The 144179-nt window shown below is 40.3% G+C and overlaps 1 protein-coding gene and 2 long non-coding RNA genes across 8 annotated transcripts in view; 2 read left to right on the top strand and 1 right to left on the bottom strand.

Moving 5' to 3' along the window:
- Positions 1-2637, top strand: part of LOC136011313 (uncharacterized) — a 16245-nt gene extending 13608 nt beyond the window's left edge. For all 3 annotated transcript variants that reach the window (XR_010611325.1, XR_010611324.1, XR_010611323.1), the window contains one exon: positions 813-2637. This is a non-coding gene — a long non-coding RNA (uncharacterized LOC136011313). The remainder of the gene's footprint in view (positions 1-812) is intronic.
- Positions 2638-37839: 35202 nt separating this feature from the next.
- On the bottom strand, positions 37840-60345 carry LOC136010727 (uncharacterized). 4 transcript variants are annotated; one of them, XR_010610978.1, is made up of 4 exons: positions 60129-60345; positions 59794-59986; positions 48226-48360; positions 37840-38320 (listed from the first exon to the last, which is right to left on the bottom strand). It is a non-coding gene; the product is annotated as an uncharacterized LOC136010727 (long non-coding RNA). The 4 variants fall into 4 exon arrangements; XR_010610977.1 differs by having other exon boundaries at positions 59794-60345; XR_010610980.1 differs by having other exon boundaries at positions 37840-38286; positions 59794-60345.
- A 349-nt stretch (positions 60346-60694) lies between these two features.
- Positions 60695-94326, top strand: RAB11FIP2 (RAB11 family interacting protein 2). Its single transcript, XM_065672361.1, has 5 exons — positions 60695-61281; positions 72397-72839; positions 73453-73915; positions 85939-85984; positions 89623-94326. The coding sequence occupies exons 1-5, from the start codon at positions 60929-60931 to the stop codon at positions 89848-89850; spliced, it is 1533 nt and encodes a 510-aa protein (XP_065528433.1). The 5' UTR covers positions 60695-60928; the 3' UTR covers positions 89851-94326.
- Positions 94327-144179: the final 49853 nt, after the last annotated feature.

Genomic DNA, 144179 nt, shown 5'->3' with positions numbered 1-144179 from the left:
ACACTCATGGCATCTCATGGGGAAGTGAAGGGGTAGGAATGGTGATACTGTGCTTGATAGACCCCAGTGAAGCAGGTCTTCATGCAAGGTGTAAGGATCATGAACAAGGAATCTGGACCAAATGGCACTATCAGCAGAGATGAATCCTCTATGTATGTGATGTAGAGGCTTGGTATGCATTGCAAAGTACCAAACTGGAGAGCTTTGTGGCAAGCAAACTGAAGTTGAAGGCAGAGAGTCCCAGATCTAACTTGCATGCAGTGCCTCAAAGGGCTTGATAAGGAGCATTTTGTCTTGGTTGGCTCAAGGTATTCAGTGGTGGTTCCTCAATAAGAGGCTTCAGTAACTGGGTTTTGTGTGACATTGTTGTCCATGGAATCACACCCCAAGTTTCTAGAGTGCTTGGAAAGACCCCAACTCCTGATGCTGGCTGTTATCTTGTGTCTTCTCCTCCCATATCCCTACCAGTCACACCAGCAAAACCCAGGTATGTCCCACAGCATGGTCTTTCCCATGGAAGCAGAGGTCAGCTGAAGCTCAGCCCAAGCGTGCGTGTTTGCCTCCCTGTAGCACAGAGCTAAGTCAGGACTGGAGAACAGCTCTGTGGGCATGGAAAGAATGTGTATGTAAGGCTGAGAGATCCTTAATTTTGTCTCGAGCTTGAAATTTACAGCACTAAAGGATTTGAGTGCAACGTGTAATGAAATCAGTAGCACTGTCAGAAAGAAATCCACTCCAAGGCAAAGAGGAGCTTTCCTATCATACGTAATCGTCACTGCATTTGAACTTTTACTTTTGTCTGTGTCTTGCAGCCAAATCCCTGTCTCCCGAGCACAACTGGAAGAAACATATTTTGCACAGGGGATCTCTGCAGGGACTGGATTTCCCTCTGCAGACTCCAGCACAGTTCCGGCTACGATTTACAAGGAGTAGCAACAATTACTTCTCCTGCGCTCTCGGCACAGAGAGGATTTAGTCCGATGGATCTGCCATGCACCCACCTGCCTTTTCTTGCGGCTTATTTATTTTCAAGGCAGGCAGTGCTGCCTGTGCCTTGTGCTGAGCGCTCCTTCCCACTGTCTGGAGAGATTTCCTTGCCATGCAGACAGCCTGCTCTCGAGTCCCCCTCCTTCCTTTGCCCAATCATTAACATAAATCATAACCTAGCAGATGAAAAGAAATTTCCAGTCTTTGTGATCTCCTGCCAGAGTTCTCCCAGTTTTTCTCAGTTTGGGAAAACAAATGTGCATTGCAGCATGTCCTGAGGGTTGACAAAATAGGGCTCTTTCAGACCAAGGAAGATGAATTCTGAGCATGAGGTCCCGCTGTGACCCTCAGGTGGAGCTGTGGGGCCTCTATGGAGAACCGTGGGGCAGGACAACCTCTTTGCCCACCTGCCACATTGCTGGGTCAACACAGACATGGAGGTGGTGGGGATGCAGTGGAGTCTTCTTCACCCCTTTCCATGAGCACCCAGGGCTGTCCACAGCATCACAGCTGGTGCCCACAGGCAGGGTAGAGCTTGTCCCCATCCTCTGGCACATCCCTGGGGACAGGGTGAGGAATGGTACACTAAGAGTGGGGCAGAGGCTGTTGTCCCTGCTGTCACCCTGTGGCCATGGTGAACGGTACTCTGCCAGGTGAGACAGTTGCTTTACACAAGTCAAATGGGGTCTTTAGGCTCATTTCTTTCAAACGAGAGTTGTTTTCCAGATTGTCCGCAATCCCGACATGCGGTCCATAGGGATGCAGGCTGGGCTGTTGGTGTTTTCTAATTGTGACCTAAGCATGACATGATTCCAAGCGCAGTAATTTCTTGGAAAAGAGTGTGGTTTTCTAAGAGAATCAGTCAAAGAGCATATTTCCAATAATCCCCCGAGAAGTGAAATCACTTCTAAATGCTGTCAGAAGTCAATAAAAAGTTCAGTTATGCTGATAAAAATGAGCAGCTTAAACCAGACTTGCAATATGAAGCTTCCCCCTTCCTCAGCACACCTCCTGCATTGCTTGTACTGGAGGTTGGGTGTCAGAATTCATTTGCCAGTCTCTGCCATTGTGGGACAGTGCATCAACGCTGCTTGTGAGTTTAAATCCTGGAGGAAATCAGTATATGTAGGGCTACTCAAAGGTTACAGCTCCACAGACATGAAGTGAGCCTGGAAAACTTGACTTTGGGGCAATTAAGCAACCACATCTCAAGGTCATTAAAGCCAGATAATAGCCAAATCACTGGCTTCAGCCCTTTAGCATACTTCTAATAGGTTGACGCAAGTCCATATGGTCTTATTTTACTGTTCCTTGTTGCCTCCTATATTGCATTTTGAGGCGGAGATTTGAAATGGATACAGCTTCTAGGTTTATTCTGCTCAGGACTTTGCTGTTTGAAATTTTATCTTTATTTGAGATTTTTTTATGAGGAAAATATATGTCATGTGACACAATTGTATTTGCTTTGCCAGGCAGCCCCCTCTCCAGAACAGGAGGGACAGTGAAAAATGCCCCTGGAGGGTTTTGTGTTGGAGTTCTTTCCAGTTTACTAACTGAGCAGAACCTGACTTTAACAAAATGATGCCAGGTCTTGCTCATCTAATGCATGCCTTGATTTGTATGGGGTTTATTCAGTTCCTCAGCTCTCCATTCCCTGTGTTTTGTTTTTTTTTTTTGGGGGGGGGGGGCGGGGTGTTGTGCGGTGGCATAATCCACCAGCAACAGAGTTTCTCCTATTCACTATCTCCATGCCTATTTTAAGTTAAGGGGATATTCACGAAAGACCTGTTGAGACCATATTAGCTGGCATTCCTCCATGATTTAAACTTGAAAAGCTAAAGATTAATGTTTGCATTGTTCTCCTACATATAATCTTGGTTGTCTTTTGTCCCTTTCGACCCAGAACTGGGAGTGTTACAGAAGCAGCTGATTTCTGCCTCCGTGGGGAAGAGCCATGCATGTAATTGAGTCTGTTGTACATGGGATCAGGTTTCTGGTACAGTTCTTGTCATTATAATTTGATCTGCCATGATGGGGCTCGCAGCCTGATTGGCATCGCTGAAGACTTCTGTAATATGAATAGCAATTATAAAAGCAGAGGCAAAGAACAATATTACAGCACTCTTGCTGAAAAAGAGCTTGCCAATGCAATTGTGGGAATTCCTTGGAAAAGTAAACACCAAAGGCATGTGAACCTAGTAACAAAAAATCATTTCAGGATTCAGATGAGTATTTTTAGGAAGCATGTTAGTTTCTTTCAGCTTTACAAACAGGATTACATGAGTAATCTTCAAGTAATATAAGATAAATCAGTTTTGGAAAAAGCCCCCAGTGGTTTAGGTATCGGTAAGCTTTCACTTGCTTGTAGGCATGAATATGTTTCTGGCCCACCTCTCTTACAGTGTACAAAACACAAGGAAAATCCCACTTTTTCTTTAGGCCCAAATTTGCTGTAATCCTGATGAATATGCATTTTACATTTCGTTCCAGAATGTGCTCAGATACAAGTTTAGATTCCTACAGTTTTAAGTTGAAATACTGACATTAAGACGTTGTCCCCTGTATATAAATGTGTGTGTAACTTTTCCACTGTTTGAATCTCTCTTTTCCAAGACATTCCCAGGACTGAGCTGTTACTCAAGCCTCAGTTCCTCAGGTTTGGCTGTGCAGATGTAGACATCCAAAGGATGGATGTTGGAGCTGCTGAGTCCTACAGATTCCCTGGTACCCCTGTGGAGTTTGGGGTTTTGAGCATCAATCGTGAGAGCCTGGTATAGCTCCTCCTGTGATGTGTTCCGTGATTCCTGCTGAAGGCAGTGGGGGTAAAGCTCTTCCAAATAATGTTGAGGATTTGGGGGTACAGGAATAGACATGGATGTGTACACATCGTAAGCGTTTCTGTAAGTGCTGGTGAGTTTGTAATTGCGGACTGATATGGCTCCTTGTCTGTAATTCCTACCACAGCTCCTTTCCATTCACAGCAGCTTTACTTCTAAAGAACCATTTTGACTACTGGCCTATACTATTAATATGTAAGTAAGAACATAGCTCAGGTGCAGGCAGAGTTTTACAGAACTACCATAATGAAAACAGCAATGATAATAAATTCCTTCTGACTCCTTATTAGGTGCACAGTCAATTTAGTGGACAACTGAAAGGACATGGGGTCCTGAAACTGCAAGAATCAAGGCTGTGTTAAGATGTGACTAAATATATTTACAGAACTGTATCTCAATCCTGAATATTACAAACATAATTTGATCGATGACATTTTAAAATGATTTTTAATTCATCTCTTTAACCTATTCATTCACAAGCCGTCAGATTAATTGAAAATACGCTCTTTGGAAATTAAGGTGCAACGCTGAGTGCTCCATTTTCATATGTGTACATCTAAGACTTTGTTTTAATAATACATTCCGTCTTTGAGGCCCTTATTCAGGTCTGTAAAATAGCATGAAAAGAAACAGTGAGGTAAAAGTGAGTCCAGTTCTGGGCTAGCTTTTAGCACATGCACCTGCTCTCTACACACACACACAGAAATCTCAGTTTTAATTAGTGATTTGGCATGGTCTGCTCTTCTTAACTAGCAGTGTCTTTTATTTCTTCATCTGACAGCCTCCTCACCCCCAGGGTATGATGGAAAAATGAGTCATTTTCATATAAGGTAGGGGAGTTTAGTGAATATATGACCTACAGATTTTCCTAATTTTTTTATAATGTAATGTACTTTGATGCATTTCAAAGATAATCTGCCTGATGCTTTGCATATTCTTACTTAATTACAGTATATCTTCAGATGATTTACTACACTCAGATAATACTGAAATAGTCTAGCTATGGAGGGCATGCATACCACAGGGAGCTGCACAATTAGCCATAGAGTTCATAGGGGAAATTACGTGTGTATGTGGAAGTGGGGAGGGTTGGCACGGGAAGGGTTACAAATAAAATGATATATATGGCCTCATCTAATATTCACTGATGAGGTATTTCTGACAGTTTCAGTGTATTTTGGCTAAACCCTAAACATTATTTAAGCATGGTCCCACTTCCAGCCTCTCAGAGTAATGGGTGATGAGCAAAGGAATATTGAAAAAGTATCCTGAAGAAATTTCCAAGCTTACTTATTTCCTTTTCCAGTTTTATATCATAATATTCTAGTAAAATGCAAATCTATTTTGGGGGCCAGAAAAGTCTGGAATAGCATTTTGGCTCTTTATTTGACCATATGTGTTAATGTTCCAGAGACTCCCTCTACATAAAATTAGCCTGGAATGAAGCGATCAGCACTTGAGAGCATTTCAAAGCCATAGTAATAGATCCAGACTTCTAAGGCCAGATGAGGATTGCAAGATCAGCCAGGCTGGCTTCCTCTGTAGCACACACTGTAGACAACTGGAAATAAATATACACCTTTTCAAGCTTTCAGTGAATCCTGTGGCAGGATGGGCACATCAGCCCAAAGCAGGTGGGGGGCTCCCATGTGCATGATGCGCTACCTCTGAGCCACCAAAGAATCCCAGGGTCTCCTTGCCAAGCCATGCAGGTGTTTCCATTCACAAACATTAAAGAAAGCACCAAGATATTAAGTAATTTTGGGGGTGGAAAAGCTTTTGTGGAATTTAGGATTCCCTTGACTTACATAATGGTCCTATTTACTTCTGCTTTATTATTATTTTAGCTAGTGGAGGTGTGGGGGCTGGCTTACCCTGACCTATTTACTTTTGGAATATTTTATTCTCTCCAGGAATTCACTTATTTCCACCTCTCCAAGCGAGCGTCAACCTGGCAAAAGAGTCATCTGTAAAACTTGCTGCACATCTGCAAATATCAAATGTCCACAAACAGGCAAAAGAACTCCCTCCACTTATGGCTTTTTTTTTTTTTGTCAGATGGTTTCATTTAGAACCCAAAGGGTCAGGAGTCACAGCATGACCTCATCAAATTAGACTCAACTGAGAGAGGTGTTTAGCACAACAAAAAGGAAGTAATCTGAAGGACATTAAATGCAAATGAGACTGCCATGTGCAAACTTCAAAAACACCTGATCCGAATGAACAGTGTTGACGGGGGTCGAAGGGGTGAGAAAGAAGGTTTCATATTTTCATGGGGGTGTTTTTTCCAAGGACTATCAGCGATATTGTGCCCTGTAGAGCTGAAAATCTCAGAAATGTGAATGTTTAAACTTAAAAATACCCACTTTTATTTTAGCCGTGTGAGAATATGTCTGTATTTACTGGTAGGAGTTTGGTTGGCTTGGAGATCAAACCTGGTAGCAACTGTTTTGCTCTTGGTGGGTTTGTTACTAAACAAGTATTTTCAGAGCGGGTTCACTATTGCATAAGTCTCTTTTTGAGGAGGCAATAAAACTTAATTCTGATTGCCTAATTGAAGAATTGAAAGGCAGCTTCAGTTGATGGCTCTTTTATACAGAGAAGAAAAAGCACATTAGAAGGTTTGCATGTTTTCGCTTCAGGACATTAATCCATGCCCCCATTGGCTGAGATGTCTTTCAGCCATGAAGGCAATGGGGCAGTGAAGGTCTTGTTATAATGGAACCAGGCTATTTCCAGATAATGTGAGTCAGATTGACTTCAGGGATAGATCTGCTTTCCAGATGTTGGATATAGTCAAGTGGAGCAGGGAGACAGAGATGGCAGCTAAGTATAAGGAGAACCTTGCAGTAAATAAGAAGTCGAAAGTGCTGTGTTTGCAATGAGCAGTGTTGAGATTTTCAACACTCTGTGAGTCAGGGAAAAACCTGGTAAACAAATATTTGTTGCTGACAGACACAGGGATGTCAAAGTGTATTGAGAAATGAGCCAAAGTAAGATTGAATTGGAATCAAAATAGGACTGAAAGCAGTACTTTGTGAGAGCTCAGGATCTGAATATGGCTATAAGAGTGCAAAAGACTGGAAAGTAGCCAAACTGGCTGGTGAACAGGAAAGAAAAACAACCATACCTGCTCATAGACATCTAGGGCAAAATAATTCAATGAACACAAGAAGTAAAGTGTGATTCAAAGAAACTTAGGTACTATAAGAGCTAGTAACAACCCCAAGTATCTAATCGAAAGCCTGCAGAAGTCAGTGTAAGCTCTGTGCAAGTGTTAAGGTGGAGGAACTGGTTTTGTTTCTTTCTACGTGACTCTATTAATCTTAGTTTGTCTGAGCCCTGACAGCCATGAGATCCAAATTAGCTGCCTAACCAAGTAGCCAAGCTCTAGGCAGGTCTTTGCTACATACATCACACAAGACAGTCGGAGTTTGTATGGACAGTCTTTGAAACAGAGAAATATGGGATGGTGGTGAGACCTCTGTGAGTGGTGGCCAGGCAGGCTGAGAGCTGATTGTCCATGTAGAAAGGAGATTATTTCATTCAGTGATAGGCAGATGGACAGATTGCATTATAAAGCTCTGCGTTTTAAGGAGTCTTTTCCCCTCTAATGCTCCCCTTTGTGTCTGGAGTGGTGAAAATGCAAGCCTTCAGCTTGCTCTGAACATGCAGAGCAAGCCCTGCTAGAAGGGCAGGAGAGAGGGACTGTGCATGTTCCTCCTATGGCCTGTGGAAGGTGCTGCTTTTATTTCCTTCAGCATGAGCATTTTTCCAAGCCACAACCGAGCCCTCAGAGAGGGTGCAGCTCATGGGAACAAGACCAGCCCCATGATCAGGTGTCATTTTCTTAACCCGGCCAGTGAGTCTTATCTCAGGATCAGGCCAGCTGGCAGCAAGCTGAAGGCGATAGCTGGCGGTACAAGCAGTCAGGGGAGGTAGCAGGAGCTCTGTACAGTCGAGCACACACACTCGGGGTGTGGGGGCTCACATCTGGCTGCAAGATGCTTTGAACAGTTTGTCGGACAAAGGCGCTTGGTCAAAAGAGGTCAGGGCAGGTTCAGTTGTACTGCCAAGGGTGAAAACTATAGTGAAAGTCAATAAAGGGCTCCCATGGCTTCTAGTTTACCCAAATAAGGAGAAAGAAGAATTGTTAACATAGGGTTTTCCCTTACCTTTTCAAGGTCATAGGAAGGTTAGCTCAGCTCCAAATTGCTGCATAAGCTTGAAAGGAAGAATGACAAAATGTGGATTAGGAAATACATGGTCTTATTTTCAAAAGGTTGTTCTACTTGAAGTGGTGGAGGATGGTGGTCACCAGGAGGGTGAAGTGCAGGACGTGTGGGAGGAATGCTCAGAACTCTGTAGCTTTAGCCTTTTTCTACATGGTTTGGAAAAGGGTGTAATGGCAAGAAAGATATTGACATTACACACAGTTACAAGATGTATGGTTTTAATGCTACCGGTGATTATCCATGGCAAAAACAATCAGGAAAATAGAGGGCTCTGTAGCTTGGTTGTTTTCTGGAAGCTATGATTTAATTACAGAAGAAGTCATTGGCCATCATACATGGCAGGTTGGTGAAATCCTATCATTGGGTTATTGAAGAGATTGTTGACATAGGAAGGTGTTCTTTGAGCTCCCCTTTATGTATGAAGGAAAGCATGATGCACAAATCAATCTAGGCCACTTTAGCTCTGCCTTTAGAGACCGCGAGCATAACTGACAGAGGCAGACAGTGGATGAATTATTTTCACTGCTGAAAAAACTAATTTTACTGTTTACCAGTAGTGTTTTAAATGAACAAAACCCCACCTGTGTATAAATTCCTGTTTCTGTAACACGAGTTTTCAGTATTTCCAAAGATACCTGAAGGGTTTGATGCCAAATCCCATGATAAATTACTGGTAGCTGGATGTGCGAGGCCAACAAATATCTTCAGGCAGTTCAGTCATCAAGAAGCTAATGTCAATTTACAGTAGCAAATATCTTCATACAGAAATAGGAATTGGTGGCTGTGTGGGAGGCGGGTATCAGAAAAAGACTGTGCAGTCAGTTTATAAATCAAGGACTGCAAGAAGTTCTTCAAATACTGCAGCATGGAAAAGTATCATGGATTCTCCATCATTTTAGCCTCTTCCACCGTGGTTACTCCAGTTGTTGACACTGTATTCCCACTGATTGTATCATCATTAAAAATAATAATACAAACAGAGAATTCAAAGAAACTCAAGAACAAATACTTTATGGTATTTACAAGGTGCATTTTTTATGAGTTGTTTTTTCTCCTCTTTAAGCAATGCTTCATCTGTATCTAGTAAAGTCCTAGATAAGACACAATTTGCTAGATATAGAATATTAAATATAAATATTGGGTGCTCATAATAGAAAAGTCTGAAAATCGTATTAAAAACCAAAGAAGCTTTCATATAAACAGCTAGAATAAATATAGGAAAATCTGGATTCTCTTCACAAAATGTACTTCATATGTGTGTAGTTAAGAAACAGTCTATATTCGCATACATGTATGTGTGAGAATACATGTATTTGTGCACTCACATAGCTCAGCTACACATGTATACACATATTTTATATATTTATAACATCTGTTTATTGTACTGATACATGGTTTTCAATGCCGTTGCGCTGCTTCAAACTGTTCAAAACCAAAACTGCTCAGCACAAAATTCTAATACTCCAGCTGGAGGTAAATGTCACCCTTCTGAAATCCTGAGCTATAAATATAGCTCTTTTTTATACTGTTTACTTCAGATAAACGATATTTTTAACTGGTGTGCTATCCTGAGGACATGGAAGCATTCCATACATATATAGAAGCCTTGACCATTATTTAGTAGAAACAATACCAAATTACACTAGGGTTGGAAAGACACTAAGCAGCCTGAAGCATGATACAATCGTTGAACTTAAAAGTTCAGCTCATTTGTGGAGATGTTACTGGTTCCAGCTGTGTTCTCTGTATAGGGGTTAGGGAAAAAGTATACGTCCAGCTGGAAATAGAATGAGCTACACTGGGCTCTATGTTCAGCCTCTGAATACACACCAGAAACTAAACAAAGAAATGCTTAAGATATACAGCATTGACTCAGAATAAAACCAGCAATGGTAGTTGAATCATGTTGTAATAACCTCCTTGATATACTTTACCTCCTACGTTCTTCCAGGGAACTTCTTCAGGTGACACTTTGTTTAATAATGCAAAATACTCCTATATGTAACCTTTAGAATCTCCCTTAAAGTCTTGAGTGATGTATTTTCGTCACTGAAATTTATAGTAATATCAGCATCAGTAATTTATGTGTTTTAATTTAAAGCATCTGGTTTTAATTTCTATAGTTCAAGGTTTTTCAGCAGCTGCCCATGAGTAAGCATTTGATCTTGATACTATATTTTGAGTCTATATTTGATGACCATCTTTCCAATGTGTGGGTTTTCATTACAAGTTAAATCATTTTGTCTCAAACCAAAAATAAGCCTTTCACAAGGAAAGTGAAGTTGTTTTTAAATAACTAAAAAGGCTATTCTGCATTTCCATCAGGTTGGACAATGAAAGCAGTCCCGTTTGTTTCACATTTGATTTTGGTCATTCTCACTTTTGGGGTTTTTTTGTAGACTGATTCAGTGCTGCTGTGCTGGGTGATATTGAGACATAAGAAATCACCACCATAATAGAGAAGTTCTCCTATTAATTTCCAAATCAGAAGCAGGCTCAGTGCTTTCAGTTAAAAATTGATGCTCTTCCTTTGTGAGGCATCTGGCCTTGAGCAGCATTCTTAGCTTCCCTTGTGGTTTTAGGATGACTCATGAATTTTGATGGGTTTCTTGAAGAGCCAGTTGCTAAAGTCCTGTAAATGCATTTGAATTTCATTCTATTTTAAAGAGAAGGGAATAGTTTTCTAACTACTTGGCTGCAAAGATGTGATCAAGAATGCAAAGCTCAAAGGCTCAAACACATGAAGACATAAATGTAGGAAACCAACATTTTTTTGTCTGAAAACCCCATAAATGAGGAAGGACTTTCTGAATACACAGGCGGGCAGCATTGCAGAGGTCTTGTGAAAGAAGTCACTAAGATGGTTCTCTAATAGAAATTCTTTGGTTTCAAACCCAAGTAGTTCAGCTTGGATTAGTCCTAGCTGCTTTCATGTGCTGTCCCTGTCCATGAACTCTGTAGCAACACGGTTTCACAACAAAAACCAGTGGCAATGGGATGGTGGCAGTTTTAATGAGAAAGCTGAGTGGAAAGTTAGTTCAAACAGTGCACTTTGTGCCTGGACCACTTCTCTAGCAGAGGAAAGGAGATACAGGGTGAGGTCTCCCATTACACTGCAGCTGGGGATGCTCTTTTTACATGTCTGTGCCTTGCTCTTTAGAAGAGGCTGGTTTTCTGTGATGCTGTATGTGTAATTAAGATGACAGCCTCTTGCTCCAGAGGTTCTTAAATACATGAGCTCTGATGTATATTCTCTGCCAGTAAAGAATGAGGCACGAAAGACCAGAATTATGAGAGAGAGAAGGTGACTAGATACGATTATAACTTAAAATGCATCATCTTTTTTTGCTCTATAATGAACTCATTAATTACAAATTAGAATCATAGAATCCCAGAATGGTTTCTGTTGGAAGGGACCTTAAACTGGAGCAATCCCAGGCACAGCTACAGCTTGGGCAGAGAAGAGATTCAGAGCGGCCCTGCAGAGAGGGACTTGGGGGTGCTGGGCGATGAGAAAATGAACATGAGCCGGCTGCAGTGTGCGCTCGCAGCCCAGAAAGCCAACCGTATCCTGGGCTGCATCAAAAGGAGCGTGACCAGCAGGTCGAAGGAGGTGATCCTGCCCCTCTACTCTGCTCTTGTGAGACCTCACCTGGAGTATTGTGTGCAGTTCTGGTGTCCTCAACATAAAAAGGACATGGAACTGCTGGAACAAGTCCAGAGGAGGCCACGAGGATGATCAGGAGACTGGAGCACCTCCCGTATGAAGACAGGCTGAGGAAGTTGGGGCTGTTCCGCCTAGAGAAGAGAAGGCTGCGTGGAGACCTCATAGCAGCCTTCCAGTACCTGAAGGGGGCCTATAGGGATGCTGGGGAGGGACTCTTCATCAGGGACTGTAGTGACAGGACAAGGGGTAAAGGGTTCAAACTTAAACAGGGGAAGTTTAGATTGGATATAAGGAGGAAATTCTTTCCTGTTAGGGTGGTGAGACACTGGGATCGGTTGCCCAGGGAGGTTGTGAATGCTCCATCCCTGGCAGTGTTCAAGGCCAGGTTGAATTAAGCCTTGGGTGAGATGGTTTAGTGTGGGGTGTCCCTGCCCATGGCAGGGGAGTTGGAACTGGATGGTCTTAAGGTATTTCCCAACCTTAACTATTCTATGATTCTGTAAAGCTCATCCAGTTCCAGCCCCTCACTATGGGCAGGGACAACTTCCACTAGAGCAGGTTGTTCCAAGCCCTGTCCAACCTGGCCTTGAACACTGCCAGGGATGGGGCAGCCATCTATATTTAACTGTGAATACAGCAGATTTCCAGAATTGGGAAAGTTTTAAATCAAGAGTGGGAGATCTCTCTCTAACTGCTCTACTTTTACTGAAATCAAGCTAATTTGGTCTAATCATAACCTTTTACTGAACTTTTGGTTATCAACCTTCTTGAAGTAAACTTCCATGATTTCTGGTTTTAAGAAGCCTTGGGTTCCTGACCAGAAGCTGACTGTGCTGGGAAGCCTCACTGAAGTGGTTCATCTTTTTGTCATATTTACCAGTACTTGAATGTAATAATAGAGAATTTTTATCCCGTGAACACAACTCTTAGACTTCCAGAGCTCCAAACAGGAATGTCCTGCTTCTCTCAAAGAACAAAATCGGTCTCTTTAGAAACTAACCCAAAATAATTTGCCTTTGGGTATAAGCACTGTAGGTGCATTGGAAGGTCTCAGACTTGCAATAAGCCAGTTCAATCAGAGTCATGGTAGCAATTTTGTTTGAAGAAATTTAAATTAACCTCTCTAAAAGAAAAAAAAAATAATATTGACAAGCCCAAATCTTAATTAAATGCTATATTTTATATTCTGTGAATAATATTGTCTAAGAAACATTTAATAATTGTATTTCCTTGTTTAGGATTAGCTGTTTAAAGACAAAAGACTCTAGGCTCCAATTAACTGCTGCCAAAAATTAACTTAAGTAGCCTAATTGACAACTTGCTTTAAGCTACATAAAATCTTGGCATAAAACTTATTGTCAGGGGAAAAATATTCCTAATTTATTACTTTATTATAAATGAAACTATTGACCAAAGTGCACTTGCTCTACTGCAGCTGTTATGTAAAACAACAGTATGTAGATGACGACGATAATGAGTCCTTGTCCTTACGTGTAAATACAAGTCGCTCTAAAATTGTGCTAAGATTGTGTTAATGACTGTTGGTGTCACCGGGGTAGAGAATAGCTGTGGAAGAGGCAGGAATCTTGTTTTCAGGCACTGCTACTGGATCCCAGCCCTTTCTCCACAATGCCTACCCTGTCGTGCAGTACTCATGGCGGTGAAATCGGGCTCCTGATGGGCTTCAGACAAAGCCTGCGAGCCCATTCTGCTCACCGTGAAAGCCGAGCCCGACTGCCTTGCACCACTATGCAAAAGAGAAATGTAAACTGTTCCACATGTGGGAGCAGAATGTGATCGCTGTGGGGAGAAGGTAGCAAGGCTATTAAATGTAAAACCAGGGCTGAACAATCAAAATACTTGTCTGCGAGTGTGCGAGATACTTGGATATCTGTGAACAGGGAGAGAAAATTAAAAGCTGTAAGTACATACTGTAAAGCTCTTTAGTTTCTTGTTTATGGTCGCAACGGGCCAACTTTCAAAGCCACTTCTTGAAACGTTGCCCATGGTTTTCCACCTGCAACTAGTTAGGCACAGAAGTCTTGTATTTTTTTTGCACTGGCACAGCTAATTTGCATCCCTGAATACCCGGCTGATTTACAGAGCATTAGTGCCTGCGTGGGGCATGGTTACCCAGCCTGACTGCTGGTGTGTGCCGTGCTGGATAGGCAGCCATAGACACACTGTGGGTTGGTGCTGCACCTTCTGCCATTTGGCTTTTCCACTTGCTGCTTCTTGCCATCCATCCGTCTCAACCCACTGCAACATGAGCCCACCTACTTACTGCAACATTGGCCATTGTACTGCACATCTTTTCTCTTAGGACTGCAAGAAATGATGGCATCAGGAAGGTAGCTTATTGACATGCAGCTTTTCCAAGGAGCTTCTTTGAAGGCTAAAAAGGTTGCGTGGAAAATATAGTATCTTGGCTCAATTTTCATTGTCTAGGCACATTTCATTGCAAAAAATCACAAGCTACCAACACAACCATGTCATTGCGATTTTTCAAGCATTTTCTTTTTGTGCGTGTGTGTTTTATATCTCGGTGAAGTCACATCCCCCCCAGGCTATTGGAACAAAGCTCAGCTGAGAGCTGAATGTACCAAACAAGAGGAAATTACAAAGGAAAAGTTAATGTCTAAAACCATTAGTGTGGGCACTTCTCCCACAGCCTCTGTGAACCCTGGAGCAGCAACCTAAGTTCACTCCAAGAGCACGCTAGCTCAGATTGATGTACAATGTCCAGCCTGGCTGAGAACCTGTGAAAGCAAAACCCTCCCAACCAACAGCACAGTATCCATAAAGCCTAAGAGATGCTTTTGAAAAGCTCCCAGGGCACTGTGACCCTTCACACCCCTCCTCCTCTGAACAAACTGTTTAAAGACCGAGATGTGCTGCAGAGATAAACCAGCAGTAAAGAATTTACAGCAGGTGCTATTTGAAGAGACTCTGAACAATGCAGAATTACCTGTGCCCATTTAAGTCCATTAATCTTCTCTTGTAAAAATAGCAATAAACAGTGATTTAGAAGCAGGGAGGAGCGAAGCTAGAAGCCCTGAGGTTAATAGAAAGAACAGTGCTTATGGTTAATTTTCTTTCTGTCTGTGCAACAAGTGACTGAACTGCTGGAAAATGTAACTGCAAGTACAGTTTACAAAATACCAAGTTACAACTGTTGTGGCCGCTATTATTTAGCAGATATATGACAGGCCTTCAACCAGGTTGAACTGCGTGCTGTATAAATACCCAAGTAATAGCATCCAGTGCACAGAAAGAGTTTGCAAAGTGCAAAGACCCCCATAACAGATAGATGGACTTGCACTGAAAGCCAAGGGAAGGCATCACAATCAAGGTGTCCTAAACCACAGCAACTGCCTGAAATTGGAAGGTAAGCAACAGCGCTTAATCACAATAATTACCACCTGCTCAGCCATTATCTCAGCTGCGGCTGCTGCTGTGTCCATAGCATACCCTCAGCCTCAAAACAAAGTCTTACTATGATGGATAGGCTCTGGTTTTGAAGCTAATAAAAACCAAGACCCGACCAGAGATGACTGGAGCCAAGGGGGATTCTTTTCCACTGGAACAAGCCCTGTGGCACCAGGAACCCATCAAGAAAAGGTGATTTACGTGAATACAGCCGTAGAATATTTTCTTCCCGAATGAAAACAAATGAGCTGGCAAGGCATTCATTTACAATACTTGACTTGTTAATGAGCAGTATATATTATATTAAAAGCTGCTTCTGTAAGGCCTTTCTGCCTTTGCTGCGCAGGTGGCTGTGTGTCTGCCCTGACCTGGTATGGGGGTACCTCCCCTAGGGGCTCCTGGACCCACCATGTGCTGAGCAGAGGATGCGCTTGCTGCCTTGGAAGTAAAGATGGTTGTGACTCTAGTATGGCTGCTGAAACAGTATGAGGTGTTAATGCTCTCTAACAAGTTAACATCAATTAAAAATGCCCTTGTTTGTCTTCTGCATTAAAAAAATGGATTTCTGAAATAATTTTTGAAACTATTTTGGTCTTGGATTTCTCAGGGCTTTCTTCATTTTCTTAATCGCTTTAAAACAATGTAGATGAAACCCATTGTTTCATCACTCACTTAAAAACTCAACAGAAATTGTCCCTTTTAAACCTAGCAAGCTCAAAATAATTCTGACAACACTTTTTCTGGAGTTTTTAAAAAGCAACATCTTCTGGTTTTGATCACAAAGTTGTAACCTTTTTTTTTTGAATGAAGGAACCATGTCAACAATAAATGCTGAAAAGAGATTAAAATCTGAGGAAGGAAGGAACTAGTGTTATATAAAATATTTTGTAAGATAATAAATACAGCTCCTAGAGTGAAGCGGGTGACTAAATACTGATACAGTCAATTTAAGCTTTAGCTAGTGGAAATATTTCCTTTACAAATTACACTCCTTTCTTCCTCCCTCTCCTCTCCCCGCATGCTGAGTATCCTTTATTCCTGGACACTGGGAAACACAATGGAAAGAAAGCGAGACCCGAGCATCCAGGCAGAAAACCAGGCCTTGTCCCAGAGCCAGGAGGCAGCCGGGATTCCGGCACGACACAATGCGGCGGCATCGGCACGTAATGAACCCCAAGTGGCCGCCTTTCACATCTCAAGAGCTGAAACCGGCTGGATGCTGAGCACCGCTGCTCCCAGCTCCAGCCTTCAAGTGACTCTTCTGCCCAACAATAACACTGAGAAAGGCACAAAGCCCGCAGCTTCTGCCTGGTGCTTTCGGATGCAAACTGGCCAAATATGTTCGGGTCAGCAGGACCATGATGCTCTTTGTTGGCAACTTAAATACAGTCAGTGAATGGGAGCTGGCACGGACAGTAATATCCAACAAATAGCACTTTGGGAAAGTGCAGGGAAAGTGCAAATCCTCAGTCTGGATGAGGTTTGCAACAAAGCAAACAGTAATTCTGGAATGGAGAGGCCACCATCCGTAGGGCACAGGTTATTTTGCAACCGTGCTTGTGACTTACCTGGAAAGAATTCTTTTCCCTGGGCTTCTGATAAGGAACTCACCTCTTGAAATTCCCCACGTAGCGCAGCGAGCCGGGGCACTCCCCCGGTTTCCTACACTTAAGCTTTCATCTGTGAAAAATCCTCTTTATTAAAGGCAAACGGCGGTATAATTGAGCTAAATCTCCAGCCTCCGTTGGAGGTAGCAGTGCCACGCACAGTTCATTGCAGTGCCTGCTGTCCCAGGGATTTTTATGAGATCATATTTCACGAGGAAATAAATTTCCTCCTCCGGTCTGATGCAATCAGTTCACCGAGTGGTAAATAGCGACGGATACCTCGTGTGTTGGTTCGCAAAGTGTTTGCGGATATTCTAGGATGAAAGTTGCCAGAGATAAGATCTTAATCACTGAAATCTGGAGAGCGATTGAGAAAATGGCCCCATAAGGATGTTGGGGCAGGTTCCCTGGAGGAAGCCCAGGAGCCCCCTGCAGACACTCGGCGCTAGCAGGACCCACAGGAACCTATTTATCAAGTAGCCCATCTCAACAGAGCCCTGCTCCCATGACAGCTCCCAAATGACAGTCTTCTCTCTGCTGGCAAGTCCCTAGGCACTCACTTGAATTGGTTCATCCCTAAATTGTACAGTCGTTTGGGGTAAGTACATCCATGTCGCTTCTCTTTCAAGAAGCAAAGGAAGATAATATCTTCCCAAGTAGGTATTCTCATCCTTCTACCTACACAAATTCTCATGGGAAACAGTAGATGGGCACTGCTTTGTGCTGCAAGGATCAGTGAACTCAGTTTTCAGGGAGCTGCTTTTGGAAAGGCATTTCAGTAACATGCTCTAGGGATGGCCCAGGCAATTTATAGGCGCTCTGATCCAAGGAATGGCCATCACACGCCCTACGGAGAAATTAACTCCCCTTAACTAGCAGCCACAACAGCTCCTGCTGAACCACCATAAAAATCTGACAGTTGTCCATGACCAGCAAGCAATGCAACAAGTGTGGCCTTTGTGTCATGTTCAGTCCTGAAGCCAGACTAAAGAAGTTCAAAGAATCATAGAATCATAGAATAGTTAGGGTTGGAAAGGACCTCAAGATCATCCAGTTCCAACCCCCCTGCCATGGACAGGGACACCTCACACTAAACCATCCAACACAAGGCTTCATCCAACCTGGCCTTGAACACTGCCAGGGATGGAGCACTCACAACCTCCCTGGGCAACTGATTCCAGTGCCTCACCACCATAACAGGAAAGAATTTCCTCCTTATATCCAAAATTTCCTCCTTACATCCAAGAAATGTGAAGTCATGCTGCTTTCCATCAAAGCTTTTCCCTAAAAACTACTCATTTCCCCAGACAAGAAGGCAGAGGCAGCTGGATCGCCAGCAAGATTGCTAGCTTCTGGCAGCTCCTTCTTGAATCAATCCTGTGGATCTCTGCTCCGAGAGAAGCAGGAAACTCAAAACTTCAGACTGAAATCTGAATCTTGTTCTTGCTGAATTTGGACACATCACTCCCAAGATAAGACAAGAGGCCTCCTAGGAATTCTAAGTTGTGGACCAGAAACTGAGGAAACTCAAAGCCAAGTTGGATGGGGCTTGGAGCAACCTGCTCTAGTGGGAGGTGTCCCTGACCATGGCAGGGGTTGGAACTGGTTCTTTCCAACCCAAATGAGTTTGTGATTCTATGAATTCCACTGTGTTCTGCTCAACCCATGGACATCAACTCCTGCCCTATTGCAACAACCTGTGGAGAACCCTCCTTCCACCAACACACTGAGAGTTGCTCTCAGCACCATGTGAGCTTCTCTTGGGAGTGGGCAGTTTCCATATACTTGGATTTAGAAGAGATGTTTCACTGCCAGTTCCTGGAAACAAAGTAGAAGGTGTCAAACGTGAAACCCTCGCCACTATATCCCATCTATGTTCATCACACAGGCCAAGATTTTACCCCTCGTCTTGATAATCACCCTTTCCTCACTTCTCAGTGGTTTTGCAGTAAAAAGATCGGTGTAAAAATCACCTCCATGGGATTTACGCGGCTTCTTTTTCATTAGGCACTTGCTATTTAGTGCTTCCTTAATGTGAGATTGTGAAATACCTAAAACAAAGCCTGATCTGGCAGGATAACAAACACCTGAATTGCTACTGAGATTGGTGGTAATTGCGTGTTAACGCACACATCATGGACCAAAAATGCATGGATCAGAAAAGAACTCAGGGTTGGGTTCAGAAAGTGATGAAATGGGAAGCTATCTCAAGTGTTTTGATATGACATCCAAAGGATTTACCCAGGTCAGAGCAACCTCATGCATTCACATAAAAGTGAATCTCCTTGGAAGCTTTCCTTCATCCTAGGAGAAAGCACAAGGGATCAAAAAAGGAGTTCTTCACACAGGAACTGTGATACTCAGCTCAGGCAAACCTTTAAGTGCACAGGAGAGAAAAAGAGGGTGATGGGATAAGTGTTAGGAAATAATATTCTCTTCTGTGTACATCCACCATCTTTCCATGCACAAACAAACCTGCTCATTTAAATTCACCTGCAATTTGAAATTCACAATACAATTTGAAAAACAAGACAGAAACTCTTGAAAATTGCGTTTCATTTCAACAGATTTGAGCTAGTTTTAAAAGATAAGTATGTATTCACATGATGCTGCAAGGCTCGTCCCCCGATGCATATGGTTTTGTAGGGGTTTTTTCACCTTCTTTAGTACTAAGCCCTTCCTAGGACCTAAAATGCATACTAATGAAAAATTAAATTTATATAAATAAAATAATATAAATACATAAATAAAATATAATTAAAGTTTAAATTAAAAATCACTTGGGAAATGAATGAAGTTCAAGGGATTTTTAGTCATTCTCTGGGTATCTACCTGAATCTGCTTTAAAATGTTGCTTTCACAAGGTGACGAAGCTACAGGAGTGATCGAATGCTTCCTTCAGACATTCCTCCCTAATAATTGGATACCTCATTTGCACATCTTTTAGAGCTAATATCAGCTTCTCAATAGAAATGTTGTGTTTTCTGTTATTTCCCCATTCTGCCAAGGATGCCTTTGTAAGATTTTTAGGTAAGAGAAATCTTGATCCGGAGCAGGGTTTTGGCTTTGTTGATTTACCTCTGTTTTCTGATTCACCTTCAGGACAACACCCAACACCACTCTAGTACACAATTCGCTGCCAGCACAGCTCTACATTACATTAGGTTTTGAAAAACCCTGAGAGAGCGGGCATGGTGCCTTACTCTATGGTGTAAGGATGTGGTGGTAGTGCAGTAGCAGGCTCAGCTGCCCCTTTCCATCCTGGAGCTTCAGAACATGTTTCTTCCCCAGTTAATGCTTGGGTCACTTTTTGCCTCAGAGTGGGAAAAAGCCCCAGTACAGCTCACTGACTGGGCACAAACTGCTCCCATTTCCCTTCCAGGCTGCAGGAGCCCAGAAACCCACTGTCTTTGCCTGTAGGAGTCTCACACACCATACACCAAGCAGCCAGCATAAAGCCAACAAGGTTTTTGCTTCAGTGGATGGACTCGGCACTTAGAGAAAAATGATTGTAAAGCCAAGCTCTGTGTATGTTGATCCCACTGAAAGGCCTTCGCTGCTAATCTCAATAGCCCTAATTTCTTTAGACATTCCAGGAGGATTTTGCGTCTCAGTCTAGACACACTTCATCCCTCTGTTTTGAGAGAGAAAGCCTTTTGAAACTGCCAGAGCTCCTTTGTTTTCCTGCTCTGAAGGGCTTTGGTGCCTGTGAACAAAATAGGATAGGCTAGGATGAAGATAGAGTCTTCAAAGCTTACTGTTTCCCTACACATTTTTCAAGGTACAGGCTGTATATCTGGAGTTTCCAGCCTCTTTCTGCTTCTTGTTTCTTAAAGTTCCCTATTAAAGTCCTTCAGAGCATGTGATCCGGAGTTCTAGTTCTGCCTATGACATACTGAAAAAGTCCCCTCATCTTTCAGTTTCCTATAAATATTCCTTTTATTATGCAAATTCATCATGTAACATCTACGCAGTGTTTAAAGCATTACCCAGAGTCAAGACTGAAAAGGAGTAACCACGTCAGTTTCCGTCTCCCTGTGCGAAGTCGTCTCTTCAAGAATGAATCTTGCAGGGTATAAACACCTTCTGCTGGGATTGCTGAGGATTTCTGACATAAAAAAGGATGAGACCTGATTATTATTTATATATCTTGATCACACAAGTGCTCACATATGGAAGACAAACACTGCTTTTAAAGGCAGAGTTAAGTAAGCTATTGCCCGTTGGGGCTGGTCCCATCGTTGCGCTGTGGCTCGTTCTGCAGTAAGTAAGCCAGCGGCATCTTAGGTGCAACAGCAATGCAAAGTGCTTTATTATTTTCTTACCTTTCCGTACATCCTCCTGAAAAATGTCACAAAGTGTGACTCATCACATCTGCATGAAGTTAGGAAAAAAGTAAGCCTTGTTAACCTGCTGTTTGAAAACCAGAACACTTTTATCAGTTCATATAATTGCTAACCCCTTATTCACTGTTCAACACTGAAGGGTTCTTTGCCTCCTAAGATCCCACTAATTGCTGACAGATTTGATTTCTCTGTGACAGCAGGAGTCCTGTTTCTGGCCTTTACATCAAGTAATTGCTTTATTTTTCTCCCTCTGCTCTGAAAAACGGAATTCCCTTCTCCCCTGCTTGAACCTCTGTAATGACTTCTTTCTATGTTATTAAATCCTTGCCATTTAAATCACATTTAGAGATGTTTTGAATAACTGATTCCAATTACTAAGGCTCTTACTAAGGAGCAGCTGAAAACGCAAGTCATTACTTGCCCATACACAAGCAGCTACACCTTGCAGCAAAGTCTCTGGTGGACTGTATTTTATTTCTGCTCAATAAGGTGCAATTTATACTCACAGGAGGCGGGCGTTCAACAAATATACAGCTGCTGGAGCTCTCGTAACTTGTCACTCGTGCAAAATAGAGATCTGATTTTTATATTTATTTTATAAATAGTGCTATTGCTGGAAGAAATCATCCCGTCCTTCCTGCAGTGGCTCGGGAAGCCTGCTTGGAACAACAGCGGAGATGAGCAGTTGACCGAGGAATGACCCACGTAAGGTTACTATCCTGAGATCTAATAAAAAAGCATGGCAGGCTAAAAGGAAACATGACTACAGGTCGTACATTCCTCCCGTGAAGGATGACCAACTTCTGTTGTTCGCAGTGTTGTTCTTTATACAGGTCACGATTCCCTGAACATGCTAAGAACTTCCCGGCAATAACAGTTTAGTTCAGTTATTAATCATACTTGTAATCATTAGGGCCTTTGTAGGGAAAAATATATGTGCCAGGAGATGATGATTTGACAAATTACTGCAGGGGCTCACGTAATAGCTTTGCTGATACGATCAACACGGAGCTGTTATCAAAAAATATAACAATATGAAGCAACTCCCAAACTGTATGAAAAACACTTCTCCGTCAAGGAAAAGGGGCTGGCGTTTCAATAGCTAGTGTGCAGTTGTCTTCGCCAGTGCAGGCTCAGTTCCTTTTCATCCACAGTTACAACCGTGGCACATGTAAACAGCTAATAAGTGAAGATAACTCATAATAACTGAGGAATTTGCAGTTGTCTCTAATTCATGGGCTTGTTGGGAGTGTGATTGCTGTGAACTGAATCCGTGCTGGAAGCCACTGCTGAATGTAGTGGGAGTCTGTGCGCAGCTCCCGGCTACTGTTGGTGCAGCCTGAACTGGTGCCTTGGAATTGGTACAAGAAATAAATAATCCCTTCTGTATTTGTATATTCACTTTCTGGTACTTCCTTCAGCCTAGCCCTGGTAATTAGCCCTGCTAATATACACAAAGGCCCTCGTTTACTTTTGACCAACAGACTAAAACTACCACCAAGTGGAATAAAGGTATGCTGATAAAAGCACAGCCTGACCACTAAACCTGCATCAGTGGTCAGGACTTCTGCCAGCACAGCTAAGCCGTAACAAGGATCTCTCCTTTTTTCCAGCCCTGACAGCACAGAAACCAGCACAAGTCCCTGGTTTTCAGACCCGCAGGCTGTGCACGGTCTGTGCTACAAAATCCACCTCTCAATATGGAATGATTGTTTTCACGTAACGCTGTTTTGCTGAATAAATAGAGCCGTTCATGCCTTTATGTTTTTATTGTATTTGTTCTGGAACGTTACTTCGTATAGTGTAAGGTGTTCCTATATTTTGTTTGGAAGTACACTGTGCTTCATATTGCCTAAAAGTGTGAGCAGACCAGTATCTCTGCTTCTTGTGGGCATTGCTCTATTTTCATATACAGATACATAACTATTCACTAAGGCCCGACCTTACTGTCACTGAAATAAATGAGCATTTTCCCATTGACTTCCTTAGGAAAAGATATGGATCAAGAACCAAGCTGCCAATGCTAACATTGCCTCAGAAATACCACTTCATGCATATGAAATTATAGTTAATGAGAAACTAAAGCAGGTGGGTTCATTTGGTATTCAGTGATAAGCTTCATAAATGTGTAAATTAAAATAAAAGTAAAATGTTGATGAGTATAAGGGAGCCATTTTCATAGAACCCCAGACTGGTTTGGGTTGCAAGGGACCTTAAAGCTCATCCAGCTCCAACCCCTGCCACGGGCAGGGACACCTTCCACTGGAGCAGCTTGCTCCAAGCCCCTGTGTCCAACCTGGCCTTGAGCACTGCCAGGGATGGGGCAGCCACAGCTTCTCTGGGCACCCTGTGCCAGCGCCTCAGCACCCTCACAGGGAAGAGCTTCTGCCTAAGAGCTCATCTCAGTCTCCCCTCGGGCAGGTTAAAGCCATTCCCCTTGGGCTGTCCCTACAGGCCCTTGTCCCAAGCCCCTCTCCAGGTTCCCTGCAGCCCCTTCAGGCACTGGAGCTGCTCTCAGGTCTCCCCTTCAGGATCCTTCTCTTCTCCAGGCTGCCCCAGCCCAGCTCTCTCAGCCTGGCTCCAGAGCAGAGCTGCTCCAGCCCTCGCAGCATCTCCATGGCCTCCTATGGATACTGTTCCTTTGTGTGGGCATTATTCACAACTTTCCCTTCCTATCCATAAAAAATAAGAGTCAAAACACCTGCCGTTGTTTTAAAAACCCAGCCCAACATGAAGAAAAGTGATAGTTGTGATGCTAATTTGTTTCTATGAGCACAGACCAGTATGCCTTGCAAAGAGTGTGTGAACAGTTGTCTGGAAGGCCCCAGCCACGGGCTAACAAAGAGACTCACCTGCACATACCAAGCACAGGCTGAGAAAGAAAAGCTGGCTCAGTGCTAAACATCCTGCTTTTCATCTGTTTTAATACCCCCATTACTGGTTTTAATTAGAGATGCTTAAGAGAATAATCGCCAAGTTTCATCTGCTCTTTCTAACGTGGTAGCGGCATCCAAAGGGGTCTTGTAGGATTCCTGAGTCAGCATTTCCAGAGCGCTGTTCATGCACTTTTGGTATACGTGGGAAATAGCAGAAGGGTAAAATTTTCCCACCCATCCTATGTGATGCCCTGGAAGCTGGCAGACTGGAAACCAGTGCCAGAGCTTGGCAGCAGCATTGTCATGCTGGCGTGAGGAGGGCCCAAGCTCCCCATTACTCCAGCATGGAGCACTGCCAGCTCGAGGCACTGGAATGAGTTATGCGTCCATGCAATAGGGGTACCTGAAATGAGGCCCATAAGGGCTGACTTTCCAAGATGCTTTAGGAAAGAGCAGCAACGTTATCAAAAGAACCAGGATGTCAAACTTCACTTTTGAAAATCTCCCCAGGAATCCCATCTATCTGCCTTTTTAGTCACTTTGAAGGTTGGTGATTAAATCCATACTTACAGTGTGATTCTCCCACACATGGGGAGCAATGGGAGCTTTGTCATCACCACTAATGGGGACAGGATTGCGAGGAATGAAATATGCAAGGAGTAAGCGAAGGGGGGGAAACGCAGGCTTGAAAATCATCAAATGAGGAGATCCAGTGGAGCTTTTAATTTTTGTTCACGCTTTAATTACTGAAAATGATAGAAGCACTTTGACAGTTTTAAAACAGTTAAGCTTAAAAATGTCTGGGGTTGGTTGTTTGTTTCTGTTGGGAATGACTTACAATAACCAAGAGATATAAATCAACCCTTGGGTTTGCTTTTCTTTTCTTCTGCAGCCACAGCTTAAACAACCAAACAGCAGGGCAGCTTCTCCACAGCTTGAATCCACACTTGAGTGCTCTGGCAGGGCTGCTGCGGGACAGGCACAGCGCTGCTTAGCCCATGGCAATGCAGCAGCGTCGGCAGGAGCTGAGCCATGGTGGAGTTGGCTCTCAATGTGCTTGGATGCTCCGCTGGTTAAGGGGCCCATGGAGCCTACAGAGAAGACTACTTCCCCTATGCTATCTTCTTGGGACCTTTCCACCCGAGGTTTAAAAAGGAACAGTGCTGGAAGTTGAAGGGTAGACTAGATTTTGTGATTATTTGGGGTGAAATTCTTACTTCAGTTTAGCAGCTCCATAAGGCTTGACTGAGAAATGGTTCAGGTTGTGCACCCAAATCTTCCACTTCCATATCTCTTTGCACCTTCCCTCTCCCCCTTCCCAAGCCCATACAGGCATCAGATTTTGACCTCCTTCTTTTTCTTTTTGGGGTGACAGCCCACAGTGCCCCCCCTGTCCCAAGGGAAGGAAGCTCACAGAGCCATCCCCAAACCCAATCCAAGCAGCTGCCTTGGGTACCAGGGGTGATGCAGCTGTGCGGGGTGGAAGGCTGGTGTGAGCCAGCTCGGGCATGGACACTTACCTGGTGTCATGGACAATATCCTCTAGGATGCCATGGTTGTCTTGCCTCTGGTCACAGGGACTGTCACAGTCTGTTTTCTCTCAAAGCTCCTCAAAAAGACTTTGCTCCAACTGCTAGACACAAAGATGAGCTGCCAGGTGGCAAAACCCCATGTCATTCTCCAAAGAACATTGAAGGAGTGGATCAAATCCATGGAACCTGTCATTGTCATCTTCACCCATCCCTCTGTTCTAAAATGGTCCCTCCACCAACAAAGCAGCCAACAACCCCACTGGCCTTGTTAGCAAGTGATACATGAACCCACATCTCGCAGAGCCCTGCACTTACGCGGTTGTGCTGGAGCAAGTGGCAGAGGGAAGTCAGGTCAGGAGCAGGTCCTTAGAGCTTGTGGATGAGCTTCGTGGCGTGATGTCTGCAGCAGATCGCCCTGCCTGCTTTCTCCCTTGGTGTTTCAGTTTTCTGTTTGCAAATGCAAATAGTAGCTCTTCTGTGTTTCGCAGGCATACTGTGAGGATAAAGGTACTAAAGATGTGTCAGAGTCCACATCAGGGCGAAAAATCTTAGGGAAGATATCTTAGGTGTCTACACCTGTAGACACCAAGTAATCTCTCTCTTTGATGCTTTAATGCCTTTATGGTCAATAAAGAAACCCTGAGTTTTACACGGGCTGTCTGGCAGTTCTAATATTAGCATCCTCGCCACAGCTACTCCTCATTGACTGTGCCTGTATCTCTGAGTGATGCTGATGTTGTTGGTAACATTTTCATGTAGAATAAACCAAACTGCACACCTGGTTTGTGCTTGATGGTGAGTCGGTTTGCAAAAGTGAAGCAAACCACAGTTCAGCCATTGGGGAAGAGAGGAAGATGACACTTCCTGTGTTAAATGAAAAGATGTGGAAGCTGTTTCTTCATAGGAAGTGATTGAGAGGAAAACATAATTTGGTAATGGACTAAATATTTAGTAGAAACAGAGGTGGATATTTCATAGAATCACTGAATCATAGAAAGCTTTGGGTTGGAAGGGACCTTAAAGCTCATCCAGCTCCAACCCTTGCCGTGGGCAGGGACCCCTTCCACTGGAGCAGCTTGCTCCAAGCCCCTGTGTCCAACCTGGCCTTGAACACTGCCAGGGATGGGGCAGCCACAGCTTCTCTGGGCACCCTGTGCCAGCGCCTCAGCACCCTCACAGGGAAGAGCTTCTGCCTAAGAGCTCAGCTCAGTCTCCCCTCTGGCAGGTTCAAGCCATTCCCCTTGGCCTGTCCCTACAGGCCCTTGTCCCAAGCCCCTCTCCAGGCTCCCTGCAGCCCCTTCAGGCACTGGAGCTGCTCTCAGGTCTCCCCTTCAGGAGCCTTCTCTTCTCCAGGCTGCCCCAGCCCAGCTCTCTCAGCCTGGCTCCAGAGCAGAGCTGCTCCAGCCCTCGCAGCATCTCCATGACTTCCTCTGGCCTCGCTCCAACAGCTCCACATCCCTCTTGCGCTGTTGCCCCAGAGCTGAACGCAGCACTTGCATTTCCCTTGTCATTGGTTCAACCAAGCTAAAAGCCTCTTGCAATAAGCTTAGTGCAAGTCATTGCTGGATGAGACCAAGCCACTGGGGACCCTGTGCTGAGCAGCTGCAGCCCCAGCACCATGAGGCAGCCCCCAGGAGCAGCTCCCAGTGACTGGAAGGGGATCACAGCCTTCACGTGGCCATATGCATCTACACTGGAGCACGAATGCTTGTGCAATCAATCACCCACACCAGGACGAAGTTCAGCTGCATGCACAACTTCACTGTTTCCTCGCTTGTGGAGCCTTACCCACGCAATAGCCATTGCCTCAAAGGAGGGTTTGTGTGGGGCTTTTTTTGCTTTCCTGGAACATTTGACTAAATCACGTTTGCAGATATTCCAAACGTTTCATTCACGTGACACCTGAGCTTTATTTACTTTTGAAATAAGTCATCTCATTAACAGAATTCATTATCCATTATTACTGTCATGTCATTCTCCTAATAAAAGGAATGACTGTAGAAGCATCCAGTGACTTAGCTGGTAGCATAGTGAGCTATTATGCTGCAAACCTGCATTCATTCTGTACATTGGTATGCCAAGGCTGGCAGAGACTAGGAGCATCAATGAGGTAATAGTCTTAATCTCTGAGGGGAGGATTATGTTGTGCTGCACTGCAAATACCTCCTACCGTTAGCAGGATAATACTTCAGATGGAGCTATAAATTGTTCAACAAATAAGGACAGGTGCTGGGAAGAGAGTGGAAAAAACCCTGCACTGTTCCACCATTATCTCCAGATAAAGGCTGGAAAACCTGTTGTTCTCACTGCTAAACTATTATCATTCTTTCTCCATTTAATTTGCCAGCGTGGCATGGCCAACCACTTAAAAGTGAAGTGCACTGATAACAGTTGCTTTCTTCCTCCCAGGAATGCTTTTTGCTTTTGCTGAATGAACGAATGCTGGCTGTAGATATGTGTGGTATGAAGTGATTGTGGTCAAGGTTGTCCGACCTGTCCCACCTCCCCAGATGAGCTCTCTCCTCCACAGAGTGGTAGGACACATCTGACCCTGGCTAGACTGTGCTTTTCACCATCTTCCTGCCCAGAAGAGCAGTTAGTGCCCATTACTGTCCAGGATGCGATGAAGTTTGTAACTCCTCCTTTTCACGTTTCATAGTCCTGATGCTCTAGGTTCATCTTCACTGCCCTGGGAGGACACAAGCCACTCAGCTGAAGCAGATGTACATCTCTCTTTGTCTTCATGGTTTGCTTCCTATCCCACAGCAGGTTCTAGCATGAGAATGTATTCTGATTTACAAGAGGAAAAGGGAGATAAAAGCAGTTGGCACCCTTTCCGGAACATCATTTACCATAGGATGTCAATGAATTTCACAAAGCCGGGCAAATGCTGTTACTCCCCTTTCACAGAGGATAGATATGAGATACACATTTAAAAGTATTTAAGCAGTGCTCATGTTGGGATAAACATTATCCACTGGCCCCTGGAGAAGTTGCTCTATCACAAGGTAGCAGAAGAGAGGACATTTTATAAACCTCCATTTCAGGCTAAAACATGATCAGAGACGTGTTCCTAAGCATACACTGAATTTTACAGGTAGCAGTGATTTATCATGGCCCCAGCACTTGCTTTTGCTCTTATCTCACTGCTAGAATTTGCACTTGATCCAAAGCCACATCCAGCCACCCAATAAACCAGCAGTGGATTCTGAGTGGAAGCAATGCTTTCAGCCTCGTGGGTTGTTCCTGGAACCTACCTGAGACGCTTTCTTTTGGTCAATCAGCATTAATTTATATTTGCCTGACTCACTTCTCAAAGAACAGAACCAAGTTTCTCCCCTGTGTGCCCAGCTGTACCTCAGGGACCTGCTCTTTACCCAGGCTGTCTTCCATGATGCAATGAGGACCTTCATTCCATCCATGTGAAACACCTTTTGATTAGAAATCTCCATAGGAATGTTTCCAGATCCCTGGACCGACAGCTTTTAAAGTGTTTTGCCCATGGAAAATGCCAGCATTTCCCTGTTTTGGGATTCCGGCAAATGCTGAAACATTGACTTTACTCATCAGATTGAAATCCCTTTTAAAATTTTATCTAAGCTCAAACTTGTTCAGCCCTGGGAAATGGGAAGAGAGACCTCTTTTGGGCAAACTCTTAGCAACAGGAGATTTAAAAGAACGTTCACACTGTGGGTTCTGACTTCACTCGCAGTCATGCAGATGGAGACATTAACCCCTGATACGAGTGGTCTTTCCAATGTGCTGAACCAGAGGGGAATCAAGCACAATAAGTAGTCGAGGGTATAATGAAACAGATTTGTCTGCCAGAAGCAGTGGAACAAGTGCAAATCTTAATGCACTGGTTTAGATTTTTCATTCTGTGTTCCTCCTTCTCCAGGAGGCTCCTGCAGGGCAAGCACAGAGCAATAATGAGCAGCTACCGCTTTTCCTTGCAGAAGGGTTGAAGTGCTGCTCACTCCAAACTGATTTCATAGTTTCCATGTCCACATCTTCCTTTCCATAAATTAATAACATTTTTGCTTTCACTTTTTCCCCCTTTCCCACAGAAATGGCTCTTTTCATTTGTTAGAAAGTTGAATTGTTCTTATCATAATTGCAAAGATTAGGAAAAAATCTATCCTTTCTCAAGTTTTCGGTCTGAAAATTGCTTTAGAATCATAGAATTGTAGAAAGATTTGTGTTGGAAGGGACCTCAAAGCTCATCCAGCTCCAACCCCTGCCACGGGCAGGGACACCTTCCACTGGAGCAGCTTGCTCCAAGCCCCTGTGTCCAACCTGGCCTTGAGCACTGCCAGGGATGGGGCAGCCACAGCTTCTCTGGGCACCCTGTGCCAGCGCCTCAGCACCCTCACAGGCCTTACACCCCACTTGCACTTACACCCAATTTACACTGCCGAAGGTGATGTGAAGGGTCTTTATGGTGATTGTAGATTTAAAGCCACCTTAGCAGAAGCGAGAGTGAGATTTGTGACAGTATGAGCAGAATGGTTTGTCTCTGGTTACCCTGCAGCCAGGTGAGAGAAGCTCACAGTAGTGCAAGAGCCAGTTAAACTCTAAATAGCACATAAAAACTGATAGCAAACCCCAAACACTCACTGCTTTACCAACATCACGATGAAGTACCCAGTGAATCCCTGTCTCTCAGTCATTTCTCAGCAGTCTTTGGCAGCGTTTTTATCTTTCTGGTTTAAGAGCCAGCGTTACCTGAAACCCCTCCAACGGTCACCTAAATGTCTAAAGATGAAAAAAATACTTCCGCCAGCCTCTGCTTTTTATAAAACTCTATCAGTTTAATAACTTGGCTTAAAGAAAACCAGAATGATCCCGTGAAAGTGCTGCCAAAATGATAAACTTTGACAGCCCCGCACACTGAGATCAACAGAGAAATTTATTTAATAAGAAATAAAATACATTTTCTCCCCGCAGTCACTGAAATAAAAGGGCAGGCACATGTGTCCCAAATTTCTTTTAAGGCACAGAATGGCTGCTAGTAACTAGAGAATAGTGCTTTTCTGCTGGCTTACCTCAAGATGAATTTACAGCTTCGCTGTAGCAGTATCAGAATTCAAAACGTAATCGGTTCAAATAGAGTGAGATCAAACATTTCTGTCCACGTTAACTCTTTGGTGTCACAATTCAGAACCTCGCGATGAAAAATAGGGGTGTAAAATGAGAGAAAGTTTATGCAAGTTCTTGCTGTTCTCAAAGTTCAAAGATGCTCAGGGTCTGCTTCGTGGGGTTTGTGCGCTCCCATAGAAATGTGCGGCGAGCGTTGCGGAAGGTTACCCTAGCACAGGAGTCACAGATTAATGTGCTTTTGAGAGATGCAGGTCTTACTGTTGGCAAGACCTCACAACCTCATAGTCCAGTAGTTGCTTTGAGACCTAAAACATCATCTCAAAGATAAAAGATGCCCCAGGCATACTCCAGTGCATGATATTTATGCAGTTATGTACTAATCCATTTCAAAGGGAGTTCAGGAAAGGGATGATTCTGCTGTTATTTGGCCTCAGAGGAGGGATAATCTACTCTTTCCCCAAAACAATGCAGGAAATAGAAAACAATAATTGCAGGTGTGTATAAGAAAACCAACACGTTTTTCAGACAGAGAACAGTTGTCCGTCTCTGTCACAACAGAGTTACCATACAAAGTCTTCCTACATCTCCACAACAAAGATTTATGCAGTGCCCACAACAAATGGAAACCCCTCCTTGATGAATTTCTGCTTTCCCCCCAGACCAGATATTTCTTCTTGATTTGAAGCCTTTGGTCTGTTTTGTTTGTGTTCAAGGACAGGTTGGACTCAACTTCGAGCAACCTGCTCTAGTGGAAGGTGTCCCTGCCCATGGCAGTGGGTTGGAACTGGATGAGCTTTAAGATCCCTTCCAACCCAAACCATTCCGTGATGATGGCACCAAGTGAATACCAAATAAAACCAGCAAGGAATTTTCTTATTTATGAAGCTAGAATCTGATCATGCAAGCCAAACAGGCATGTAAGCAATTGTTGAGATTCATGCGGCATTCCCTCCATGGAGAAAGGACATAGACTGGTCCCATGTCTTGGGGACCTGAGTGCTGAGAACCTGAACTTCAAGAAAAGTTTTAAAACCAAAGGTAGGCAAGGTGTGCCAATACCCAGCTATGACGGTGAACCTTCCTAATGAGAACCAAGAAGGGGTTTACTGGGGGTAAATAAGGGGCAACTGAAAGGCCTATAGCTCCCCATTAGCACTGCCTTACAAAGTCCTTGTTTATGGGCTGATATGACACAGCTGCAGCTGCCCAGCAAGGCTGGACTGCCTACACCCTGGCACACATTCAGGCTGTGCCGGCCAAAGAGTGCTTTTCTGGTCTAGCCTGAAACAGGTCTGCAAACAAGGCAAGCTGTATGAGCACAGCTCACGCGGTGCCAGTATAAGCTGTGTTTCCCTGCAAGCTTTTGCCAGTGTGAAGTGTTCTTAAAAACTGTAAAACTAAAACCCCCCAAATATCACACCCTTGGCTGGCATTGGCATGTGTGCAGACGTTTTAAAGATACATTTGGCCCAGGTTTGTTTTTGCTGGATAAGGCTGTACCAGTGGAATTGAAGAATGTTATGTTAATAATAAATGTCGTGTTTATTAACATATTTAACAACATTAATAAACGGGAAGCTGTCAAACCAGTGTTACCCTGAGCAAAGACCATAATAACGCTAAGTGGTAACTCTAGGGGACTACGTGAAAACAAGAACCTTTCTTCTGATGGAAGCGCAAAGTAGTGTAGCTGAAAATAAAGCAACGCCTCTCCTACCTTTGTGAAGAGCAACTTTCAGATGGGGAAGGTTACTTAGGCAGCGTCTGAAACACACAATGAAAGCAGGAAGGGAAAAAGAAATAAGATTGTACTGTACAGGTCAAGGTCTTCAGGTTCCCAAAGGCTATTCCTTGGCTAACAAAAGTGTTTTCCTGTCTATGAAACAGAGGTAGTGTCTATATGTGCCTATTGAGAAGCATCTACAGTGATTTAACCTGTCACAGTGAAATTAAGATTTCCATGCGAAAGTCCCAGAGGAAAAATCAGTGGCCCTGAATATACCTGCCTGGGACAAAGTGTGAGTCCTCCAAGGATATACAGGCCAGACTCTGCATCTGCCCCAGAAGTCTGAATACAAATCCCTGAAACTAAAATTACAAAGTAATTACCTGAATAAGGGTCACAGAATCCATTGTTTGCAGATAGGGTTTATTAGAATAAAAGAACATAAGACAGATACAAGTATGACCTGCCATAATCCAACTAAAACACAGATGCATGTATAAATGCACTATTTTATTCTGTGGAGATGCCTGATTTTCAGAGTATTGTTAGTACTGGTGTATAGCTTTGCTCTGTGGCAAACAAGTCACTACCTACCTTCTTCATGGCTGGGATATAATGGGGGCTATAAACTGGGGAGACTAAACAGTTGGGGTTCAGAGAGACCATTTGCCTCGCTGTGTTTGCCAGCTGAGGTTTGGAGAGGGGAGGTTCCAAATGTATTTTAGCACCACAATTTTTCCCATTCGGCCAGGACGTTTCCCCATAATTGCTTGCAGGTTAGAAGGACATTTGGACCCTCACCAGGCAAAGCTCATGAGCATTTCCAAGTCAAGAGCTTGGCAGTGAATAGGATTACTCACCTATTTGAGAGCTCGAAGGAGCAAAGGAGGCAAGGTTTGTAGGGAGAGGTAAAGTTTTTTCATGAGGAAAACTGATATCATTGGAAAAAATGGACAAGCTCTCACGGAGACAAGCTCTAAGCATGAGCCCTGTCAAAGGCTTTCATTTCTGAATTACTTGGTTCACACCTTTGGTTGCCTTGAAACACCTCAGGGCCAGTTTCCTCCCATTTGGAGGCACTTGGCTGCCGAGCCTTTTCCCACAGCTTTGCCAATGGGATCTGAAACTGCTCTCTAGACGCACCTATCTCTTTTTTCCCAGGGCACCTCAGGCAGCTCCTGAATTATGTGCATATAATTCAGGGGGATTTAGGACACCTGACGTGTCATGTAATGTTACACAATTACATCCCAGATCCTGGCTTTCAACATCTAAAACCCAGCAAACCTCGATGAGGTGATTTCAGGCTGAGTTTCTTTGTGGTTCCATTATGGTTTTTTTTGGACAATGATTAGCTGCAGCATAAAGCAAATCTAAAAACAAATCTGGCTCTGAATTCCCTATATACTCAATCCTCTAATCCACCCGCACATAATCTGTTCTATCATACAGCCCTTGGTGTAGGTGTGTAGTTCAGAGCTGATGACTGAACGCTATTACGTGAACACCCACATGGTGCTATAGCAGACAGAGCGATGCTGCAGTTCTTCCTTTGCACAGCAGTCAAACTCGAGCATCCTCACACACACCCCCCATACCCTTTCACCCTACCTGTGCTCTTTAGCACACTGCAGTGCCAGCGAATGGGTTTCTACAGACCAGACTGGTGTCTGTGCTCCACTCCCTGCTTTGAATCTGCTTCAGCAGGATGGAGAAAGGTATTTACTTGCATTTGACGTCACCAGAGCAGCAGGATCCCAGCTCTGCAGGTGAGACTGGAAATTATGATGTACTGTGCTTCGTATTGTGCAAACCCATGAGGCGATGGTTGGTTTTTGTGACGGTGAGCAAGAGAAGAGGGTGAGGGTAAGGATTTCAATTGCGCGTTCTCCAGATATTCTGCCATATTTGACATACAAGGTCTTCATTTAGTTCACCTCCTGTTGGGGAGATTGAAACCCTACTAGAAGTTATGTTGGTGAAATAACTGCTCTTACAATATATATACACAATTATATATACCATTCCTTGCTTTTAAGAGTAAAACATGCCTTTTACTTGCATACAGCACACATACTTCCTTCCTTCCTCCCTCCATATATATTACTTACTCTACAAACACAACTTTAAAACCAAATCACTTCTTAGACCTATTTCTATTTGCCAGCCTTCACATTATGTGCTGAATGCTGAGTTCCTGAAAAACAAAGGTGAATAAGTAGTACTGCCTGTCAGTAAAATAAGTTGAGCTACAGGAAGCATTTGAATGTTAAAAAAACCCCAACAAAACAACAACTTCCACCCAGACAAATATTAATTGAACAAATTGGCCAGAAGCTTTGTATTCTTGCATAAATCTACTTTATTATTAAGAAAACATGTACTAAGATTCAGTCCCTGGCAAGATGCAGCTTAAGAAGTAAGTAGCATCAGGGAGCTTAGAAAAAGCCATGTCAGCAAGATATAGGACAATGCCAATATATCCCATAGATGCTTTTTGCCTAAAGGAAACCCTTCTAATTTTAATATCTATTTCTTATGAAACAGCTCATTAAGTAAAATACACCCTGTTTTAGCTGTTATCAGACATATTTTTCTAGGTGGCCATAATGGCAAAACTAGCATAAGCCATTCACATCGTTAAAGCTTTGGGAGCTGACGAGGCTTGATACACGTTTTATGAGACCGTAAAGAAAAAGTCTGTGAGCAAAGTCCTATCAAGAATGAATCAACACTTTGTGTGAAAAGGTAATTTCAGCATCTCTGGGCTAGCAAAGTAACGCCAATTTAAGAGTATAAGATAGGCCTCGTTCCAGTCTTGGCCTTGCTGAGTTAGCATGACTTCCTAGGCAAGACAGAGGGACTCAGAGCAGGAGCTTGCGCAGTAAGGAAAGAACAAATCAACCTGTGTCATATATCAGCTATTTGCCTACCGGAGCCAACCTCAGAGGTTCCTTTCTGAGTTCTGGAGCTAAAACCAAAGCAGTCAAGCTCCTGTTTATGCAGTTCTAAATCAGGCTGGAATATTTCATCCAACCACATACCACTGGCCCAGAATCCCAGACAAATGACCAAAGTCCTTCTCTTCAGATAACATTTCCAAGCAGGTAAAAGTAGTTTATGTTGTAAGAAACCCTGGTGGGTATTAGTTCATTTCTGTGGTTGGTTTTCGTTTGGGGCTTTTTTAGGTATGAACACATCCTCATTCTGAGATTCAGGATCGCATCATTTAACGGCTGTAGTCTGTGCCAGCTCTCTGGATTAGTAAATCAAAACAAAGAAATTGTGAAATACCTTCCCACTATCAAGAAAATGACAAAAGGAACAGTTTTAGGGCTTTCCCTAGCATTTGCAGTGTGGAGCTTGCCAATCAGTTCTTGTTGTGCAGTGAGCAGACGAGAACTACTCATGTGCCTTCTTTAACTTCAGAACAAAGAACATTTAATAATTATTGGTCCTGAAAACTTAAATATGGAATATGCTATAATCCGGAGTTCATTGTGGCTTGAGGGACTGGTAATAATAATAAGGCATTAAGCAGTCCTAAGGAGCTTCATATCTAGAAGGTGTATACTTAAAAGCCTTGGTACATCAGCAAATCCAGAGGCAGGAACAGAGATTATTATGGTTTTAGGTGGGGGAATATTATAATTCTTGTTTTAAATCAGCTTTAAATCTGATTGCAGAAGAGCTTGATTTCAAAAGGATCTGGCGTTCAACAACACAGAAAGAACCCACATTTCAGACACTTTCTACTGCTTGTCTGTTGGTATTCCACGGTAAAAAAAGAGCCTGAACGTCATCAAGAATCAAACAAACTGAAGTTAAATGCTTTGATCATGCAGTGGAAATAGGAAGCAGATAAGTGTGTAGTGCTTTCCTTTATTGCTTCGCCCTCAGACCAGGATGACCAACATAAAGTCATTGTTTGCTCGCTCTTTGTTTGCACTCTATACATACAATGTTTTTGATCATCTCGGTTCAGTTTTTCATACAGAAGGACCCCCACTGCAAAAAGGCAACCACAAAACTGCCCTTGTATTTGACAAGGGCCACAAAACCTGGGTGGTTAAAGTTATAACATGACCAATTTATCCCTAAAGCAACTAATAGCAACTGAGCCACAAATCTACATCTATAATAACAGATAATCTATATTATCTAACTCTAGTTATAGACCTTAACTATAGTTACTTCATAACTCTAGTAAATATATTATGGGTAATTAATTAGAGGCTGCAATTGGGTATTTTGTCCCCTGAAGGGCCAGGCTGCCTTCAGTCACCTACACTATGCTTTGCTTTGACACTGAGTAATACAAGTCTCGTGGAGGAATATGAGAGAAGAAATCAGCTTTGGGGCACTCTGGATTTACTTCTTGGAAGTGTCGGTGGTTTCATAGTCCTCCACATAAGAGTTCAGTCATGGGCTGCCCATGTTCTAGCTACATATGTTAGCCATTGGACTATGAAGGAGAGAGACTAGTGAGAAACTTGCCCTCCGAAATACAACTTTTGGGTAGAAATGAATCCTACAGGACTGACTTTCCTATTGGTTGTGTTTCTGAACAGCTGCTTTAGCCAGCTTGGCTGCTGTGAATCCTCTCATTAAAAAGCTACCCCTCCACAAACACCAGAAGTAGTGCAGGTCACAGAGCCCAATAGTCAGCATAAATGTTCTGTTTCTATAGTGCTTGACATTGGCTGTAGGGTGCTTCTGGATTCAGCACTGACGAGTGACCTGTGATCTTATAGAAAAGAGCCTGCTCCTGCAGCAAGGGATTCTTGGGCAAATGCTCTGTGAAACTAACGGTGGGAAAGACAAGAAGATAAGAAAAGCATCCCAAAGAAGTCTCTGAACTGAGGGAAAGGTAACGGCTGGATTAATGTTCAACTGCTTCGTTTTGGGGTTTGCCATGAATAACTAAGTGTAATTAATAAATAGTGCCCTGAAGATAAGATCAAACAGACTTTGGGTGTGGTGCTTAATCCTTCCTGAGTTAGGGAGTAAGGCCAGCAGCCTATAATGGATTTAACTAATTCTCTTAATTGAGGCTTCATTTGCCTGATCTTTCTAAAAGGTATTAATCTAGTGATTTGCAGAATAAGCACTTGGAAAAGATTTACCAAAATCATGGTAGGATCTCAAGGATATATTTCTCTTCTTATTTTTTTTTTTTTGCAGTGGGAGAAGAGAGTTCACTGACAATGCAAATTCTATTAATTTGGCTGAGCATTCACAGTCTTTGTTGATATGAAATGAGAATTTAAAATGTCATTAACACATTCAACCTTTAGAATCGGCGTTGGTAATGACAAATTCTGCAAGGCTCCTAATTAGTTATTTATAGATTAAATACTTTGTAGGAGACAGAACTGCAGCGTTTCACTCTCATTTCTGAGCTGGGTACTGGAGTACTGCAGAGATTTCTGTGTCTTACAGAAGCATTCACTAGAAACACCTCCCACATGTTGGCAACCACACTGGGAGACAATGAGATAATCACATTTCTTTATTACGCTTTGCCTGGACAACAACAAATCTGCACAACAAGCCTTCAGCTGTGAGGAAATTCCAGCTACGAGAAGTTATAGCTCATATCCTCAGGTTTCCACATCAGATCTGCCCTCTGCTCACATCACACACCTCCCCTCAGGTGTTTACTTCCCTATCTAAGCTGAGCGGAGCAGAGCTAAAACAACTAATGGAATCTTGAGAGAAAGACAACAGGCAGCAGCTTCCCTCCTTGGGCACAATGGAAGATTTCTTCTCTGCCACTGGTTTCTTGGAGAAAAAGCAAATGAACTGCAGCTCACATGGAGAGAAGTGAAGCTGAGTGAATGCTGTTGACTTGCCATAGGTGACTGTCCCAACTTTGACACTTGAGCCAGTTTGAGTTTGATCCCGTTCACAAGGATTCAGAGGTAACTTCTGTTCTGCTCGCCTGAAAGTCAACAACATCATTTGTGCTTTCACCCCTGAAAATAAACAGCACACTAGCTCAGCGGTACAGCATCTACCAGTGAAGTCCAGTTCTACCACGCCTTTAGCTCATGGGAAGGATTCTTCTAGCTTTTAATTACAAGATAGGAGTAAGTTATAAAAAAACCCACCTTAATCAAACACAAGTAACATGGGCTGTCCAAGCATGCACACGACTGTGCTGGTTTCATGTGGGTTCACACTGCTTGTCCTTTTACTTCCTACGGTTTGCTGCCTCCATTGCTGTGTTTTGCCTTCAGCTGGGCTATAAGCTATTAGGAAAGACTTTTTTCCCCTCTGTGTTTGTACAGCATCAAGCACAGTGAGGCTCCAAGGGCTCCTCACCCTACTGTACCATTAATAGTTAAGAACAGTCATTATTTTATTCTCATCAAATCAAAGAAATAACACTGCTTCAAGGCTGCACATGCTGTTGCAAGTAGCAAAGTGCTTGTGATACCCGTGGCCCTTTTGCTACTCCTAGCTAGCCACTAACTCACTTAATTTTGTGTAGTTTAGCACATTACAAGATTGTTCAAGAGTGCCATAAATGATGTCAGGCACCATCAGAAACCACTTCAGAAAATCATTGCCTGTAGCCAGATCAAAAGGTGAACACCTGGAAACTTGCAGTTCTGGGAAAGCAGAATAAATCTCTTCTCCCCCCCCACCCCCTTCTCTTCCTCTTGGAGATTTGTTTCTTTTTGCCTTAAAGAATTTGAAAGGTTTATTTACAGCTTTTCAAATGACCCCTAATCTATTTAGAAAAACATAGCATGGCAAATTCATCTCGGGTGTAACTCCATTTGTTGACTTAAGCAGCCTTGTGCCAGAAGGGAGCCTGGCCCAGGAGTTTCTCTGCAGACAGAAAACAAAGCACTTGAATACAACACTTAATTTGCTTGTTGAGTCCCATCACAGACTGTCCTGGAATATATTTATTAAAGGTAATTCTTTTATTTTGGTGAGATCGTATCAGTAATTGAAACTCACGGTATTAGCTCTAAACCTTGCCTAGTTCCTTAGGCTTCGCTGCTTGAGGCTGATAATTTTCACAGCACCTGACAACATTTAAAGAGACATTGTATTATGTAGTTTGGTGAAACCTAAGATCATAAATAACTGGGAAAGTTGCTTGTTTTGTCAGATATCAGCAATGTAGTTAATTAAACAATCCATCAGGGGCAACTTTGGGGAAGTAATGTGAAAAGTTATTTACTGTGGTACTGCAGAATTTAGCGCCTGTTGCAAAGATGCACAGAGTCTGTAAGTAATAGTAAAATCGTGGCTGTTATAGCTGATTTCATCAACACATAATTGGTTTGTTTAAGCTTACAAATTGCTGGCATTCTTCTCTTGACCAGGTTTATATATCGATTCACCCATTTTCTCAGTGAGGCCCAAACCATGAATACTTTCATGAACACACAAACCCCAGTAAAAGAGCCTGGGGCACAAAGGGTCCCACCAAAAACAAAGCTGATGCTTTTTGTGTGATATATGCTAAATATAAAGCATGAATCTGGCTGTCAGAGCTCCCTCTATGTTGTATATGGAGCAGGGGCACAGCATGTTGGGGGAAAGGACTGGTAAAAAGGATTAGGAAAAAAACCAAAGCAGAAAGCAGGGACAAAATTAGGAAGGGAGAAATACAGAGGAGTTCTGAAAAGCAGAAATCAGCAAGTGAAATTGGGAGGTAGAGACAGGACCAAAGCATCAACAGACAACCAACCCTCTCCCCTGCATGGCTGTTTAGTGGATATAACAGTTTATAGTATGAATCCTCCCCAAAACGAGCCTTAGTAAGAAATCAGACATGAAGTCAATAGAAAACTGAATAACTTGTGTTTTGGGTATACTTTGCAAGAATCCATTGGTTTGCTTTCATTTGGATGCTAACAATGTGATTGCGTTACAGTAAAATGGGGTTTGGTTTTCTCAAGTACAAAAAACCATTACGATCGTAATTAATTACTATGAGTGACTCGCTTTAAAGAGTAGTATTGTGTGTAGGTTTGTAGATTTCCATCCCCTTTCTTCAGACATCAATATACCAGAGTGAGAGCTGTGCTTTCTGTGCTCTTCTGACCTTTCACCAGGACTTTGGTCACAGACTTTATAAGAAAATCCTAAGCATATGCAAACACGTATCAGGCTGAACTGATTGAGACAGCACTAAGAGGGAAATATGTTTCAATCATAATTACCTTCTATATGCAAGCAACCTGATTTGCAGGCAAAGGATTAATAAAATAGAGTCTTTTAATGAGGTCCCAAACATTTCAATTTTCCTTTTACAAACCAGCTCCTTGCTAAAGAAGCTGGCCTGGTGTATGGACATGCTTTGCTCCTACAACCAATTTGTTTACTACGTATGCTAATAATACATATATATTGTTAGCAAATACATATGCTAATAATTCAGCCAGGGCAAAAATATGAAGAAAAGGAGCATTCTTTAGAAGGCTGGTTTGCTATATCCAAGGAACTTTTGACTTTATACACTGCAAGAACACTCTCATATGGAACAACAGCAGGAAATTTAAAAAAAAACAACTACAAACAGTAGCAAACCCCAAACAATTCTTTTGAAATATAGTAAATGAAATTCCCAAATTATTTCTGTTATATATAAACATATATATGATCAGATATAAACACATATCTGATCCAGCATGACTGGGACTTTAAAACTGACTTCACAAGAGCAAGATCAAGCCCTGTAGCAACAATATTATAGACTGTTTTGATCTGGAATTACAAAGTCTGAAAACTTCTGTTGAGCTCTCCTGTATGAAGCAACCTTACAATTCTTTCAGTGGTTCCAGGTTACAGATGACAAACCTAATCTGAAGAGAAACATTTATATGCTTGATGTTAACTGTAATAACAGCTATATTCAGTTAGACCTCTTAAACCTTTTAAGAAAGCAGATACTCGACACATAGTTCTTATTTTTTTTTTGTAATAGATGTATCCCCCAAAAGCTTGAAGTGATAAATCTGAATATAGAGTAATGTTTCTCACTATTTACCATACAGTTTGTACGTATTAGGATTGCATAATAAATAGATGTTTTAAATATTTGTTCGAAGAGGTCTTTCCTTGAACTTAAGCATAAGTTATCTAAACAGTTGAAAAAAGATTTATAGTTATGAAGAGGCCTATATGTCAAGCAAAGTTTTATGATATGTTCCATAATAAATTAGCAATAAATGGATACAGGTGACTCTGGAATTTATGGCCTTTAATGTTTTAATGCTTCACTAAAGAAAAACCTATTATTAAGGTCTTAAAGGGTAATACAGGAATACCATCTACAAATTGTCAAATTAAATAGTTGTTGCCAGGTATTTGAACAGTGGAACGTTTTGGCTTGACCAGCAGTAGGGGTAGATGGAAAAGAAAGTAACAGAAAACCAGATCACTTCAGAAGTACAAATGAAGATTTCACCCTGCAAACTCTACACAATGTGTCACTTCTGCTCCAGTCCAGGATTCATCCCAGTTTAATTGATAGCTAAAAGCTGGTGAGTGAAGCACCGTTCCCTGCTTTGCTTGGAGACCCTTTCTAATGTTTCTATCCACATGAAAGTTATTGCTGGAATTCAAGCAATAACACACTGTGGGAAAGAAACAGATTTCACCATCCTAACACTGCGACCTCAGGTAACACTGGAAATTGCCCTAAAGCACGTTGGGGTAAACACCAAAACTACCACACATGTCTACGAACCCTTTCTGCTAACACCTCTTGACTGATTAAACCCCATCAAAAGATAAAAATATGGATAAAGCTGATGAGAATCCCATCAGAAGATAAACCAAACCTTTGGGTCAAAACACGGATGGTATTTGGTGGGGCAAAGAGGCAGAGATTTACCTCTGAAGGTAAATCAGACCTGGCAGTAAGGAGTTAAGATCCCAAAGCCACTTGGCAGTGCCTGCTCACTCATGGCAAACAGTTCTCCCCCTGGGATGTAACACAGACCGAACCCAGCACTCCAGAAAAGACTGGGTCAAAATTGCTTTTTCAGATTAGGCATACCCAAGCCGTTAGCATGATGTCTGCACGTTAACACATCAGCACAAAGATAGGCAAGGGGGTGGGGGAAAGAGTTATGCAAAAGGACTCTGCAACTGCCATTGGGGCAGACATCTCTAACAGGAAACACATGTTATCCAAGCCTACGCCTAATAGGGTTGGACACTAATTAAAAAATATCTTTTATTTGGAGAGCTGGGTCTTGAAACTACCAACTCGCACCATTAATCTTCTTGATCTACTGCAAAGATCTGCAGCAGGGGTCAGTGTGCAGGATCTCTGCCATTTGTACAGGGACGAGCACACTGACAGGACAGTGAACTGTAAAACAGATATAGTCGTTACATACAGTTATCGATGAGCAGTGGTTGGGAAAGGGGTCGTACAGGACCCATTACCTGGTCACATCACCAGCTCTCATTTCACTGGGCCGCCATTGGTAAATCACCTTGAAAACTACCAGCAGCTGCTCAGAGATGAAATTTAGGTGAGGCAATTGCACAGGGAAACTATTTGAGTGGAATGAGAAGCAGGAAGAGGGCTCAGGAAAAGGTATCATTGCCCTCAGGCTCCCTTGTTCTGCTTGTCAGAGGTGGCAGAGCAAAACCTACTGCTAGGCTGGAAATGCTGAGATTTGCTCAAGACATTTACGCTCCCACATGTGAATGTGTAAAATGGGTTGTCTAAACTTCAAGCCATACCATGCTAACTGTGACGTAACAGTTAAAGCAGCAAACCCAAGTCATCTGTCCCACGCTGCACACTTTCCTCCCAGCATTAGCACAGGTCTGCTTCACCAAATGGTTATGTTGTTCCAATTTACCCCGAGCTAGGGAACCTTTCTGGTCTGAAGTACCATGACATCCTCTATGAGTAAAACTAAATCTGCACAGGGGCTGATACTGGTATAACCAGGCAGAGTTTGTGGTCAGGAGAAAATCTACCCATAACCAGAACAGTCCCAAATCACCATCTCCCAGCAGAGCCTGGAGGGCAGTGTTTTAGCCAGCCTCTATCTCAGAAGGAGTGTCAGTTTAAGACATGCTGTCATTCAATTAATCTCCAGCATGGTCACAGTGAAGAGAGAAGCTCTCCACAGATAGCCTGGATAATCATTAATTAACCCATTAGTCTTGCTCACTTCCCATTTCCTTTCCTTTCTGTCTCTACTGTCATAACACCAGTAGATGTTTTCCCTTATTTTGACAGGACCAAGATTTTCTCTTTGGTTTTGGGAAGGGTTGTGTGGGCTTTTTGGTTTTGATTTTTTTCTTCAGATTTTGGAGTGCTTTTAAAAGAATTTGATGAGCACCTGTGATTTCATCTGGAAGTTGTTTTTATCCTCATGCTGTGAAGAGCTAACTTCCAGATCACCCTCCCGTCCATATGTCTATCAGATGTGTTCATGTTGTGCTGGGCTGGGCAGGGTGTGGGGGGGGTTCACTATGAACTATGAGTGTATCTGACCCTTAGCAATGACTGCTGCAGATGAGCTGTAAGGCTATCTGCCTGTTCAGACAAAACTCAGATGCTACGCTACGGGTACAACCTCTGCTCCCAAAAGCCTTCTGCTGTGCTCTGTCCAGGGGGACATCACCTATTGCTCTCCAGGGAAGGCTCCTTTGCCACCAGGTAGCTACAGCAGAATCAAATATTATGAAAACTCTAAATAATCGCTATGTTTCCTTGCGGTTTTATTTGTTATTCATCCTTTGACATACAAATGCTGTATCAGTGTAAAAGATAGACTATCAAAGACCCCATGGTTATTTCTTTAAATTCTCCCTCAGGACAGAAGAAACTGAGGTGATTGTGTGAGCAAAGGATTAGTTTAGCTTGAGCAAATGTCCCCAGAACTGACTCTAGAGTATTATATCACCTTTCTGTTGTCCCTGAAGCACTTTCACTCAGGTAATATGGCGGAAAAGACACAGATACATTCTCCTTAGACAACAGAAGTTAGCAGACTTAGATCTAATCGTGATCACTCTTAGGTTAATAGTGGGTTTATGACCAACTTCAGTGGCTGTGATGAAGAATTCACATATAGAAATACTCTGGAAAGGTCAGTTCACAAAAAACCTCAGCTTCTGGGGACAGGGCAAGTAAAACCGATCTTGTGTAAAGACAACTGACATCTACAAGTTACAAAAAAATAGGACAGATTTGATGCTTCAAGGCAACATCTATTTAATTTACATATGTAGCTGGTATATTTGTGCAAACCAATACAGAAAACTGCACTACAACTTTACTGCAGGTCTCTTCATTAGAACTACAGGCTTCTAAAATACGATTTTCAGGCTTTTCTGCCTCTATCTACTATTCCACCATGATAAATGTTTAAACATATTATATAGCTATGTTTCTTGAGTTTTCCAATGTACGTATATTTTAATGGCTTCTACAGTAGTGTTTAAATGAATATAAAAAAATAAAATGTATGGATTTCAGATGCTTCTGAGTTTAAAAGCAGACTGAAAAAATATGGAAGTGAGGAAGTGATGAGGTATAATGAACCGCAATTGCTTTGCATTTGGGATTTTCAAACATGTTTAAACCATTGGAATCTTTTCCTGCATTCAGACATATTTCTAATGGCTTTAAAGATTCTTTCTTCATAGACACTGTGCATTGGGAATGGGTGTGTCAAAGCCTGACTCTGGATGTTGCTCTTCCAAGGATGTCTAGATGTTCCTGCACCACTACTTGAATTTTGCAGCTAAGGTCCCTCCCTGCTATGCCCAGGATTGCCAGTTCTCATAACACTGTGTAAGGTACCATTTGGGTACTAAAATTGTATCAGTGAGCTATGAGGGCTATAGCTCAGGAGGAAGGGATGCTTACCGTCAGTTGCAGGGCTGCTGCCTGGAGACTGGACTGCAGGAACAGATGAGGTTTCCAGTGACTGTCAGTGGAAATTGCAATATTACTTGTCATGTCCTGCAAATGTGATTGCTTTCCTGCCTGAGAAACATGTATGGAGCTAAAAACCAGTACACACTGATGAGGTGGTGTGTAGCTTTCACACACAGTTTGGTGGAACCACCGTCAAGAGTAACTGGGACTGGAGGGAAAGGGGAGCAAAGTTTGCTGCTAGACACAAACGTAAGGTGAGCTGGATGCAAGCAGGAGGCCTGTCAACAGGAATGGAGAAGGTGATTGAAGGAATGCAAGGCAGAGCCAAATAAAGATGAAGAATCGAAGGTGAAGATTTTTCTTCTAGGAACAAGACAGGACTACACAAAATCAGAAATAGCGAGAAGAGGTTAAGCCTACTAGAAGGACAGGGTTGCTGTTTGCAAGATGAGGATGATGAGGGTGAGATCACTGCTCGAAAGAGTTGCTGTAAGAGATGGTACATGTACCATACTGCTGGAAAAGGAATAACAGGGAAAAAAAAGGGTGTCAGTTCATATGATTTTAGACATTACAGGAGTTACTTTAGAGTCTGCACATGAAAAAATAGGCCGACAATGTTGATATTGGGGATACTTTCCACATGCTCAGCAGGAGCTTCCTAAACAGTAGAGGGTCTTCTAATGCTGAAACAGAAACACCTAAGAAAAGCACCAGTAGCTACGACTGTGTCTTCATGAAATTTAAAGGCACAATTGCACATACAGCTTCAATATAAAGCAACACTCTAAGCTGCCTTGGTTACTGTCTGACTTCCTGGGTTCATTGATTTATAGTCTATTGTTTCCTGTTAAGTATTTCTGAGTTGGTGAAAATGGAGCACGATGCTTTTTTTTCCCCTTTTCCTCTCCTAACAGTATAGAGCAAAGTGGGGTTTATATCCAAATATATGAATCGCATTTGATATCGGCCTAATGACTACTTTCCCAAATACAACAATGCCTAACTTGACAGAATTTCTGCTGTGATTTATACGAAAGCCAAGTTCAGGGCAATTCTCTCTTTTAGTTTTCTCTGACAATACTTCCTTGTCCTATTATACTCTTGTTTATTTCAACTCAAGGGGGACTCAAGGCGTAGGGGGGGAAAGTGGAAGTTATGCTAATGAAATTCTGCAGTTCCCTTTTAAAGATAGAAGCATAATCCTTCACTGACATCCTTCTTCCAAATTCCAGCATGCAGGATCAAAAGTCAAAAGTATTCTTACTCTCAAAAATCAAACAAATCCGTAAAATCTCTAGAACACAAATTTAAATCACAGCAGAGAACACCACACCTTGAAATCAATAGTGAAGTTCAAATACAAAGCTGAAATTCGACCACTGATGATGCTGTGTGGTGAATCTAGTGCAAGCTTTTGTCTGTAATGCAGTTTATCAAACATGCCTCTCTGGGAATGGCAGAATGAAGCGATACCAGAGAGTCACCTCTCCAGGAATCAAACCAACTGCAAGTTGTCTGGTGTTGGATATCTGGTTCTGGTTTTACTTCTACAAGGCTGAAGTTAAACTATATATTCTTGCTCTCTGTCATTTGACAGAAGAATGTACTCAGCCCCCTACCATTTGCACTGCCTATCTTGCTGCCATCGTTAAGAGAACCTGCTGCCTTGTAAAAATGCAACTACACGTGTTTCATAAAAGTCGATATAAAAATAACAACACTGGGGTACTCATATCTTTCTGGAACAATTGAATTCTGAAACAAGCATCTCTGGTTCTTCCTCCTGCAAATGGATCAAATTACATTTCACTAGGTAATAAAGTGTGGTACAATTGCCTGCCCAATCTGTTTTCATCTTGTCTTGTACAAAGTCTCAGATATACTTACTCATTATTCAAACTAATGGGCCTGCATTTGGCATATATTGAATGTTAGTGCTCTCCCTGGAAGTTGCAGAGGTTAACTGCTCCTAACAGTCTCTTTCCTTCCTTTCTGGGCATGTTTTCACCATGGATAATAGAAACAACAGAACTGAATGTCATAATACCCTAGAATGAAGGTGCTGGTGCAAACCACAGCAATGAAGTAATGGTAGCAATTCTTTTATCCTAATCCCTGATCATCCCAATGGAACATAGTCCATACCTGGAAATATTTTTAAATGGATCAGGGAAGGAATCTGCTCCTGCCAAAATGCTTGAAGAATGGAATGCCTACATTATTAAGCATTATTATCATTCTTCATTCACTTTACTGGTAATGTTTGAGTGATTGTGGCTATACATAAGGAAGAAAAATGCTGTCATAAGGTGAACTGGAGATGTTACACCCTTCATTCAGTTACCATTTCAGAGGAGGCAAAATATCTTTCTGAATACAAATGACCTAATTTAGTGTCAACTATGAGCTAAATCGTATAGTCCTGTAAGTGGTCCTGCTTCAGCAAGTTAAAATCAAAATCACTTTTGAAAACAGAAGCTTAAAAAATATTGTATATAATTCCTAGGCTCTATACCAAGGAATTACACAAGCTGCTAATCACGCACATAAAGTGAATAAACTGTTGATATGGTTGAAATGGTTTCTTTGCTCTCATTTTGTGCTATAATATTTTCCTAGTGCCTGCACTCCAAGTAGATACATCACATTTTGATGTAGTGAGGCTCTTTTCAAGGTGTGAAATTGGTAAGTACCAACACCAAAGGAGAAGAAATCTTTTAATACTGCGCTGTGCCACTTGAAGCAGTATTACCCTCTGGCTTGGAGCCACCAAACTCCAGTGAGAACTATTTTATAGCACATGACTATAATAAAAGATATTTAAACACAGCCTAACAATGGATTAAACTAGTAAGACATAGTTTGTGTTAGATCCCAAGGATGAATATCAAAAATAGAGGCAAGAGTTTTGAAACAACAGCCAGCAGTGAAAAGTTTACTTCTAATGTAAACCAGACAGTCCCCAAAATAATTTGTGGTTTATTTAATTCTTACCGTTCATCTTGTGTTCTTTTGAGTAAGCTAAAGTAAGACACCCGCCTAAAAACACCAGCTGGTTTAGATTTTGACTCTGGATCTCTAGTGAGCTGAAAAACTGTAATCTCCATCTGCAAGGGTGGGGAACCATTCCTGTAAACAGGGAAAATAAAGATTTTGCAGCATATGAGAAGGTGCATTTCGGGAGAAGAGAGAAAAACCAACCTCCCTAATATATTATAATGAATTACTGTTTTGTCATTATCTGGTTATATTTGCACAAACATCAATTGCATGTGAGCCCTGAAAAAGAATGTCTCATTGCCTTTAATATGCACTGCAGTATGCACCCATACAAAATCATTACTGTAACAAAACCAGCTGCGTGTAATAGAAAGCAAATGATTTACAATGTTACTATAAGAAACTACTTTATTTCACATTATCATAAAAAGAACAGCACTGAAAATTTGCATGACAAACACGAGAATCCAGGAAATTCCAAATCTAATTCATTTTTAGGTTTTAATAGGTATTAACTCACAGAGGTGAATTGTGAAGAGCAATACTGGAAGAATATTTCCAAAGAGTTTAGCTGCAATAGTGGAACTTGTATTTGGTGAAATGCAAACTAGTCCTGTAGATGAGGAAAATGCATAAGCCTTAAATAGTGGATTCACCACTGGGCCTAAAAATGCATATTTCCTTTTACATAGTTATTTCTATCACCATGCTATGGTTAAAGGTTTGGGTCTAGCAAAAGTCCCTCTTTTAAGTCATTGGGACTTAAGCCCTCTGAACAAAGACTGATGGATTAGATGCTGTTGCTCTGAAAATTTCAGTTCTGTATCAACCTGCACAGTTTCAGTTTTCAGCTACTGTGAAATTATAACAAAAACACACAAGCAGTTTCAAACCCATGTTCTTCCCGCTCGTATGAAGTAGTTGGGTTACTCAACTGATTTAGCAGATTACAAAGGATCAACTCCCAACTCCATGGAGTCACGGAGCATGTTTCTGTTGTATGGTGGAAGGTAACCCTATTTTATGTAGGTATGGAAGGAGATAACAGCTGTTACAAAAAGGTGGCAGGCATGTGAAATAAAAACTAAAGTCTTGAACAAATGAAGCTTTATAAGACCCGGGCAGGACTCAAACAAATGTTCAATGAAAGTCACTTTTATGGCTTTACTTTGGTTTATCGCAAGGCAGTAATAAATGTGTCTCATTAAAAGCCAGTAAAAGAACACCACCTACACCACCGATTGCTGTAACTGCAGATATAGCAGATCTGGAATAGTTACCTAAAGACCCTCATTTCCTAGCATTTAATGCTTCCCTGTCCATATAAACTAGCCTTCTATGGATTTAAAGACTGTTGGATGCTAAAAGCAGCAGCTGTGGCTGGGAAAACGACACTTTGAAAGCCCTGTTTCTTTCTCAAGGTGAAGTTAGAGGGAGGTTGAATGAATATGGAGCTCTCTCCTTGGCTAAAAACAAATTGCCAGAGGAGAACATGCCAACAGAAAGACAGGCAATTCCCCCATTCTGGATAGAGAGTAAGTGTTTTCCCTCAGCTTTATTGCTCAGCGGGTCAAATTCATTCCTGGTGAAATGGCAGTTCCCATGGTGAAGCCGCAAGAAAACTCTGAAACCTTCTGGCACCTGTCAAGAAATGGGGATGTGAAAGTGGGGGGAGGAACTGGCATGTAGAAGCTGGGATTAAGGGTGGGAGCCACCACATAAAAGATTATTCTTGTTCTAGCTGTTAGAACTTTTTTATTGCGTAGAATTTACATACATGCTTATTAAGTGGTTTAAAAAAGAAGCCTGACAGATATTAAACAGCATGCCACACTCTTTATGCTGCTGCCATACAGATGTGTCCAAAGCATAAACAGACTTACAGTCAGCACTCAGTTGCTCTATGGGAGAGTATCTCTGTAGTAAATTTCTCCAGAGTTTTCAGGACAATTAACTTGAGAATTGGAAACTTCTTCCCCCCCCGATTTGATCCTTTGCTTGATCTCTCACTGCTTTCCAATTATGCAGGGAAAATATATAGCAAGTGTTTTAATACCCTAGATTGAATTTCCTAACCCTAAGCTGGCAGCAGAATTACTGGGCCGGGGATTCTGGCACAAGAAGTACAGCTGTGTGTGAGCTGGTGGGAAAACTACTGGAATATCATGACTAGTCTTGGTGTTCACACTTCAAAGCAGCCATGGAAAATTGAAAATAGATCAGAAAAGAATGATTTCAAGATCTGGGATATCTGCCTTGTAGGGATAGATGTATGCAGCCTAATCTGTTTACTTTATCAAAAGAAAGGTTAAGAGACTTGATCATGATATATTAATACCTACATGTGGAGAAGACTTGTAATGGCTCTGTAATTTAGGATATAAAAATGAATCAAGACCTAGAAGCTGAAAATGGTCAAATTCTGATTACGGATAAAGTGGACAGGATTTACAGTGGGGTTAATTAGTCATCAGGAAAATTTCTACAAGAGGATCGTGTCTTCTTCACCCTAGAAGCTTCCCAAGTCGACTGGATGGCTCTTTGACATAAGATCTGTGAACTGGGCTGAGTGCAGGATTGCCAGGTGAGGCATTCAGGCCAGGGCACATTTGTTAATCATGATGATCCCTATGACCAAGGATGTGCTGGGGCAGGTCAATCTTACTTAGTTGAACTAGTTGGTAAAATCAGCATTGGTATATGACCCATGCTAAAACCTACATCCCGAATAATCCACCCTTCACAGCTACGCTGATGCTCTGGAAGCCCTGTGCTTGGCCTGGGGCACAGCCTCCTCTTTCCTTCACAATATTCTCCATGCCCAGATTTTTCTGTAGAAAATATAAAAATGGAGCCAGGTCCATGGAGCTTTGTCCAATCCCACTGGTGCCATGCACAACCCAACTGCTCTCATCTTTCTTCTACCTCTTTTCTGGCACAGACCCCTAAACTTAAGACTTGCCATTGGATAGAAAAGTCAGTGAAAAATGTCTACTTTGGAAACACATACTGGATACTTAAACGTTGTAGTCTCTGTTTCTATAAGTAATTTCAGCAATGAGCCTGAAAAGTGGTATCCTGGCTTGGATTATATTTAAGTTGTGAGGACTAACTTATACTTTTAACTACCTGTGAGTTTAGCTGAGTAAAAGTTATTTGCATGGTCATGTTAGTCATATGCCTCTTTATTCAGCACTCTCTAGGCATTATCATTCTGCTCAAACCCAGCAATGGTGCAATTATTGCCTTACCTAAAAGTCCATGATATTTTCACTAGGGATGGAAGGGCCCAGGTAGTGGCAGGACACTGTACAAAAGATCCTGACATAAATTAATCAGCAAGACCCCATTTGGATCACTGTCTGCAGTTCTGGTGTCCTCAATGTAAGGACATGGAGCTGTTGGAACAAGTCCAGAGGAGGCCACGAGGATGATCAGGGGACTGGAACACCTCCCATATGAAGACAGGCTGAGGAAGTTGAGGCTGTTCACCCTGGAGAAGAAAAGCTGCATGGAGACTTCAGAGCCTTCCAGTATCTGAAGGGGGCCTATAGGGATGCTGGAGAGCGACCCTTCATTAGGGACTGCAGTGACAGGACAAGGGGTAATGGGTTAAAACTTAAACAGAGGAAGTTTAGATCGAATATAAGGAAGAAGTTCTTTACCGTGAGGGTGGTGAGGCACTGGAATGAGTTGCTCAAAGAAACAGTAAATGCTCCATCCCTGGCGGTGTTCAAGGCCAGGTTGCACAGAGCCTTGGGTGACATGATTTAGTGTGAGGCGTCAATGCCCATGGCAGGGGGGTTGGAACTGGATGAACTTAAGGTCCTTTCCAACCCAAACCATTCTATGATTCTATTGCCCAAGTAGAGCATATGGCCTTTTCCATCACTGTAAATGAAGGTGGACATGCTGTTGCAGTAGTATGGGGGAGAGAAAACATGAGACTGAGCAGCAGCAAAGAAACAAAGAAGAAGCTGAAGGAAAACAAAATATGGAGATGATTTAAAATCACTTACGAGACCTGTGCCTGCTAATGCATTTTTTCAAATGATTATGACTACATAAAATATATTCAGACATCTTCTTCTCATTAGAAATACTGAGTTGAAAAAGATATAACCAGTGTGCTCCTCTTACATGAGCTTTTGAACCACAGCTACGAAGCTGCATCCAGCATTGGTATGACTTCACATCATATGTTGCTGGATGATGAGACATCTGTGTTCTTACATGGACAATCATATTTACTCCAACATCAGTGAGAGTGTTTCTAGAGAACAATTGCTGACGTCTTAGCATGGTTTCTATTCTGCCATTGAGACTGGTGTGGTCCATCTTTGATTTCATATTTTTCCAGCACATGGGATTTTTAAAAGACCTGCTGTAGAAAGCCTTTACTGCTGTTCACTGCTTTTTCACAGTTAGATAGCCAATGCTATCAAACATCAATGGAAAAAGGGGGAGCATCACTGATTTAAGCCATGCAGGTACAGTGTAAACCTTAAGGTAATGACCAGAGGAAGAAAACAAATCACTTTTGCTAATGCAAGGCCCATTCAAAGGAGTTCAGAGGGTGACATCTATATCCTAATTCTGTTAGTACTGACTTTTTTAGTGAAACTCAACAAGAGAGAGCTCCGGTGGCAAACTTCCACTGCACTTCCACTTTTAGAAGCAAAGATAAAGCAGCATGAAAAGCAAAGCTATATATCCAACAAGAGACTGCAACACCAGGTAGCTGGTACTCACACTCCAAACCCAACTAAACCTGACTGCATCTCTTTGCTTTCCTGTGCAGATACATTTTCTGAGCACAATTCTAATGTGATAGTGGACAAAGTTACAGAAGAGCCTTAGTAGATTAGGGAAAGAGCTGCACATAATCAGAGGCTAAATTCTGCTCTCTGTCACACTGGAGAAAACTCTAAGCAATTACTCCAGTGCCTTTAGTGGAGTGATCCTAGATTTACATTACTGTAAATGACAGCAAAAATTGGACCCAATATAGAAATAATCTATCAAAAGCCCTAAGTGTAGTTGCACAATTCAATCTGTAAATAATGCCACTAATGCACATATGGCTAATTTACATCCAGACTATGAGAACATATCCAGTGCTGATTTCCAGGATGCGTGAAGCACTAGGCAGTGCCAAAATAAATGTGCAGTATTCCCATAGCCTTCATGATCCTTCCAACTTTTGGTGCTGGGGAGAAGATGCACTACAGATATTTTGGAAAAGTGAAATTTTATCTGTTATATGAGCATGTATTGGATAAATTCTTACAGGAAAGGCATAGAAGGCTGTCAAGCAGCACTGCATGCCTACTTGCATGAGCTCTGCAAGCTCTCTCCTCTCAATAAGTTGTTTTTATCTAATTTGTCTCTTACTGGGAGCAGAATTGTAGGAGCAGCTTGAATCTTCTAAGAATAAACCATTCTTCAAAGAAAGGAGGGTTTTAAGTAACGTTAGAGAAGAGTGCTTGGAGTACATACATTTAATGCACATAAAACTTAACTACAGCAATTTCATTTAGGTTCCTTTTCTAATCACATGTTTATATTGAGACCTTGCTGAAGCCAAATTGAAATTTGTATTGCTAGGAGGCAAAGATGATATAAAATCTGAATTATTCATCAACTCAGCAAAAGAAAAAAAAAAATTCTCCCAAAATATCAAATATTGTTCTGGGCTTTCTATCAGTTCTGCAATGTGGGTGAAGAGTTAGAAAAATCTATGTCTTGGTTTACCAAGGCTTGAAAGGAGACATGTTAAGTCTAAATGTATCAAATACATCAAACCTCCATCCTTCCTTATAAAATATTTTGTTATTTCATTTTACTTTTTGTATCATCAGGGAAGAAGGCTTCTCCTATTACCAACACGCAGGAGGTGTTGAGACCCTGCAGTTAACTGCAGATTAATCACGGCTGACTCGGTGCTGCAGGTGGATTCCATTAGACCCTTCAACAACAGAAGAGACATGAGGGGTAGTCCTCTGGTAGAAGAAAAACCCTGGGAAGAAATTTTGGGGGCAGCTAAGTCTGGGAAAAAGTCTTGGGAATGAGCAGGAAGTTTAAATGTGTTGAGTTAAAGAGACAAAACTCGGAGGAGACCTTTTTAGTTTTTTCACGGAGCACACTCTGCTTTAAGGTCAGTAGGTATTTTATCTGCTTGTGCAACTGCTAACTTAGTACACAAAGGCATAATGTCAGTATAACCATTTAATCTTATTGGAAATAATTCCCTCTTGTCTGCCCTCATATGGCAATCTACTGATGTTGAATGCGTAGGTTTTATAAAGCACTTTGAGGCCCTAGAGGGGGAAAAGAAGTAGAGAAGTTCAGAACTTCCATGACTAAGAACTTTTTTATGACATAATTTTCTTGTATTTGCTGAGATTCTCCCTCAGGGAGTTGGTAACTTTGGATAATTTCTGAGGTAATTGTCTCTGAGATCCCAGGAGACCTATAAAGATAGAATGAATGCATGAGTTTTTTAAACCCAGGAAAAATACCTCTGAAGACGTCTCATACTCTGACAATGATAAAAATCTCTTTTTTTAAATTTCTAATTCATTAGGAAGCCAGAAAGAAGGTCATCATTTTGAAGTCGTTTCAATTGCTAATGTTTCTTAGGTTCTGTCAAGCACAGAAAAGATTATTCTCTGCAGTGATGGCAAATTACCCTTGACCCTCCCTATATTATTTATGTTCATTTCCAGCACACACAAGTTGTTTGTGGCCTTCAAGCATTGGACATGTACTGAAAACACAAAAAGAATGTACGCATTTACGTATGAAAATAAAAAACTTAAACAGGGGAAGTTTAGATTGGATATAAGGAGGAAGTTCTTTACTGTGAGGGTGGTGAGGCACTGGAATGGGTTGCCCAGGGAAGTTGTGAATGCTCCATCCCTGGCAGTGTTCAAGGTCAGGCTGGACGTAGCCTTGGGTGACATGGTTTAGTGTGAGGTGTCCCTGCCCATGGCAGGGGGGATGGAACTGGATGATCTTAAGATCCTTTCCAACCCTAACTATTCTATGATTCTAAAATAGATTTTATATAGCCAATTTCCATTTCTAATTATAACTCTTTAGCTTGAGCCCTAGTTTGCATTTCCACGATTTTTGAACTTCTCCAAGGGTCAACTTGGAGGTTTCCATGAAGCTTTAGAGCAGCCAACAGCAAATCTGAATCTAGCCCTTAGCAGTTAGAAGAGCTGTACGTGTCTGGACCTGGAGGTACCGCTGAAGACAGTCAGAATCTCATAAGGTGTACGGCAGGACGATGGCCTTTCAGTGTGTCTGAGGTTCAGTGTGTCTATCCCAGGTTAGAAGTGCTCAAGGAGTTTGCATGACAGGGATGTTTTGACAGAAGAGTAAAATGCCTTGTCTGCTTATGATTTGTGCAAAAGCTGGTGAGAGATAGGTGTTTTCATGTTATTAAGGCTGAACTGAAATCTAGCCCAGACAGCTGACTAACATCTTGAGACGCGGGCAGTTTGGGTCAAATCTGGATGACTGGCAAGTTCAATTATGGCATTTAATGACTGTTTTACAGCATTTAAGCCTCTTTGAACTTCATAATGGGTGACAGTGTTGAAAGGCTGTGAAGCGAGTCCGGCTAAAAATGAACATAAAAGATGATGCTTCCAACATTCTTAGTGGTACCTGGCATTTATTTGAAGTCTGATATCGCATACAGTTTTACTGTCTCCGAGACTGACAGGTTTCTGGTTCAAAAGTACCACTTTTCTATCAGAACAATGGACAATTCTATGGGCATTTACCTGATTTCAAGTTCCTGCTCCCCTTTCCAGAGACACATTTCGTTTGCTGCTTTTTATATGATCCTGTTTATTGCAACAATGCAAGAAAGGCAGTGAAGAATGAGCCAGGGGAGACGCAAATCGCATCTTAAGCAAAGAATAGGACAAACCCATCCTATTGAGGGCAAGCATCTCCTCCTTCTGAGCAGACATTCCAAAAGAGTAAATGTGAAAGGTATACAGGACCACACAGAGCTGGACATTGCCGAAATCACCCAGCCTCCAAAAACCTTAAACATTTTGAGATGCAAAACGTGGGTTCAGGACAGAAATGTGATGAATATTCATCCAGCTTTTAATATTCACACGGAAATACTTCCAGCTTAATGAATTCTTCTCAAACCAAGAGAGCAGACAAAAACAGTAGCTTGAGAAAAACCTTCCAATTCACAGTGGTGGGTTTGAGCCCAGCTATTTGATTTCTGCAGCCAATTAATTCCAGTGAATTCCTGAAGAAGTCACTAATTGAAAAAACAACCACAGCTAAGATAAAGTTAACAGACAACAATATTCAGTCTCAAAATTTGCATAGTCTCTCCAGAAAATGTGCAATCTGGACAGTTGCAACAGCTACTGAAAGTTAAGAGTCAGGCAGAAAGCAGAAGCTTTTGACATGCCTAGACAAAACCAGCCTGTGCTTCACAACTACACAACGTTCAAAGCAAACACATCGCCCGAGATCTGCCAACAAAGAATTATTCAGTAAATAATTTCAAAGGAGAGATAGCATTTTCATTGAAAAAATAACGAAATACTTCCTACTTCATAAACAGAAATCAGGGAGAAATTAAATTGCCAAATTATCTGCTACAGTTTACCACTGCAAGCACACGTAACTGCTCTGATCCTCTTTAGCAAGTAAGCAACTGGAAATGAGAAGCAGAAGATGGAACTGTCTCAGCAGCACAAGTAAGAAGATTTTCTTGCATTTTCTTTTGCAAGGGCAGCTGGAATATCAAGCCTGATGTTTAATCAGATGTACTGTTGGCTCAGGAGGGAGAATTGAGAGGGTATTTCAAATTACTGACATTGAAAAAAATCCACTATAATTCTTGGAATTCCCTCTATAAAAAAGCCTGCACATCTGGGCCAGAAATGCCTGGAAGAATGTGTAATAGAGATAGAAGGCACACACGAGGATTAAGGTTCCATATTAAACACGCCACAGATATCCACTGTTGTTCTGTGATAAACAATCATTTTTTAAACTCACTCTCATCACTGTCTGTGGGGAGAAGGGGTATTGGAGTAGCCACCAGTAGCACAGGACAGATATCACAAGTTAGAAATGTAGAAACACTTTTCTAAGGCCAGAGATTCCAGCTTTGATGCCTTTTTCTTCAGCAGCAAGGATTCTGGGTTTGCTTTTCTCAGCTGCCTTTCTCCAACCCTGCATGTGTGGTGGGAGGACAGGAAGAAATGACAAGGCAGAGAATGATACCGGAGCTATCAACCATCCTGAGAGAGAAATCCTTTTAACCACAATATAGTGCTCAAGGGAGCTCTTTTTGGGTTCAAGCTCTAAATGCAATGTTTTGAGCTCAAAATCCTCTCTAAGAATCTAAACCAAGGACTAGGAAATTTATGGTAAAACATCCTCAGCATCAGTAGATTTTGACAGAAAACATGATGTGGTGATGACAGCAAGTTTAAAAAGTGATTGTTCAACACAGAACAACAGTGAATATCTGAGGTGTATTTAATACAGAATCTTAATCCTCACGTGTGCCATCTATTTCTACCACAAGTTCTTCCAGGCATTTTTGTCTCAGGAGACCTGCATTGTTTTTTAATGAGTTTGTCCTGCACCCACAATGCTTGATCTCAAGGTGGGGAGGAAAAGCAAAAGCAAAGGGAAGCTACAGTCTCATAACCAAAATGGTGCATAGAAAACAAAATGGATTTTCTAACGTAATATTCACTAAATCATGGACAGTGATGACTAAAACCTACAGCGCATGCAGCCACTGAGAGGAGGTGGTGGTGTAGTAAATGGGAATCTGAGTAATTTCTGGATTAATGCTCTAACACAGTGCCAGGGGACATTGTGTTGCTGGAGATATCATTATTTCTCCAAGATGTTTTGTCATCTATATCGCACATTACATTCAAGAAGATGACAATGTCCCTATTCCAAAGAGGACAAAATCAAAAGGCTGGATTGCAACTTGACCCTAGGGGGAATGAGGGGGAATAAAATATATCTGGTGCATCTTTGAGCGGAATTCACTTTAAGCACAGGGGTAGGGGAGTTGAGAGGGCATCTCCCCAGTGCCCGCTCCAGCAGCTGAGCAGAGAGACATGAGGAAGGCTCTGCTCTCCTCTTCCACGAGCCAGATTGCACATAAGGATTATAAGGACTCATAATCTGCTTATTTTTTAAAGCAGGGAAGGCAGATTTGTTGTTGTATTGATAAATTGTATGCAGAGGTACAGAAGTTCTTCCGCATTCCCTCATATGTGTGCATATGTATTCCAGCCAGCCCATGTTTAGACAGACACAGTAACAAGAAACTATAGAATACCAATAAAAGACAAGGAAAGAGCACAATCCTGCCTGCTATAAGAACTCATAAAGCTTTCCCTAAGATGCAGCTTGTAAGACATGATGTTTGACTTAAATTTCTGATTAAATAAATACATTCTGCCTACCTAAAATTCATCTCTTGTTTTGATTTGATGAGCGCATCATGCTTGGTTTCTATTTAGTGCAATGAAAAAAGATTCTATTGAAACAGAATTTGTATGTGGTAAAATTCAGTTGAGAAATACTGTGGTGTACATATGTCTCCCTGGTTTCCAACAAGAACCCTGTGGCTTTCCCCCGTGGCCTGAGTCTCCTGCAGAACACTGTCACTATAATCCTTCCTGGCTCTTCCAGCCTGAAATGCTGCTACTCTTTCCCTCAACCGCGGCAGCTCACCCTGGGAGCTCCACTGACAGCTCACTGCAAAGTATGTGGGAAGAACACCCGAGTGGGGTGGCAGTTTATGGCAAAGAGTTAACATGCAGCCTTAACTTGATTGTTAGCATCTCACCAGTACAAAGCAAGGCAGATAACCACACCACTTATAACTCTCTAAGAAGTTGCTACCCTAGATAATCCATTCACATGCTTTTGTCTAAAAATGATCTCAAGGCACATTCTGAAGTTATTATGGACCATCTATTTTCTGACATCAACAAAAATCAGATACACTGTGAATGGAAAGAAGAGCCAGCACTGTGCCAATTACCACAGCAAGCAAAAAAATATCTTTCCCAGTCAAAACCTAAGGGTCTTTTAAGTAGTTATTTAAATTGTGTACAGAGATAATATGAGCAGGGGCTCAGGCTAATGACTGTGTATAGACTGATGATCCCCAGCCTCTTCTGACCCTGTACAATAACTCGCTCAGCATTAAGTGCTGTGGGCAGCATCGTACTTTACCCTCCCTAATGCCTTTCAGCTTTAACTTTTTAATTTCCTGTAGGTCTCAGCAGTATGAGAAGGTCTCCCAAGCTTTTTGTTTCTCACTAACCCGTGAGCCAGGGATCAGGGACTCATGAGTGAGGGGTGGTGGATGAAGTATTATCTGACTTGGTTGCTGATTGCCCTGCTTGTGACAGGGGGTGGGATACACAGCCTTGCAAACCTCATTTATGTGTGCTTCTCTTATCGTAGAAACAAAGCTAATACCCGTGACCCCGCTTACGGGTGTGTGCACACACACATAGACACACATACCCTCCATCCACAAAATGATGTGTCCTCAAAACATCCGAGTTATTTTCACTTATTTAAATCCAACAGCATTGTCGCGGTGAGTGATGGGATGGAAAAGAAAGAAGTTCCTGATGTGGCTGGCAGCGGGAGGGGATGACAGCTTGCTCTGGAGTCGCACAGGCCTGTGTCTAGCTCCATGGCTGCCCCTGAGCCCCTATATAGATCATATAATAATTATTATTAATAACAACAACAGTGGCTGTTTACAGGCGTTCCCTCTTCCCCACAGCTCCAGCAGAGCTCTCCCTCCCCTCTACAGATAAAATTAGCGATGAATTAATTGACAAGACGGGGACCTCGGGCGGGAGGGCCCCGAGAGCCCAGCTCCCCGTTATCCCGGCGCACCCCGGCCTCTCCCCGCCCGCCGCGGTGCCCGGTGCCCCCGGCAGCGCCTGTCCCGGGTGACCGGGCGCGGCACGGCGGGGAAGGGGAGGGGATGCTGCGGTGGGGAGGGGGCGAACCCTGCCCTCTGCCCTCTGACCGCCGCGGAGGCCGCCGCCGGCAGCAGCAGCAGCAGCAGCATGGGGAAGGCGGAAGCGGCGGAGCCGGCCCGTGAGGCCGGGCGGCGGCGGCGGGGGGAGAGCGCGGAGAGAGGCTGAGGCGGGCGGGAGGGAGGGCAGCGCCGTGACGGCCGCGGCAGCCCGGCCCGACACCTCCGCCGGCAGCGGAGCCCCAGCCCCGCGCTGCCCGCCGCCCGCAGGCTCCGAGCCGGGAGGGGCCGCCGGAGGCCGCAACGGGCCGGGCCGCGCTGAGGGGACCGCGGCGCAACGGGCAGGGCCGGGCCGGGCGGAGGAAGGGCCCTGCCCGGGGTATGCGCTGGGAGCGGCGGGGAACCGGGCCGGCGGCAGCGGGAAGGGAGCGGGGAGAAGGAGAGCAGTAGTGTGGGTGCCGCGGGGGACATGGAGCCGCAGGTAGGGCTGCGTGGGGAGGGGGGGACGTGAGGACCGGTGGATGCCACCGTGTGCCGGGAGCGCTGGAGGAAGGACCACGCTGAGCCCCTGACAGGTGTCTCACCACACGTAAGTGCCCTTAACGCAGCAACTTGAAGACTTAAGAGACTTTGTGCTTGTTATTGCTGCTGCTGTGATCTTCGGAGATGATGTTGGCAGAGCAAGCCCAGAAGTGGTTCCCAACTCACGTGCAAGTTACGGTCCTTCAAGCCAAAGGTCTGAAGCCAAAAGGTAAAAATGGCAGCAACGATGCCTACACCATCATACAGCTGGGCAAGGAGAAGTACTCCACCTCGGTGGCTGAGAAGACCCTGGATCCCGTATGGAAGGAGGAGGCCTCCTTCGAGCTCCCTGGATTACTCATGCAGGAGAATCCAGAAAAATACATCCTGTACCTGATTGTCATGCACAGGTCGCTGGTGGGGCTGGACAAGTTTTTGGGACAGGTGTCCATCAGTCTGAATGATATATTTGAAGACAAACAAAGACGGAAAACAGAGTAAGTGATGGTTGGGTTTTTTTCATTATAATTGGTATTCCTTGTACACTTGGGGAGAATGGGAAATAGTAGCCATACATGGCAGCGTACTTTGAAATGAAATTGGGATGTTTCTCTCTTCTATGGGGTGTTCAAAGCCCCTAAAGTTATGTTATGTTATATACAGTTATGCCGTTGTGGCCTCACCTCTTCTAGGGAGTTTACTGTAATCACAGTGGTTGCCCTGCACAGGGAAGAACTGCCAATAACATTAACATTTTTTGACAGTTCTGTGTGTGACGTGAACTCATTACAGTCTGTTTTTCGAAAGGTTTTGCTTCGTTTTGCTTAGGGCCATATCCCCAATCAACTGCTGCCTCAGTTTGAGCCATGTACAAGACTTAGACTCTCTCGAAGCCTGATTTCATACTCTTTAAAAATGTTTTTCTTCATTTGCTGCTACCAAATGTCTTTAAATATTCTATATTTATGTTTTAGTGATCAGTGAACCGTGACTTAATGATGGCTTACCCCAGCAGCACAGTGCTTGAGCCTCATTAGTCGTAGGCCACAATCCTGCCGGCTGTTCTGTACTGCAGGCCTCAACAGAGAAGGCTGAAGGGAAATTTGTGCTGTTGCAGTTGCTTCCATCATTGCCTACATAAGCCTTTGTCAAATAAAATTGCTGTTTGCCAGCAAATTCTGACACTGGAATGCAAAAAAAGGAAAAAAATCACCACCATAAGCATCACAGCAGTTTATTAATAAGCATCACAGCAGGTTATTAGGTTGAACTGTAAACATGTCTAAAACATAACTGACTCTCTGGGTTTTGCAACTAAATGAGTAAAATTGCTATAATTTCTTGTTAAGACATGGTTGCAGAAAGATGTCTGGTACCAGTGTAATTTATCCTTCAATGTGTATGGGAATAAACTGTCGGTGTAAAGGTATTGCAGGCATGCCTGTGACTGTGTGATTTGTGTTTGTTTTAGCTGTGCTTATCCCACAGAAGCAGTCCAAGAGCCTCATGGAGAACTGCAAGCTAGCAATGTGTAGGCAGTGACGTATGAGCATGGGCGCATCTTTTTGCAGCGGTTAAAACTACCTATCCCAGGTGCCTTTCCTCCTCTAGTGTCTCTTAGGTAGAGTAGAAAGGCCCAAATCCCAGCTGTTAATTAAAGTCTTGTATTTCTTCTGTTAGTGATGGTGGATCTATAGTGAGATGCTGGACTTTGATTGAAACATGAATAAACTGACGGATTGTCTGTCACTGATTGTGGTGGGGAGGCCTGAGCCTCCAGCAGTCTTGAGCAGCTGGAGATGGGTGAAACAGCATCACCAGCCAGGTCTTGTTGGTCAGGCAACAGTTTCTGCAGAAACCATCTCAAAACCTGGTCCTGCATATGTGTGGTGGCAGAGTTTGAAGCAGCAATAAGGACAAGTCAAAGCTGTCTTTGCCCTGGTGTCGGGTTTTATTTTGTTGACTAAATTCTTAGCAAAGCAATATGTTCACTAACCATATAATAGGAAAGAACGTGTCTGTGCAGAATCTCTTGTGGGTTCATGAGCTAAAGTATTATACTTTTTAATTGCTTATCTTTTTAAGGACAAACCAGTTACGTTTATGCAATACATGGTGAATGCCTGTAGCCTTAGGGTCTGAATTTCTATTTACACTTGATTCAAGAAGTTTCAGTGCTCTTCAGACATGCATCTTAAATATTCCTTAATCATCAGTTGTAATTATCTTACCAGTCAGTAGGCAGCTGCCTTAGTTTAAACACCTACAGAAAAAAAAAAAAGTGAATGAATGAAGCTGGAGGAAAATATGTAAATTATTCATGTATTACTGTGAGTAACAAAATCTCTTTTCTCTTTGAGGAACCATATGCATAAATGTTAGCAAAAGTAGTATTGGAGTCTTACGAAAATACTGCGAAAACCTGAGAGTTGGGTAATTAACATAGTCCTGGTGCTAGTTAAATAAACAGGCATATCTCTTCAGTATTTTTATATGAAATGGCACTTCATATAAAAGCTTTGTGGGGGTTCTTTATTTTTTCATTTCTTTCTCTGAAGTGCAAGAGGAGATCACGCTATGTGAACGTGCACTGCGCTTTGCCTGCGAGCTGCGTTGCGGAGGATGGAGCCTACGGGGAAGTTCTTACAAACAGCCTAAGTCCTGTTTTCAGAAGTTATTGAGCATTTCAGATTGCAGATCTTCTTAAAAGTGGATGGGTGTTAGGCTTCTAAAGCCGAACAGCCGTACTTGTAAAAGTCTTCTGTAAGTGCCAAAGTGAGGCTAGGCGGTTAGTGGGATTTTTGCAGCACATACTGACTTAAGTATTAATACCGACTCAAATTCTTGTGAGATGGGAGCCTGTGAAAGACCACTTTTCCTGCCTGGGTCTTCAGGTGCTTGGAAACCTGGAAAATCTCCTTTTAGAAACTCTCTTTTGAAAAAAATAATTCATAGTCCTTATCTGTTTAGATGTTTTGGAAAAGGTCTCCTGGTTGTCTATGTGTTTGTCTTCATGCAACATGGGTGTGTGCTCTTGCTGTCTCCTTTAAGCATTAGCTGGAGATGCGGATGTGATATTTGTCTGTGCATGTGGGAGGAGGGCAAACTTTCAAGCATAGATTTGCAAATGCGATCTCAAACAAAACGCTTTTCCTTTTGTACCTTTTATTCAATCATTTTTGATACAAAATATTTCTAGTCCTAGTCTAGTGTTCCCAGTAAAATCAGGGTAATATATTTGGACCCGAAGACCTAGCCGTGACTGTGGTGTGGGAACTGAGACACACAGTGCCTTTCAAGACTAAGTCCAATGTCTTTGTTACCAAAGCATTCTGATGGTTGAAAGCTATATTCATTGTTTCAGAAACACTAATCTGTTTTATTAAGCAATGTTTTTACTTTCAAATATGTTCAACAGGCTTGTGGTGTTATTAAATCCAGAGTTATTTTCTTATGTTGATGTAACCTTAACATTTCTTGCTTTGTTTGGGGATGAATGAGATCCAGTTATTTGATGAAGTGTCTATTGGTAATATTTCTACTTTTTAATATATTTAATAGCTTCCTCTTTCCAACACAGCTGTACATATGGTGCTGTAAGAGACAGGCTCAAGAGTCACCAGGGTATTGCAAAAAAGATATTTAATATTCTGCACAATGCTGAACCCTGTCAGCAATTCCCTAGTGCTTTTTTAGTGAGGAGGTATGAGAAGTGAAGCCTACCAGCTGATTTTGAATTCCTAGGAAGACTGTGGGCTGTGAGACATTCAGCTCTTTGTATATATAGATATATATTATTTAATATTTTAGAAATTAAAAGGAATTTAAAAATTCACTGCAGCTTCAGAAACATTTTGTTAGGCAAAAGTAATCCTTATTTTCTGTGCAGCTTATGTAGATCCTCACATCTTAAGAAAAGTACTTCGCAGTAAAGTTTTCAGGAAGAGGCCTCGTGATAAGGATTTGCATGTCTTGTGTTCTGTTAAACTTGCTCCATCACAAGACTTTGTGAAACAAAGCAGTGTATTTACTATAATTTGATAGTGAAGTTTTTGTACTCACCATCCCTCAATGTCCTTTCTCTTTTGAAACTGATGATTTTTTTAATTTTTTAAAGTGAAAATTCCTGGAGTGGCTCAATCCAGATGTGGCTCAGATGGTCCCTTACTAGGTCTCTTCCAGAGACTTCAGCCAACGCATTTGCAGGATCCTATTTCATTTTCTTTCCATCTTGGTGCAAAAATGTCCATCACACTGTATTAGCCTTATAGATTTGTGTCTCTTCATCTCTGCTGTAGTTGGAAATAGACGGGCTCTTTTTACTTCTGCTCTTTTCTCAAGTTGAAAAGTAGGCTCCAGATGTTGAGAGATTTTACTGATTTTTTTTTAACAGTTCAAAAAGCTTGGGCGATACTGCTTTATTATCTGAGATTTCTGACATGGTTTTAATATTTTACAGGAAAATCGTGCAGGGTTTTTTAATTCATCCTGAGAAATACATGAACTTTTTTTTTTTTTGTCTGCTGTTGCAGAATAAATATAGCTCTTTTGCTCTTGCAGGTTTGATGCAAATGATGATCAGTGACTGTGTTGTATATATGTAGTTTTGTAATAATTTTAATTCAGTTTTTCGTAGTTGCCTTAATATTGCTGATGATCTGACAATGCATAACATCAAAACAAATTTATGAATTATCCTAGAATAAAAAATACCCATTTATTGATATGTCTTAATTTCCTTGAGTATCTTTCGGTAGTTTTTCTTAATGAAAGTGCGTAGGCTATTTTTTTTTCTCCTGTGTGCTAAATAAACAGCAATAGAAGAACAAATCTCCATTAACTTTTCCTATGATGTTACTTAATTTCCCCAGCATTTGCTTCATCGTTGTTGTTTTCTAATTCCACCCTATTTATTGCCCATTGCATTATTAGCTTTCCTGGAAAGCTACTTTTATTGTATGTTTAGCTGATTTAAGATGCAACACTTGCATGAAATGTTACAAATGTGAGGAAGGCAGGCCATGGTAGAGTTGTTACTTCTTACAGAAACTTTGTTGGGGGAGACATCCTTTATTTGTGGCTTAGTTCCCCTTCTCCATGTTTTCTATAAAGCCTGAGCAACACTCCCCTTCCCCAGCAGTGCTGTAAAAAATACTTATTTGAGCACATTACAGTGAAGGAATCTTGGCCTTATCTAGGATACTTCTCTGCTTACATTGATCATATAAATAGTCAAAGCCAGCTTCTGAGCAAACAGACAAACAAACAGAATTAATGGTTGACGATGATCAATACCCCTGTCTTTTAAGCACTTACTCTTTACTGCTGCTGAGCTTCCTGGAACATATGAGAATTAATGTGAATTCCTTATTGGCACCCTCCCTCGTGGGCACGGACAGATCCCCCTTCGACTGCCTCTGCTCTGTCCGCTCATCTGTAGCAGCATAAAGCAACGTGTGGCTTCAAATACAACTTCAATTATGAACAAGCAAACAACTAGTAAGTAGTATGTCGTGGGCTCAGTGCTTGTTAGTGAATAGTGCCTTTAAAAAAAAATAACTGTACAAAACATAAGACTTTATTATTGACTAATTTTAAGTCTTTAGTTTAAACCAGAAAAACGTATTGTAGGTGATAAAATTCAATGCTAATGGAAATGGAAGGCTGTGAAAGAAATTATCAAAATGCTGGGGTTAAAGTAAGAGAAAAAAAATCATTCTGCTCTAGTCAAAAGTGGGAACAGTGGTAACTGAGAAGTTTGCTAAAGGCATAGAAATAATGAGCAGTGTGGAGGATCCGTATGTATTTGTGCTGTTGCTTTCTTGGTCCCACTCAGTAAATTTGAAAACAAGTGAAAGAAAGTAGTGAGGAACAGAAGACAAAGAGGCTTGGGCAGGGAACAGAAAGTCGCTCCCAGTTGTAGCTTTATAGGATTATAGCTGTATTTCCAAATTATCTAGTAATATTCCCAACATTTACATTTTGACAACAAATGCAAGCACATCCTCTGAATAAGTCATAATTCTGAGTCAGAGTCTGAGTGCCATCTGGACTGAGATACTTCTCCGTTTTCTGTACACACATGCTTGCACACAAACTCAACTGAAATAACTGGCCTTAATTCTCATACTTTCGGTTATTTTGTTTCTATAATAAAAGTATTCACACATAGTCTTTAGCCAAAATAATAAGTAAACTAAGATTACTTTAATTACTTCGATTCCAGTTGATGTTAGCTCACCCCTTAGTGAGGGTGGTATGATATGTGTCAGTTCCCATATGTTTTTTTGGTGTCACAATGTCACTCTGTAGTATTTATTTTTAAACTCTTCTTTGTACCTCTCATTTCAGTTGGCTTCCAGAAAGTAATAGTATTCATCTTGGTGAATGTCATCACTTATTTTAATAAAGAATCTATTTTCTTCTTCATTTCCCCTCATACACGATGTTAGTCTGTGCTCAGCCCCTTGCCATAATTTTCCTCCTTACTGACTGGTTGGGACAGTCTGTTGGTGGGGTGTTTGAATGATTTATAGAAAACGTACTTATGTATTTTTTCACAGTGCATTTGCTGTTAATGAAAATGTTAATTCTGGGCTTTGGATGTTGTTTTTTATCCATTAGCTGTGCACATGTAAAGTTAGTGGGATTTCGTGAAGCAAGTTTCTTCGGTGTATCTAGCTTGAATATAGAAACCTAAAATGATGGAATACTTCTTTCCTATGACACCTGATGTGCAGGTTCTCTCGTTGGGATTTTGATGGTCATTTATAGGGGTGATTTTAGAAGTAGCTGCTAGTGTAAAAAATTGTCCTTCTCACTGCATAGCATATTAGGATGCTGATTGTACCTGTAAAATCAAGGTTAGAAGCCTCGTGGATGCTGTGATGATATTGTGGCTTTTTGCAGAATTCCTTAGGCAATATGTGAATTAAAATCAGGATTTTACAAACATTTTGGGGTTGAAACTAATGATTTCAGCAAAGTAAAATTAGATAAGCTCTGTAGGTATTTACTGGTAGAGTCAGAGTGGGGTATTTGAGAAGCAGCAAAATGAGTGGTAAAAATTCCTTCAATACTTTCCATCTTCAGTACTGGCAAGAAGACAGAGTTAGAAGGACATTTGTCATGCCCAGGTGGAATGTGCAGGCCAGAAAACTTCTAATTCCTGTTGAAATTGGTAGACAAGTATACCAGCGGTTTTGGAGGCTGTTAAAAGTTTTAAGTACATAATTAAAATGTAATTAAAATCTCATAGTGGTTTTTCTTACCCATACTGTCACTATTTTTCTTACCCATACTGTCAGTCTATCCTGCTCACTGTTACATAGTGAGCAGAATAGGTTGAGTGATGCTTTTTCAAAGAAGAGAGAGGGCTAGGACTTGGAACTCTCACATTGCATGGCAGATTTGGAGGATAAGAGACATCAACATCAGTTTCTTTCTATTACAAGTGAAACAAGATGCTGGTTTCAAAATATTTGTTGAATGCAGGATGGAGGGTGCAATGAGAATAGTGCAGACAATCAAAGGTGAGTCGGAAAACCAAGTTAATGGCAAAAAAATGAAATCAGAAGGAGGAAAAGAATAGTTGAAGACATTGTGATGAAAGTATAAGTCTGTCTGTAGATTGCTAGCTATGTAGATGGAATAGGCAGGCCAGAATTTTGTAACTTACTAATTTATAGTAACTTTTTTCAGTTTCCGCCTTCACTCTTCTTATCTTTACTAAGGTAAAAGGTTCAGAACTGCTAATACTCCACAGTTTACTTTAATAGTGTGCAGAAGATGGCTATTGTCTTTCTTAGAAATAAGGGAGTTTGGTTTTTCCACCCCTAATTGTCGGTATGGCCAAAATGGAGTAATTTTGTTCTGGTTAGAAAATAACCACGTTTCTTCAGATAGGAGTTTAGTTTTTCAGAGCTGACTGGTCAGCAAGATTTTCCCTATTCTGCCTTGAATGTTGATCTTCTTTTACATGTTCAAAAAACTTGTCAGCATACAGAGTGGTAATTTCCGTAATACTTACAAAATAAGAATTATCAGGAACCTGTGCAAGACAGGGAAAGCCCATTAGCTCACTCAGAACAGATGAGAAAAAGAAACAAGGGTTGTTCTGATGGAAACCATAGGGTAAGAGTTGGAATAGGAGGGTGTATGGAGGACATTGTCCTACAGAACATTTGAAGGTGAGAGCAAGAAGTATCAATGTGATTCGGGAGGCAATAGGGCTTCCTTTGAAGTTGGGAAAATTTGCCAGACTTTGTACAAGGTCTGTTTAAATAAAGACTGTCTGCAAGGCTGGATGTAATATTTGGTTATTAAATAAGAGGGCATCTGCTCTCATAAAAGCCACTCTGTTTTGTTCTTGTATGTTATTGGCTATTTTCCTACTTTGTACAAGCTTTCTATAGAATAAGCTCATGGCAGGCTGACAAATGGAGCATTTATTGTGGCTAAAAGTACTGTAAACAAAACCAAAATAGCAAGTTTTATTGGCTTTTATAATACATTACCATTTTTTAAATTGGCAGTGGTAGAGTGGAATTCAGTATTTTAGGACCCAAATGTTGTTATCTGAAAACAGTGGACTTCATTTTCCAATTCTTTTTTTTCTATTACATACAGTGCTGTTTTTCTTATTTGTTGCTCACGCCCATGTGTTGTAGAAACAGAATCTAATAAGAACCATTTACAGACTCGGTTGCTCATTCACGTGCAGCTCCACACAAATGCATTGCCTGCATTTGCTCTCATCTGTTTTAAAAAAGTAATTATTTTCCTTTGAATTTGAAGAAAATCATGATTTGAGTCTGCTTCTCATATTGTCTTGTTATGAGCTGAAGCATATGGAACCTTCATTATAACTAAAACAAGATAAACTCTCCAAGGTAACAAAGAAACCTCCTTGAAATGCCTAAGAAAATTAAATATCTGTCTTTTATACAAAGATTTGATCCAGCGCTCGTTATTCAAGTAGAAATTCCACTGAAGTCCAGAGGAATTTTGCTGGAGTAAAGAGTTTGTGATTAAATTCTGTTGGAATTGGTAGTAGTGTTGAACCTGGTCCCAGCAGGTAAGAGGTCCAGTCCCTTATGCCATTCTGTTATCTTCTAGGTAAGGAGAGTTTATTTCCCCAGCTGAGCTTACTTTTAGTGTCAAGTTCATCACAGTCTGCTTTGAAAACAAATGTACAAGCTGCAAAGGCTTGTATTAGTTGTGTACTAGAATTGTCTCCTTCAGACTTGGTGGATGTCAAAATAGTATGCAGAGGTATGCCATTAGCAGGTGGGTGCTGGTAGTGGCACAAAGTGGTTGTTGATTCATCATAGGAATGTCAGTCATTAAGTTTTAAAAGAAAAGGCTTTCTTCTGCACAGCAAAGTCTTAAGAATTTGTGTCTCTAGATTGTTCTAAAACAAGTTAGTGAGTATCATTCATCAATTTAAATTATTGGTAATTTCTAAATAGAAATATATTGAAATGCATCAGTCTCATCAGAGATACAGTAATAATGTTTGGCACCTGTGAGGGGAGGTAAAGAGAGAGAAAGGGGATATGTTTTCTCATAGTGTAGGCTGAGCCCTTAAATTTGAATGTCAGTGAGTTCCTCTCTGCCTGTTAAGCCTCTTAAAACACTCATAAGCCTTGTTTATGCTTGTATTTCATGTCTGTCTAAGGAATCATGGGGAGGACTTTCTCACTTTCAGGGTGGGTTTTGGTTTGGGGTATTTTTCCTGCATAGGCAAGATCTGTCTGAGCAACGGCTTGCTCATTATGGCTGTGTATTGTTTTTATAGCAAATATATGAACATATTTCCTTTCAAAGGAAAGTGTTAAAGAAAGTAGGCTATCTTGTCTTCCAGTTTTTGTGATATTATGTATTATATATCACAAAAATGATTTCCTCTGGGTTCTATTGTGTTTTCTGTAACGACTCTGTAGATGACTGAAAGTGTCTCTGGAATCAGTTACCAAGAAGGGAAACATTATTAACTAAAAAGAAAAGCAATCCATCTATCTTCAGACACATAACATATTTCAGGTTTTGTATTTAACTTAAAATGTATAAATGAAGTTACCTCGCAACAGAAGAAAAGCTTTGTTCCTGAAAGTTTAATTGTTCTCCTACCAATCTGGACTTTTGGATCTACTGGTCTGGATTCATGTTGTCCACTACCAGGACAGAGGTGGTCTGCTTTAGTATGGGATAAAAAAACCCTTTTGGACAACACAAAGCAACAAAAAAAGTCGCAATACTCGTTATTGTTTTGTTACTTCTTTGATGGGTCACTTGGAGAAGTATTTTCTCAGCTCAGAAAATAGTATCTCTCTGCCTGAAAATTCGATTTCAGCTGTCACCTTTAAAAATATTTATGAAATCTGAAAGGAAATTGAGGGTTATTTTTCTCCTTTCCTGCCCTTGTTTTCTATATTTGGCAGTATTGAATAATGTATGTGTAACTGCATAATCAATTTTGCATCTGTGCTGATAGGCAATTTCATTTCTTAGTCTCCAGTTCAAAAGTTACTTCATCATGATTGTGCACTGCTGCATTAGTATGAGTTCATGAATTTCTCCTGACTGGGTTTAGAGCATTTCTTTGGAGCTGGCAGATCTGGAATAAGCCTTTGTGCCTTTTTTGAAATAGAGAAAGGCTTTTGATGATGGGGGTGGAGAAGGGATTGTTTGTCATTCCTGTAGGTGATGCTATGGAAGGAAGATTGAGCCGTAATTCTGCAGATGCTTCCATGGGACAGTAGAACGCAATAGGGAATGAATGAGACACTGGGATAATCATGGAGCCTTTGTTGGACCTGGCAAAGAAGCACACTTGGCTTTTTGAAACAGATGATTACACCTTTGATCTCTTTTCAAGAAGTGGGTTTTTTTGTCATGGTTCCAAACCCTGACATTAAAGACCTGCAAAAGGAGAGATGGCTGTTAGATACACCTATGTGCTCACTGTTTTGCCACTTGTGCTAGTAAAGTTACCTCAACATCAGCAGGGGTTGCAGGTGCAGAACCAAAATGGTAGTTGTCTGTTCAGTAGTCTCAGATGTTTCATTGCTAGTGTTGGTACAGTTGAAGTAAATCTTAACCAGTGTTTATAGAAGGAAGGGACAGAGGGGAAAAATGTTTCCTAGCATATAAACCTAAGCAAAATCAGAGGAGAAAAGGTTACTAGATGAAATATTTGCCATGCAGTATACATGCAGGTAATATACGTCACTGCTAAATAAAGGCCACTTGAAAAATATAAAGTGTTCTTTTAAATAGCAAAATGAAATGTATTTGCATTTATAATTAACTTGAGATGCAGTTCTCCTTCATAAGCAGATGTGAGCCCATTAGCTTTGATGAAGCTTAGTAAGCTTCTACAGAGTTAGTTTTGGTTCTCAAACCAGATGAACTCTGGAAAGAGCTTCATGCTTGCTTTAGTTATTCAAGTTTTTTCTTCAAAAACAAATATAGCCAAAAACATTTTCCAGTATGGGAATGCTTTAATTTTTGCTATGGAATTTGATTTTCCTCATTTCAGTGATACGCGCCAGATATGTTAATAAACTAACCAGAAAATACAACTTAACTTGCTCTTTCTCTCCTTTAAGGTGGTTTCATCTGGAGTCCAGACAAGGGAAGAGAACTAAAGACAGAGGAGAAATAAAAGTCAATATTCAGTTTATGAGGAATAACATGACAGCGAGTATGTTTGATTTGTCAATGAAGGACAAAACCAAATCCCCTTTTGCTAAACTAAAAGACAAAATGAAAGGTCGAAAAAACGATGGGACATTTTCAGACACATCCTCTGCAATCATCCCAAGTACTCACATACCTGATGCAAACGTAGGGGTATGTAGTGGTGAAGTACAAATGAAATCAAAACCAAAAAAACCTTTCCTGTTGGGACCTCAGCGGTTATCCTCAGCTCATTCAATGTCAGATTTAACAGGATCTCATGTCTCCTCAGAAAAAATGAAAACCAGCACGGTTGGCTACTCTCATCTTTTTAGGCGTCAGCTGGAGTCTTTTAGTTCGGTTGATGAAGGTGGTAAGTATCATGATCATTATAATTACAGTCCACTGCTATTAGAGCATTCAGAAGTCTGTTTCTTTAGTTTATGAAGCAATTACAAGGCCAGAAAGTTAAGTATTATTGCTAGCCTTTTATTTTCACTTCCATTAGTTAGTGGTAACTCAGAATTGCTGTTTCTGAACATGAAAGATAACAAAGTGGTCATAATATATAGTAATTTAGCATTTTTCTTCTTAATTTCCTCACTTAAGCGTATATTGTAATGAAGCATTACATTCTAGAGGGAACTCTAGGCAAAATAACATCTTGTCAAAAATAAAAATCTATTTCAAAAGTTTAAAACTATCACTGAAGTTTCAAACCTGATTTATACAAAGAACTGAAAATACTTTGCATTGTTCCAAGTTACTGTGCAGCAACAGACAGCTGTTGCTTTCTGGAATGCCACACTCTAGTCATACCTATCTTCCTTTAGAACTTAGTTTTCACCCAGGAAACAAAACATTGCTGTAGTGTTTATCCATAATCGATTTCAAAGTTTCTAGACCCTAAAATGGGTTCTCTGCATGTCATAGGCTATATTATAGTGTCTCATTGATAATATACTAATGACAGATTTTTTTTGCAGGGGGTCTGAGATCTCCACATAGAAGGACATTAAGTGTTGACACTTCTAAAATGAACCAGCTTGGAGGCACAGCCGATGAAACTGCACTTGAAGCGCAGAATGACCCATTTACCAATGTAAGTGCTTCGTTACCCCAAAAATTTGCTACACTGCCAAGACAGAAGAACCCTTTTGAAGAAAGCCCAGCAACATGGGATCAAAACATAAACCTGTTTTCCAAACCTGTCGACATCAGAAAAGAAATTAAAAAAGAGAAAAAAGAGAAAGTTAGTCTGTTTGAAAGAGTGACTGGGAAAAAAGATAGCAGGAGGTCAGATAAACTGAGCAATGGGGGATCAGACAGTACTACTGACTTGAAATCACCTAGTGTGTTCGGTGAAACTCATCAGGAGAGTTTTGATTACGATTCAACTAATCCGTTTCTGACAAACTTCAAGCCTACAAGCATGTTGCCATCCTCAAGGTAGGTTTTTTGCTGTATTTTGATCTGATATCTTGAACATGTTATATAAATGAAAATGTGAAGTGTCAAGGAACACTATCTTAGTGCTTTAGATACGTTTGTCATTGCTTATCTGTTTCTCAGTAAAAGTTATGAACTTACATAGTTGGATCTTTTCTTCATTTCGAAGTTATATTTGCATTACTAATATATACTGTGAATGTTCTTGGGTACTTATGTTTGTGGAAGACCTTGTCCTTCCCGAAAGTCTTCTGTTTTCACTGAACAGTCATTGCTAATTATTACAGTGCCTTAAGTCAGGTTTTAAGAGGGAAAGGTTTCAAGGGAAAGGTGAAATGGAATAAACAAAAGGGTGAAGAAAATGTAATGAAAACAAAATGGGTGCACCCATGGGCACTTATTATGATTGAATTCATTTGGCTCCTTGTAGCTTTGCTGAGTTCCTGTGTATTCAAGTCATTCCACAAGACAGCAGTTTATGTGTTAAACAGAGCGAATTAAGTTACCTGGGCTGTTAATAAACTTTCATTTAAATAATCTATTTTAATCTTTGTCTGCTAACAGTTTACTTGTTTTTCTTGGGGGGAAAAAAAATTGTATCCCATAGTTAGTTTCCTTTTGAGCTTTTGTTTGCTAGTCAGGGAAGATACATTGTCTCTGTCTCTCCCTATATATATGCACATATATATATATATACAAACACACCCCAAATATACCATTCCCAACAGATAAATGTTTAAGTTAATTATTTAACTTTCATTCATTTGCATTTTTTCTGTACATTAATGCCAAAAATTAACAGTTGGGTTTTTCTTTCTTGTTTTTTAAGGTAATGATTCATTTCTATTTAATGGCTTTAATTTGGTAGAAATTGAATTCAAAATTCAGGCGCTCCAAACTGGAATTTGAAAGTTGTGAAATAAATCACTGCTTTAAATGGTAAACATGGTTCTAACAAATTTGCCTTTTCCATGTCTATTAATTCCATAATTAATGACACAGTAGCATTTTCTCTAAAACAAATGTTTCTTGTTAACTTGTTCTTTAAGATTTTAGAACAGATTGATCTTACTGCATCACAGTTCAGTTTTATTCATAGGTTAGAGTGCATGCACTCCTGATTTAAACTTCTAGTCGTTTTCTCAACAAAACTAATCATGGACATGAATTAGATAAACTGAAATGGAACAACTATAGAAAAAACTCAGTTGCCAGAAGCTCATACAGACTTCAATGAATTATCTTCTTAGCATCTTCTGTGAGTCAGGTTAGTTCCTAGTATCTTAAATAAAGTGTTTACAGACAGTCTGAGAATATTATTTACTTCATAAAGGTTTTCTGTAGATTAGAGTAAGGTTAGGATATAGCTTGGTTTGTCAGAAGTTAAACTTCTGTTTGAATGAGCTCCTTTACAGAGGAATCATTTAAATAACAAAATTACATGGCATTTATTTTTTTTTTTTCAATATAAAAATGTATTCAGGCAGATGCTGGATACAAGTAGTGAAATCTTTTGAAGTTCTTGAATGCAGCAGATCTTTATAAATATAAATTTTTTAATGGTAATCATGATGGGCTTTTTTCCCTTTATTTTGTAATTAAAAAAGCTCATCACAGTGCCCGTTCAGAAGGACTCTAGTCAATTGTTCTCCCTCTTTGTCTAAGTCTCTTTTACTAGTTCTTGACTTTTATGTAAACATAAACTTTTGATAAGACAGATATTCTGTTGTTTTCAAAAAACAAAAAAAGTAAACATTTTGACCTTTTCTGTAAGACAGCTGTTATGGAATAATATCTAGCATGTAATAATTTCAGTTAGAAGCACTCAATTTTAATGTGCTCCTGTATTATGTTCTGTGAGAAACTTAGAACAAGTTCACTTTCTTTCAAATATATCTTGTACAATGATTTCCTTTTGAAGTAGAAACTAATACAAAATGTGCATATTTAATAAGTTTACAGTTTAAGTTTACTTTTTATCTGTGAAGGAAGGATTTGTTGAATAGCATACAGTTGTAATTTTTCAAACCAGTAATACTGTGAAGAAAGAGTTGCATAAATCTGTGGGCACAAAATGAATGAAGTTCAGTAACAAATTCAGTATGCAGGAAACATACACAGGGAGTTCAGACTTATGAGTTGTTTTCTATTTACTCAACATGCTATTAAGCTCTTTGGGATAGGTACCATTTCTGCAATTAAACCAGGGAGTATCTTTTTTTATCAAGGTATATCCCAAATCAGCGTTCTGCTGTGAGTTTGTTTTGCACGTGGATCTCCCAGTTAACTCCACTTAGCTAAGCCTTGGTTTAAGTGATGAAACGGTCCTGGGGTATATGAACTGGATTCCTATCTGATGAAACTCAGCCGGAAAATGTATTCCAGGAGCACCCTGTAGCAACAAAAGGACATTCAGTCCATGGGACCAGGCTGGAGATAGTGCAGCAACCTTCTTCTTCTAGTGGGCAAAAAACTGGCCAAACCATTTCCTTCATGTGGACAGTGTGAAGGTCAGGTTCTTAGCACCAATGAACCAGTCTCTGTAAAGTTAATGGGAGGCTTTTCAGTGACTTTGGTGAGCTTTGTGTCAGGCTCAAGTCCATTCTAACTGAATGTGGTTATTGACCAGGCAGTAATGCCATGCAAGATAGGCGCTCACAACAGCATCACTGGGTGAGTTACAGAACAGAGCTGCAGAATAGCCCTTCACCCAACCAATCATTAAGTGCTAGCTAGCTGTATGCAGGCTCTGTCAGTAGTTACTCTTACTTACTAATTAAATGAATGAAGATAGATACATCTTCCACATTTCTTAGCTGCTGACACAGAAAATGTAGAAGTGGTTCAGCAGCAGTTACAGGATTTTTTTTTCTCCTAAAAGCAAGTATCCCAGGCTTATTTGAGAATTATTATTCATTTTTATTACTATTATTTTTGTTATTTCAGAAGGGTTTAAGAAGTATTTTGGGAAAGCAAAACAAAACCTGCCTGGTTTGTGTATACTACTAGTTGTCAGGAAATCACAAAATATGGACCCCTAATTTCTATTAATCTCTGCTCTGGCAAAGGCTTGTTCTGTGGCTTTGGCTAAATCACTTAAGTTTCCCTGCTTCTGATTTGTAAAATGGGGATGGTATTTTGTTACCTCTTACAAATGCTGAGTGGATAAATGAGTATTTTTTAAGGGTTTTATAGATATGGTGTTACAGTATTACATAAGTGTTAAGATTCAGGGGGGTTTATTGTCTGGTGTAGGTGTAATATAGATATTTATGAGCTGATTTCTTGACAACTTAAAAATGCTGCAGTCTCACAGTGAAACACGAAGTGCTGTTTTTGCAAATATTACAAAATCTGTAACGTTCCAGAGGATTAATGTTATAAAGCCAGTGAAGAATTCTTAAGCACACAATATGTCTAGTATTTTAAGCCAGCATTTACCAATAATAGTTCTGTCTTCATACTTCTTAATCCACTCCTTTGAAACTTTGGCCTAATAGTATCTTAAATTGCATTCATTCTTACAATGACTGCTGTTGTCATGGCTCTCAAGAAGTTAATTTGCAGGCAAAAGCCACGTGGATTTTGCATTGAACACAGTTAAAGAAATTGAGGGTTACTCCTGGAAAACAAAGATTGTTTTTTGTGCCACATCCAAACCTTGCGCATTGTCTCTCTGAAATTGTTTGTGTTTAGGAAAATGCACCAGAGTCAGCTAATAAAGTGATGTGCAAATTTCTCAATTTACACCACTTGACAAGTGCTAAAAGAAAAACATCTTTAATTTTAACGTGTTATTAGGACCTTTTTAGAGGGATTGTACGAGTTATTAACAAGGTCCTCTGAGACAGGAGACGGGTAATTAACAAGACCTACAGAAAGAGAGTTTAGGTAATTAACAAGATCTTAGGCACTGGACACAGGGAAACAAATAGTCCAATATTTAAAGCTGACAGGTTGTTACTAGTCTGATCAAATTCCAGATCTGGGGAACTGAATTGATAGGTGGGAGTTTTCTAAGACTCATTATTTATATATACACATATATTTTTATATTTATATACACATATACACGCACACATACCCACACATTATATATAAAATACATACACTTACGCACAGTGTGTCTGTATATACGTATATGTATGCATAAAGAGAGATACATTAAAGAATCCTTTCAAAGTAGCTCTTCCATGACCTAAGTATTATTAAACTTAGAGAAAAAAAAGTAAAGCTTGTGCCTACATACTGGTTACACTTTATCTCAATTTCTGGCAATAGGTACTTTACATTCTAAACGATATGGAAAATAGAATAGTGGAGGACAAAGAAACATGTATTTTATTAGGATTCACTATTTGCAATTATGAATACTGGGGCTTTTTATAATTTTTTATAGATTATATAATTTTATATATAATTGTATATATTATATATATAAATTAGCTATAATTTATATAATTTTTATAATAATGTCAATTGGAGAAAAAAAACTCATTTGTTTTTCCGTGTTCTTTTACTGTTTCAGCCTTTTTAAAAAATTGCAACTCAAAAAAAACCCCAACCAAAATCCCAAAACAAACCCAAAACCAAACAAAACCACCCCCAACCCAACCCTTAAACTCATCTCTTTTGCATCTTTCTGCTTTTCTGTAATTTCTGAATGTGGTTATTTTCTTGAGCCTCACTCCCCCATACTGTCATCACAGGAGCTGTCAGAGCTGCCTCTCCAGAGATGCCTGTCCTAAACAAATCAGTATCTGCAGTTTAATTTTTCCCAATGGATGCAGTGTTTGAAATAAGCAATTCTGATATATCCATTTGGAAAAAAAACAAGTGAGGAGCCATGAAAACACGAGGCTCCTGATAACTGTGATGTGTTCGAATCATATTAAATCGTGAAGTCTAAAGAGCAGCTGGTATCTGTTCCATTTCAGCAAATACTGAAATGTGCGTGTGATGGTCAACTAGATAAAGAAGCTTTTGCAAAATCATGGTGTTTCTGTTAACAGTAACCTGACTTTCTAGGTTACTGTTGTGAGTTGAGCTGTTAGTAGAGTGGGTGCCTGTCTCTAGTCATTGCAGTTGTAAAGTAAAACCTTATAGTAAAACCTTATAGCTTAAACCACAGTGGAGATAAGTTCTTAATGCAATAACTTCAACTTAGTCAAAGGTAAATGGCTGTTAAATGCTTTCAGTCTCGCCTGTGATGTGCCAGAGGCATAGTTACTGGTCAAAGCTCCATTGGAATGAGCCCCAGAAGTTGCCTGATCAGAGCAAAGGGTTATAATGGGTGTATATTTCTTTTCCAAAAAAGGTCATCATTTTCCAATGTACTTTTCCAAGTCCCTATTTTCAATTTTCATATGCCTTGTTCAGCAATGTTGATCTTTAACGAGTTTTATTATTGTGTTTGCTAGAGCAAGAAAGTACATTCTGACATTTTAACATCTATTTGTTTCTCTGTTAGTCAAAAAATGGCATCAGGTGTACTATGCTATTTTCAGAGTTTTGTTTCCTCTTTCTGTTAGCATGTCTTATTTTAACAACAGTGTACTTCTGCATGGCTTTTCTTGAAATGAAAGGTTTTTTTCAGTTCTCTGCTGAAATTTGATTAGACTTCAGTCAGCTGTGGTTATCTGTGCAAGGTAGAATATTGGTAGACTATGATAATGCATGAATTATGCTGTAGACTGTTCTTATTTGTTAATGCAGTGTGGTAAAGCTGTCACTAAAGCATCATTTCAACAACTAAATATATTATCAGTACATGAGATGTAAAGGGAAACTACAAAACAAGCAGAAATGATGCAAACATTCATAGTCTGTCCTGCCAGGACTAGTATCATCTGGTTTAGAAAGATCACTACATGTGATGAGAGAATAATGAAATAATCTTTGGCAAAGCTACTACAAAGCAGCGGTCACAGTATTTGCGACATTACTGGAGTGGGTTGGAGCAATCGTTCTTAGAGAGATACTGTAGCATTCCTTAGTATTAATCTTGACTTTTGCAGACTCTTCACCGTCAGCCACTTACTCCTAATTAGTTGTCTGTTTTAGCAACACTGTTTTGAAAGTTCATCCTCCTGGCTGCATGACAAGATTTTTTCAAGCTTTCATTGTCTGTTGGTGCACATTAGGGCATGTGAAATCTTTTTCAAGTGGGTACACGAGGCATGTTATCTGTCCCAAGGGGAAATGCACTGCCTGTTCTATTTTCTTTTTGAAAGAAAAAAGGAAAAACTAAATAGTTATATGCAGTTTCTTCATTAATAAATGCAGAAGCTGTGTAAAATTGATGAACCTTTTTTAATCTGTTTCATTAGAAGAACTAAGAATTAGAGCTGTTTTTTTAAGAGTTCCAAAAATGGTTCTGGAAATTTCAATATAAAATTTTACTTTAGAGTTATTTGGGTCTTTTGGTTGACTTAACAGAGCGCTAATAGCAGGGGGTTCTAGTGGAGGTGCTGGCACAACTTTTAGTGTAACAGTTCCTTATTGGTCTCTTGAGGCACAACTGCCTAGTAAAAGGGGGAATATTTATATGCTTTAAAATACTAATTTTTTATGTAAAACTGTTGTTGTTTGTTTCCAGAAACTTAAAATTCAGTTGAGTACATTGTGTGAGAACACTTGATTTTTAGAATGTTTTGTAAGTACTGAGTAATAACTATATTTGCATGAGTAACATGTCCAGTGGTGGGCAAGTACAAGAAGTACAAGTTACAGCTGCTTAAGGTACTTATATTTTTGGAAGGAGAAGGCTGCATTGTGGTAGAGCTCGTGAATGCAGACCTCTATGCCTCTACGTCCCTTGAGCTGTCTCCCAACAGTATCAGACACCTCAGAATTTCTCACCAGTATATTTTGGATCCAGATCCATCTCTGTTTATGAAATGAAGGTGTTTATACAGAAAACCAGAAATCTGTTAAATTCTCCAGGTTATTTCAACTGAAAGTTTCTGTCCTTCCATATAGTTGTATTGTCATGTTTCTGCTGCAACAACTTTGAAATATACATGAGCTTGAACCACATGTTGTTCAGGACCATTATTGAGCACTGTATTCTGAGACTGTAACTTCTTTATCTCAGGGAACCTTTTGCCATCTTTAAAGGGCTCCATAGAGAGCAGCACTATACTCACGAACAGACTATTTCCAAAGGAGTCTGTCTAAAGAGTGTGTAGCTTGAGAACAAATTATTTGCAAGAAGAGTGTCTCTTAGTGTTCGGGGGTTTGGTCCAGTTTCTTAGTTCTTGGCATGAGACTTTATAGTAATAAGAAAATGGAGTGACAGCAACAAAACCTGATGCTCTTTTTGTGTCCTCCTGGGGTTACACAAGCTCCAAAAGGCAACAGAACATGGCTTGACAGCAGGACAATTTATAAAGTGAAGCGTCTTAAGTGATGTTCCCCAGAATCTGATTGTGAAATAAATGGTAATATGCTTACTCCATACTTGCTTAGTTGCCAGACATGATAGTCATTCCTTCTCAGAGTATAAAGTGATGTCTGCATTGCCAGGCACAGCAGGCTAATAATATTCTATGGAAAGCTAAGTTTCTGAATTTCATTAACTCTATCTGATTTTATTAGTTTCTTTTGTTTTTCTAGTACATTGGTAATAACTTAAATTGCATCCTAATATTTCAAAGTTGTGATACGTGTTGTGAGAATCCAAGGAGAAAATGCATAAGCACTGTAATAAGAATCAGTCCAAAGACCAAGAAGTAGGAATAGGGATATTTTGACTTGAATGGAAAATTAACATGGTAGAGATTTGCTAATTACCTGTGTACAGACATTCCATATTAAAGCAACTGAAAGCTCACACTGAGCTTATTGGTATAATGGGTATTTTACATGATGGCAAGTTAAGATGGAAGGTTTCAGAACTTGGAACAGTAATGATTAATGTAAATATCCTAGTTTTAATTTCTAATAGTATAGAGTACAATGTTCATATAACTAATATGAATAGCACAAGATAAGTAAAAAGCTTTTGTTCTATTAAGAAAATACAGTTTCCATACAGCATAATTTAGAAGTCTGATTCCCATTCATTATATTGTCAGAGTAAATGGTTCAGGCACTAAAATGTTTAAATCAGCTATAGGAAAGATATTTTTAAGGTTGTTTTAATCTCTAGGCATTGAGAAGCTAAATATTTAAGCAGCCCCTAATGTTTGAATTTTTTACTACTATTAAGCTTCAAAGACAGAATTACAAGCTCCAGTCATAAACTTGAGCTTGTAGTACATCCTCAACTTCACTGTGTTGAAGTTTCTGTGCAAACTGCAACTAATAAGCATGCAATGTAAGTATTTAACTACCTTATAAAATATAGCTGTTAGGGGGGAAAAAAGGAAGCTTTTATAATATATTTAAATAGGTAAAGTAAGTTGTTCTAATGTATTTAAATAGGGAAAATAACAAATATAAAATATGTTTTCTATGATTATGACAGACATCCAAAATGCTCTATAGAATCAGATTTATAATATGTCTGTCTGATATAATTGTTGAGGAAACTAATTGAATTCCCAGATAAGTGAAATGGGGTTCATGATTAACTGTTGTGCTAGATTGAAGATTGTTCTGCCTATAGTGGGCCAATGTAGAAGTTGAGTGGCTTGCTTAGTGTCATCTGTGTGCTCCTCTGTCTCACCTCTGTAGCTGATTTTGAATCTGTGCTGGTGTGATTTACCTCCCTTTTACTAGTTCCTAACTTTCTTGAAGGTGATCAGAGTGAACGAAAGTTTATTAATTGTAAGAGACAAACTGTTAAAAATCATTACAGGATCTGGGTCATCACATTGAGGCACTTGAGACTCCACAGTGGTGGAGAGGGGGCCTTCTTTGTGTGGGTAAGTGGAAGAGGTAGAAAATGACTTGGTTCCTTGAGGTGTTGAAGAACACAGGAGCAAGAAGGTACATGAGCTCTTTTCAGTGAGCAGAAAGCCAGTTTGTGTAGGTTGGAAGGTATGACAGTGAGGAGCTGTTAGACTCGGGTATAGCAATACGTAGAAGTTACACACAGTGTTAAAGACAATGAGCCAGAGAAATCCAGTTTGACTGTAGTTTTCAGAGTGAGTTGGTGGAAAGTCCATTTGTTAGAAAAGAAGCATCTTTTTTACTTGCAAATTGAGCAAATTTAGTTTGGGCATAATTGAGAAACAATAATTACAGAATCTTACAATGCCAGTTTTTTACAATCACTATTCACAGTAAGCTCAAAACAAAAGAACCCAAAGGAAAAAGAAACTTTTTCCCAAGCTGTGAACATAGAATTTCATGCTTCCAAAGCAAAAGTTGCTTGCCGATTTATCAAACCCTGGGGAAAAACCAGAGATGGGACTGTAACTATCACTATGAACTGTGATTTGATTATAACACTGTAAAAAAAATGACATTTTTTATAATTGCTGAGATCAATGATTTCAGAATGCTCTTAGGATGTCAAGAAAATGGCTGCTCGAAGGAGGCTTGTGATGGTTGTACAGCGTGTGGGCTGTAGTCCTAGAGGCGTGTTTTCTGTAAGCTATTACCAGTAATCAGACAAGATGGTAACTTTAGGCATGTGTTACTGGGAGGAAATTTAAACTGAAGAACAAATGCTGTCATGAATTTCAATGCACCAAACATGCAACTCCTCCGACTGTATGTATTGATAATTTTACAGTATTTTCTTTAGAGGTATTACATGGTTCTCGACAGTGAATTATAGGTACAGCAGTGAGAGCCTGCATCTGCTCAGGCTCACCTTGGGCTGGAAGCGCTGGCAGGAAACCCTGCGGGGCTCAGCAAGGCCACTGAGCTCCCACCTTGCTTAGCAGACAGTCTGATGTGAAAAATGTTATATGCAATCTCAGCACCTGTTTTGTCCTTGAGATGCAGTATATTTCCATATATCACTTCAGAATATGAATAAGACTGTTCATGGGGTTCAGGTTTTTATTGGGGAATATTTTGTTTAATAGTTTTTCATTTTTTGTAAGTGTATTTGAATAGCTTCATGTAAAATAAGCAGATGTGCTCTATTGTAATTGCAGTTACAATGTCTGCAATATTATGGAAATGATTGCAGGGGGGTTTAGCTAAAAGAGAAAAAATGAGTCTGTATTGCCAGTGATTTATAATTTTCAAACTTAACTTTACGTAGTCAGAACTTCGCTCTTCTTTTAAGCTGCTGCTATGAAAAAGAGTCCTCAAACTTGGTTCACAGAAACTATAAAGTCATTCAGGGCAATGAAAGATCTTGCTTTTTTAACCTTTCAGACAGTCACTCAGTTGAGCAGTCAGGCTGTATTATTCTATATCTTGTCTAACATGAGGAAACAGTCCCAAAAGAAAGATACCCCAAATTAACGCCACACTTCGTTAAATAGAGACATTCTTGGTTTTCACCAAGCTAATTCGATCCAGTTCAGTTAACCCATTTTTTTTGTACTCGGATTACGAAAGGCAGCCATGAATGAAGCAAGTTCATCATGTGTTTGACACATCAGTGTGAAACTAAAAGGCGGGCTGGGGGGGAGGTTTCCTGCCTTTAGCTTTTTAGACAATACCCGATGAAAGAGGCCCCTCATTCAAAACTGGTCTCCAGCAAACTGCTGCGGATCACTGTTACAAACAGGTATAATGGGAATTAGGCAGAACTTGATTCAGACACCTCTTGATTTCTAGTTGTGACTGTTTGTGTAATCCAGTCTTTACCTAGTATCTTCAGTCCAGCAGATGGTTCATGGGACTTCTCTATGAGCAAAAGGCTACCTGCTTTGGAAATGAAAAGTTATATATAGATAAAGAAAATTAAAGTAAAAAAAAAAAAAAGAAAAATTAGAATGTAAAACATTTTTTTTTTTAACAGAAAAAAATTGGGTTATCCATTTTACCTAATTTACATTTATAAATTGTATCCATTCCACTTTTACGCCATATGTATACGGCATATATATATGGCTTATAAATTCAAATAACAGTGATGAGGAGCCATAAAATGCATGTTCTTTACTCGAAGCTACCTTTAAAATACATTTTAAAAGGATAGACATATATTTGTAAATCTTAGCGTTATTCTCATTCAACCAACATCACCCTTGACAGGCAGTACATGCAATCTAAGCTAAATAGTAGATTCTGTGAGGTGACAGAATGACATTTGCAGTGATGCTACTAAGGACATAGTATTTGTGAGACAGACCCAAATTTTCAGAGGGTTAGTTTTCTTTCCATTCTTGCTGTATCAAGCACATGAGAACATAGAGGCACTGATTTTTGAAGGTATTTGCTAATAGTTATACCAGCCTGAGAGACAAGTGGACCATTTCGTAGGCCTGACACTGAGACAGTGCTGCCTTGATCAATATCAACTGAACTTTTGTAGTTGAGGAAGAAAAGAATCTCAACACGACAACATCATAAAATAGCTTTGCTGTTTGGATATGTGAGAAACTCACCATGTTTATAAAATAATACATTATTTACTTAAGTATGAAACAAATGTTGCTACAGAAGATGGCTTTTCAGCTCTGATTTAAGCTGGTGATCTCATTGGAATTTCTAAGGACCTTTCACCTCTAGCAGCTGCTGTGACAGCTGCGAATACATGTTAGTGTGCAGGATTTTGTTGGTTTTTTAACAGCCTCATCCCAGGGACCTGTTTCCAGAACATTTCATTTACAGTATCACTTTCTGCTTAGAAGCTCAAGGTAAGTCTAGAGAGAAGAGAAGAAATAGGGAAGCACAATCTGTAATATCCTTTCCTGTCTTTCTTAATTATTCAAATTTTGTTGCAAAAAGAATGTGAAAAAATACAAAAAAAAAATGAACAAAGAATATATTAAAATTTCCATTATTTCTGAGTATTTTCCTGTTTTTCCTGAGTTCAACAAATCAAGAAAACAAATAATATTAAATATTTTATAGCTATATGCTGAATTGAGCAGTGTCTTCTAGTAGATGGTTTGGTCTGATAACCATGCAATGCTAATATTTGGGGTTTTGTTTTTTTCCCACAGTTTTAATGTGAATCCTTCTGGCATTGAGGACCTCAGGAAAACAGTGGTGAGTTCTGAAATGTTATGGAAAGCCATCAGTAAATGCCAACTAATTGGTGCTTGACAGTTCTTGTTTAGCCTCTTAAAGGAAATGTTAGGGTTCTTGGTTTTCTTTTGACGTATCCAGAAAATCTAATTGGAAAATAATAAGCTTAATACAAATTTGGAAATAAAGAAGAGTTTTACACTCAATATGCATTGTACTTCCAGTACGATGATCTACAGAAGGGGAAAATCAGATCTTTGCACAGAAAGTAAGAAGAAAACCGTTGCTTTGGGGTATTTCAGGTGACTAGAGAAATAATGGTCAGGAACTCTGCATTTGCCAATGATATATTAATTGTCGTAGTCAAGAGACTTGAGGACAGTCTTTAGATGGCAAATCAAAATGGATGTAATGAACTGATATATGATGGGATTAATAATACAAATGATTAATTAACAGCCTCTCAGAAAACACTACAAATAGAAATACAAGATGTTATTATTCAGAATACTCTTTTGACTCTAAAAGTACCCAGAATATAATGTGTAAGAAAAGACCGGAAAAATCCACAGATTTCCCATGCAGTGTCTTTGTTTGAAGGAAAATGTGGTTTTACTAGAATTCGTTCTGTGAATAGATGAAATCTTTAAAACTAGGTTTGTTTTCAGTCTTTCAAATATATGGAAAACAAGTTTCACAAGCAAATATGGCTTTGTACTGTTTGCTTTTGCTGGTTTATGTGAATGATTTGTAATAACATTTGATGTTATTGTAAATGCCCAAGTTTTTATAATGTAAGTAAGTGGTGGGAGATGTCAGAGTATATGAAGGCTGCCTTTGATCAGATAGTAAACTGAATTCTACCAGGCAGTTACTTAATCTCTGACAAAAAGCGACATCAAAAAATTGATTTAACTTAGCAGCTATTGTCTGTAAAGTAACCATAATTACAGTTTCTATGTGCTTGCAAATGTACTACTGCACATCATGAGATTTATTGCTGGTAAAAGCATCGGTTTAATTCTTTTAAGAAATAAGATGTGAATTGTTTTATTTAAAGGATTTAAAGGTGATAAAAGAAATCCTTGATGATTTTTCCGTTGGAATACCAACTATACTGAATGTCAGTTGTAGGATTATGAGGTGGTGCTCATTTAATACAAAATACAAATTAGGTGGAGAAGAAACAATATCTCAACCGTAGTTTTGAATGATACCATTTGATTATTATTTTTTTAATATTAAAGATTGCTTTCTAAGGTGTTTGAAGTCGCTTATTATTAGGTTCTGCAATAATAGCCCTCACCAAGTTGTTATATTTCTTCCTTGTGCATCACATTTAGTAATTATGTTTGTATGTCTTCTACTCTGGTGCCAACACCTGTCTCTGAAAGCAGTGTTTAAATGGGAGCAGTAACCAGTTGAAAGGGCAGCGTGAGCTCTTTAAGGCCTAATTAAGAACTGAAAAGAAGATGAAATAAGTAGGACAAAAGATGTGAAAGTAGCTTAGATGATATTCCCAGAGCAGAATTCCTCATTAGAACAATAAAGAGATGATCAGAGATTGCCATGCCTTTGTTTTATCCAACTCCATTTCCTCTGGCTGTCACTGTGTACCCCTGTAGTATTTTGTAGCTGAGACAATCGTTCTTTGCATAGATTTAGTATTTAAAAACTTTTTTTTCCTTAATAATGCATTGTAAGATTAATGTTTTGTATTAAAATCGTAGCATCTGGCTTTGTAAAGATGTTCCTTACACATTTAAGTATCACTTACTTGCTTGAACAGAACATCTAAATTCTTCTTGATTTGAACAATATTTATTTCTAGGTACTAACATTCGTTAACTCGAATTTTCTTGTGTAATTAATGTGATAGGTTATTCCCCTTAAGGATCTATCTGGGGCATGGGTATGACAACACGTCTTTAAAGCATATGGATTGCACACAATTTTACAGTAAACTTTATATAGTAATTAAAGTCATCATTGCATCTTAATTTCTGTTCCTTTGCCAAATCAGAAAATGAGGCAAACTATAGTTTAGACATGGAAGTGTTAACGATGTCTTTTCCAATGTGTACAAAAATCTAATACCATAGAGACAATTCTACTTCCTTCTTGTAGAAGAAAATGTATTCAAAATATAATGACCACAAAGTGAATTTATTTTCTCTTCAATACTTGTTGGAAATCAATTACTGACCAATTTATAAATTTCATTATTAGCTATTTTAATAAAGTGGGAGTTATTAATCATAATCTTGTAACTTAGTAAGTTTACAATCCTGAATACACATACATAAACGTGACATTGCATATCTCAAACGTAGTGAGAAACCCTTAAAAAAGCACAGATATTTGAGAGCTACTGTTAGAATATGACTGATGGAGAGAGGCTGATTGATCTGTCGTACTTCAGCCTATTTGCAGTTCACCATCACTTTTAATTAGGTTTATTCGAAAACTTCGGCCACCTGCGTTTTTTAATGATTCGACATATGCCAGTGTGCAAATATGGAGCTACTGTATGGAAAGAAGAGGAATGAAGCATGAAAAAGGAATGAATGTGACTTTTTTATGTGGTGTGCTTCCTAACTGTGAAAGCTTTATCGTTTTTAATGACGAGTTTCTACTGTAAACAAAAGCTATCTTATGTTCCTCTTCTGCCCTGTTAGAGGAGCAGGATTTTAGAGGTGAGATTAGTTTTACTTCATTAAAGGTTCCATATCTTTTAAATGTCTCTGTTTCTGAATCAGATAAAACTTGCTGCTTGGCATGTTTAACAGTGCTACTACTTCAACTCTTCCAACCTTTTTCGCAGTTACATGTTTGCGAATTTTTCATAATATGTTATTTCAGGTCAGAGCTAATTCTCTTGACACAGAATATGACATTCAAGTTTATCTAGCCCTTTGTTAAGGCCACAGATTTGTCCATCTCTGCTAATAACTGCACTTTCAAATCATCAGAACTCATTACAGAAACAGTTCTGTTTTCCCTACTGCTCGATTCTGGTTCCCTCCTGATTTAAAGCATGCAAGCAGGCAAGCAAGGTCTTTTAGTAGTACACATTTCTGTCTTAAGTGCTCTGGTGCAAATAAGATGCAGCCTTTTAGTTTTCACCTGAAGTTTAAAATTGAAAGTTTTATTACATGAATCAGAGGCCGAGTTCTAGAGAACCACTGATGACAGAAAATAGAATATGAAAGATAGATGAGGGTTGATGTCCTTTAGAGCTAAGTTTTGCTATGATACGCTCAAAAGGTGAGAACTTAGAGAAGTTACAGCAGGATGTGAATTCTCAGGGCTCTTTCTCTGGTCCTTCTATACTTAACTACATAGTGGTTTCCCAAAATGGACCTGCTTACTGTTCGTGTGGCTATTGCTTTTACGGTCATTAACTGTGTATACACCTGATAAAACAGTGGGGTTTTGAGATGATGGTGTGGGAAAACTTAATGCAAACTGGGAAAGCTATCTCCAGTTTTCTGCTCCAGTGGGGTTGCTGGAGGGAAAGCTATAGAGCAAATAGAGGTATGTTGCCAAGAAGTTGCTTCTGTCAAGAGGTGCACATGAGAAACTTATGAAAAGCATGAATTTGTTCAGAACACTGAACTGTTTAATAAAACCTGGTGTTTTTTCACACTTATCTGTAGGATGGAAATCCTTTCGACGCCACTGCAGGATACCGTAACCTTACTTACGAAGAGGTTTTGCAGGAGCTGGTGAAACATAAAGAGCAACTTAAGAAGAAGGACACCCATATTCGTGAACTTGAGGATTACATTGATAATCTTCTTGTACGAGTAATGGAAGAAACACCTAGTATTCTCAGAGTGCCATATGAACCTTCCCGAAAAGCTGGCAAATTTTCCAAAAGCTAAGATAGTGACACCTGATGGTACTTTCTGCTGAATACATTGCGAGAAGGAAATCACACTTTACCATTTTGTCTTCTCTTCATTCGTTTTCTCCTAAGAAATTCCAGGAATCGGGAGGACGGGACTATGGCATGGGGTTCTTTGTTTTTTTTTTTTACTCTGAACACTAGCAGGGCCTGCCAAAAGTAATATTCTGTTACATGACCTAACTAACTTTTTTTTTAATTATTATTATTTTTGATGAAAACACCTTTAGGTACAGAATGCTTACGGTGGAGTTAATAATACACCTTAAATGTGTCCATGCAGTTTATATAGTAGCTTAGTGTTCACCATGTGGCAATTTCAACTGGGAAGCCTGTCTGTTATGAATGTTTTCTTGAGTGATTCTTGGTATTATGCAAATATATCAATTCTGATATTACAGCATGCCATCAAGACTGCTGTTTTCAAGCCAGTGTAGTGCGCTTTACTAAACCTAAGTGCAGTTTGTTGCAATGGAATGTAGTTTGTTCTACACGTATTAGAGGAAAACAGTGATGCACAATCTTTGCAGATTAAATGCTGTATTCTATACAATGTGCTTTTTGTATAACAATGTGAAATATACCATGCCATTCCAGTAATGGCACATGCTGGAATCAGTTATTTTACACTTAAGTGCTGGATGTTGTGTGTAATGATTGAACTTTGGTAGTGAGCTCATGACATAAAGTTGTTTTGAGGATCTTTTTGTATGAAGTTATTGCATGCCTTTTTATATGTTAAAGTACTTCGAACAGTGTTAATAGAGTTGGAGGGAGAACTGGAGAAAAGTATGAAATAAAGATAGGAATACTTTGTTCAGTTAAAGACTACTACAGTGAAAATGTAGGAGAAATGAACAGACTGACTTAAATAGACACGATAATTCAAAAAACATGGAACTGACTCAATTTGAGGTTGAGTTTTACATGATATATATCTGTGGTTGGTTTTTTAATCTTATGACAATGAAGTATGTGCCCTTAGAAATAAGCTATGTTGCTTAAACATGTATAGAGTACCTGAAAAGGCTTTTCATTTAAAAACACCCCTCTATCCCTTGTAAGTACTTCTAAAAGTCAGTTTTCATTGAGGCAAATGAAAGAAGAATGTAGTAAATGTCTTCCTGATCATTTAATAATTGTTTGTAAAATGACATATGAAAAAGGTATCTGTTATTCAATAAATTGGCAAAATATAGTGCTGAATGTATAATGGGAGAATACAGTAGGAGAAAAATCCTCACAATATTAAGATAAATAGGTCTTAATTTTAATTCTTCTTCCTAAGAGCCTCAGTTGGATTTTCTGTTGCTGTGAAAGAGTAAGATGATATTAAAAATGTACAGAGAATAGTTTAGATTTAGATATAAGAAAACTGATGGTCTTCTCCTCCTCCCCCTCTTTTTCTACACTTGATCTGGTTTTGTTTTGTGTTTTTTTACTTATAGCACCATGTAATGGCTGTTACTGAGGAGGGAAAAAAAGCTTGAAATGAAATTCCAATTTTTTTCTTGTAAAAGACCTAAATACTTCGTCATTTTTAAAGCTGCACAAATTAGTAATGTCTTGAATATATGATCTGGAAAAGTTAAAGAAGTTCTACCTGGATGAATTTGATGATGGTAATGTTGTATGACATTACAGATTAATTCTTCTTAGAAAAGAAAGACTTCTTTGTAGAATTGTTCTCAGATTTCATTTACTTCTTTTTAGCCTTTTTCTTCTTTTCTTCTTTCTTCTTTATATTTTCTTCTTTATTTTAGCAGCTACCTCCCATCCCCCTAGTCCTATGTCCCTAAAATGTATGCAGTTTGAGTGTTCCCAGCTCACCATTGGGATTCCTTAGCATAGATTATTGTGCCTGGATAGAGCCTGAGTTTTACTCAAGGCCTACCTAATTGTAGTGCTCTGTATTTAGATGTTTGTAGGACAGAAATGGGCCCGCTTCATTAGGTAGTCTGTCTTTTGACAACCTAAGGATTTATCAAGTTCGGTACCTCATAAGCCACCTGAATGTTCTTTTGACCCACTTAAGATCTAAATGACTGTAAATTTGTTGTAATATATTTGAAGTGCCAAAGGTTATGTACTAAGTTATGGTACGTTTACAGTTGGAAGTTAGGTTTTGCACTCTTATTAGATTTCAATTTCCTAAGTACACCAAGATGTATTTCAGTTACTCAGTATTTCCATAAAAATTCTTAAACATTTTCAAATGTTTGGCCAAAGCAAGTGGTTTTCTCGTATTGTTAGTGGGGAAGTGTTGCACAATTGTTTTGAATTCCACAGTCATTTTCAAACTCACTGGTATGAGACCATCTGTAGTATCTACAATGATTAAATTACACACCCCAATGGGGTTTAACAAGTAAACTAACCAGAGAATATGCTCCAATGACTTTTTCACTTGCAAGCCAACTTATAATTATTAAAATGAAACTCTACTATATTTAGCACCTCAGAAATGACTCCTTTTAGAATGTAAATGTACAATATCAAACTGCATAATTGACTAAGAGCAAATCGTTTGACATATTTGCATACCAACAATGATAAGCAGATTAAAGGTAGCGAAAAGATCAATTTTTGTGCATTAGTGAAGAAATTTAGTGAAGCTTTGAATGTGCTATCTAGTCTTTATCTGATCTGTAAGTGAATAAAAGCACCTTTTGTTTCTAGCAGTTTGTCACGAAAGGGGGGAATGACAAACACAGTTTAGGCAAAGGTAGAGTTCCTACAAGAGGCAAAATGGGACATTTCCAACTATGAAAGATTACAGAGTTCTAGCTGAAGATATAGGCTGCTTTTAGAGCAATTCTGAAAAGATTCTATACACTTCATTTTCTGCTTAGAAAGAAAAATTTATAATTTTTCTATATTTTGAGGTTATTTTTAAGAAAGCATCTTCACCCCACATGTATTTTTTGAACCACACAGCTTTCAGATGAAAACATTTCACACGGAGTCATTGATACGTTGAAAATAAAGAAAGTTCTGCTTCTCCCATAGGATAAAGTTTTAAGCTTTCTTGCAGATCATTTTAAAACCGTAGTAATTTGCCACTTACAGTCAGTCTTTCTTGCCCTTGAAAATATAAGAGTGACAATTTTGGACATGTTCATATTATTTGGATTTTTCTCTCGAAAATTAGCGTAAGACTTCATCCATGCACACACTAAAAGGAAGTTATCCTTTTAAACAGTTCTGCTCATAGCCATGTATTTTACTTACTTTAAGGAACAAACATGAAGGCCATACTGTAATGTTGTAAGTAATAAGTTGAAATTTTCTGCCATTCAAGAAGGATGTTTAATATTTACATGTTACCTCTTGCTGCTGTATATTATGTTTAGCTTGGTTTTCCACCTACTAATGAATGTAGCATTCTCCCTAGATTATACATAACTACATTTATTGCTGTTGGCTCTGTATCAAGATCTATTTGTAATTTTCCAGCTGTGAAAATGTTGCCTTGCATTTAGAAAGGTTTCATGATTCGGGGACCTAATGAAAATCATGTTCATTAGGTACTAGGCTGCATTTCTTTCTGTACAGGATGCCCTTTCTTAGATGCGTCTTAAAACAAATGGAACTGCTGTCTTAATATGTTTACTGCTGCACTGGATGTTGATTTACACTTCCAGCTTTAAAGAAAAATTATTGTCCCATGTCAAGTATGTCAAGTAAGCTCATGCTTTTTTGCTCTTTATGTATCCATTACTGTTGTAGATATGATAGAGGCGTTAGCTGTGGGCTTTTAAAACGCTGATATTTAAAGCATGTTGACTAACTTCCTCTCTTTGAAGTCCATGGTGAAGGATTATAGTGCTGCTGTGTTGATGATGCTAGATTTAAGGGTCTGTCAGCACTTTCGATATGAAACCCTATTTTCAGGGATTTATAACTTCTAAATGTAGATACAGTCACTGGAAGTATTTAATATGCAATAGGTAGCACTTTAATCTGTTAATGAAGGATTTTGAGGTTTCTTTTTGTTGAAGAAGTCATAGTCTCCTACAGCATGGTGGGCATTTGCTTTATCTTTCATAATTTGTACATTGAAGAAGCCACTGTATATTACAAATGATAGACCCATTCCTATTCATCTTAGAAGCTTCCAGATGTCTTGTATTACAGTGTACTATAAAAAGCTGAAGATCCAGGTTATATAGGAAGCCTGTAAAAGATATGACCATTACTTATAACTTAAGGGTTGATTTCGTCTTGTGCAATCAATGGTAGTTTGTCTACATTTAATAATGGTACAGAATCACAACTGTATGCACATGTGAGAAGTATAAACTTAGAATGCATGAAAAACTTTATTTTTGTTTCATTAGTGCAACTTCAACTCCTTTAATTTGATTAAAATGTTATCTTAATATTTTATTTTTTGTCCATTAAATATTGCATGTCTAACACTAATAAAGCACCACAATGCACTACCGACGTATTTCTTGAACTGTGATGTTAATCTGTGTAATGCAAAGCACGTAACTCCCAAGTTCAGCTTAAGTATGTGTCTGTAGGAACTGTGCTGTTAAGACTCTCAGGCCAGAGTCTGAGTGTTCCTTAAGGTGTATTTCCTTAAGGACAGCTCTAAAGGAATATCATTATATGTTTGCAAGGTCGCCATTATGGGAAATCTCTTCAGTAGTGTAAAAACTTATAATTAGTGGGTAAAAAAAGCATGTTCTTAAGTATGTTTGGTTTTATATGACAGCCACAGTCTCTATAAATGCACCATTCCTCTGATTGTGTGGTTGTGTAAATAGAACTGGGAGATCTTTGGCACTGCAGACCAGAACTGCATTTAGCATGAGGACAGACACTGTGCAAATTTGTATAGGGCAAACATGATGCATATTTCTCTTCAGGCTTGACAGAATAAAACCCAGCTAGATTGACAGAAAACTGGAGCATTGTCCCCCACTTCCCTGTCCCATAGCTAGTTTTTCAGTGTCCCTGCAACTTTTTCCCTTTTCTCAAGAAAAAAGAAAAGGTTTTGCCTATCTTCTTTTCCTCTTCCTTGAGGCAGCAATACACCAAAGTCTGTCCCGTGACAATGACAGGTTTTCTGGATCCTAAGGAGATACAAAGACTGGTCCTAGATCAGAAGAACGTTGTGAGGAGTTCACCCAGTAACTTGGAGGCTTGCATTTCATTGGGATGAGATTCCTTTCCTTGCAGTTAACTTGCCCCATGACTAGGTCCTTTGTACAACTATGGACTAGGTTTAGAAAGGGTTCTTCTCTTGGAGGTATCCATGAAATGCAGTGGTTATGGGAAGTAGGGAATTTTTGAGATGTATATGTACTTACATGCATTTTGTTATGCAGGTCTCCATCAGCTGTTTCACCCATGTCTCACTGATTTTGGGACTGTTCTGTTGGGTGAGTACATGACGAATGAGGATAGAGGAGCAGACGGGTTTCTGAAAGCACCGTGCTGCTTATTAAATACGTTTCCATCTGTAATTCACATCTGGTAACTAATCTCATTCCTATGCCCATTTGAAAATGAAGCCAGTGCAATTTCCCTACCTGAGAGGCATAATGTTTGTTAGTTGATACCAACGCTAATTCTATTGACAGGGTAAGAGACCAGCTTGATTAAACAGCTTTCAGTTTCCCCTGTGTGGAGTTGGGTTTTGAGTTTTCATATTTAGTATCTCAACCTCCTAATAAAGGTTTCCAGGGATATTCTGAATATAGTTTATCAGTTAAAGAGCTATTGAAATATTTAGATATAAACTAGATGGATCATTAAGGACCATTCTCTCTCCAGCTGCATTTCTTTATGGAGCCATACAGAGTAAAAATCAGGATTTCATTTCCATATTTTCTTAATTCGTTTTTATGGGAGTGTTGTACAAGCTCTGGCTGCAGCTCACTTGGGATACATTGCCCTTTTGTGTAATACTGGGCACATTAATAAAGTTATAAATAATGATGATGAAAAAGAAATCCTGTCTTTTATTCTGCATTAATAAATGTTGGATTATTTTGTAATAATGTCATTTTATGAGAGAAAGGAATAAGACTATCTGCTAAAGGACGCTGTTTTCTCTTGTCTGTACTACTTTCTAGGTAAACATAGAAGGCTACCACACTAAGTACAGACCAATTTGAAAACCTTGTGGCATTGTATGTGTAATGTTTATATATAGTAGCAATATATTCAGTGCTGGAAGCCAATGGCCATTACATGGAGATTAATGCAAACTATTTATAAAATTATTATTTATTATTCTTTTTACAGCATTTAGCAATGTAGATCAGTCTTTGATAAATGGATGATGATTTAGGATAGGAAAGTGCCCTGAGTGTTCAGCAAGCCCTGACATGTTTATACTTTAAAAATAAGCAGCTTTAAAAGGTTTTAAGCACATGCAACATTTAAATCCAAATATTAAAAAGGAGGCAGAATTTCATGGGGTGGTCTTTTGTTTCAGCCTTAATATTGTCTGCTGTGTGATATAGAGGGAATTAGTAGAAGCAAGGCTGGAGAGATTCCACTGTTGGGAAAACCACCAAGAAAGAAGTTAGTAGGGCTAGGATTCAGATTTTAAGGGGTCTGTTTGCCCAGCAGGTTCTCTTTGTAACAGAGACCAGTTAACACAGCATCCTTCACTAGCAAGATAGTGCCAGGGCAAAAACCTCCCCAAAAGTGAGAGTTTAATGGAAGGATTGGTTCCTGCGGGGTTAGATGTGAGGCAAGGGCACAGTGCTTTGACCAGCTGTCATCTCTGCTTTTTTACTCTTAGACACTAGTTTTAACTTTAGGAATTAAACAAACCACTTTCCTATGGAAGTTAGGAAATGGCTTAGGAAATTCTGTGTATGCAACGCCTGGCTGGCCAGTCTGCCTCTGTTGTTACTTGAGGGATGTGTCTGGCTCCAGGTCTCGTGGAGTCTAACAAATAAACCACCAAAATGTGTCATATCACCTTCTCTAAATGATTCATTCGGGGCCTTCTTGGGTGATGAATGTCTCCTTCTCCGATAACTTGCTGCTTACATTATGAATTCCCTGAAAATTGACTCCCTGGGACATCTTTACAGGAGACATCAAGGATCTCCATTTAAATTTAATGAATATTATGTAATTTGTCAAGGACTTATACAATGCATTAAGAAAATTTGCCTCTTTGAGGCCAGAGCTTTGTCAAAATAATGGCAGCTTAATGGCATCCTTTAAAAGCAGCTGCTGACTCTCCAGCTATGAGTATTTTCTATTTCCTAACAAAATGTTTTCCCTGGTAAAGCAGCTTATTTCATTAGCTTATAATTCATAGCTTAAATATGCTTATGTTTTGCTAATTGTAGATTACTTAGTAGTTGTTTTTAAGGAATACTGAAGCACCCATGCAAAAGGTCCTGTTTTTTTAAAAGGAAAGTCTGGCCTTTTGCATAGCAACTACATTTGGATAAGCTTTTTTCAATACACTATTTTAAAGGTTCTTATGTGCTATTTTAATCTAAATCATTAAATGCTTATAACAAGAAACAATTGAAAGTGTTCATGTAATTTATAGTTTTAATTTCATTATAGATATATGTTCCAATATTTTATAGTTGTGATTCAAAAGCTACCACAATTACATATTTTAAGTCGTAAGGTGATACTGTGAGATTCCAGATTGTTCTTTTCCAAAGTATACAGAGCCAAAGTATCTGACATCCTCATTTTGTGTTATAGAAGTTAAAAATGAGCTCTGAGAGAATTAAGGTTTTCCTAAAAAACTATACAAAGCTTTCTGTTGAACTGCCTGGCCGTTAGACGTGGGTACATAGCCTCGGGCACTCCGTTATCCAACAGGCTAGCATCAAATTTGCTTTATTTCTTTATAAACCAGAGGACAAGAGAATAGGAATCAGTTTACAACAGGTGTTAGGTACTGCTCTGTCGGACCCAGGAAAAAAATGATGCTTTGTAAGCTGTGATCTTGGCTTCTTGGTGTGTGTGAAATATATTGAGTATATTGTATGATACTACGAATACCTGGCTTATGTGTTTCCAGGATCAGATACAGAAAATTCCCTCTTTTGTTATATTTTCACAGTTAAAAACTTGTATAAATAACTCGTTATTGTTAAGGGCCAGATTATTATTGGTTATAATAGATAAACAGTTCACTTGATTAACGTTAACTGCCATTTGAGATGTTCTTCTAATTGACCTCTTCATAATCCACACACAGAATACTGTGAAAGAGTGTGAATTTTAACTTAATGAGACTAAATGAAAGAAACATCCGGCACCAGAGGGGAGAAATAGAATAATCCTAAATAAAGCAAAAGAATTGCATGATTTGAATTAAGATTCAGTTGGTAGATACTGCAGAGTATTTTTTCTGGCAAGTATTTTTATTACATCTGTCCAGTATAATTGCTTTGGAAAGCTCCTTTGTGTTTGATAGTATAAACTTTGCTAGCTCTTTATAAACCATATACTAAATTAAGGACTTGTGCTTAACCTTTGTTTCATCAGACATGATTTGAGACAGTTGTAGCAGCATTTTCTTGCTGGAGTTGATCATGACAGGGTTATATTTACTAATGGGGTCTTAGCTATTCTTTTATCTGTGTCAGGATTTTCTGTGTAGTTTTTAAGTTCTGAACAATTAACCACAGTCTATTTAGAGCATTAGTTAAAACTTGTTCCAGTTCTCTTCATTCTTACGCACGTCGATGTGCTAAACTACTCCAGAAACCAGCTTAGCTCTCACCATATTTGGAGGCTGTTCCTCTGCTTTGCTCTTGGACTGTTTTGGATGGGGACTTGCGTCCAAAGTAACAAATGAAATACGCGATGAGAGATGACTGCCAAAACTGGGATGAAAGCAAGTTTCTGAAGGGCTCATTGGAAAACTATCTTGAACTTTGGAAGCATGGCTCAAAGCCACAGTCTAAATAGAGCAAACATATTGAAATGAACATCAAGGTGAGAATAGATTTCTTGAATATAGAGGGAGGAAGGTTGTCCCCTTAAGAACAATCCTTTTAGTCTTAGGGGAAAGGAAGCAAATAAGCAGATAAATTCCCAAATACATATCAATCAGGATGGGTTGGTCAGGGTGTTCTTCATCTGCAAGCCCACAAACCTTTGCAGTTCCTGTTTGGGTTTACTACCTAAAAGTATAGTAGCCAAAGAGCACTCAAAATAAAAGGCAACGTTTGTTGGTAATGTTGTGTGGGACATCATTAACTTGTTTGGAAAGTTGCCTGGTTTGGAGATGTATTCTGTTCACTTAACAGTGTCTTCCTCATCTTAACTTAAAAAATATGAGAACATTCAGGCAGTTCATTTGAATAAGGAGGAGACCACATTTTTCCCTGTATCCTAAAGAAACATGCAGACTTGCAGAAGACAACTGCTGTACCCAAAGGGATAGTTGTACTTTGCAGTTGAGTGTGAGTGCCTAACAAAACAGCTGATATTGGAGAAAAAAGAGTTACTCTGTGAAAAACCTAAGTCTCTCACTCAATCACAGTATCACTCAATGTCCCAAGTTTTTAAGGTGTTCAGAAATAGTAGGTGAAAAGCATTCAGTAATGATGGTCTTCAGTAACTGGATTTGTGTGTTTAGTTGAAAAAGATGTTAATTTTAGAAGGAGAGGAAGTGAGACAGTTTTTAGGTAGCTGCTGTATTGATTGGTGAAATACTAATATATAAGGTGGTTGTAGAAGGGAGCATCATCTCTCTCAGAATATAAAAGGTAACAAATAAGCTTGTTGAGTTTTCCTGTGGTAAGCATGAAAAGCAATAACTGCTTCTTTACAGGAGGCACTAACTGACTAGCATCACACTTCAGGAGTGTGTTGGATGCTGTGAACACAAACAGTAGCAGATTTCTCAGCTTTTCCTACTGTCTGGGAAAAAGTGCATGAATTGCCCCCCAAAATAAATTGCTTGGATTAAAAGCTCCTGATTTTATTTATTTACTTCTTACCCGGAAGATAATTATCAGAAACACAAAATATTGCATCTGTTACTTGTTCATTTGATTCCTCCTTTGACTCGTCTTTGAAAGAAAATTTATTAGTCTGACTAAAGCCTAATGGAGTCAATGCCTTGTTCAAAGACTGACGTATAAACAGTGATGCAGTTCTGAAGGGCAGATATGAGGCCAGTAGAGTTCTTTTTACTGTTCAGATGTTTCCATGAAGTGCTGGTTGTCTGGCAGGAGCGCTTTTTGTGATGTCCTAGGAAACATCCTTCCCTCCATAAATCCCTTTACAAGCTAGCTGCTGTTCTAGCTTGGGAAGATCTACTAGCATGATACTGGTCAGCTGAAATAACCACTCACTGCAGCCCCAGATGCAAAGTGATGCTTTTCCTGAAGTGTTTTAAAAGTCAATGTTTTCTCATTAGAGCACTTTAAGAGATACTGAGGGATATGATCAGCACATTATGAAATTTCCAGGATTTCATCTTTTTCTCCTTGCTAACCTCAGACTGGCACTTGGACAGCAGAGTCAGTGTTTGAAAACCTTCGAGCAAGCTGGCTGTAGCCCTTGCAGTTTGTACAGTAGCAGATGTCAGCATGACATTTGGATTATTGTTATCCTCTTGCGATGGTACCCAGCGGCACCAGTGTATATTCTGTTGGCTCATATCTCTCAACTGATGGATATTAATTATTTAGACCATCGGAAAACTGAACCTCCCTGCTTCCCACAGGTATAAAATGTGTTTATTTTAGATGTGGCCCTGGACTTTACACTGTGAGAAAAGCTGGCAGCATATCTGCTAAAAAACATGAGTCTCTTGTTCTCAGGCCTTTTATGAGCAGCTAAACTCAGGAGGCTCACTCCTGTTTCCACTAGGTTTCCCTTTTTTGTCTTTAGACCCTTACCAAGTAGAAAGAAATTCTCACTAAGTGTAATTACTCATTTTCAAACTTTGACATTAATACCAAATTTTGGCATAATACCAGGTCAAAATGAGCTTAAAAGGCTGCTGAATTACAATATTAACTGTTATTCCCACTTTGCGCTGGTTTTAATGACTGTCTTAGATCCAGGGCAGCAGACCCTTACCACGCCTGTTTGAAAATAGCAATTAGCTTTGCTGACATAGAGGAAAATTTAGGGCTGGGCGTAAATCCTGGTCCCTAGGAATGGAATATTTTTGGCTTGTCTGATTAAATAATGTGTTTGTAGCCCAGGACTGTTGTGAGATGGCAGTAGCATCAGTCTGTTTCTTACTGAGGCTTTTCCTTCTTCTGGCGCACAGCTAAACACTTGAAGACATTGGTTTACACAGCTTCACTTCTGAATATAAGCTTCAGCTACTGAAATAGCTTCAGCTATTAAAATAACATCTTACATTTTGATGCACCTGTACTTTCAATTTGGCTTCAAATCAGTATAGACCATGCACTTTGGCAAGTTGTAAAAATTAGTTGAAGAATAATAGTCAATAAAGCGGCATACTGCTTGAACATGTTATATTTTCTTTGCTAATATAATTGCCCATTGACAGAGCCTTGGGTGACATGGTTTAGTGGGAGGCGTCGCTTGCCATGGCAGGGGGGTTGGAACTGGATGATCTTAAGGTCCTTTCCAACCCATCCCATTCTATGATTCTATATTTTCCACATACAATTCTGTATACTTAAGTATGTACCTGAATAACTGCACTTTTAAATTCAGGAGTCAAGTAGCTACTTTGTATGCCGTGCTTATCTTAAATAGAGTTTGATTTAAAACATTTATCTTCCCCGGTATCATCTCCCATGTCAAAGCACATTTAAATCATGCTCTGTTCCTAATATCGCGTGTGTTTAAAACGGTATCGGAGTACAAAAAAGTTTGATGAGCGCTCTGTTATTTGCCCACTTTATAGGTTTTGGCTGCTCTGTCGTTGTTTTGAGCATCGCTGAAGTTGAGCAGGAGAAGCTTGGGCAAAGTAAACTCTTGAAAATTAAAGCCAAGGTCAGACTCCAGGGTTAGCAACAGTAGAAGACTGCAATTTAAGATGCATCCTATTATGCAAAATCATGTGTTGAGTTACAGCCTCAAGCCTCCACTGGGATCTGGGAGGTTGCCTGGGTAAATATCAGAGGGATTTCAGGAGGGGTTTTCTTTTGTTTCTCCCTTAATTGTGGCAGAGAAGGATGCAATTCTGGCAGTACCCATCACTTTTAGGTCAGTAACTCAAGACAGTTGTTCCAGGAACACGCAGTAGGCACATTGCTGCGGTGAAGGCAGCACACCCAGCATGAGCTTTAGGAGCCATTTGGCACCTTGTCACATATCGTTGGTTTGCGCAGGTAGAACATTCAGGCAACACCTCTGAATATAGAAATAAATCAGCCAAGGGATAGCAAGTGACCCACTAAACAGATTTTACTGATTATATTCTTAATATTTAAACCAAACACAGCTAAGTGGGAGGTTTTTTCTCTAAGATCTTAACTTTTCCTTATTTTTTTCTTTTCCTTTAGTCAATTGGAAGGCACAAGCACACAGGGGTGCCAAATGGTGGCTCCCAGAAAGGCTGGAAGGGGAGAGATCATACTCAGTTTACTTGAATGATTGTGTGGAAGTTAGGAAAATTTATTTACCAAAGAAAATCTATTTTCCTTCTCTTTTTTGGGTGAAAGAACCACCTCATGTCCTGTGCTTTTAAAGTACTTATCCCCAAGCCAAAACACTATAGAGCTATTTTGTCGTCTTCCTACTTCAGAAAACATCAAAACTTCACCACCATTACATTTTCTCAACATCAGTGTGAATCTGAGGTGTAAGGTTTCATAATTTTGATCATTTTTATGAAAGCATTCTTAATAAGAGAAACAGACAGATTATGTTCAATCAAACCAGAAACACCGTTCTGAATATGTTCAAACAAGTTTTTGCATTGATAAACAAAACTACTGGGCATTTTTTTCAATCACGCAGACACACAAAAAGCACTTACTAAAGAATTTGTACAGTGCTCAGGGCAAGTTACAGCTGGATCCTCTTAAAAACCTCAATCTTTTCTAATAAATGACTCATAAAACTATTGTAGCTATGAAGCTTTTCAGAAAATATGTATAATTAAAAGGGATTTTCACCATTTGAACAAATGTTAAGTTATTGTAAATATCTTCTTTAAATACAAGAGGGGAAAAAAAAAACCCTACTTGTTCCTTTTGCAAACCATTTCTCTTCCAAACAGCCCAGAAATTGAGTTTCAAAACTGACACATTTACTACAGTAATTGTTCAGATGTGTTTGACAGTGACGCTTCCTACTCACAGGGCTAAGGCACCACTCTAACATTTCTACCAAGCTGAACAGCCTTTTCTGATGCAAGGGAAGTGTATGCGTTTGTAAATATTACTCAAATTCCATTGAGTCATTGACAAAGGCAGTAAATTCTAAATCCGAACTCCTTCTGTCAGCCTCCGGGATCTGCTCTCATCTTTTGATGGCATTTAGCCCCCAAGACATCTCTTTTGCCTTCCACAGCTTACAGGTTTTTAGCTCTTCCTCCCATCCACCTTTAAGCTTTTCCACCTCAACACCTTGAAGCTTTTCCTTCCCATCCAGAATCTACCACACTGAACATGTATTCATGTGAAGTCAAAAGATCATCTGCTGAGGGATTAGGTAAAGCCACCATTGAGATGACAGTGACACAGCCTTAGAGAGGAGAAAAAAAAAAGGATTTAAGCATTTATCTTCTTTGTGTCCACTCTAGAAGAAGGAGTCTGTGCTATAAGGCCATTAGCAAGTCTAACCAAGAGAGCTGAATTATTTCTTCACAACCAAAGCACTAGCAAGAAAGAATTCCCAGTTAATTTTAAAAATATCTAATGACTCACTGGGATGAGACATCCCTTTTCACTAAGTGTTATAGGGACATCGTAGAATAACTCAGGTTGGGAAGGACCTTGGGTTGGATCATCTAGTCCGGCTTCCTGTATCTTCAGGCAGCATCACTTTTCCAGGAAATCTGTGGTCGTTAAGTAGTTTCTCCACAGAAATTTAAGCAACTCTTATTGTTTTGTGTCTTGAAGAACTGAACTGGATAACACCTTTTAAGGTGTTAACACACAGAAAAAAACCCTCTTGTAATCTATTATTCTGTGTTGTCCTGTTTATGTTGATTGATAGGACTACATTTGTGAGTAACGGGTGTGGGACTGGGTCATCTCCTGGTCAGCTGAATGGTCTGATAATGATGAATTCGAACCTGATATTGCAGAACTCCCCAGAGGTGTGTAAAGGTAAGTATTGTCTCTATGCTGATGCTAAAGGGGAATACTACCTCTAGGAATCCAAGAGCAACCTTTTATAAGATCAAATATGGACTATAATAACAGCTAATATAAAAATATATGGGTTTATTCTGACAAAACCATTCAATCTATATTAGCAGCAAAATTATTAGTGAAGTAATAAGAACAATCATGAGCTTTATAAAAAAAATATTAGAATATTGTATGGTTATGTATTCTCCAAGGGTCATGTTAGAAAGTGCCAGCTTGTAAAGAAGATAAAACTCTTTTTCACCTAAAGGTCAACAAATACCTATCATAAGATTAGACTAAAACTTCAAGCCACAGGAAGAAGAAGTCTCTGTGGGCCAAGTGGAGCTGATTTAAATCAAAGTAGTAGGAAAAATAACTTAAGTAATATTAATAAGCAAGCAGAACACCTTTAAAGCTGCTATAACTAGATGCAGTAGATGTGTTGTGGGAGGGGCGCATCATTCCATCCCAACACACCCAGTCAGTTGCCAACACCTATAATAACTGCTCGGAACAATGTAGATATATTCCGGCTGCTCCAGCCAACGAGCCGGCTTCAATTGGAGCTCGTCTCAGATGCCTCTATACAAACGCCCGTAGCATGGGGAACAAACAAGAGGAATTAGAGATGTGTGCACATCTACGGGGGTATGATATAATAGGCATCACAGAAACATGGTGGGATGGCTCCTATGACTGGAGTGTTGGAATGGAAGGTGTTACAGGCTCTTTAGAAAGGACAGGCCTGGCAGGCGGGGAGGGGGAGTTGCCCTCCATGTTAGGGATAGGCTGGAGAGTATGGAACTCTGTCTGGGGGCAGGTGAGCAGTTTACAGAGAGTTTGTGGGTCAGGGTTAAAGGGAAAACAGCCGTGGGAGACATTACTGTGGGAATCTGTTACAGGCCGCCTGATCAAGGAGAACCTGTGGATGAAGCACTCCACAGACAGATAGGAAAAGCCTCACGCTCACAGGCCCTTGTTCTCATGGGGGATTTCAACCACCCTGACATCTGTTGGAACGATGGCACTGCACGGCACAAGCAACCCAGGAGGTTCCTCGATTGCGTGGAAGACAACTTCCTTCTGCAAGTAATAGAGGAGCCGCCAAGGAGAGGTGCCATGCTTGACCGCGTGCTCACCAACAGGGAAGGGCTTGTTGAGAACGTGGTACTCCAGGGCAGCCTTGGATGCAGCGATCGCGAGATGGTCGAGTTTGAGATCCCCAGGAGAGTGAGAAGAGCGTGTAGCAAGCTCACTGCCCTGGACTTCAAAAGAGCAGACTTTGGCCTCTTCAGGAGCCTGCTTAGTAAGGTTCCATGGGATATAGCCCTGGAGGGCAGGGGGGCCCAAGACTCTTGGTTGATATTCAAGGATCACCTGCTACAGGCTCAGGAGTGCTGCATCCCGACTAGAAGGAAGTGCAGCAGGAGGGCCAGGAGACCTCCTTGGATGGATAAGGAGCTGCTGAGGAAAATTCAAAGGAAAAAAGAGGCTTATAAAAAATGGAAGCAAGGACAGGCGGCCTGGGTAGAGTACAGGGATGTTGTCCGGGAAGCTAGGGACTAGGTTAGGAAGGCTAAGGCCCAGTTAGAATTAAACCTAGCCAGGGATGTTAAGGATAACGGGAAGGGATTCTACAGGTACGTAGCAAACAAAAAACAGACAACATAGGCCCCCTGAGGAAGCTTTCAGGAGAACTGGCTGCACAGGATTTGGAGAAGGCTGAGGTTCTGAATGACTTCTTCGCCTCGGTCTTCACTGGCAAATGCTCTGACTGCACCACCCAGTTCTTAGAAAGTAGATGCAGGGACTGTGAGAATGAAGACCTTGGGCCCACTGTAGGAGAGGATCTGGTTCGAGACCATCTTCAAAATCTGAACGCACACAAGTCTGTGGGACCTGATGGAATCCATCCGCGGGTCCTGAAGGAGCTGGCGAATGAAGTTGCTAAGCCACTGACCATCATATTTGAAAAATCATGGCAGTCAGGTGAAGTTCCCAACGACTGGAAAAAGGGAAATATAACCCCCATTTTCAAGAAGGAGAAAATGGAAGACCCAGGGAATTACAGACCAGTCAGTCTCACCTCTGCGCCTGGTAAAATCTTGGAGCACATTCTTCTGGACAGCATGCTATATATATGTTAGATATATATAGCATATATATCTGTAAGAGAGACATATATATATATGTAAGAGAGATGGTATATTGAAAATGTGGGATCTGAGCATGATGTGAATGGTATGGAATAAGGGGTGGATACTGTCCTGGGTTTACCAGGAGCCGTTTTGCTCCTTCTTAGCAACTGGTGCAAGCTCTGTGTTTTGACTTCCAGCCTGGGCAGAGAGCTGATAACACCGATTGGTTTTAATTGTTGTTAAGTAATGTTTATTCTGGCCAAGGACTTTGTGAGCCTCATGCTCTGCTGGGGACAAGGGGAGGCCGGGAGGAAGCAGAGACAGGACACCTGACCCAAACTGGCCAAAGAGGTATTCCATACCACAGCACGTCATGCCCAGGGAGGTAACTGGGAGTTACCCGGAAAGACACTGTCTCTTCGGGGTGGGGGGGAGTCGAACTTGTTTGGCGGTGGTATCGTATTCTCTTGTTATTTTCTCTTATCAATATTATCATTGGTGGCAGCAGCAGTGATTTGTGTTATACCTTAGTTACTGGGCTGTGCTTATCTCAGCCCGTGCAAGTTACATTCTCTCAATTCTCCTCCCCATCCCTGAGGGAGCGGGAAGGGTCGGGGGAGGAGGGTGGGTGAGTAGACGAGCTGTGTGGATCGGTTTAAACCACGACACCCATGAAGAACAACAAGGTGCTTGGTGACAGCCAGCATGGCTTCACTAAGGGGAAATCCTGCCTGACCAATTTGGTGACCTTCTATGATGGGGCTACAGAATTGATGGACAAGGGTAAAGCAGTTGATGTCATCTACCTGGACTTGTGCAAAGTGTTTGACACTGTCCCACACAACATCCTTCTCTCTAAATTGGAGAGCTATCAATTTGATGGATGGACCACTCGGTGGATAAAGAACTGGCTGGACAGCCGCACACAAAGAGTTGTGGTCAATGACTCTATGTCCGGCTGGAGACCGGTAACGAGTGGTGTCCCTCAGGGATCGGTGTTGGGACCGGTCTTGTTTAACATCTTCGTCGCTGACATGGACAGTGGGATTGAGTGCGCCCTCAGCAAGTTTGCCGATGACACCAAGCTGTGTGGTCCTGTTGATATGCTGGAGGGAAGGGATGCCATCCAGAGGGACCTTGACACGCTTGTAAGGTGGGCTGATGCCAACCTTATGAAGTTCAACCACGACAAGTGCAAGGTCCTACACCTGGGTCGGAGCACTCCTGGGCACAGCTACAGGTTGGGCAAAGAAGAGATTCAGAGCGGCCCAAGGAGAAGGACTTGGGGGTGCTGGTCAATGAGAAAATGAACGTGAGCCGGCTGCAGTGCGTGCTCGCAGCCCAGAAAGCCAACCGTATCCTGGGCTGCATCAAAAGGAGCGTGACCAGCAGGTTGAAGGAGGTGATCCTGCCCCTCTACTCTGCTCTTGTGAGACCTCACCTGGAGCATTGTGTGCAGTTCTGGTGTCCTCAGCATAAAAAGGACATGGAACTGTTGGAACAAGTCCAGAGGAGGCCACGAGGATGATCAGGGGACTGGAGCACCTCCCGTATGAAGACAGGCTGAGGAAGTTGGGGCTGTTCAGCCTGGAGAAGAGAAGGCTGCGTGGAGACCTCATAGCAGCCTTCCAGTATCTGAAGGGGGCCTATAGGGATGCTGGGGAGGGACTCTTCATTAGGGACTGTAGTGACAGGACAAGGGGTAATGGGTTCAAAACAGGGGAAGTTTAGATTGGATATAAGGAGGAAATTATTTCCTGTTAGGGTGGTGATGCACTGGAATGGGTTCCCCAGGGAAGTTGTGAGTGCTCCATCCCTGGCGGTGTTCAAGGCCAGGTTGGATGAAGCCTTGTGTGGGATGGTTTAGTGAGAGGTGTCCCTGCCCATGGCAGGGGGGTTGGAACTGGGTGATCTTGAGGTCCTTTCCAACCCTCACTATTCTATGATTCTATGATTCTATGATAACTTTGTCTATATGTGTGCTCTATATATAAGGCACATGATATCTGGTGTCTATTATTTAGGCACTTGAATAGATTTTTTGTGTTTGCATTTGTCATGGGTTGGATGATGATTGTATCCTCATTTGTGTAGAAATTATAATTCTGATGGATAAAAAAATTCTAGGAATTAATCTTGTTGATGCTACTGAAATAAATTACCCTAAGTAGGCTAGATATATAAGAAAACAATATGAATTCAATTATTAAACAAAGGGAAATTGTATTTAATTTGAAAATTGAATCAATTTGCTTGCATTCATCCCCATCCTTCATAATTTTAGAGATGATAAATCTCTTACACTATATTGTTATGCACAGACAGAAAGAAGAGAATAATCTGTCTTCCATTTTTCAGTTCCTGATAGACTGTTTTTCAGCTGTGGATGAACTAATTAATAATTAGAACTAGTGGAATGAAATGAGACAAAAAGAGTATTCCAGTACAACAGAAAAAGATAGTGTCGTCAAAACCTGGTTTAAGACTTCAACCAACTGGTAGAGATTGGTAGGGAAGTTTAGACTGTATAAAAGGAGGAAATTCTTTCCTGTTATGGTGGTGAGGCACTGGAATCGGTTCCCCAGGGAGGTTGTGAGTGCTCCATCCCTGGCAGTGTTCAAGGCCAGGTTGGATGAAGCCTTGAGTGGGATGGTTTATTGTGAGGTGTCCCTGCCCATGGCAGGGGGGTTGGAACTGGATGATCTTGAGGTCCTTTCCAACCCTGACTATTCTATGATTCTATGATTCTATTCTATGTTTAACCAGGACTTTAACCTGGCTTTAGTGTGGCTCAACTTTAGTCCGGTAGCTTAACGTTCTCCAAAATTTAGAGAAAACCTGTATTAATATCTGTTAATTTTAAATAATTGAATAGATTATAGTGAGATTAGAGCTAACAGAAATTATTCTGAGTTTGTCAAAATGTGATTATTTGGGGAGATTTTTAAAAATCTTGTAAAAATTGTTTCAGTTGCTCACCCCAATTTATAGTAGATAAGTGGAAAATGAAAAAATACGAAACTTAAGGTGCTCAATCCAGCTGTTGGAGACTTCCTTAATTGTTAGAGCCCAGAGCAAAGTCTGTTCAAGCTGAAACCAGAAGATTAAGCACAACAAAAGCTAAAAAGGAGAGCTATAAACCAAGCATGAGGAGGACATGAACTCTGATTGTCATATAAGCAAAAGCCAGGTTTTCTGAATACTGAAGGTAAATAAGCAAAACGCATTCATCTTAGTTTAAAATAGCGGAATTTGGCCACAGGACTGATGCTCATAAAGCAGAAAGTATTTTTAATCCATCACATTTTATCATACATTTATCATTATTTAACCCCATCCAAACTCCCCTAAAGTAAGCCGATACTGACTTAGGCTGTAACTTGCAACTTCTGTTTGAAATCCCAAACCACTGGACTGAAGCAAAACTCCCTGTTCAGAAAGGGACAATATTTTCACACAAAGAAAGCAAAACAAAAGAATAAATCTCCTTCTGAAATAGATTTCATTATTTTGATTTGCTTGACTTCTGTTTTTTCTAAGGGAGACTTAGGGTACTTAATGTACAATAATTAAAAAATTGAGGATTGATTATGATACTTCAAGATAGAGTAAGAGTTTATGCAAAGCAGAGTTCAAATTGCAACTGGTCTAGTTCCTTGGAGATGTTTAAGCTAGAAAGAACTCATAAGTTTTGCAGTCTAGGTTTTTATGAAGCATATTATCCCAAATGGGTCAATCTGAAAATCACCATAGTAAGATCTTGTTATATTTGGCTGGGATCTGCAATTGTTAGGAGTCAGTCCAAAATTCAGTGAAGTCATGGATTTTCATCAAGTCAGTATAGATTAATACAGAGGAGATCTGTCACACTTCAGCTAACAATGACCTTTCTTTACATGTATATGCGTTCCCTTTCTGAACTCAGTTACCAAGGTATCTTATTCTTAAGCCCTACAGAGTACTTTTCTTGGGGAGAAATACTTTGCCTGTCAATTTTTCCAGGCAGTGATTATAAGTAGTCATGGTAAATCCTGCAAACCACAGTGAGATTAATCCTGGGAGAGAAAGACCTGTGCAAGTATCAAGTGCACAGGTACCCATTTTTTTCCAAAGAAATGCAAGTTTATTTAAGTATTTAAATCACACATTAATATCTAAAAAGATTCACCAGTGAGCTGGGGGAGTTTCTTCACATTACGTTTCCTGAGAAGCTATTGGGCTAATTTCCACCCAAATTTATCATCACATACAAAATTGCTGCAGTTAAGAAAATTGCTGTTTGATGTATAAAGGGGAGAATTGTTCTTCTGAAAGCAAGATCTTATAGGGTTTGGCAGTTGTTATATTAGGGTTTATGAACTGTGAATGTTCCACAATGTTCCTCTGTACCTAGCGGGCTTGAACTGTCGATAGGTCTCTGAATGAATCTTGTAAACGGTGGTCCCATGGGTGCACTCCAATCTTGGAACCTTTGTTACAGCAAATGAAATAAAGGTTTTGATAATCAAGTAACATATACGCTCACTGTGGCATGTAAATTACACCACTTCTGTTTCTCTGCATTCACTTTAAAATATCTGATTAGCACCACACACTTTGTATATGGTTACAGAGTTTTCTTATGTTCACTGACATATCTGGAAAGGTTTTTTGCAGTATACAAGAGATTATTCTTAGGCGCAAGTGAATCTAAGGACGGTATTGAGCTATTTAAGCTGCTGTTTTGATTGACTGGACCAAAATAATATGTAGACTCCACAGAGGTAGACCCTCTTTTGTAATTAAGCTGCTTATGTAGTTCTTTCAAAAACAGAGGTGATGCTGGACTTTTGTATTATATTTTAATGAAGGAATAAGGAGAGGTGAGCATGATAAAGAGCACATTAGTGATTAGAGGGCTTGACCAAGCTCTAAGAAATTCAGGTCCCATCTTCTGTATGAATGTATAATGGTCCAAACCATCTGCTTTCTGGGAAGATGCTTTTGCCACTTGCTGTCATCATCCTGGGCACAAGGACATTCCACTTCCGTAGCTAAAGCTTTGCCAGCACTGCAGAAAGCACACCAAGTATGGAGCTGGGAAAAGAAGGAGATAGAATCTCAGTTCTCTAATTCAGTAATGAGAGTATTTGGTGCCCTAAAGCTACAAGAGCTGTTGATGAATGTTCGGTGTTGAAGCCAATGCCACTCACGTTTAGGCATAATATTAGAGCTACGCATTAAGCCCTTAGAGCATGCTGGTGATGCTGGGCTATGAACGCTGGGGAAGTTTTACTGTTGACAGTGTAGGTGCATATGTGACCTGACATATTCTGTACCTGAGTGCCTACAGTTTATTTTTGCCTTGCTTTTTGTGCTTGTGTCCTTTGTCAGGGGATGGCTTTGGCAATGTGCCATGAATCGTGGAGAAAGCTGTAATGAAGCAGGAAACTGAACCAAAGCCTCCATAATCAGCAAATCATCCGCTCGCCCTGCTGTTCTCTTCTGGATGATCCTTATGAAGAGGATCAGGTTCGTAAGTTATCCTCTCCACGATGGAGAAGTGTTGAAGGTTTTATTAGGACCCTCTGTTGTGACTCAGCATCTATTTCCAAATAGGTGTGGTAAAAACTCATAGGTCCAAGAGGGCAGAGAAGTGTGTAGGGACAGGGTCATACGCTTTTCCTTTTCTCTGCTTTATTTGTCCGTCAGTCAAAACTGACTGTGGACTCTGGCTTCCACATCAGCGCCAGGTCATCTCACTGGGATGTTGTAAAATAATTAGTTAACAAGTACAAAACAGATGCGAGACAGTTGAGGGCCTATAAAAGTCTGAGAAATGAGTCTTTAAAGCTCATCTCCTTATGTTGATTATAAGGGGGCAGGGAGAGCGCAAGAGGTATAATTTCTGCTCTTAATGTGAGCACAGTACAACCCATGGAAAAAAAATAGGTGTGAATAATAAGGCAACCCTAATTCTGTTATTTCTCGGCTTTGGAGCACTTGACATTATAAACTTATATTCCTAACGTTTCTTAATCTATAATTTGGTACAATTTTAGCAAGAGGCTATTTTCTGCTGGCACTGGGAGAAGTTATGAACTCACTCTAATGCAGGTGAATAAGCTTACACCTTTGGAGAGTCACCTGGGAGTAAGCCACCTTATTAACGAATTTAAGAGTAATGATGCTGTTCACTGGTGTTCCAACAGGCATCGAAGTGTCAGCAAGGTTGGGAATCTCATGATGTATGCCCTGGAACAGCCTGTTCTTACAGTTTAACAAGGCATGAGCTGGCACGCATGTATTTGCCTCCAGCACTTTCTGCTGGAGCGGGGCTTTGTCGGGCTGTCCTCAAACCTCTGGGTGCTGTTCCTGGGAGATTCTTCCCTGCATGGGGCGAAGGCGCAGCACCCAGTCATGCTCTGCTGCATTCCAGGAGTGCTGCCCCAGCCCAAAATAGAAGCTCCTAACAACTAAAGGTGAGAGCTTTGTTTTGTAAATCAAAGGAAAGTGTTGGTTACTAAGCTGCGGGAGGCCATAGTTGTTTAGCAGTAGGTCTATCCTGGAGGGTAAGAAAAATATACACACACTTCATAGAGTGTGGATTATAGATTTGCATGTTTTAGATCAAATTCTGTTCTTAGCATCAAGAAATTCTGTGCAAGCCCAAGCAACACTGACTAGAGCAGCACTGCTCTGTAGTTCCTCTGACTGAAGGGGTCATAATTTGCCCTCAATTATCTTTAGCTCAGGATAGATCTAAACTAAATCCTTGGAGCTGACCCTCCTCAGATTTGCAAACTGTTCAGATGAGCTCTGGCTTGAAACGTGGCACATCTCATACTTTAACTGCAGTAAATGTACCTGTTGAGTTTACCTGTACTTTTGCAGTTGGAGAACTGCAGAAGATAAAAAGTTAATGTGATATAAATTTAGGGCTGACATGCTTGCACTGTGAAGGCAGGTTAATCAGCCTCTTAACATCCTGTATTTCCCCTGGCAAGTAATGACATTATGCTTCAATCGCATCAACCTTTTTTTAACACTGCCCTCAAGAAAGATTTGGAAAAGATAAGCATTTCCCGTAACACTTTTCCCCCCCCGACTTGCATCATCTATGTATGATTTATCTTTTAATGTGTTAAGGCCAGCTCAGTACTCCCTGCCCAAGATAATCTCTCATTGACTCCACCGGGAGATTTTCTCATGGCAAGCACATTAAACAGAACACTGATTTTGTGTTCTTTTTAATGTGCTTCTGACAAATTTGTTAATTTTGTGTCTCTTTTTTAATTTTCATTTCTGTCTCAGTGATGCAATAGAGATAATTTATTGGGAGACAGTTTCTGTGCTGTTGTTTCAGCCCCACTCTAACACCTGCTATGGGTGATACATAGCCTGGCTACTGGTGTAAATTACGGAAGTGTGAGTATTGCATTAGTCTTTCTTAAACACTGTCAGCCACAAATTACTTAGTGGTACCCAAAGTTAATAGGACAGTATTATTGTGGTCAGTAAGGAATGTACAACTGAATGTGGGACATGTTTGCTTCACAGGTATGTGACATGCCATGCACTAGTATGTCATGAAATTCTTCTTCCTATGCTTTGCCTCTACCTTTATTTGTTATGACAGTCTTTGTGCATAGGCACTGAGCTGAGTAATTCTGAGATGGCAAGATTGCTGTTATCAATGATTCTTTTTCTTCATTCTTCATTGACACTCACTATGTTCTGCTGACTTCAAATATTCATCCTTTCTTGCTACCAAATCACTTTGATAGTGCCTTGGTTTAAGAAATTTAAAGCCTACATGAACCTTGCCTCGATATTGTGGACTGTAGAAGGTTAAAAGCTATTACGCTTTTCTTTTTGTTCTGTGGAAACAGTCCTAAATTTTATCCTGTATTTGCCAATATTCATTAGAGCCTTTAGTAACAAAAAAGAACATACGAAATCAGTGCTGCTATCTTTGCTATTACAGTTAAATGTGTCTGGAAAATGAGGCCCCAAATTAGGATGCTATAGAGAAATTAGATTCTCACGGGTAATGTTCTTTTATTTTACTCATCATGGGAGCTGTCATAATTAAATAGTTTAATTAGGAAATATTTTTTGTTTACTTCTTGGGAATAGGTTTTGGGGTTTTCTGGCATGGCTTTTGCGTAAGATTCATTACAAAATGACTTGATTGATTTAAAACGGTTCCTTTAGTTATTATATGAGTCTAATTATTATATGAGTCTTTTGAGCCTTTTTCCTCATTATGTGTAGTTACTGATATGTAACCAATTGCAAGATCAAAAGATTGTTTCACTTGAGGTATGTGTTATGAAGCACAGTGGCCTTGTCCTCTTCCATTTGTCATTGAGGTGCTTAGAATTTACATCTGCCAACTTATTCTAGTTCTTGTGTAAACTTTATAATCCTGTAATATTTAATATGAGGATTCGGGGGGAGTGGGAGGATTGGGTTGGTTTGGTTTTGCTATGGGCTAAATACAGCCAGAGAAATGTGCTAGTGAAGTTGGCAAAGTGTTAGGGAAGGGACCCAAAGAAACTCTGTCGTTGCTGTCTTCCTCAGTTTCCTCTGATGTCCTTGAATGGAAAGAGTTGGTGACAGCAGGGTAACACATGAGGAGGTATGATGTTTCTGTTTGCCTTGGGGGGCCAGTCATGCTGGTTAGACTCATCATTCAGCTTTCAGTTTCAACCAGCTCTAATCCTAAGAAAATTCAATGTCTCATTTGTCCTTGCCTGGTTTTGGTGTGTAAGATCCATCATGGAGATTCATACAGGGCTGGAAGATACAACACCGCTGTTCTGTGGCCACTGTGCCTCTCTGCTCTTTGGCACTTGATGTGATGGAAGTGAAGTCACTTGACAGTGCGGCTGCTTAACTAGTTTCAAAGATGGAGATTGTTTCAGCGTAGACTTTCACTCCTGCTCTCACACATGAAATGAAGATGTCTTGAATTCAAAACCCACCTGAATTCCAGTGCCACAGCTGAGTGTGAATCTCCATCCAGGCTGATCAGGTTGCAAAGCCCTACAGTAGAATCAAGCCAGCAACACTGCATTGCTTCAAGGCTTGGGCCAGGTAACTGCACAAAGTACTGTCTCTTGCTTGGATCAAACTGCTGTTTCTGTTTTATCCGTATGTTGAGTATGTATCTCCACATTCCCCTTTCCTAGTAGCGGAAATGGTTGCCCTACCTTGGAAACTACGTGGCCAGGTGTAACTTCTGAAGAATAGCTGGGAAAAAAAAGACCAATCCTTGGGATCCCTGCCCGTCTTTCAGGAAGCATTGTTTGCTGCAGCATCAGACCTTAATTATAGTAATAGGAATACAGTAACACAGCAAGAAGAGATCAAAATCTATTAGCTTCAAGTTAGAAAAAATCACTTTGTCCCTGGGATGATGGGTTTCCAGCACCCTCAAGCAGGCATGTGTTCTGCCACAGTTTGATAGCCTCATGTGTGAGGCCCATCTACAAAGCAGTTGTATTTCTGGTCTGCTGAGTAGCAGTTACTCTCCCTTCGCTCAGCTAACTAAATATACTCAAATGTTATGAACACAGACAATGCAAAGTGACAGAAGGTATTAAAATCATGCTTACAATTGCTGCCACAGTGTTCAGTTCATTCGCAGTCCTTCCCATGAAGGAGGTGGTTTCTAGAAACGTTTCTTTTCTGTGCTTGCCCTCATTGCAATGCAGACTGAATGCCTCTGCATAAACAATTAATCTGACTTCTTTGCGTCAGGCGCCCTTTTGATAAATACTGCTGTTGCAACTTGTTTGCACAGGGTGAAGACCTATCCCTTAAAAACATTTACTTGATATATTTACATATAATTCTGCATTCTCTCAAGACCTGTTGGCAGCATTAAGTTATTCTACAATGTCAGCTGTTACAAGGTTGTGAGTTTCTTGGCGCTTCAGTGTTCCATAGAAACAAAGCACTTGCAGATGCTTTGCCATTTGGCTGTAAAGTTGCTTTCCATTTAACAAAAAAAAAAAAGCATTTCTTGGATGTCATATGAGCATCAGTATCAGATTTCTGAGTGATTAGACCAGTGGTACAGGTAGATCTAAAACTGTTGCTACTGCTGGTGTGTACTAAAGCTTTAGTAAGGTCTTTGATGTTCTACCTGAGTGCTTACAAACTGCTGCTACCTTAGTCTGTCAGCATTTTTGATGTTCCAAATTGTGAAAATGATAACCACATATCATTAGCAACCTGTTGCTGTTCAAAGATAAAAGCCAGGGATGGCAGAAGCAATGTTAATAGCTACACTGTTATCTTAGAGACATGTTAGCTGAGCTGTGCTGTGCGCTAGGATTTGCCTTGCCATCCATTAAAATAATTAATCAGCAAAATGGCGTGTTAATGAGGACTGTAGAGATGGGTCCGTAAAAATGATCCTTTATGCCTGAGGCCAGATCCTGTTCTCACTTACAAAAAAGGAAAACCCAAAGAAATTCTATTTGCTTCAATTGCATTATTCTTCTTACAGCAGAGCGTGAACAAAATAAGGAGCAGATCCATAAAACCGAGGCAAAGTATAATATGAATGAATGATTTTTAGGATGATCGTTAGGTTCATCTGAGGGAGAAAAATATATGGAAACTGAACCATTGTGAAAAGTTAGTTTTGCTGGTAAGTAACTTAGAGCTGCGGTCACTACTAAATCATCTGTTAGTGAAATGTATGCAGGCCTGGACGATAGCTGGGGAAAGAAAACCCCCCTAAATGTTGATGGGATAGAGCTTGGAAGCAAAGTGCTTAGTAACAATCAGAAGAGATGACAGATTGTATTATTGCACAACAATAAGTCTTCAAGGTATTAGAGGTATCAATTTACAGCGCTTTCTATACCATCATTACCTGCCACAGTCTGACTCTAATCACAGCAATAGAAACCTGGGTAGCTCCATGGGTGTTTGTGACTTTCTCTGAATATTTATGAAGGTTATAAATGAAATCAGGATCTTGCTCTCTGTGCTTAGCCCATCTGTATAACCATGAGGGCCAAATGAAGCTTTTAGTCATTATACTTAATTGGATGAATGGCCTTCAAAGCTGTCAATAAGTGGTGTGTTCACAGTAAGGTAATTAATAACGCTATTTCCTTTTGGAAGACGTATCATTAGCCATTATTTCTCGAGATACAACACTGATGTCTTTATTCAAAGAGGTAATTGCAGGTTACCCACCAATTCCCCACCAGTGACATCATCTTTGCAAACTGAATCTCGCAATCTGTCACTTTTGAATTCATAATTAGGATATTTTTTCTAATGACAAGTGAATGTTATTGAAAGAAATGCCTACTTTGTCGTTACAGGAATAAGCACAGACATAGTGAAGAGTGAGGGGCTTATAACACAAATAAGGCTTGTGAGTTGTTAGACTGAACATCTGGGACATTCAGAATGTATTGAAGGATCCAGCAAAAGTCACAAAGGCAAGCCAGCAGCTGTATCACAACCAGTGCGTCACCAGCAATTTCAGTGGTATACTTGAACAGACATGCCAAAGAGATTTTCTGCTGCAGAATTGATTTGCTAATTCAAAGTATTTTTAATAACAGATTAGGAGGTTCTCTTAGATTACACCCGTTCAGAAAATATGTACAATAGTACAAATATGTACTTTTCGTACTAAGTGGCTGTGCCATTTTACCCTCTGAATTAGCTAATGTGCTATGCACTGTAGTTAATTTGTGACCCTACCCAGGGAGGTCAGAAACATGGATAGCAATGGGATGCTTTGGTGCTTCTTAGTTGTTCATCCTATTTTAAAATGTATGTAAACAAATAACAAGAATCCTTCACCAAGAGGTGAACAACTCTTGCTGGTGTTGTAAAGCTATGCAGGGAAATAATATCTATGTCTGTCTGAAATCCTTAAAAAACCCCTTAGGTTTCAGCTACCTTCGAAAATTACTTTTCTTCTTGCATTAGCTATTCAGGGTGCTTTTTTTTCAGTATCCTGGGGGTTTTGGAAAAGTATAAATGACAGCATGTTTTATGCACTTGCAGACTTCAAACAAATACACACTGCAAATATTTGTTACCAACCAAAAAGTCTAGCGGGAGCTGGAACACATTCTGTATCCAAACCCAGATATTTTGATTCTGGTTATATCTGGCTATGATGTTTTGATCCCTGGTAGTGTTCAAGGCCAGGTTGGATGGGGCTTGGAGCAACCTGCTCTAGTGGAATGTGTCCCTGCCCATTGCAGGTGGTTGGAACTGGATGAGCTTTAGGGTCCATTCCAATCCAAACCATTCTGAGCTACTATAGAATCATAGAATAGTTAGGGTTGGAAAGGACCTCAAGATCATCTAGTTTCAAGCCCCCTGCCATGGGCAGGGACACCTCACACTAAACCATCCCACACAAGGCTTCATCCAACCTGGCCTTGAACACTGCCGGGGATAGAGCACTCACAACCTCCCTGGGCAACTCATTCCAGTGCCTCACCACCCTAACAGGAAAGAATTTCCTCCTTATATCCAATCTGAACTTCCCCTGTTTAAGTTTGAACCCGTTACCCCTTGTCCTGTCATTACAGTCCCTGATGAAGAGTCCCTCCCCAGCATCCCTATAGGCCCCCTTCAGGTACTGGAAGGCTGCTATGAGGTCCCCACACAGCCTTCTCTTCTCCAGGCTGAACAGCCCCAACTTTCTCAGCCTGTCTTCATACAGGAGGTGCTCCAGTCCCCTGATCATCCTCGTGGCCCTCCTCTGGACTTGTTCCAGCAGTTCCATGTCCTTTTTATGTTGAGGACACCAGAACTGCACACAATACTCCAGGTAGGGTCTCACGAGAGCAGAGTAGAGGGGCAGGATCACCTCCTTCGACCTGCTGGTCACGCTCCTTTTGATGCAGCCCAGGATACGGTTGGTTTCTGGGCTGCGAGCGCACACTGCAGCCAGCTCATGTTCATTTTCTCATCGACCAGCACCCCCAAGTCCTTCTCCTTGGGCCGCTCTGAATCTCTTCTTTGCCCAATCTGTAGCTGTGCCTGGGATTGCTCCAACCCAGGTGTAGGACCTTGCACTTGTCATGGTTGAACTTCGTAAGGTTGGTATCAATATCTAAATCATCTAAAGCTTACCAATAGCAGGAACCTATTTAACATACCTTCTGCTTCCCTGACCCTTGCTGCTTGCTTTTAAGTTGCCTTTCACATGCATCCGTCTTCTTGCATCTTGGTTCTTTCCCTCTCAGAGCCATTCTAAGCACTTTGCTGTACCAGGACAGTGATGAGGTGCCTGTGGCTGACTCCATGGACCTACCCTAGCTGAACAAATTGGCTGCTCAAGGGTTGGATAAGAAGCTTAAGAGAAGTACTTTACAGGTATGTCTTTCCCATACTCTTCTTACAGCAAGCCTCTTAGTTTGCTGTAGCTGCAAGGCAACAACTAAGATCTCAGGTACTGTTTCAGCTGCAGAATAGTGTCAGGAGTCATTTCATATTGCCTTTTAGCTCTTAATTCTGTTCTTGAACTGAATTTTTGTCTGCACCCAACTACGTATATGCCTTGGAAAAGAGCTGACCCTACGTCAACTTGTGTACCCCAAAGAATTCAAGGTGCAAAGGAAGGGTTGCAAAGGACTTCACTTTAGACGGCTAATATGATGGCTAACACCAAGCAGGGCACACAGTTTGGAACAGGTCCTGAGCAAAAAAAGTTTTAATAGCCTTGGTATTCTAGAGCCAGGAGGGGAAGATTATTTCATATTTTACCTGCGTAGCTTTGCAACACATAGTGAGAGCTGTCAGAAAGCTGTAAGGTAGTGGAAACTCTCTGGAGTTTCTCGGTGGTTTAAAGGTATGGTACTAAGCACTTTCTTCTGGTAAAGTATTTTAAGTAGTGACATAATTTCCTTCAAATAGCTATCATTTTCAAGCCCAATAAAAGTGAGAGCTTTACAGCCTGTATTAACTCAAACAGCCCTTCGGAGAATGTCTGATGTTTTATGGGTACTTATTGTCTGGTTTTCCTACCTGCTCTTAAATAATGCAGTACCTAACACCTGGAAATGTGTAATGATGCCGAGAAGGAAGATCTAACACCTCGTGCTTCCTGGAATATCAGGCATCAGACTTTCTCATTTGTAAACAGTATTTTTCTTACAGAGCTTGCAGGTATCAGGAGATCCTTAGCTCAGAGTCACTGCAGGGAACGTTCAGCCCGTCAGTGGTTGGGTGCACTATGACTGATGCCATACTAAAAGAATTTACCTCCCTACCTTAGAAATTTAGGCCTTGAAAAACCATGTACAGCTTGGTTGCAGATGGCTCTTGCAGAAGTACCGTGTGAAAGATGGCATAGAAATCTCTCATGGGAATGAAGAGATGTGATATTTCAAATTTAACACAATAAAAATCAAGTGCAGTGTCTGATCTGCTTTTCCTCAGCTGACTGTATTTGCTATCTAACTTGCTGCGTGGAAAAGATGACACTTTTCTTCCCCCCAACAATCTCATCTCTCTTTAATCTTTTCTTTCTTGCAAACACCCCAGTGTAGTATTTACCTGTTTAAAAATCTAGGGAGAATGCCAGCGCATGGATGTATTTAAAAAGCAGCATTAAAACCACAACTTCTTGATTTATTAAGCAGAAGGAAAGTGGATTTTCCTCTATGCTAATTCCTTGAATGTATGACAAATTGGAACACACACTTGTAGAACAATTAAGACATAATTACTGAGAAGTGAAAGTCTGGCAATAAAACTTCTTTGAATTTTGCATTTTAAACACACAGAGTTGAATCCTGGAAGTCTTTCTTTAGTAGAACTACTTGTGTGATAAAAGATAGTTCAATAAATGTCCCTTTATCCAAATGAATTTCCCAGATGATAGGGTAGATAAAATGATCAAGCCCGTAAGTGATTTATTTGCAAGAAGAAAGTGGCTGTTGAATGAGGGTGGGTTTACACAGCTGCACTATGCAGCAGCTGCAATCAGTGCTGACTAGGGGGGATGAAACACAAGACCAGAGTTTGCATGCACACAGGAGGTGGGTGCAGGTAAGAGTGGGACACGTTCCTTTTGGTCATGCCCCAGTGCTCCTGCAGGCACAGTCAATCACTGTAGGACTTGTTCTCCCATTTCTACACTGGGACTAGTGTACATCACTGACAAAACAAAGGCCCAAGACTCTCGTGATGCCTTCTTTCATGGTTTTGCTCAGCTGAATTAACAGGGTTTATGGTGCCTGCTGAAGAAGAATTGGTGTTTAAGGCAACTATGGAAGCTCTTCCAGATTCCTGAAGCAGAGCTTGTCAAAGCTAGATGATCTTTTTAGGTCCCTTCCAACCCTTGAGATTCTGTGATTCTGTGATTCTGTGAAAGGGCGGTGGAACATTGCCATGATGCACTGTTGAGTTATTCTGGAATGATGTAACTAATTCTTGGTAAAGGACCTCGAGGGCTGCCTTGAATTCAAGGTACAGTGACATGTAACAAAGCCTTTTACTTGTCAAGGGCTGCTTACAAGACGAAACATTAGGAACCATGCCCTTCTTCCAAATCACAAGCATCTCTTTTGTTGTGCTTCTCCTTTGGTTAAAGACGTTTCAGCATTGCTTCTATTTAAATCATAGAATCATAGAATCACAGAACTGTTTGTGTTGGAAGGGACCTTAAAGCTCATCCAGATCCAACCCCTGCCACGGGCAGGGACACCTTCCACTGGAGCAGCTTGCTCCAAGCCCCTGTGTCCAACCTGGCCTTGAGCACTGCCAGGGATGGGGCAGCCACAGCTTCTCTGGGCACCCTGTGCCAGCGCCTCAGCACCCTCACAGGGAAGAGCTTCTGCCTAAGAGCTCATCTCAGTCTCCCCTCTGGCAGGTTAAAACCATTCCCCTTGGCCTGTCCCTACAGGCCCTTGTCCCAAGCCCCTCTCCAGGTTTCCTGTACCCCCTTTAGGCACTGGAGCTGCTCTCAGGTCTCCCTTTAAGGAACCTTGTCTTCTCCAGGCTGAACCAGCCCAGATCTCTCAGCCTGTTGTCATTGGAAGAGTTGCTCAAAAATCTTACCCAGCCCCACAGGAGAGGATGTGGGCTTTGTTGCTCAATGTCTTACAGAACTGAAAACATTGGCCCTAAGCACTGAAGTGAAGCAATTGGACGGTTGTTTTGCACAATCTCCATATGTGCTTGCTCATGGTTTTGTGCAACAGTACTGTCCTAGGATGATATCCAAGATTGATGCCTTAAACATCTATAAACATATCAGTAGAGGGAGTTATTAATGATCATAATTCATAATTATCTGCAATCTGCTAGATACTCAATCCATTGATTAAAGAACCTCTTAGAAAGGTGTAGAGCATGAGCATTACCACTGTTGTATAATGAAATAATTATGTAATGAATATGTAATTATGTAGTGCATAAGTAATGTTAATGATGCTGCCAAATGTTAACTGTATTAATCACTAGAGGGCAGATTATAATCCCTGCTGGGTACTTCCCTGCTCACTGCCTGTGTCACAAGGAAGCAGCAGCTCTCAGCGCTTGCGCACTGGCATGCAGGCAGGTGGAGGGAGGCAGGGTGAGGAGTGGAGGGAGCCAGTGCTCAGCCCTTCCCAACACAACAAGCAGCAGAGCTAAGACAGGACACAGAGAAGTAGCCCTAGTTCAGCAAGTCTGATGGAGGTTGCATCCTTCTGTCAAAACAAAGTGGGGCTGTGGACCACACAGACTTATAATAGAAATCTGGTTTATTGCTGTTTCTGGAATTGTATGAATGTGGTTTTTTTTAGCTTGTTTCAGATTTATGGCGGAGTCAAAGCTCCCATCCAGTAGTGAGAGCATATGTGATAGTCTATATAATCGTATGCAGTTATGGGTGCAGGATTGTATGCAAAAATGTATGAAGATTAAGGCCTTTTTTTTTTTCCTGTCTTTTCAGAGTTTCTTATATGTATGTTACTATAAATTTCCCCCAGTTGCAATTTATAAGAATTTACATTTTAAGCTCACTCAGAGTCCATACCCCACTTCCAGACTCAGTTTTAGTGTTAACATAAAGCTACCCTATATCCAGGACAGCCATGGCAGATCTGCTTGTGTTCTATTTAGCTTAAACAAACCAAAAAGTGTTGAATGAAGTTTGCGATTAAGGCAGCTCTTGCCTTTTCCTCCTAACTGCGCCATGCTGATAAAATCAGTAACATTTCAATCCTTTGGATTTTTAAAGGAGAGAGAGACTAAATATAGCCATGGAGGCCTCTCGCTCAGCCTGCTGACCCTGAACCAAGTGACTGTAGGTTGCGCGGACAACAGCCCCATTGTGCTTTTCATTAATCAAACCCACTGAGCCAGGTAAAACTTTAAACAAGATGAATGGGCAGCATTTTTAAGAAGTAAAATAACTCACTAGGCTTTGGATGTGTTTCTCTTTAATTAGTTTGATGAGCACAAAGTCTGAAGCCTTGTCAGACACCCAGTATTAACTTCTGGTGCTGACGTAGGAAAGGAGTGTTGCAGGGGTAAGAGAATGGGCAGGTGAAACTAACTGAATAAGAGATCTTTTCTGCTAAAGCCTTTTGCCAGATGAAAGGAATCATTACCACAATGATACTTCTAATTATACTGTCATTAGGGTACTACTGCAGGTTCCTATGGTGCATGAAGCTCTACCTCTTTCAACAACTTGATCCAAAAAGGGTAAAACACAGGTATTAACCCTTTCACTGGAAATAAAGCTGGATATTGAGGCAAGCTGCAAGAGAAGAGTTTATTTTAAAACCGAGTCATAATATTTTTGAGATTTGTGTAAAGTTCACAAGGGTTTTTCTCAAGTTCAAGTAGTAAACAATGCTGAAGAGTAAATTACGTGGCCACTGTGTGTTCTTGCCAGAGGCCAAAGATGGAGGAATGATGATGTGTGTTTCTCAAGGGAAAGGAAATGTGCTTTATTGTTGATCTAATTAATTGTTGCGTGGCTGGAAAATGTGGGGTGAAGTTTCTGGCACTAAGTTGTTGTCCAAACCATTGAAAAGGAGCCAAAAGCTGATAATGCACTGTGCTGCAGACAACAGTGTTCAAGGCCATTTTCAACTCACAAAGCAGCTGTTTAACCTATGAAGTGAAAAGTACTTCCACTTTTGTTATAACTTCCTTGCTGCAGATGATGCTAGAACATAACCACAACTCACTTTCTAGTTTGGGGGCCAGGACATTCAACTGCTGGATCTGAAAGGGATCCAAAATCACAAGCATGATGGCAGCTGCAGCCCAAGGTGTAAAACATTATGTTCCATTACATGCTGTCATAAGACACCTCCTACCTAGTGCTTAAATGCTCTTAGGCTGTGGAACATATGCCCAAGTTGACCCAGCACCCTTTTATGAAGCTGACCTGGAGAGGAACACCATTTCCTTACTCTGTTTACTGCAAACAGTGTATTTTCTTACTGTCTTGGATGGACTCTAGCTCTTATTTTGTTCTTCAGGAGCAGATGTTGAGACCATAGCCTGTTCTGGCAGTATAGAACAAAATAGTGTCATCTTCAACATTTCAAGAGCATGGGACTTTAACCTCCTGGGTTCCACATGTACAGAGCATTAAGTAGGCTGCAGCTCTCCCATCAGGACCACCTAACTCCATGAGGGTGTCCTCAAGAGGGGCTGCTTCAGGCATATAACTTAAGCGTGTATTGGAGATCCAAAATCAGAAGTCTACCATCCGAGAAAAGGGAGAGGATGCCTAGAGAAAGAAAACTTGAAGCACTGAATTATGCCTGTGGCAGATGGCATGAATCTCGGGATGAAATGACAATCTTTCAGTGGTAGAAATTGTGCAAGGTGGGTAGATCAGAGTAACAGATACCACAACAGCAAAATACATAGAAGCAAAAGGAGAAAGGACAGTCGGAAGAAAGAGATACATTTCCACAGAGGGGTTATAAAACTAATGGTATTCATGTATCCCTGTATTTTGAGGGAATGGCTTTTTTGTGATGCTCAGCCAGTGCCAGTGCAGTACCACAATACGGCTGATGGCATTTTAAAGTGAGGATGTGGCTATGGAGGTTTTGTGAATCCCAAGCAGCTTCTCTTTGATGACTAAGTAGTTATTAGCCCTTTTGAGACCAAGTACCATTTGGATAATTGGTGAGTGGACTTTGACCTGAAGTACTGATAAACTGGAGGGAAATAATTCAAAATTCAGTTTTACTCCATCCCGCTTTTGTTTCATGTTCACACAACTCATTCTAAAACATGAATCATTATTTTTCATAAGAGAAATCATAATTGGCGTAATTTGAAGAAAGAAAAGTTGTAACACTTGTTAATATGGGCAAAATTCAATTAATAAAACACCAAACCACATACTGTGGCTGATTTGTTTTTTAAATACCCTCTTTTCTACTTTAATAGGCAAATATATTGTCTGCTGCGGTCAGGCTTTTAAAAAGACATCAGGGTTTATCCCTTCTGCCCCAGTTTTTAAATCTTTGCTGCTACCCACAATTTGAAAGCAAAAAGGCTTCAGTCCATTATGCCTGAAACTGGTGGGGATTCTGTCTAAAGTCACGAGTGACTTCAAGTATGGTCATAGAGTTTTACTTATTTAAGCGACATCGTGACATTGCCTGGCAGTGCAGAAAAGAGGATTTCACTGGACATCGAAAGTAAAAATCCTGGGAAACTTACTCCAGGCTTTAAAGTGATGATGAGGAATACTTCCAGTTAGCAAAGGAGGCAGCTACATCTGTCACTGTTGCTGAGAAGATTATCTTGGCCTGCAGAACTTGTGTCTCACTTGCTAAAGCACTGGTGGATTTCCCGTGAGGGTATAACTGCACATCCTTTTCAGCCCCATAAGCGGGGCTGTGTTTTTAGAGAAAGGAACTGCACTGACATAGACCTAAGGCTTGCAGGATTCCAGCTAGCTCACCTCCTTTAGACTTGCGTGAGCAGCTGAGCCTGCAAACCCAAAGGAATAGTGATTACCAGCAGGTCTCTGAGCTGGAGGAGAACACGCAACAACCAAAAATACCTGTGTGCAATAAAATACTAGCTCTATTTTTACTATGAAATACAGTATTTAATATAACCCTACATTGTGCAGCCTTTGAGGTAGGGGTGGAGAGAGGAGCGACTGGTTAGCATATGGAGTGCTTTCTGAATTAGTTAACCTGGTCTAACTCAGCCTTTAACTGGGTCTGACTTAACCTCTGTCCTCCACTGCACCAAAACCTTGAGGAGATAAACGTTTTCAGCTGAGCTTTATAGCTCAACATCTGCCTTTGTAAAGGACCATAAGGTCGCATCACATTTTTTGCAGAGTATCAGACAATAAGAAGACCTTTTAGAATCTTTTTTTTCTTTTTAAACTTGGAGTGGTGTCAAATTATTTTAGATATTCAAAATATTTTCACTTACCAACTACTGTTCCTTTCGCAAGCAAAGCAAATGGTTGTGGGCAGCCCTGAAAGTACAGCATTCATTTCTCCCTAGCCGATCCCTGTGTGGAATCCTGCTCTGTAACACAAGGTCTGCTTGGCCTCTCTGCTTCCCTCCCATCCACTCTCTGCTGATGGATGTTGATCCTGCTCAGGGATAAACCATCTGTGACTGAGTGAGGGATTGCCACTATCGGAAAAGGAGGGGAGATTGTAGGTGAGTACTTCAAGAAAAGAGCCTGATGAGCAGCACCTTGAGATAGCCTTTTGTTGGCTCTATCTTAATACTTGTTTGTAAAGTGAAATCACACGAAGATATAAACTCACAGTTTAAGTATGTTCTACCTGAGAGAGTTCCTCACCCTTAACTGCAGGCATAATAAAATTACTTAGTTCTTATCTCTTGAAAAATCTTTTTACCCATTTTTGTAACCACTTTTGGCTGAAAAGAACTTTTTTTTCTCCTATTTTTCTTATACTCTCACCAGTGCTACCCCTTAGTAAGCTAATTTCCAACTACAGGAATTGTAATACTGCATTCTTCATGAACTGCAAAATTACCTCAGTTATTACCTCCCTGGTTATTTGCTCCTGTTTAGTGAGCAAGGGGAAAATGGTTTACAACTTTCTTTAGACAATGTTCCCCTTTTTCAACTTTTATGGGTCCTCTGTTGTATATAATCTTTCCACAAGATAAGAGTTTAATAAAGAACACTCCGATTGTTTTAGTTTCTGTATGTCTGTAACACCTATTTTGCTGATTCTTGTAGATGTAAAGGTGATTTTACTGTAATTTTTAAATAAAAAGGAGATATGAAACTTATTCCTAATATAATTAGAAACCTAAAATGTAAGTTTGCTCCCTGAAAACTATATCTTGGAGCTCTTTTGCAATACAAGTTAATTAACTGGATTTAGATATTTGCAAGATGATATATTTAATGGGATTACTGCTCATATAATGTTCTCAGTGACTGATTTGGAATCTAAGCTTAGGGAACAGAATACTGAATTTCCAGCTCTTTGAGAGTTAATGTTGTGTTAAAGAAAAGTACAATTTGAACCTTATTGTTCATGAATAGCGAAGTTATTCTAGTGAAATAGAGCCGGTCCCTACAAGAGCTACACGAGGCAGATGCATGAGCAGGAGTGCGCAGAAACCGACATTCCTGCAAGCGCTCGGGGTACAGATATACCCACACCTGAACTCCTGGCAAGGTCAAGGCAATTGCGTATCTCATCAGAACATAATGGCCCTTTATGCAGACCCTGTCTCCGCAGGATCAATTAGATGCTCTGGTCTGCGGGCTGAAAAATAAACACTCATGTTTTCATTTGTATTTAGAAGGAAAATGAAGACATATGGCCGTGTCCTTCCAGCCTGCTCCTGTCGTGATTTGAAACTACTGCTCATTTATTCGGTTTAAGGAATGATTGTCTTTTTAATAGGAAACAATAGAGAAAGTTACATGATAACTTGCTCTGGGGAAAACTACAGTAGCCCTGACAAGGAATATTTCCGTGTGGCAATATATCCCACATTAGTGTCTTATCTTCTTTTTAAGGCAAATACATTTCTGTGTGTCAATTTGGCTCTCTACGATGTTAGAGTTTCACTCCTAGCACAGGATTTCTCTAATGAACATGATAATCTAAATCTTACGATCAGAGTACTACTTTTAAAGAAATTTGAACATTTTTTGTTTAAATGCTATTAAGTGTTTCAATATTAGCTCAGTCAAATAACTATTACATTGGGGAATTTATAGTCTCACTTTAGTGGGTGGCTGTAGAGTTCTATAGTTCTATATTGTAATGTTGTTTATTTTTAAAGTAATTCATAAGACAAATGATAATTCATGTTTAACCAACATGGATTTTAAAATTTAACCAGTGTTCAAAGGCTTCAGGGAGTTCAAATGTCTTAACATTTTTATTTGGAAGAGTCGTTTTAATTTTAAGCTTTAGTAAAATTAAGTCTAAAAGAATTAACTGGATAAGATCATTCAGTTCGCAGTGGTTCCTGCATGCACATGCTGGAATGCAGACAAAAGTCCCATGAAGAGAAGGAGGTACTGTCCGCATCTTCCCCAGATCAGAGCTAAATACCATTGGAAATGATATTTTCGTTTGGGGGAGTTTTTCACCAGTTTTAGCTGCTTTTGTTTAACATATTTTGCCTTTCACATAAGAGCCTTGGTTGTGATTATGTACTTTGATCAGAGGGTTTTAGTGACATGGAAGAGAAACAGAGTGAGCTTACCTGTATGTGCAAAGTCAAAAGTGAGCTGCCAATCAGAGTCGTGCCACAGCGACCTTGGTGTCTCACGTTTTACACGATTTTTGTAACTATTTCATTCTAAGTATTTAGCACTTGAATAAACTGTTCTTATTAAGCTGAATTTAGATCTGTTTATGAATGCATAAAAATATGCCTGTCTATTTCTTATGATTTGTCTGTAGTCAAGACAACTGTGGAATGTGCCCTATAATACAGGGCAATCACTAAATAGACCACAATAGATTAATAGCTTACAGAAACCTCTTAAAATATTCTCAGCTCATATATTTGTGAAGAGTTTGTGATCTTAACATATGATATTCTGTGATTTACCAGTAAAGGAATTTGAATTGTGTCTTTGTATTCCTGCCCTGTAGCATGATGTTCTTATTTCTGGCCGGGGCTTTCACTGATGCAAACCCAGATACTGTTTTTCCTGGACTGAACAGCAATGCCACTGTACAAGGGGGAATTCCGGGGCTGAGAAAGAGGTTTTTTCTTGGTTCTTCAATTTATCCCATGCATATTATCTCTGTGTGCATCATAGGAAAAAATGGATCATTTAACAGCTTTCTTCCAAGCGTCAAAGTGACTTTGTGAGTTTACAGAGTCAGGGGTTTGTAATATTAGGCTTTGATCTTCAGGTCTTTCCAAAACACAGCGAGTTGTGGAAATAGCAAGCAGACATGTATGAGTGCACAGCAATATTGCATGTCCAGTAATGGCATCTGCAGTGCCAGTATGGAAGTATGTGGGATATTTCAGGTAGGCTGCATTCAGTGAATCAACTGTCACTCATCAAGGACACTACAACAAGCAGTAGTGGAGCTTTTCTTTTGCTCTCAGTATGTGGAATTACTGTTCTCCAGGATGAAGTTACAGTCATAGGCACAGACAGCAGGAAGATAAGGAAATAATGCTTGGAAAAAGACAAAGATTTGTTCAAGGTATGTGAATGAACTAGGCCAAGGATGGTACATCTGATTTAGCAATGTTGATACCAGCTGTGCTTGGGGAGTTTTTGTTAGCTAAGACTCAGGGCAGTTGTTTGTGCAGTTATAAGAGAAGCAAAAAACATATTACAATGAAGTCCCATTATATTAGAATAGTCTATTTTTGAAGAGAAATATAAAATGACATCAGACTGGAGGAACTTTGGAGAGATTGTGTACAAGACAGGCTCTATCAGAACGCATCTTCATCAGCACTGAAATACTTTGAGAAGTCAGGTGCTGCCAGAATGTCTGAAAATGTTTTGACAGTATCAGAATCTCTTAGAATGAACTGATTATCCTGTTTTGCCTTTTCGATCCAACTGTTAAATTTTGGTGGTTTTTTTCACTATTCTTGTTCATTTAAAGTTGAACTGATGCTAAGTGTGATAAAATGTCTGTCTAAATTAGAGTCATTTTTCTCCAGTTATAGAAAGAACAGTGGTCACAAACTTACCTTGACAGATGTATTTTACAGCCGTCTTCTATCTTACATCTTCTATCCACAGACAAGTGAGAAAAGTAGAGTTGTGCTAGTGAAAAAGCAGTATCTGAAAGTGCCTAAAAACTGTGTTGCTGTATTAATCAAAGAGTAATTTAATTCTGTACTAATAACAATTTAGGAACCAGAAATTGAAGCTGGAACATTTGTGAAATTACCATCCATTACACATGTTAATTGACAGCGCACACCAGGAATTAATTGATATGAGCATGGGATCTGGCAGTTATGGCAAAGAGCGATGCTCTTCGCTGAGAAGAGGGAACATGCAGTGCTAGTGCGAGATGACAGCATTCTCGGCCTCCTTGGTGAGTGGTATGAATTGTTTTTCAAATGCATCATTTACCCTCACAAAGAGCTGTTGGGGATCCTTGGATCAGGCCTGAGAGCATTTAGGTATTCAGTGTCTCAATTTCAGCCCAAATATAATGTACAAATGGAAGAGTTCATTAGGAATGTATTTGGCAGCCCTGGGCAACTAGCTTTTCCCAAAATGAGAGCCTGTGGAAAGCTGTTTTCATCTTCCCAAGCCACTGGCCTCATGGACTTCAGCACAAATAAGTCTCCAAATAATGAATCTGCAGTTCAGTTTCTGGCCAAGGCGAACAAGCACACGTTAACTCATTCAGAAAGGAGATGAAAAGCTCACATTCAGGATGCATTAATCTGAAAACAAGTGTACTTTTGTGTCTGGGGAGTATTATTTTCATTGCCATCAATTTAGAACATAGATAGACTGTGATTCTAGCTTCACTATCAGGTTGCCCCACAGGCTGAGACCCCTCCCCAGGCCACTCTATTTAATTTAGACTAATCTAAAGCTAAGTGAAACTTTGTTCCCTCTCTGATTTCTCCCTGTGATGGGGAACACTCTGATTTCCCCTTTCCCCAGTGACCTGCTCAGAGTGGCTAGGGAAACAGGGGAAGGAATGGTAGGCAGGAAAGTGACCCCCAGGTAAGGGGAATCGTTATTTGTGCCAGCTGACAACCTATTAATGATGGCAAAAGTGTTCAACCACTTCTCCCCTAGCAGTTGTTCTGTTAGTTTGAATTTTCCTTCCGTTTTACACTGTTCTTTTGAAGGTAGCCTTTGGTACATGAATTTTTCAGTGCATTGCATGTATGAACAAAGATAAATCCCCCTCACGTTAGAATGAAATCCAGTACTTGATGCTGCTCTTACCCAATTTTTATTCCTGCATTTGCAGTGGAATTTGATGTGGCAGAAATTAGGACTCATATTTTTCATACTAGTTTGTTGTGGGTTTTTTCTATCATGAAATAGAATTCTCAGTAGGCTGAAGGAAGAAGTCAGCAAAAGAGGTCTCTGATTCCCATAGGCAGATGCACTAAGGGCAATGTGCACCCCTCATTCTCAGCCTTCTTTTAGAGGAATGTAATGCTGAAAGGGGAGAAGAGGTCTATGTGCATGTGTGTGACTTTGCATGGACATGCATAATACAGGGTTGAGCTTTCATGTGCATTGGTACTTTCAGAAACACGCAGTGAGCAGGGTATGGGTATGTCTCACAGTTGTTGCACAGGGTCTGATGACGATAGCAAGAGTAATACCATTTGCGGTCTTATTTCTAGACAAATTTGCATTTACTACAGCTGCTCTAAGGTCTCCCCTTAAGGAGCCTTCTCTTCTCCAGGCTGACCCAGCCCAGCCCTCACAGCGTCTCCATGGCTTCCTCTGGACTTGCTGCATCAGGTCTATGTGTAATATAACTGTGTGTCTGTCATCTCATTGTCCTCATAGATGACTCATTCAGCTATGTTCTTTATCTCATTTTGGTCTAATGACAAAGATCATGGACAGATAATTAGCAGCAACCATGCTACCAATTTAAATGAAAAGGGCCTGATTATGTTTCTCGTAAATGTTTTTGGTTTTCTGATTTTGATATGTGATGCAAAAAGTCAGGAAAGAAGATCTTGTTTTTGTCTGGTGGCCCACAAAACTTGATGAACAAGACTTTTATGTGTGTGGAGCTGCCAGACTGGAGCCGGTGGTGGAACTCTCAAGGGGCTGAATATTGAGCAAAAGAGAGAAATGAAACAGCTGAGTTACTACACTGAGAAACATATGTGCCGTACTTGCACCTTTACCAATGTTCAAAAGATTTTCTGATATGTAGCTGCTCTCTTGAAAATTATCTACATGGTTGCCTGGATTGTAACATATCTGCAAGGGCCATTTTGGCCTGTCAGGTAAATTATACAGCATTGCCAAGAAATTTATGGATAGGTATTTATCCCTTAGATGGAAACCACTTCCGAGGAGCTCTACCAGCCTGATGGGTGAATAACAAGCTGTTTGAAAACTGTTTGTATGTGTATGCCCAGGACAGCAAAGCAGCCTTTCTGAAGAAGAGTATTTTTATAATGCTTCATATCTTTTTCTTAAAGCCCCCAATAAATTATCTTGAAACAGCAACAACATTGTCACATGTAATAAGGCCAGGAAATTCAGAGTTATGGCTGATGCTGATCTTAATTCACGCGGCTGACAGCTCTAAGCCTAATCAACCATTTCACCGCTACCATCTCAATTATCTGAAACCTTGTCTTTCAGTGAGTGATATGTGCTTAAATTAATCAGGCATGCTACACTGGCAAATTCCCCTGCATGTCCTCTCCACTCCCGCAGAAATCAACAGACAGACATCAAACAGCCTTTTCTAGGGAAAGATTGGCCTCTCCATGGCAGAAACCAGAAATAGTTCCTCCAACTTCAAGAGAATTAGATGGGGTTTGTAGTGGTGTATTTGTAGAGATTTTGGCCTTTTATCTTGAAATGGAGAGTTCTGCATTGTGGCAAGAATTGACTAGGAATGCTTGATGCTTCTCACATTTCATTTTCCCAGGTGTATGTATTTGATCAATATTTCATATTTAAGTATGCAGCATGTGTTTTATGTTGAGAGAAAACTGCATTATTAAAGGATGGTAGAAGAAAACTAGTGTCAGAAACAAAGGAAACAAATATACTTGAATAATACTGTGAAGAGGATGAAGGGAATGTCTACAAATACCGAATGAGGCTGTCTAAAAAGTGCAGTAAGGGTTGATGAAAACATCGCTGATATCAAACGTTCACGTTGACTTTGGTGAACACTGAATTTGATGCGTGTTTTGCAGACTCCAAAAGGGCTCTCACACTTCTGGAAACCACTCCAGACCCTGCAGATTCAGTGACAGGCACAACAGTGAGGACACCCGCTCCCACCCCTCCTGCTGTCCCCAGCACTACTGCAGCAGGATTCTCCCTCCTGGTTTGAAAACTCAGTGAACTCTATTTTGTGACAGACGGACAATGAACAACTCCTGCAGAGGCCCACTGCTCCAGCTCCTGGTAACATCTATGGGGCTCTCACAGTCTGTACCAGGGGCAGTTGGCCAGAGCCAAGGTCCAGCTTTCTGGCAAGTGGCCCAAAGAGGAACATATGAGGCTTCCATTTTTCCGTGCCCCCACACTATTTCCCTATTCCCTCTTCTTCCACTGGCTTTTCTCTAGAGGTCAAGGTGACACCCAAACCTTCTCTGATCATGGCCTGTCTCTTTCCAAATGGACAGTTATGTGTTGTTTCTGTATTCTTCCTATCTATCCCTTCTACTTTTCTTTCAGGGAGCTTTATTTGTTGCTATCACATGTTTTTTTCCCATAAATATTCTCTTTCAGCTCCTGATACCACTTTTTGTTACCAGAGTCATACATTTTGCCCCTTCTCACAGTAATCTCATGACCTTCAGGTAATATACAGTACTAAAATAGATGAAGTCCTTTCTCTTTCCTCGGCCAGCACCTAGTTTCCAGCCAGGCTAGCATTGTATGCCTTGGGTCAAGTTAAGATGAGTTCCACAGAAAAGATATTTCTTTCTCCTTGGTAACTTAAGATTGCAATTGAGAGCCAAGGGTACAATACTTCAAGAATAGCTCTTCATGTAACAAATCCAGTTTGACTGTCAGGAGCACAGAACAACCTTCTAGCATTTTGTCAGAGATTCAAAAGTATACAGAAAGGGTGAAAATGATGCTTATACAATCAGAGTCTCAAAATACAAGCAGTTGACTTATTGTAGCTTTTCTTTCATTTGCTGTCTGTGTGGTATGCGAGGGCGCAAGTAAATGAAAACTAAGCTTGATGGTTGAATGGCATGACACTGCTTCTTGCTTTTAATACTATTGAAATTAAAACCCAGAGACAATGTAAAATAGAAAGGTCTGAAGCTCACCGGCTCATGTCTACAAGCATCAGAGCTCCCTTGAGCATGGAATTTTCATCACATGAGAAATCCTGAGATTCCAAAACTCAGTTTCATCACTCTGTTAAGTGCCTATGCTGTAACTGCTAACTCTTTTTCCTATACACAGGACCTGCTTATCAAGTACTTTCATCTAGATGGAAGGATTTTAAGGTCCTTTCCAACCCTAATTATTCTATGATTCTATGACATGTAAGAGGGCTGAGCAAGAGCAGTACCTGGGATTTATAAATCAGTAATATCTAATTTACCTATATGAAAAAAGAAAATGTATTTATTTGCATTGTAAGGGATAACCCATGGAGAAAAGCATACTTTTCTTCAACCTGACATTCAACCACTTTAAAAGCTCAACAGTCTACAACCCAAACTTGTGGTTGTATCTGCTTGCAGCCAGACTTCGTGCCCAAAGTCATTTGCTTTCACCATGAAACAAAAATCATGCTCCGTGCAAACAGAAGGACTTTTGCCAGTTATGCCACTAGAGGATCAGGTCCCCATACATTTACATCTGCTTTACCATTTTAAATAATCCAAACCTTTAGATCTATCCAAGGGAAGAATTCACTTAAAAGTCCAAAACCAGACATTTTTCTACCCAAATAGAAGCATCTGGATTCTTTAAAGTCAAATAATATATTTTACCATTTTAGATAAAGTGCCAGTTGTTGTAATGGAATAGGACAGTGACAGTTACATTAGGAAGACCTCTCTCTTAGTTCTCTTTCTCCCCAAGTTGTTACTACAGTGTTAGTCAGTGTGCCATGATGGCTCCAAGTGGAAGATGTATCAATGTGTTACAAGTGGTGTCGTGTTTGTTAGTAAATACCATATGCATGTTATTTTCTATTTCCTAAGAAGACCTAAGGGGAAGGGGAAGTATTTGGTGGGAATGATGTTTAGTCCTGAACTTAGCTTCACATTGTGAAAGAATGAAAATTAAAGCTCACCTGAACATAGAAGGAAATGGAGCCAATCACAGCGGAAGGATTAGCAAAAAGTGTTAAAAATATTATATGAAAGTTTTAATTACACAGAAAAATTAGAAAAATGCCCGGTAATTACAGTATATTGATTCCACTTTTTTTTTTTTCCTTGAAATGCTAAAAGTATTTCAACACACACAGAATCAATAAACATAATTAAAATATGAGCTCATCAAAACAGTAATTAAATGTACTTAACAGCTTTTGTGGCTTTTCTCCATATGGTTACTGTGGGAGTGTGAATCTGGCTTGCTAGATAAATGTAACAAAATAAAGTGAAAGCCTGGGAAAAGATTACTGTGGTATCATAAGCAAATACAATAAAGTCTAGCTCTATAATAAGTTCCAATAAATCAGAAAGTTGACAAAGGAAGCAGTGTTTACAATTATTAGAGAGAAATTCTGGATGTTTTATATTTTTAGGGGATTAACACTATCATGGACTTAATGTAGAAGCCAAATCAAATCTTTCTTCCATCATTAAAGCTGTTCTACTAGAAGACTCCCTGTTCAATGAAAGTTATTTAGGAGCATTACTGGCTTGCTGGTGTTGGTGACAAATCACTTGACAGCTGTCATTCAGGGGGCCATTCAGCTCAAGGACCTAATACAGCTGCTTTGAGTTGCCCTTTGGAGCAGCAAATCTCTTTTCAGCGATTAGATAAAGCAGCATGACTGCCAAGCAGAAAGTAAATTATGTGCTTAAAATGGGGTGCGTGAATGCCTCTTCTGCACCCTTCTCCCTTCCTCCTCCCTGGGTACATGTGCAGTGTCATAAATAATACAGAAAAAGCATCAGACGGTGCCTAAGAGGAAAAGAAAAAGAACAGCTACAAAAAGGATGCACATCTCTGGAACTGGTTTCTTCAGAAAACACCATGGGTACCCATAGGCTACCCAGCTCCTACTGCTCTGCTGCCTTTCTGGAGGCCTCACTGTCTCTCTCTGTCATGTCTTTCAAGACCGTTGGGAAGTATGGCATTGAAATACTGGTTTTGCATCACTGCTGTAATAGGCACACACAGGACACATGCAGTGCATGCATCTTGTCTGTCGGCTGGATATAAAAAAGTTTGCACAAGTGTTAAGGAAACTTTTACCACCTCATACTCCATTGGTTGAACTGGTGGTGTCACTGATTTAAGAAGATATGAAAGTAATCAAGGTAGATATTGCGTAGTGAAAAATAATGGAAGTGTGAAGATGTGGTGGCACACCGTGCCTGTAATTAATAAAAAATGTGATGGATGTATTTTTCTAGTGCACAGCCAGTGTCGATGACATTGGCTCTATAAATAAAGTTATTGTTAACTCGTTTTCCCTAACCACCTCTTGGCCTTGAAGAACAAGTACATTTCAAACTGTGATAGCAGTGTATTGCAGATAGTCACACTTTTCTCAATAGCTTATGCTCACCAGCATACCTCACACCTCAGTGCTTTAAAAATTTGAACATTTGTTTTAAAAGCTTTCTTTAAATCTATCCCCAAATCCCTAAAGCCACCTAAACCCAGAGAAAGGAATAAGACAATATACTGTTGTTTCTTACATGTTTTTCCAGAAGCAGTCGCTATAGCTTTTTCTCACCCAGATCAGGCCTCACCCCACAAGGTACATACTTCTCTGTCACCCCATATGTTGAGAGAAAAGATGCTTTAAGATTGTAAAGGAGAACAAAGAGGTAAATAACTCCTTTAAGTCAGTAACTCCTTTAAGAAACAGCAAGATTCAGTAGCTAAGTAGGTGGTGTTAAGGAGGGAATCCTATTATGGTTGTAAATGCCCTGTCTCTCCTTCCTGCTAGAACAAGGTACAGAGAACAGGAACCTGTGATAGAGCAGATCTGAATCCATACCCCATTTTTAACTCTCAGTAGACATCAGGAGTGCAGGAAGATGTTACTGCTTGTGTATTCGCTGCTGTTCAGTCCTTCCAGCTTTCTTTCCATCTTTGTCACTATTTATAGATGTTAAAAAAAAAAAATCCCTTTTGTTTTGTTTCTTCAAATGATTCATCTTTTTTTCCCCTTGTTCTTGAAAGCACGTCATCTGTCTATAAATAGGACCTGGACCATAACTCCTAAACTTCCAGTTCCAATGACCTCTAAAGCTTTACATAGGACTCAAGTTATGCGACTGGAGTTAGTGATGATCCCTAATGAGAGCATTACATTGTATTAAATGCATTTACTTTTGTCATATGAGCTAATGAAAAGGCCATTTTTTTTCCCAAAGGTGGCTAGATGCTGTGAAGATGCAGATAGAAATATAAAGCTTTCACCCCCCAAGCATTTATGCAAACCCCAAGTCCTTCAAAATCCTATTATCAGAATAAAGCACAATGTGTTGACTACTGTTTGAGAACTAGACAATACATTTCTGCCTTTAGCCAGCTTAAGCTAGTACTTCTACACCTGAAAAATGGGGTACAACAGTCTGTTACTGGTCCTTGATATAGTTTCCTGCTTTTAAAAGGTAGCATCCTATTGCCTCTTCTGAATGGTGCTATGAATTTATTAGACTCTGCATCCAGTTTCCTCACCTTGTATTATGTTGCCAAGTAGGAGACAAAATGTCTAGTAATTAAGGCTGCTTTTAAAGTTGAAGATGGCCTTTTAAAAGGCCAAGATTGAAATGGAAGATTGAAGACAGAAATATCTTTAAAGAAAATAATCAGAAGGAAAAAAAAAGAAAAATAAAAGGTTTATTTTAGACTTGGCCTGAATATTGAATTACAATGGATTTCAAATATTCAGCAGGCAATAATAGCTAGGAAACAAATATCTGGCAAATTAACCACTGAAATCCGTAGCAGAGAGCTTCACCACCCTTAGAAATATGCTTTGCGGGCGCATTGATTGTTTTTCTCCCAGATCAGCCAGATAGATACGTCTACTTCACCTCACAAATACACATTGCCACAGGAAAATCTGTTTAGTGCTCTGTGCTGTTCAGGTGTGTGTGAACATGTAGTAAGTTTCAGTGTAGGAAGTAAGAAGTTAATTCAAAAAGAAACCCAACCCTGCAGTGTATTACTGTACTGTCAGAGGGACACGGTGAAATAAGGTCAGTCTATTGCCTCCAGCCTATTGCATGGGCCCATGACACAGGCTGTGGATGATGCCTTATTTGCAGATGAAATGTTCCCAGCAAGTTTTCCTGAAGTACCCATAAGGTAGGGCCAGCCTGACAGGAGATTTTAGTCCATGCGCGGCCTTTATCATCACTGCATCAGAAGGGTTGTCCTGCTTACAGCGCACTACATTGAAATAAGCCAGGTTTTAGAAACTTTAATTCCAGTATTTCATGCTCCCATTTTCCTACTTTCCTTTGTAAGGTGATTTATTTGACAGGGCTGCATCTCTTGCACTGCTGTGTGGTTTTGTCCCTGCAGGGATCCATCTTCTTGGTAGTTGAGAACAGACACACAAGGGGCTGCCAAAGCCCTGTTTTTACAGAGCACTGAGGCACATCTTGTATCAGTAATTTTTCACAGCAAACAGAAATTAAATATTTAGATTCTGTAACGCTGCAGTGATTTGTTTGGTTAGAAATGCCAAAGTGAACTTTCTGGTGCTTCTCAATTAGGAGGTTTTCCACCTTCTCTATTTAATGATCTTTTAAATATTACAAGTTGGTTTTCCTTATTTGAAACAAAAGGAAGGTTAACTTTGGTGTCTTTCATAGGACAATAATACTTAGTCTTCTGTCTCTCAGTGCTGCTGGTGACTGGCATAAACCTTGAAGCAAAAAGTCTAAATATAAACTGGGTTTGTGCAGAGCTTTCACATAAGATGGAAATGATGGCGAACAGTAGCTAACAATGGGATGGGAAAGATGCAGATGTAAAAAAAAAAACCCTGTTTTTCAGAGATGAAGGGAATGAAAGTTGTTATGGTACAGCACTGGCTTTTAATGTCTATTTTCTATTTTCTGACAGTCTGAAGAGAGCCTGGTTAGGCATTTCCAGTACCTTATAGTAAAATACGTTTTCTGTGTTTTTGAAACATCAATTTGTTTCATTTTCTCTGAAAAACTGAAACCCGACTCTTTTCAAATCTGGCATATAGGTAAGAAAAAATGAAGAACAGCTGCTTATTTTAGAGGGGAAAAAATAATAACATAGCAATAAAGGTCTGATATTTGGAAAAAGTGTGTTGAGCATGTATAGTCTGTTAATGTCTTATGAGTGTGAGCACACACACGTAGCTAAACACAGCCCAGATTCTGAACCTGGAGCTCTTGCAGCAGAGCCTGTTCTCCCCAGTGTCTATATGAACGTGTGCTCCTCCATGCATGGCTGGTCCCATTGGGTTCAAAGACACTACTCATGGGAGTAAAGTTACTCATGCATTTAAGTGCTTGCTGGATTCAGGCCAAAAGCTTAATCTTTTCCATTTAATACCCTTTTCCTAAACTGATAACAGTCTTCGAGTTTTCAGTATCATGTGCAGCAGTTTAAATAATGTAGAACCAAAGGAAGAAAAAGTGAAATAACAGTATTGTAATTTAAGGAGTATCATGAGATAAACTGCATAGCACAGACACAGTTGTATTACGAGTAAGCAGTTATCAGTAAGGCTGCCGTATGTTTTGAAGGCACTTATGTCTCTCAGTGTCTGAAAAAGCAAGGCAGAGGGGATGGGCAGTTCTGAAAAGGCAGGTACAAAACATCAGTGTAAGGCAAAGAGCATATTTTAACTGTATTGATAGCATTTAAACAAAACTTGTACTGCTCTTGAAACTCGGTACAACAAGGCAACATTTGTCACAGAAAGTGTATAAAACCACAAATATGCTTTTGGTTGCTGGGTTTTCATGAATTGTTTTGATTTCCCATCAATGGTGGAGATTTCCAATCTGTTCCCTGTTTTGCACCACACTGCTTATGATCTTACCTTCCTTTTTATGGTAGATGGGCTCTCAATGACACTCCTAACCTGTATTCATTCTTTCATTCAGGTTTCATTCTTTCTCCCATTAGGTCCCAAAAAGTGTATTATGCATACAAGATGATGTTCCATTTTCTAGAAGGTGTTTGTTGGTTGTCGTTATTTCTATAAACATTCACATGCATGTTAGAGTAAGCAAAAACAAAGTGTGCTTTACACCTGGAATGGAAAATAAGGTAGAGTTGATATGCTATTTATTTCCTTTGTCTTGACTGACCCTTCACTAGAAAAGATGTGGAGGGAGCTCTGTGGTACAGGTAAAGTTTGATTTGGAGTTGAAAAGTTATAGAATCATAGAATCATAGAATAGTTAGGGTTGGAAAGGACCTTAAGATCACCCAGTTCCAACCCCCCTGCCGTGGGCAGGGACACCTCACACTAAATCCTGTCCTTGAAGAGTGAGAGTGTTGATAACTTCATCCTGCAGCTTCCCAAGATCATTCAGTCACATGAGACTGCTTCTACCTACTTCCCTACAGACAAACCCCATGAATTTTACTAGGTATTTTCTTTTAGAGGAGTCTAGAGAAGCAGAGATTTGATGGGCTCGGAGAAATCTATCTGTAGTAATAGTTAGAGATGGATTTGCATAAGGACTGATGGCTTTTTGCCCAGAAATGTTTCACTGATGTACCCCAGACAAGGACTTTTCCCAGGGGAAAAAGAGCAGGAGCAAACAGAGGGGGAGAAGAGAGAGAAGAAAGGAAAAAAGAAATCTAGTCCTTTTGAAATCTTTTGAAAATCAAATTGTATATCTCTGGGTTTTCCTTAAGGAAGAAAGGGAAAAAGTAATAAATCAAAGTAAGATACTAGTTGAAGTCACTATAATAGCAAATTTGCTGTTGTCATAGAATCATAGAATCATAGAACAGTTAGGGTTGGAAAGGACTTTAAGATCATCCAGTTCCAAACCCCCTGCCATGAGCAAGGACACCTCACACTAAACCATTCCACTCAAGGCTTCATCCAACCTGGCCTTGAACACTGTCAGGGCTGGAGCACTCGCAACCTCCCTGGGCAACCCATTCCAGTGCCTCACCACCCTAACAGGAAAGAATTCCCTCCTTATATCCAATATAAACTTCACCTATTCAAGTTTGAACCCATTACCTCTTGTCCTGTCACTACAGTCCCTAATGAAGAGTCCCTCCCCAGCATCCTATAAGGATATAAAAGCCCCCTTCAGATACTGGAAGGCTGCTATGAGGTCTCCACGCAGCCTTCTCTTATTTATCAGCATTAACTATTGTTGTATTATTATGATACAACTTTTTGGGGAAAGAACTTGAGTAGGTGTATTTTGAATGCATGAGATGTATGAAAATATTTAGGTTTATAAGAAACAATACTGATATAGATTATTTTATAAATGCATTTTATTATTGTGCTGCATAGTTTTCAAGTAGATTAACTGACTTATTTTTGCATATTTACATCCTGCAGTATCATGTTAACATGTGGCCAAGCAGCTTATCATTGATCAAACACGGGGGCAGCAGAGTTTGAGGATGAGTAGTACAAGCAGCTATGTAAGGAAAATTGTGATTAAAAGAGACCATGGAGATAAGAACTTCCACCATCATGGTGGAAGGGATGGATGAAAACCCCAGCAGAACAGGCATGGTGGAAACAGTTTAACATCCAAATGTGCCAAATTCTAACATATGAATTCACCATGTTTCTGTGCAAGCCAAAGCGAATTTAAGTCAACAATATCTCTACTAGGTTTGGTATCAGACCTGCCTGTGTAAGGGAGAAGAACGCTGAGATCCTGTGATATCCCAAAGGTGTTAGAAAAGGGAAACAATTGATATAAATGTAGAAATTCAACACTAGAAACAAAATACTGACCTAATCAGTGAAATGAGCATCGAATCAGTCTTCATGCTAAAGCTCCAAGGGTCTGGCATATCAAATAGAGCATGAATATCTTCAGGAATATGCCAGGAGCTAATTGGTTTAAGAAATCTGGCTGTATATAGAGACCATTACTCATAGATATCACGTTTTTCTGTTGCACAAATTATCTACAGTGCTCATGGTGTCTGCTCAAGGAAAAGTTTATTTTCATTCAGCCTTTTCTTTCCCCCTGACCTCAAAGGACTAATTAACGAAGTATTAGCATGTTTCTAAAATATGGCTGAATTCATCTTCTTAAGAAAACGTACTGAAGAATGTACCCTATTATTAGAAATGACAGGATGTATATAGGGCCATATGTTTTCAAAGGGTTTTCTGTCAGTGTTAATCAAAACGTTGGAGAACTTATGAACATACTGAGCAGCACGTTAACCATATGGATAATATCTTCCCTTTAATAGTGAGAATTTGAATTAATAATAAACACTGGAGAGTAACCTAAAATGAGACAGAAACAATAATATTAAGACCAGCAAACGCATAATATCACACCAGCCTGAAGACCCCTGGGTGTTTAAAAACTCCTATTGTGTGTTAAATCCTGGTCATGGAACTACATTCATTAATTTTTCTTAGTTTAGCTTGGAAAGGGAACTCCAAAGATGCAGTTTATTTTTACTGGGTTTTGTACAGGACAGAGTTTGTCTCTTACAGCGTGCTATAGCATGCGTCAGTATCACATGGTTGCCTGACTGGTAGATGTACAGTTATTATTGCAGTCTATTTGTTATTGAAAAGGCACTGGAGCAATTGTTTGGTGACACACACGTGCACAAATCATTTCATAAGCTATGCAAACAGCTGCAGGAAGAAAGCTGGGCCTGTGTCTAAGTTAGCTAACCTGGAAAAAGGACTGAGACTTCACTACTCTTCACCAACTTGCTTTTATAAATGATGAACTCTCTGACTGAGAAATCTGCTTGAGAGGTAATAAATGTTGCAAGTGCAGTTATATGCTTCTGCATCACTTATGGGAGCATATGGGAGGGAAATCCATCAAAAATGCAAAACAGTAATAGTTATTAGGTCAACTGAGAAGTCCTACCTTTGTGCTCACAGGCACACAACCACACGCATTACAACTGCCTTTTAAAATCAAGCTCTTTCAGCCAAAGGCAGTTCTATAGCCCAGGGCTGAGCCATGATCAGGACAGGTCTCAATTCCCTGCTCAGTGATATAGGAATTCTCCCTCCTATATATGGGAATTGAGTACTTGATCCTTGGCATTGCCCAGAGCTCCTTGGGCCAGTGAACACCAATGCAACAAACACAAGGAACTAATTACATTGCAGGAGACACCAGGAAGGTTTAAGCCTGTTTCCCCACCACCTCAGACCCCCCAGTCTCAATCCCTGGCTGCACCACTGCCTCAGATGGCCACAGGATCATGGTCTTTCTCACCAGGAAAGTTTTATTTTCACTGATACCAGTCCTGGTTTATTTTCTCCTTAGTTAAATACAAACCTACATTTAGACATTTGACTACTCGCAGTGAGATGTAAAGCCTTGAGCTGCTGATAAGCACAATCCAGCCTTGGCAGGGTGAAAACCTGAATCTTCTAACAGAGATAGGGAGAAGAGGAAATACAGCT

The sequence above is a fragment of the Lathamus discolor genome, chromosome 3 (assembly GCF_037157495.1).
Source record: "Lathamus discolor isolate bLatDis1 chromosome 3, bLatDis1.hap1, whole genome shotgun sequence".
NCBI classification, from domain to species: domain Eukaryota; kingdom Metazoa; phylum Chordata; class Aves; order Psittaciformes; family Psittacidae; genus Lathamus; species Lathamus discolor.
The sequence above is the reverse complement of the archived record's forward strand: the minus strand, read 5'-3'. Positions and strand labels throughout refer to the sequence as shown.

Coding starts and splice junctions, on each gene's coding strand:
- RAB11FIP2 (XM_065672361.1), top strand. CDS start 60,929: ATGATGTTGGCAGAGCAAGCCCAGAAGTGGTTCCCAACTCACGTGCAA. Junction 72,840..73,452: donor TAGTTCGGTTGATGAAGGTG/GTAAGTATCATG, acceptor TTTTTTTTGCAG/GGGGTCTGAGATCTCCACAT. Junction 85,985..89,622: donor AGGACCTCAGGAAAACAGTG/GTGAGTTCTGAA, acceptor ACTTATCTGTAG/GATGGAAATCCTTTCGACGC.